At 38.9% G+C, this 144,179-nt stretch overlaps 3 protein-coding genes across 7 annotated transcripts; 1 reads left to right on the top strand and 2 right to left on the bottom strand.

Moving 5' to 3' along the window:
- Window positions 1–211: 211 nt before the first annotated feature.
- Window positions 212–967, bottom strand: LOC131217575 (pollen-specific leucine-rich repeat extensin-like protein 3). The gene has a single exon (XM_058212512.1). The coding sequence runs from the start codon at window positions 965–967 to the stop codon at window positions 212–214; it is 756 nt and encodes a 251-aa protein (XP_058068495.1).
- A 28,794-nt stretch (window positions 968–29,761) lies between these two features.
- Window positions 29,762–100,158, bottom strand: LOC131216917 (adenylate kinase 5, chloroplastic). Of its 5 annotated transcripts, XM_058211528.1 has the most exons (20): window positions 99,862–100,154; window positions 99,331–99,435; window positions 85,269–85,397; window positions 85,055–85,189; window positions 82,932–83,078; window positions 76,260–76,334; window positions 76,076–76,181; window positions 75,311–75,363; window positions 75,007–75,135; window positions 70,752–70,787; window positions 70,605–70,685; window positions 70,351–70,489; window positions 63,088–63,167; window positions 62,929–62,994; window positions 35,347–35,376; window positions 34,796–34,905; window positions 30,363–30,500; window positions 30,196–30,225; window positions 30,029–30,109; window positions 29,762–29,888 (listed from the first exon to the last, which is right to left on the bottom strand). In XM_058211528.1, the coding sequence occupies exons 1-19, from the start codon at window positions 100,063–100,065 to the stop codon at window positions 30,082–30,084; spliced, it is 1,821 nt and encodes a 606-aa protein (XP_058067511.1). In that variant the 5' UTR covers window positions 100,066–100,154; the 3' UTR covers window positions 29,762–29,888; window positions 30,029–30,081. The 5 variants fall into 5 exon arrangements, with proteins under 5 accessions (XP_058067511.1, XP_058067514.1, XP_058067513.1 ...); XM_058211530.1 differs by lacking the exons at window positions 29,762–29,888; window positions 82,932–83,078 and having other exon boundaries at window positions 29,936–30,109; window positions 99,862–100,155; XM_058211529.1 differs by lacking the exons at window positions 29,762–29,888; window positions 70,752–70,787 and having other exon boundaries at window positions 29,936–30,109.
- A 16,953-nt stretch (window positions 100,159–117,111) lies between these two features.
- Window positions 117,112–119,280, top strand: LOC131216916 (uncharacterized). Its single transcript, XM_058211527.1, has one exon. The coding sequence runs from the start codon at window positions 117,294–117,296 to the stop codon at window positions 119,031–119,033; it is 1,740 nt and encodes a 579-aa protein (XP_058067510.1). The 5' UTR covers window positions 117,112–117,293; the 3' UTR covers window positions 119,034–119,280.
- Window positions 119,281–144,179: the final 24,899 nt, after the last annotated feature.

The following is a 144,179-nucleotide window of genomic DNA, read 5'->3' as shown; positions in this document are numbered from 1 at the left end:
GCTGGTCCACATTTATACGTTGAATATAGGCCATTTTACTCTTCTTTCTTTGGCATCTAACCGTCCATTCCTCTCGTACACGTGTGGCATACTTGATGAGTGCACCAGATTGAGTTGGGCCAAGGTGGGGGCCACCTGATGAACAGCCCAGATCTCACGTACGTGTATCACGTTGCATGTGTTCCACCCAATACATATTGCACCCAAACTCTCATGGAGCCGGCACGGGCTGCGGCGGGGGCCACACGTACGGCAATGCCGCCGCGGGCGGCGGTGGGGCCCCCCAGAAAACCGTGGGCGTTGCTGGTGGTGGAAGGATCGGTGGAATTATTGGCGGTGGTTGCAGTGGGATGAGCGGCGGCGGGTACGTCATCGGTGTCATGCAGGAGCAAGGAAGAACCGGCGAAGGCGGCGACGGCAGGATCATTGGCGGAGGAAGAACATAAGATACAGGAGGCGGTAGAGCTGGCAACGGAGGCGGTAGAATTACCGGCGGCGGCAGCGGCAGTGGCGGTGGAAGTGGCAATGGTGGGGGGAGGTAGACCACCGCCACGGGCGGGGGCAAGGTTGGAAATACGGCGGGGGGAGGCGGCGGAGGGCAATATGGGAAGACGCAAGGAAAAGCTGGGGGCGATGGGGGTAAATTGGGAAATATGGGAATTGTGGGAGCCAATGGGGTTATGCTGGGGAATGGTAGGACTGGCGGGGCCGGGAATGCTACGTCTTTGGCGGGAGAATTTGAATTGGGTGAATCTGGCGGGAAATTTTTAAATGGGTGGGGTCCAGTGTGGGGAAGGGAGACGAACGGTGGGCGGGAGATACCGGTCTGAGCACATGTTTTGAAGAGTGTGGTGTAGATTGGGTGGCAGAATGGGCTTAGATTGGGAGAAGAGAGATCGACGGTGTGGATGTGAGGGAAGAGAAGGACGAGAAAGAGAGAGATGGAGAGTAGATGAGTGAGTGGCATTTTTTTAAAATGAAAAGCTTTTGGGGGGTGTTTTTGTTTAGGAATTTGAAGAAGAGAGGGAAGCAGGAGGGGTGGGCATTTTGGTCATTTTGGCATTGGGGGATTGAAGAAGAGTGGAGAGGAGGAGGTAGGCCATGGCATTTGGCAGGTGAGAGGGGTAACGGGTGTGGCTTTATATAGAGGGGGGGAAATGGAATTTGAGTTTCTCGAGCGAGTTACGCAATACTCGGACGAGGCCTAGGTTTCAGGTATCCGGGAGCGGATTAGGTGTCACCGGACCCGTAACGTGGGGCCAACCTTGATGATTTATTGTATATCCACGCCGTTCTTCCGTTTTTCTAGAACATTTTAGGAACTAATTCTAAAAATTAAGCAGGTCCAACTCTCAGGTGGACCACACCACAGAAAACAGTGGTGATTGAACACCTATCATTAAAAACTTCCCAGGCCCAGCAGATTAGTAACGTTTATTTGCCATCCAACCCATTGATAAGGTCAATCATATCTGGATGAAGTTAGAACATAAATAACAGCTATATCCAAAACTTTTATACCCTAAAAAAGTTTTTAATAGTCATTTATCATCTTTTCAGTGATGTGGCCCACCGGAGACTTGGATCTGCTTAAGTTTTAGGATAACGTGCTTAAAATGATCTGTAAAAAAAAAAAAAAATAGGTGGCATAGATATACAACACATTCATCAAGGTGGGCCCCACACCATAAAGGTAACACCCACTGTCTGAGGTATTACCCGCTAATACCTAATCCGCTGTTAGGGATCCGAGGCGATGCGTTTATTATACCCGAATTCAGGTAAGCAGATTGAGCGGTGTGACAGTGGTGTGTTTCTGTGGCCCTACCATGATGTACTTGCTGTATCCAGATCGTCCATCCATCCATTTTACGATATCATTTTAGAGCATGAGCATCAAAATATAGCAGATCCGAAGATCAAGTGGACCAAACCACATAAAGTAACGGGGACAATGACGCCAACCATTGAGACCTGTTAAGACCTTATAATTTTAAGTGATGTTTTTTTGAAGGAAAACATGAATATTAATGATCAACTTAGATCCAAAACTTATGTGGTTCTTAAGAAGTTGTTGATTATAAAAGTTCATTTCTTAGGTATTGTTCACTTAAGCTTTGTATTTGCCTCATGTTTTGGTTCATGTTTTAAACTATTATCACAAGTGGATATAAAACATTTATCATAGTGGGGCTCACAGAACTTGGCCACGTCTACTAAATAGGTCCGTTGGTGATTGCCTATTAGGTAACTCATTATTGAGTAAACTCTTTTGGGCCTGAATGTATGTGGCTTATCTACACTGTACATTCATTATTATTATTATTATTATTATTATTTTCAGATTATTTAAGTGGTTGACCTCAAAATTGAAGTACATCCAAAGTTCTAAGTGGAACCCATAATACGAAACAGCCGGATAATGATGTCGACAGCCAAAACCTTCTAATGCTAGCAGTGAAATTTATTTGTCATCTAAGGTTACAGGCTGAAATCAGTGGAAGTGTACTGGGTACTACCCCACCAGACCTAACTATAGACTGACGTGATGGCGGGGGATTTGTGGGGCCATGGTGATGTATGTGTTTTATCCACACCATCCATTCCCATTTTGACCTATCATTTTAAGCTACAAGCCTAAAAAAGAAGCACACCTAAGTCTAAAGTGGACCACACCAATGTAACGCCCTAAAATTCGGGGGTCGAGCATAACTCAGCTCCCGAGTTCCAAAACATCACTTATGCAACATATTTCATAATGGATATATGTTGACTGTATTAGTGCATAAAACATGGAATAGATTAAGCCAAAACACAGATATAATTCAGGGATAAGTGAAGAAAGCAAGTGGAAGACTTATAGAAATATATGTGTACAAGTATAAATCTCTGAAGTACATTCACCAACCAGGTCGTATGTAAGTGTTACTTAACAAAATTACAAGTATCAAGTTACATCATTTAAATTTTCAAAAATAATCCCAGCATCCCGTGCATCAGACCAAGGCTCGCTAGAACCCGTCTGAAAACTGCATATAAGAGAAAGCAGCCTCATCATCATCCATCTCCCGCTCTGCCTCAGAAGTCGCATCAACATCTGCAACATCAGAACCTAAGACAGAGTCTGGTGGGTATTTAACACCGCCCCAGAACGTGGGAGTGAGTGATCAACTCAGTGGAACAATAAGGCACTGGTTAACATGTTATTAGTTCAATCAAACAGTAATGATAAAGCAGAACAATTAAATAAATCCTAAGTACTCTTTTTAATGCAGAGATGTATGTAAAATGATGCGTGCCCTCACGCGTACACCCTCAGCGTCTTCCTCTTACGTTACGCATGACACCACCTCAAAGTGCGCCACATCTACAAAGCATATGCAAATGCGGTGCATGGATATGATTACCAAGTTGTTATTAGTCCATTGTCATACAATAGGATTGGAAAGCTAAGATACCTTCCTCATATCACCATCCAAACAGTGATCCATTCTAGGGTCGTCAGTCCTAGACATCTCATACGATCATATGTTTGAGGTCGTAGCAAAGGGCTCGTCACCAATCAATGCACGCCTTTCATACCATCGTTACTACACCAAGGCTCGTCACCTCAATGTGGTATCCAGGCATGCTCGAGGTCACTACAAAGGGCTCGTCACCAATCAATGTAGGCCGACAGCACGAATATAGTGTCCCATACCACCATAATCGACTCACGAGTTTAGTTGCTCACTGGTCACTACGGGGAGGCTCGTCACCCTAGCGTAGGCCGACAGCTCGACCACGGTGTCCCATACCACCATGTCCGGCTCATGAGTCTTATCGGATCAAGTACCATGGTTAATAGGATTTCACTGGTAAGTTCGGTACCCTAGATTCAAACAGTAGCGTCCATACATGGTGAACATACATCGGACAATCGGGTTACTTGACGAACTCGACTAGTATGAGCACACGTTGAGTTGAGCGACATAGAGTGCGCAAACACTCCGCGTGGCCAAACCACTGCCAACAACTCTAATACGGTTCGGGTTCGTCTAATACGTCCTACGTGGCGAAAGCAACCTCAGCCACGATCATGAAGCAGATTACTGATTTCCTGGACTAATGCATAGTCCCAAACACATTACACTACAACAGATATTCGTATTAAATGTAGAACAATAATGGAACAACAACTCAAATCATGGTACATAAGCACTTGAAGAATATCGACTTAATGTAAATGTAAGCATAAGTAATGCTTGAAATTGAATAACAAGGAATGTAACTTGTATAAAGGAAAACATACACACTAGTGGGAGAGTTGAGAATCGCTCCTCAACACCCATACTAGGTTGGAATATCTCACTTTAGATCATTCAGACATTTCTACAAACACGTAGAATACATGAAACAACATACATGACGTATGTTGAAAAACAAGCATTTGGACAATTCCTTTTACCAAGGAGTTGTTGCACATACATCTAGCATACATACATAACAAATAATCATGGCAAACACAAGTGCATATTGTATACATATATGGTACTTTATACATACACACAGAATACACAAATCTCAATACAACACATGCATATCAGGAACGTAACAAAAATACAACATTTGGCATGTGAAATCTCATCCATAACAAGAATAAATCATTAACTGGTATTGAAAGCCTTGAAAACCATAACCTATACACTTAAAGTCCGCACCTTAAGCAAGGAAAGAACACCGAACTGATTTAGACGAGTTATCTTCGTCAACGGCGCTAGAATACCCTAAAACAAGGATAGAAATGAGATACAACAACACCAAGACTAATCTAAGCTCTAACACAGGTTAGGGTTAGGTTAACTTACCCCAAGATGAACTCAGAACCGTCAGAATAACGATTCAAAGTGAAGGTTCAAGGATGTAGAAGAACAAGGAAGAATCCAAGATGATTCACTAACTTATCTCTCACTTTCTCTCTCTTTTCCACTCTCTTTCTAAGCTAGGGTTAGAGAAATTCGTATGGAAAAGAGGGCTAGGGTTTAAGGACTATAAATAGGCCTATTATTGATGAAAATAACCCCAGGGTCAAGGTATACTTAAAGTATAACCAAAACCTGCCTCTTACGATCCAACGAAGCACTTCTGGTGGGCCAAAGACCACGAAAGGTCGGACTTAAGCTCACTGACCATGGATCTAGGTCAAGCTGAGTTTTCGTACTGACCGGCTCTTCAGATCAGCCGTGGCGGACCACACTCAATTCAACAGTCACGGAATCTCGATCAGGTCCACAAGCACAAGGATATGTCTGGGCCACCTTCCCTGATCAGAGGGTGAAATTGGGTCAGAATTCAACGGTCAGATAGCTTAAAATCGTCGCGCAAGCGACACGACTCAGATTTCATAAAAACTTATAAAATTCCAACCGTTCTCACACTCTTCACTCTGAACTCAATCAAATCGACCCAGAACATCAGATGGACTTAATTTTCGAGGTGATGGTCAAGCCCAACTCGGTGACCGCAACAGCCTAAGATCATCGCTATCAGACTTTCGACGCGCGGTCCAGGTCCGATCCAGATCTTCCAAAAATTTCCTAGAACAACTGGATTTAGCGATGGATCCCAAATTTCAGAGTAACGTAGCGCTAACTAATCTACAAGTTTTGAGTCATGCAGATACAATTTAAAGTGATTGATGCGAATTTCACAAGCAATCGAGTATAGCGCTAATTACCCCAAAAACACTATTAAGGAAAGATTAGCACAAAATTTCCAAGGTCGTTACAACCAAAGAAGCACAGTTGAAACCTTCTTAATGTTTATTTACCATCCAACCTATTTGTAAGGTCACAAAGACGTGGACGAAGAGATAACATAAATATCATGTTATCCAAAACTTAGTGTTCAAGCCCCACTACTTCCTATGGTGTAATCCACTTAAGTCTTGATACGCTCTTTTTTCTTTTTCTTTTTCTAATATCAACTGATTGGCTTAGATAAAACACATACATGATAGTGGTCCCACATGGCTCTGCCAAGATTCCGGGCTAGGTCCTGGCGGGGATAGTACCCCATCGGCCTCTCAAATCAGCATCCTCAATAGGGCAGCGTATTGCTTGGTGTGATGTCACCAAGTTCTGTGGGGCCAACCATGATGAATGCATTATATCCACACCGTCCATTCATTTGGCGAGACCATTGTAGGGCAGTATCTGAAAAACGAGGAATATCCAAATATCAATTCGACCACACCACACAGCAGTGGGGACAATGATGCCTTCTGATTAAGACCTTCCCAGGCCCCACATATTTATTTGCAATCCAACCTGCTCATTAGGTCACACAGACCTGGATAAAGGGGAAATACAAATGTCAACTTGATCCAAAACTTATATAGCCCCTAAGAATTTAATGGTTGACGTTAAATCCCCACTATTTTCTATTTTTTGGCTCATATCCTGAAATGATCTCAAAAAATGGATGGATAGTGAAGATATAACGCATACATCATGATGGGCCCACAAAATTTGGTGACATGTCAAGGGCACGCCATGCAATATGCTTCACCGGACAAGACATTTGTAACTTTAGATGTACTATTCACTAATTAACACTTGTAAAGAGAAACAGAGGCACTAGATTTATGTTTAAGATTTTATAACCTAGAGGACTTTTGAGGCATGGTAAATCTTGTATGGATATTTGTTGCACTTAATTTAATCAAATTGAACCACTTATGTGACCGAGAGTTTAGATTGGCTACACGTGTGTGTGTGTGAGAGAGAGATTAGGATGCGTAGTGTGCCAGAGTTTGCTTGAGTCAAGGGTTAATTGAATTGTTGGTGTCCCATTCTCTGAGACAAACAAATTGGAAACTAGGATTGGATATACAGAGTCCTCTCAGCAACCAAAATTGCACTTTGTTCAAGCAATTAGTGAAAAGAAAATGAGGCTAATCCTTTTGAATAAATTCATTCTGCCTTGTGACAATAGACATGTATCTACGGACTCGAGAATTTATTCTTTCACCAACAATTTAAGTTTAAAATAATTCTCAAATGAAAAAAAAAAAGATATACATTCAAATTAAATAATACAAAATATTACCGATTTTATTAGATGTTGTAAAATTATGTTTATTTACAATAAAAAACTTGCAAGACAACCAAATGAATAAGCAAAAATGAAAAGATATAAATACCTAATATGCCTATTGAAAGAAACGAATCGAGGTGGGTATGATCAACCAAATCGAAACTTAAAAAATCACAATCTACAACTTAAGGTTGCAAAAAGATTATCTCTACTCCTAAGGTACTATAGCAGGAGCCGCTAGCTAGGCAGTAGCTAAACGAAGCTAATCTATGTTAAGAAACATCAACTAAATAAATAAATAAAAGATACACTGATGTGTTTGATGTAGGACCTCGAGCACTTTTTTATTATTATTATTGATCATTTTATAAATTATCAAGGTAGTGAAACTCTTATTAGGGTTTCCTTATTGTTTCTGGATCCTTCGCTTCCACATTGTTGTTCTGGATATGAGAATCCTTGCTTGATCTGAAACTGTCGACTTGCATTGGAAAGAAAGAGTCACTACTTAACCCGTACTTGTTGGCTTCACATATCTTCTTATCATATATAGCTAATCTGTCACAAAGATCTTCTTGGCCCACTTAAGATTAAGCCTGGGATCGCCAAAGTTCCTTTGGATTTGGGCACCAGATTAGGTTCCAAGAACCTCATGGGTTGATCCAGAAGGGACCCCTTTAAGAAATCAAGGTCACTCATTCGCAGGACGCCGCCATCTTGATGGTTTAGAGAGTAATAGATAGATGAGATCTATCATATTAAGATCTACTAGACCTTTGATTGAGGATCAGTCGAACTAGCTTTTGGATCTAGTTTTGTCATTCCCTTGATTCTAATTGAGGTATGAGGAGGAGGATTTGATCAGACCGATGAGTCTGTGTCTTCCGATTTGGTTCTAAGCCGTAGTTGGGTTTGCTTGGACATCAGTCCAATCTTCGGATATTTAAAATCTTCTAGAAAGCTACAGTCTCTTCGAACGTCTCTAAGAAGATATCTCATTTTGTAAGGATTGTAAGTGATGACATTGCCGAGAAGATTATATCTGAATTTGTGATAAAATTTGTTCTCTTGATGGGTCTTTTAATAGACATGGTGGGCACATTGCCTCATTAATGGGCACGATAATTACGACCACATGGCCTATACTAATTTTCTCTTCAAAAGGTAGGCATAAGGACTTATGCCTTCACATTTATAATGGAATGCATATCGTCGAAGGAAATGCTAACAATGATACTCTCGGGTGAGAGTATGTTTTGCACTAGTTGTAGTTTCATGGTGTCTACACATGGTGACCTTTAATTAGTCCACATTAAAGCACCAAAAATGGGTGTAAACGACGTTGTTGATGGATGAATACATTTTAGATGTAGGAGTGAAGAATATTAACGGTTAATAAAAAAAGAAAATGTTCGTTAATCATAGATTACTACTTTATAAGGGATTTTTAAAAATTATTACTTAATTATTATGGTTTTGCATCATAATATCTTTTTTAAGATTTAGAGGTATGTTTGTTTCACCAATTACCACCGCAATATAATGAAAGGGAAATGTGCAATAAATATAAATTATTTTACATCTCTTTGTAAGCATTAAAGTCATAATAATGACAATTTTACATTGCTTTAGAGACGGTATGTTTTATTATTTGCTTAGTAATGTAAAGTATTTGTGTCATCATTACTATTTCACCACTTCTAAATCAAATACAAGAATGATTGGTCAAATGCAAATGTATTCAACGGAGAAGTAATTTAAAATCATTATGATTTCATATAATTACCATAAATATTATCATTAAAACAACATCAATTTATTTTGATAATGAAGAAATGCAAAAATGTTATTATTAGGATTTTAGTATAGATAAATCAAATAATTTAAAATTGTCATCGTTGTGGTTAAACGTGACTACTATCAGGAGACATGTAAAATAATACATAATCATTGCTCAATTCTTTTACACTTCTATGGTAATGGGCAAAACAAGCAGGCTCTTAATGTTGAATCATCACCAAAATATATTGATGTTGTTATTTGGATTTAAGATTTTTTTTTTTTATAATTCTATGAAAAAGCACAATGATTACAAATTTATTTACCTCTCTTAAATATATATTTGGTCAATGATTTCCATACTTGATTTGATGATCGTAAAATTACATTGATGACACATTTTCTTTATATTATAGGCCGTAATTAGCAAAATAAATGTACCCTAAGTAATTTTCATTAAGATATTTAATACTAGTTCCATTAATTGAATTATTCTTTGGTAATGACATCCACCATTTAGGACAGTTTATCTTCGATTACATGCATTCCAGGTGTGCAATTTCTTTAGGCCTGCATGTTTTATGAATTCTATGATAAAATAATTTAAGCGAACCATGATCATTATTTTTCAATATTTTTTTTTAAAGTATTAGTAAACATAAATCGAGAGTCGAATGCATATGTAATAAGAGAGGTACATGCATTTTATATTTATAAAATATCAAATTATACAACATTTCATGGTTAAAACAAATAATAAAAATATATTATCACTATGATCGAATGTAGCTAACATCACCAGATAAATAAATTAAATTGTAATCATTATCCATTTCCTTTCATTTATTAGGTTAATTTAAAGAGAGATAGAGATGGCCCTTAGTGTATGAATACGAAGCACCACACTCTTCTGGTTCTCTCTCCAACTGTCAGTGTATATAGAGGAAATAAATAGTATCATTAATGAAAAGTGAGGTTTCTAAAGACTTATTAGATTCAAGGTGGGGCTAGAAGCATCAAAACATGGAAAAGTGGCATATTAATTGGTCGTTCTTCACTTTTTTATATTAAATGGCATACTATTAATTTTATTTCTTTAATGTATTAAAAAAGTGCAATGATTATAAATCAAATACATCTCTTATAATTTGGCCCACAATTCTCGTGATTAATAAGCATGATAAAATTATAATTATAATATTTTTACATTATTGTAAAATCATAATGTAAGACATGTGTTTCATTGAAACTTTTCATACGCTTGTTTCCGACATTAGGATCGACCAAATTGTTGATCACCGATTTCACCCTATGATTTATGTTTGTTTGACGTGAGACCTCTGTATAACAATCGTAATGTCGCATAACATGCCCTGTTGCGATAGTCATATTGGAAGTTATGGATCTGAGCATAAATTGAGACATAACACACATCCCAATGTGCAATAATGTTTCCCAATGTGCATATATCTTAAGAAAGTATTGTTTTATATAAGATCTTACCCCATGTGAAATTACACTCTATTGCCCTTACATTTGGCAAATAACATACTATACTCCCATAGCCTTTTTCTTTTTTTAAAATAATAATAATAATAATATCATTATTTAGCCTTTTCCAAAAGACCATAGTACCTCCACTTTTTAGCCCCTACCCCTATATGTGAACATGATACCCCTACTTTTTCCTCTACTCCATATAAGCACAACTCTAAAAGTTAAGACTCTCCATCCTCAAGCATTTTTTTCTCCCTAAACTACCATCTTTTCATGAAAACCCAAAACCAATGCAAGAGAAAAATGACCCCTCCTACCCCTCTTTTCTTTACACCATCTCTTCTCTTTCTCACTCACTCCATTAGCAAGGAAACCCTCTACGTATGAGCTCCATGAGAAAGAAAAAAGAAGAAAAGAAAATGAGAGAAAAAAGAATGTAAAAGAGAAGGAAGGAGGAGTATCAATGCTTAGAACTTCTGTAAGGCCCGTATCATAGTCTGTACCGTTCCGTAGGCTTCCGCGGTCCTCCCAGTCGAATTTCGGCAACCCTCTACCTGTAACCGACATTTGTGCGTGAACCTAAGTCGCATATCAAAGATTTATATCGGCTCGACTCGAAACTTATACCCTAGTGACCGTGCCATCGCCGTGGTTCCAATGCCACGTCTCACGCGCCGATACGATACCCAGGCCAAAAGATGTAGGCCCACGTTCATCTCGAAGAAAACGCCATGCCTTACAAATTTTGATAGAATCTCTACAATCCGTCACATCAATCAATCAAGTACACATTAATTACAAGTCAAGTACACCACCCATACCCCATGCCACCTCACCCCTCACAAGTCAACTCTCTCTCTCTACCCATCCCTCTTTCACCCAAAATTCAACCAAGCTCATACCCTAACCGTCCCTTTCTTGCAACATCCATTCCACCCATCCCTTATCATCCCATTACTTCTCTCTCTCCCTCATTTCTCAAACAATCTCTCAAGCAACCAAGAGATCGAACGTCCAAGCCTCCCAATGAGAAGCTAGGTGTGGCCCACTTCCCTACCCCAAAACCCCTCATCCCCACCATCAAAACTTCATCATCCTCCATCAAGATCGAAGCCAAGGAGCCTAGGAGTTCAAGGAGCTAAAGAAGAAGGCCAATAGGTGGGTGATCCACCGTTGATTTTGTTTTAAGGGCCCACTTGTTGTGGAACCCACTTGATGTATGCATTGTATAAGGGAGGGCCCAATGTGGCGGGGTCCCTCTCCTTCACATTTTTCTCTCTCTCTCCCTCTTTCTCTCTCTCTCTCCTTTTGTTTGTGATGTTGTGGCCCACCCATTGATGCCTGATATTTAAACCGTCCATCCATAATTGGGGGGTCCCACAAGTGTGGACCCACCGGAAATCAGATTGGCTGGAGTACCTCACACCAACATATAGTTGGATTGACGTCAGCAAGTTCTACTGGTCCCACCATGGAATGTGTGTTATATCTACACCGTCCATCCATTTTTAGCAGGTGTGTGGGGCCCACCCTACACATGTTGCATGTGTGGGATGGGACCCACCTTGATACACATGTATGATCATCCAGACCATTTGTTAGACGGACGTCCAGTCCCTGGACATTGCAAAAAAAAAGTAAAAAAAAGAATGATATATATATATATATATATTTATTTTAACATATATATAATGTTATGGTGGGACCCACCTCATACGGAAGTTGATTGGCCGATGTAACTCACGCTAGCTTCATGGCTGATGTCAGCTGGTCCGTGGGACCCACACCAGACGTATGGGTCTTGTCCACACCGTCCAGCATCCTAGACGGGTGGGATCCACCTTAATGTATGCGTTTCGCATCCACACCGTCCATCTGGACGGTGCTGGGTGGAGCACACCGCGATGCATGTGCTTTAATCTACGTCGTCTGTCTTGTTTTGGACGAGCAGTAATGCTGCTGTAGCAACGTCACTAAGCTCTGTGAGGCCTGCTGGGATCTATGTGCGCATCCACACCATCCAGACAGTTGGGACAGTGGGGTCACATGATATGTGTTATATCGACCGTCCATCCACATGATATATGTGTTATATCGACCGTCCATCCAGTAGCAATATAGCTGTTGGATTGACCGATTATCAGGTGGACCGCACTGGAAAAAAAAAATCAGCGAGGGAATTGGAGCGTCCACCATTAAAACCCTTTTTGGGGTCATGGAAGTTTGGATTAATATGAAATTTCTTTTCCTCTCAATCCAGGTCTTTGTGACCTTATGATCAGGTTGGATGAAAAATAAAATGGTGGGCCTCGTGAATTTAAACGGTGAAAATCATTATCTCCACTGTTATTTGCGGTATGGTCTAGATGATTTTTCGATGGGAAGCATCCTTGGAAATGTTCTAAAATGATCTCTAATTGAAGTATGGGCCCCATCTTGATGTAATGTATATTGGGCCCATATGAGTGGCCCTTTATGATGTATTTAAGGCCCAGATATGAGATCCATCATGGCATGTTTTGAGGTCCATGTTTGAGGCCCACTATGATGTGTTTTGAGGCCCATGTGAGGAGGCCCACTGTGATGTAATTGTGGCCCACGTCTGAGGCCTGATGTGATGTGTACGTGGCCCATGTGTGAGGCCCATAATGATGTATATAAGGCCCATTGGTGTGGCCCATTGATACGGCCCATTTGATGTATATGAGGCCCATTAGTGCGGCCCGTTGATGCGGCCCATTCGATGTATTTGAGGCCCATAGGTTAAGGTCCAATGTAGTGTATATGAGGACCATGAGTGAGGCCCAATGAAACGCATGTAAGGCCTTTGTGTGAGGCCGAATGTATCGTATATGAGGCCCATTGCAATGTGAGATTTCACCATGATGTATGTAATGATGTTTATGGTGGTCATGCCTTAGGAGCAATGATAATTTAACGTCCACATTGTATTAGCAATGATAGTTAAATGTCCGCATTGTAACTCTCCCTAGTGCCCATTATTAGGCTCATACTTGTTGTGTGTAGGCCGTCTAGGCCCATCTTCATTATGAATAGAGTTTGTCACCATATAACATTCTTAGTATAGCTCCATGATTCACGCTCATACGCATCATATATATGCTTGATATGAGGAGTGATTGATCATAGCATATGCCTTCAAGCAGGTTGTTTATGGGCTCCCTGATAGGCGAAGTTGTCCTTCATGAGCGCATGGTACACGCAGGATTGCTGCATGACTGGTAGTGTGATTCATGCACTTTGCATTTGTATGACATGATTACTATACACCCTAGCAACATCAGGGCTGTGACCTCCATAGATATATTGTGGATGGAAGGATCAGACACCGAAAATACTATTACTAGCATCGAGGCACCATAGATGTGTGCAAGTGAAGCTAGGATGCCGCAGGAGCATTGAGATTGGGGCGTGTAGCAGACTTCTGGAGCTTCCGATTATGTTATTGTATTTTCTTTTATGCTCATTATATTCAAAGTTTTTTATCATAGTGAATTTGTGATTATGTTGTTGATTGTTGTTTGTGGGTTATGTTTATGGTTATGCTTACTGCGAATCAAATTCATGTTGAAAATCCTCCTTGTAGGATCCCAGGATCGAAACCTGGTGTATGGGTGCCGGGAGCCGAGAATGGGGTACTACGGAGGCTGTCGGCGCCGGATTCGGCAATTAGAAACTTTGTGAGTCCGGTTTTTGAGTTTAGGGCGTGACAACCTCCATAATTAATGGAGATCCCAACCTACCTTGTGGATAATCTTGTGTGGGTGAGTACATGTTATATTCTCACTCATATGACATTTTTCTTTGCTTATTTCTTTGCGGTTGTTTGTGGGGAGCAAGGAGGTGGAACCCACCTCTATTTACGGGGATCCAGGGACCACCATCCAACCCTATGATCCGTTGGATAGCCCCAAGGACACCCCTTTATGAGGTCTATTTACTATCCAATGGTGGGTCACTAATGTGGGGCCCAACCATGATGTATGTGATGTTTATCCTTGCCATTCATCCCTTTTATTAGGTGTGGGACCCACCCTACCCACGTTGTCCAGCATGGCTAGTGATGTAGCCTACCTTGCCAGTTTATTTGCATGTCGTGGGCCCCATAGTAGCTGGGGCCCACCCATCTCTACCATCCCCCTCTTTATTTCTCTCTCCCCCTCTCTCTTTCCCTAGTTGTTGTGGGGTCCACATTAGGTGGACCATGTTGTTGAGACAAAGTGTGCCCACGTTGTGTGGCCCATCATGATATTTATTTACCATTCAACATGTTAATGAGATCACATGGACCTAGATGAGGGGCCCACACATTTGATAGTGTGATACGAAGCCATTGTGGTCCCCACCATCTAAGGCTAATCCATGGCCAAGTGGACTACACTACATAAAGCAATGGAGCTTGAATTCCTACCATTGAAACTGGTTGGTGCCCACCGTTGTAGCACATGTGGGGGCCCCACCATGATCTAATTTGTTATCTAACGTATGTTAGTGCCTCGGTTTGTCAATAACATAAGTCTGTATGTCTTGAGTCAATTGAGCCCTTATTGGAAGGCCCTCATTGGAAGACCAAGACAACCCAAGAGTTAAAGTCTTATAGCATTAAGGTGTAAAGATCTAAGTAAATTGAGGTGCCTTGTTGAACCTAGACTAGAAGTCTTGCAGTATCAAGGTATAAAGATCTAGGTAAATTGAGGTTCCTTGTTAAACCTAGACCCATGTAGTTCCAAAACAATCTACCTCTAGATGATATAATTTAATAAGAAAACTTTTATTTTATCATCCCACGCCTTAGGAATTAATTTGAACAAGTTTAGCTATACTTTAGAGTTATTCTAAGGATTTTAGGTTCAACTTAGACCATTTCCAATTTGACTTAAAATGAACAAAGGAGTCCACCATTTTCAATTTGTATTTCATCACTCTATATGATCATTCCAAGATCACCTTGAAGATGCACATGTTCTCTTGCATTCTTTAGATGTTAGACACTAATCTTATAGGTAAATTCTTTGTTTATCATCCTCTATAATGCCCATTTAAGTGAATCCCCAAATTGGAACTATCCCATTAGTTGTAGGAGATTCAACCAACCCATTCTCCCAAGACCTTGGCATTCTCACATGTAGATCATTGCAAGATAATTGATCGTAAGAGCTTAAGAAGAACCAACTCAAAGATCATGGGAGCCGAAGAGAAGATTATTCAAGTGTGAAGAATTATCTCAATAAAGGCGTTATCAACGGAGCTCATCTAACTAGTAAGAGTTTAATTTGAGAGTCTATTGTCTACTCACTTCTTACGTAGATTTGAGTATAAAGTTTGAAAACCAAACTCAAAATTAAATCTTTGTATGAGCCTCCGGCAAAGTGTACGTAGTCTTTGTGTGAGCTACTGACCAAATGTGTATGTGTAAGTCTCTGTATGAGCCACTGACACGAGTGTGTACGTTAAGTCTCTGTGTGAGCCATCGACATGGGTGTGTACGTGTAAATTATTGGTGAGCCTATATAAAACCTTTGTAAGTTTCTGTGTAAGCGGGTTAGTGGTAAACCTATAGAAAATCATTGTATAGGTTAATAATGAACTTATAGAAAACCATTGGGATAGTGAAATATAAAAAGCTCAAGTTCAAGTTTGTCATTTAGGAGTGCAGTCGGAATTTAGCCGACTAACTATACATCATTGTGTTTGCAATTATTTATGTGTATGTAAATCTATCTGTGCTAGTCTTTGATTTGTTTATTATGGATATATGAATAGAGTATATGCTAGGTGCTTAATTTAGTACACACACACACTTAATCTTGGACTACATAGCTCACATAGTTGTATTATTTATAGGTTATAATCTTCGACCCGCTTAATTGATTAAATTTGCCCCCCCCCCCCTTCGGTTTAGGACTTAGCCTAAGCTTCCACATTATGATATCATATTAGATAAACGTATAATTTCAACCTATATATAAGGTCACATAGACCTATATGAAAGAAAAACACGAATATCGGTTTGATTTTAGACTATTGTGGTCTCCACTATTGTGTGAGAATCCATACTATTTAATAATTTTGGAATTTCAAGGGGACCCTGACTGTTGAAAGCTTGTTGGGGGCCACCTTGAGATGTTATTTTTCATCTAGCCTATTGATAAGGTTGCATAGACCTGGATGTGGGACCCATATAAATATCAATTTGATCCAAACCTTTATGGGCATCACTATGTAAATTAATTGGGATAGAAACGTCCACCACCGAGACCTTGGCCACCCACCATTGGTGTATGTGTTCTTACCCAACCGTCCATTTGTTTTTCCAACTCATCTTGAGTGGGCCCATTAAAACACGAGGCCCACATGATGCCCATGAGTAATCCACACCATTCAACCATTTTCGAGGCCAATTTAAGTGGGCCAGACTCAAAGCTTAGTTGGACTGCACCCTGGAGACAATGTGATTGATCACCTGCTGTTAAAACTTTTTTGGGCCTATTGGCCTAATGTGGGGCCCATTGTGGACCCTTCCATGATGTATTTATGTTATCCACTCTGCCCATATTTTTTCCAAATAATGAGGCAGATCCAAATCTCGATGCACCACACCTTAGACAGTGGACGTTGCCCACTTCTCAGTCATTTGCCCAACATGTGGGGCCCACCTTGATAAATTGTTGTACATTCACATTGTCCATCCATTCAGCGGCTTGTATTAAAGTGTGGTTCAAAAATAAGGCAGATTCAAGAGTCAAGTGGACTGCATCGCCTGAACCATAGGTTGTTTAAACGCTTAACCTTTGCGTCCTCCTATTAGGCCCATTATGTGTTTTAGGGTCCCACAGGTGTGAGCCACACTATGGAAATAGCGTGCATGAGTGTGCTATCCACACAATGTATGACCCACATTGTGGGGTTTGCTATGAGGTATGTGTTTTATACCACATTACCTACCCCATTTTCTAGAAATTTTGGGCCATGAGCCCATTGATGGGGCCATTTTGTAGGCTACTTTTATATAATAGTGGGGCCCATTGTGATGGTCCTTACGGTCGTGGTGCCTACCTTAATTTATGAGTTGTGGTCACATCATAGGCCCAACCTTATTATATTATTGAATTCACGTTGTGGGTCTACCTTGTTGTATGTGTTGTATTGGCGTCGTGGGGCCTACTTGTCGAAGGTTAAGATTGATCTTGGTGGTGGGTTCCAAAGTGGGAAGGTGTTATACCTGAAATTTCAAGGGTCGAGTACAACTCGATCCTCGATATTCTGATTGTCACCTTTCTTCTTACGGATGCGTATTTTGTTCGTATGAGATAAAAAATGTATAACCATACATCATCACATCACATCATATAACCATATATGTCTAAAAGAATCGTAAAGTGTAAGACCTTACCCCAAAACACAAAATAATGTCTCAAATGCTCAAATTGCATCAAGATACAACTGGTCATCCACATACTAGAAATACAGGAACTCCTCAATGGGGTTCACATATTTCTCAGCAAGTGTATCTTCCTCTAGGGCACCCGTATCAGCGAAATCATCTGATTGATATTTTAAAACACCATCCTAGGTGAGAGTGACTGATCAACTTAATGTTACTATTATCTAAAGTTTCACATATTATAAATTACATTTACACACAGGCAATGACAGCAATACAAAATGGACAATCTTTAATACTTAATCCTTTAAATGCATGGATGTCATGTAATGCATGTGTATAACCTAAGAACACAACAATTGTAAACTTTCTATATCAATACTATTACCAGCAAGAACGATAATTGTAAACATATGCACAATGGTTGGCCCATAACACAACCCGGCCAACAACGTTATGCTATGCATGATTAGATAGGTAGTTATTATTCCTAATTCCAAATAGTAGGTTAGTGAAGCCAAGATACCGTTGTCATATCACGGGTCTATACCTGGATCACATGGCTCATTGCGACACTAGGCAACTTCTCAACAGTGTCTCTTGATCTACATTTGGGTTCATCACCCGATAGTCCATATAGCTTAATCAAATTGATAGTGGGGCTCATCGCCCAAGGACAATCATAATGAGGGCAAAGGTCGCCACCCAAGCCCCAATATGGAGAATGTGCACAACCCAAACCATTAACACATGGTAGGGTCTCGGCATTCATCGATGCTCAGTGGTCACTATAGGGAGGCTCATCAACCATTTTTTACTAATATGGCGGGCTTGTCACTCAATGTTTTATTGATGTGACAGGCACGTCACTCCAAAGTAGGCTGACTACTCCAACAAGGTGTCTTATACCACCATACTCGGCACTCAAGTCTCGTCATATCGTAACGTGTTAGCGGTTATTAATGAACCTAATTCATTGGTAACAAGGTATCCCATATTCCATAGTATGTCATACAATTGACAAACATAAAGGTGATCGACCCAGGAATTAGATTGATCTAACTGACCAAGGAGAACCCTATACTAACCGACACTAGGTGCAAAGCATCCATGTAGTTTTGACTACTGTCGATAGCCAATGTTTTGCCTAGGTCGGTCACGTAAGTTAGGATTAGCTAACTACAAAAGCCATCCTTTACCCTAATGCTTGGTAAGACTCGATCTCAGTGCTCAACAGTTTAATTCATACAGTGGAAATAGATAATGATATAAAAATATACTAATATCAATAAGTATATTAAGGTTATATCAATATAAAGCAATACATACCAAGTCACATCAATTCAAATCCATAAGTGACCATAGCCAAGCCACAACGCAAGTGCATGAAACATGCCTATAACGAGATATACACTAAACACCATCTGGCATCAACAACCATCATTATTAGTCATAACAAAACTCCAATAAAATAAACATTATAATAAGCAAGTGTTCCATCATACATGTTACTACCAATACCATTAATATCAGGGTTACTAAGGTATAATATTAAAGGTAATATTAGCATATAGATTTCTACTAAATCAAAGAGGAATCATGATCTATCACCCTCAACGTTTTATAAAAGAAAACCTATGAGAATAGTCTGCGCCTTAATAGAATTTTTTCCAATTTATGCAATTTTACGGTTAAGGTTTATGGAAAAACCACACACATCTATCCAAATGCCAAGTTTATTGTGAGATTTATAAGATTTAACATAAGAATATTTAGACTATGAAGTGTGGCTCATTCCTTACCTTATATCGTCGACGGAAGGGCCATAATAGAGGATTCAGAAGTGATTAGGGATTCGTTTGGAGGGGAGGAGGTAGGATGGGTGCAAAAATCTACTAAAACCACCCACCTTCTCTCTCTCTCTCTCTCTCTCTCTCTCTCTCTCTCTCTCTGTACAGAAAAATTCATATAGGAGCAAATGGCTACCCCATTGCCTCATATATAGCACTAAAAATGGTGTAGATGGCCCTAGTGACTAAGGGTTTGGTGTATTAATCCTCTGGGAGGTTAATTTCCATTATCGGGGCCTAAAGAAAGGTGTATGAGTCAATCTACACCATGAAATAAGTGACTTCAATGGGGATCTACGTAAGGGTGTGATCATTCCGTCATCTAAATGCGTCGATCAATGATTAAGGTCTTATTTCAGTTCAACAATCATCAATGGTCTATAGGGTTACAGTCATATGAATATGTGCAGGTTATTATCTTAAGTCAGTATCTTAAGTTTGATTGTGATCTAACAGTCTGAAAGCCACAACTTGGGCCAAGAGTTTAAAAAGACATTTAACTGAAGTCTATGAGAATCCCTCTGTGTAAACCTGCGCTCTAAGCACTCGACTTGCAAGTCCATCTTGAGTAATCGTAGACACAATCTCGGCTCAATGTCTGCGATGGACATCAAGCCCAACAAGATTGACGTTTTCCTATTGACGTTTTCCTATAATTTCGAGTCTAGTGGACCATGCAGTCAAGAGCTAATCTTGGTAATCAGGGCATTTTCAGGATAAGCCACGAGACTTCTCGTGCACGATGATTAGTGTTTGGATTTACTAGGTTCATAGAGCTACCTATTCGTGATTAGCGAAAATGGATAAACGGTCTTAATCTACCTAAATTCACTAATTATAGGGTAATTAGGGCATTCTATTGGGCATGTACAGTCTTCTGACAGTACCACTCATGGATGTACTCCGGTTTACTACAAAATTTTACAAGACGTTACAGAAGGTGTGACTATCGCATGCACAGGTAGAGGAAAACACGAAGAGAAGATGGGAAGATGGGGTCTCTGATTGGTTGGCGACAGGCGGAAACTCTAGAAAATAAATAGTCATTGAATGAGAAAGGTGATGTAAAGAATGAACGACTGAGATTGGTGGGAAAGATCTTGCATGAATTGTGGATGTGGAGGTGTGAGTCTCACTTAGGATGGGACCTTTGTAACTGTTGTGAAGACGCAGTTTGTGTGTGGAATTTACCAGAGATTAGTGGCATCCATTGTGAGATTTAATGAGAAATTTAAAACATTCATCTGGTTTTTCCAAATCTGGATGTAAAGTGTTCTAAAAAATGGTGTAAATCAAAGTTAATAGTGGGCTACACTAGAAGGTTTTGGGCAATGGACTTCAATGGATGGGGTTTCTTAAGCTTTTGAATCTAATAGACAATGTGGATCTAAACGTGAATCCCACTATGATGGGTTGTGTAGAACAAAGATGGGCTAGGATGGGTAAGGGAGGTGAGGCTGGTTTAAAGCAAATAAGGAGGGCGTGGGGGTTAAGGCTTTCTGATCTTTTAAGAATACGTGCATGTTGAAAGATTTTTTTTTACCATTCATTGGGCCACACGCTGATGTCTATGAGAAATCTTTGCTGTCCATCTATCTTGTTGGATGATCTTAGGACATGGGATAAGAAATGAGGTAGATCCAAGACTTAATTGGGCCACACCAAAGGAAAGAGTGAGATTTAGTTCCCACCGTTGAGAAAATGGGTTGTTACATATTAATATAGCATTAATTGCTCTTATGCTTGATGTGGGATTGCATGCACACCACATGCATAATTGATTATAAGTTGTGCATCATTCATCTTCATTTGCATCATGTGTGCTTGGCTTGAGGATAATGGTTTGATCATAGTTGAGTACACTCGATGGTGGACTGCAGTTGTTGCACATGACATGTTATTGGCTCGCCTATGTGCAACAAGGTTGCATTTGACGTACTACAGCTTTAGGGCATTCAAGGGATCCACATGAGATGGGACCACCCTACATGCATGCATGGCTTGCATGATATGATTGCATGACTCGGATGATGGACTCATACATTCATACATTTGTATGATGCATTTGCATGCAGACCCTAGCAATATCAGAGTTGTGGCTACCACAGATTCATGGCTGGTGGATTTGGCACACAAGTACCGAATACTAGTAGGCTGCATCTCCCACAGCATTGGGGTCAGTTGGAAAAAGGCTGGGCCGTACCTACTCGAAAAGTGTGGTGGAAATTGAGGTCATGTCTAACCAGCTTGGAAATGAGTTCACTACTAGCATGTCGGGTGAGATTTGGCATGGCTATGGGTTGTCCCTCGCTGTGGTGGGTAATAAGGTCTGTTGCCCTCTCATTACCTCATAGAACGGGCCTTGATTGCGCATTAGACCTCAGTGATTCCAAATGAGAACCCCATTGAGATGTGAATTAGATATAGGATTGGCATATTTGCATTGCATAACTGCATATGACATCTAGTCCGGTTGACCTTTCACAAAGTATATATGCATAGCCTTAGTATAGCTGGTTACACGCATGGACATTGACATTATTGACCCTCCATTTTTACTAATTACTCTGATATTGTTATGAATATTGATGTGTTATATCTATCATATGCATTACGCACGCAAGCACACACAAATTACTGGGCTTCATATGGAAGCTTATATGTGTTTGCTCCTCTTTTTTTCTTTTTTTCTTTTTTGGTGTGTGTGTTAGAGTGCAATAGTGGGTGATACTGAAGCACGCTCTTTTGCCTTTGCTCTGCTATTAGACGTATTTTCCTTGTAGCAGCGTTGTCTCTAATCTTTTTATAGTGGAGATGTATATTACTTGTAGAATTTTTTGATTATGCTAGTTACAAAAGTTTTCCCTAAAATCATCATTGTGGAATGCTGGCTTACTACTTAGTGTATAGGTGCCGGAATCAGGGCTCTATGATTGCCAGCCCCAAATTTGGGACCTGGCGTATGGCCGGAAATTAAATTTGGAGTGTGACATGTAATGACAATAATTTAATATTATTGAAATATCAAATCAAAAGGAAAAATAAATTAATTTTTGTGTTTAGATAAGAAATTTCTACTGTAATACAATTTGTAAAATTGCAATGATTATGTGTTGGGAAATATGACCATATGCTTACTTTCTTTTTCTTGCCCTGGCATGTGATGAATCTGTTAAGTACCCCTAGCATGGTGTATCCGGGATGGATTCAAATGGCACGTGAGGTGATTTATTTGATAGTGTGGCTGAGTGGGATGTAATTCTAAACGTAGCATGCCTTGGCTTGAATTTAAACGGTCCAAACCGTGCGATGTACTATTGATAGATTATCGTTCCAAATTCAGGTCAGTTCAACAATCTTAAGCTCTAATCTAGAGGTACCTGTTCCTTGAATTCAGACCGTTGATTATTTTTCATCTGCAATAAATATTCACCATCAACATTTAAGTAATCAAGTTAGTGTAAATTTAGGTTGATAATCCATCTAAAGTGGGGCTTACCATTTCCGAAGCGATTACGTCCTGGCCGGAGACAGACGGAAATCGGTCCAAGCAGAGGCTCCGTGGGCCCACCATGATGTATGAGTTTTATCCATGCCATTCATCCATTTTCCTGATCATTTTAGGGTATGAACCCAACAATGAGGCAGATCCAAGGCTCAAGTGGACCACACCACGGAAAGAAGTAATGATAATGATACCCACCTTCCTAGGGCCCACTTTAATGTTTATTTTCTATCCAAGCTGTTCATAATGTGACATAGACCTTGATGAAGGGAAAACACAAACGTCAGCTTGATCCAAAACTTATGTGGCCCCAGGAAGTTTTTAATGGTGGGCATTCAATCCCCACTATGTGGTCCACTTGAGCATTGGATTTGCCTATTTTTTGAGCTATAACCCTAAAATGATATGAAAAAATGGATCAACGATGTGGATAAAACACTTACTTCACGTGGGCCCCACATAGCCCTTGCCTAGACCAATTCCGTTGCGGGAGACCGCAATCTACTTCCCACCATTTTTACTGTTACAATTTATAGCATTTCCGCTAGCCTATCCTTGTAAGATAGGCGGGAATACAATTTTTCAAAATGGGATTTAATTAAAATTTCCAATTTGAAAACCATGCCATGGAGGTCTTGAATCAAGCCACCACAAGTTAGGGTTGAAAGTTGGCCCGGATGGATGAGCCTGAATGATTTGATGGGGTCTGAAAATTAACACTTTATATTTAGAATTAAGTTCACCTAACTACTATAGGAGCAAAGTGGATTTTATCACCATCTAATTCCATAGTTGATGTGACATCTAGATTTAGATTTGTGGTTTAGATTATCTAAAGGTGGCTAGATGAGTAAATGGGTGTTATCTCCTCTTTTTTCTTTCTCAAGTATTTTTCTTGAATTTTAAATACTTAGCATGAAAGATCCCTCCCATTTTTGTAAAGGAGGAATTGAGAAAGTTTGGAAATTCAACTTTGAATTTTGAAATTTCTTTAAGCCAATCAAAAGAAAAATCAAAAGGAAAGTCGAGTGGGACTGGACCCACTGGTGTTGCCCACACGACCATGTCGATCAAGGCCAAGCCACCCTCTTTCAAATTCTAACTCATGGTGTAAAACCAAATGATCCAAATGAATTTGAATTGACCTTGACTCAACTGGCAGACTGAGTGGAGATACCTGGTTTCAATACTTGCGGTCTTGGTATCAATCCCTAATGAGGGTGGCTATCATGGAGTGTGTGTACTGACATGGGTGTGTATTAACAAGCTAACCACAAAAAATAATAATAATAATAATAATAATAAGGTAAATCTAAAATTAGAGTGGGCCGGATTGCCCACCGTTAACATCATGAGCACCCTTATCTCTTTCTTTGTGTAGCCTGCTATTTATTTATTTTTATTTTTTTTTTTTCAAAATTTCTCTCTCCTAATACTTAGATTCTTTCAATGAGAAATTGTTTATGTGACAAGACTCACCTCAGATGAGAGATGCTATCATCATCATCAACATCACCTTAATTATCTCAACTAACTGGGGTTGACCAGGTAAATCTTTTTCCATCATTTCTTTTAGACATTAGATAATAAGTTTTTTCTTACTACCTCCATTCACGTTCTTTTCCACCTTCCACATATCATTTTAGGGCCTTCAATCTATACCAACTCACTCTTAACAAGCTCAGTTGTAAGCTTTTGTTGCACATGACATAAATCATCTAATTTTATTTTTCCATATCTTATCATCCATTGATGCTATTCTTAAATTCCCTTCAATGCATTCATTACTAATTATATCATTCTCTTAATGACAGATGTAAGATAATAATTGAAAAAAATAAATAAATAAATAAACCTCTAGTATAGAGCCTTTCAACCATTTGATTTTGTAAAGACCATGATGACCAGCATATCAAGAGTAAAAGAGCTAAATTATCGAGGGTTGATATAATCCAATTTATTTCACCTCTATCCACCGTACAAACCAAGGCCCATGGTGCGAGTTGTTTGGATCATTCAAGAGGACCTCACATTCAAAGAATTCTGTCCTGACCTGTCAATTCAGAACGCAAATGAAGTAGGGAGACTGATCATGGTATGTACTTTGTATGCAGAATCTTTTTCAGCATTAAAATGGAGAAATGGTAGGTATACTTTTCTTTCTAATCAAAAGTGGTAATTCAGATTCTTTTTCCTTGGCAGAAGAAACTGACTTAAGCTAGGAAAGATTCATTGAATGGTAGTCAGTTGATGAAAAGAGTGATAAATGCCATGGAAGACTGATGTTGAAAGCAGAAAACCCTGAAGCTGGAGGAATGTCACAATGCAGACAGCTGCATGGAAGTTTTACGCAACTTCCTCTTTAGGATACACGTTGCAAAGAATTTTCAGGTTATCAGGACAGTTGATTTGGCAGGCCACCACATGGATAGGCCATTTTTCCATAAACAAGTAAATTATTGGAATGTGGTAGCTGTTTTATCAATGGCCTGCAAAACAAACCGTCAGGGAAGCATTTAGAGTCGTCTGATCATTGATATTTTCAGTCTATAGTTCATCCACATGGTTTCCCACCCAATCAACAGTCCTGATCATGAGACATGTTTTCCACATGTAATGTACTGTGAGGACGGAACAGGGCTAAAGTGGATGGGCTTAGGCATGAGTTTTTGAGTCCAAAACCCCTGCCTGGGTGATTTATACCGATATGATATTATTACCATATGAACTAAAAATAGTAAGAACTTTAAGTTTCTGTTATATAGATATAGATTTAAAATTTAAATTTATTTATTAATTTGCAGTGAAATTTTTTTGTTTTCCGTGAGAATTTCTTGAAAATATCTAGAGAAAACCCTTAAATTTTGAAAATATCCGGAAATTGGAGAATGAGACTTGTCACTATGCTAATAGCTAGGCGCGAGGAGCCTGGAACTAGATGTTTATCCAGTGGGCTGTTATGGGATAGGGCAAACATAGAGCTGGGCACGTGATGACTCGTCTCGTCAGACTTGACTCGTCCACCTTGTTCGGACCCGGCTCGACTCGAACTGAGTGGGTGAGTCGATCCAAATGGAATAGACTTCATCCAATCCGAACTCAAACCGAGTCGAGTTTAGGTCACCCAATAACTTGACCTGACCTGAAATCTGACTTAGTACTGACTTGACTTGATCCAAAACCCGACTCATGTATATATATATAAAATCCAGATTTGATTTTTCAGATATAAGATGCTGTGTAGCTGATAGAGTGACTGCAATTCTGATAGGTGCAGCTATGTTCTGAGCTATGATTTCAGCCCGCGGATACCCGGCGCATTCTACCTGACTTGGTGCTGATCCGACCCGACTCGGTACCTGTGACTGGGTCGGGCTCAGTCAGAATTAGTCCAGGCCAGACCCGGATCGGGTCAGGCATGCTGGACTCGGTATCCAATCGGTCAAGTTTGGGTTAGGCCTATTTCAAAACCGGGTCGAGTTGAGTTAGCCCTAACTTGGTCCTACTTGATGCAGGCAAACATAGTTCAAAAAGTCGGAAACTTGACTCGATGTTCTGCCAGGTTGGGTTGACTCAAAGGCTTGGATGAATCTTTATTCAACTTGACTTGATACTTAGTAATTAATTTCATAATTTTTGTAAAGATTTTATGTAATTGTAAAGATGAAATAAATCTAAAGAAAATGAATAGATACCAAGCAAATAGAGCTTCGTGTTAATCTTTCCTCTTACTTCTTTTTTTTTTTTTTTTCTAATGAATTAATGCAACGCAGAATTAGTCTGCCACTTATAATATCTCGTAGTATATTTAAGTCGTTTGTAAAGGATTCGGTCCGCCGTTTGACACCCCTCCTACTTTATACAGATACATGATTTTCAATCCAGTGACTCAGTTCAAAGCATAGTAAGTCATGTGGAGTTGACTGAGTAATCAAGTCGACTCAACGTGTTAGCCAGAGTCAAGAACCGGTCACTCTCACTATCGACTTTCATGGTGACTGACTCAAAATCGAACGAGTTGACTTGCTGAATTTGAAGTTGAGTAGAAGAGTTTCAGAAGGATGGCTTTAACAAACCTCAATCCAGCCTAGTTCAGCCCGTAGCTAAAATTGAGGGTTCAGGTTCAGCTTGTCCACCCTAGTCAATGAATCTAGCCTGTTCATTGTTGGGAATCTATATAAAAGAGCTTGAGATATTTTGGACATGGTCTACTTAGCTGACTGTTATTCACCAAAGATTTAGATGAACAGAATATTTTTCCAGTGACATTGTGACTATTCAAGGAAATGTATTCTAATTACGTGCACATATGTGCCAACATGATACACGTGTCAAATTGGCAACCACCCAATGAATGGGCTTGCTTGATTTTAGGGCCAGATTACCTAAAGAGTGGGTCCCACCTTTAAAAAGCCTTAGGTTCTATACAAAATGCTCATACTCATTCTTCTTTACAAGTATGGCTACCATTAGATCATCATGATTTGGGTCACAACACATACCCATTGAACGACTTGGATATTGCACAAACTTATATTATTGACATGTGTTGAATATCTTTCTACCATGCATCACACAATTCCCTACTAGATTGTACAGTCCTCTACTATCATTAATAGATTTCTTTTATTCCTTTTGAATGTAGACCTAATCTTTTCCTACTTTTATCATATGATCAAACGAGCAAGATTTCCCAATCGGTGCGTTTCTTCTGCCATTAATCATCCATTGTAGGGCCCATCAGATGGGCGCTCTCAATTCTGTGAAAAAACGACCAAGCGTATGGTGGTGAGTCACAAGGAACCAGCACAGGTTAATTACGGAATTAGAGATCCAAGATGAATAAAAGCTCCAGCTTTTGGCGGTCAAATATCTTCAATGGGATTTTAAAACTTAATATAAGGTAGAAGAGGATACTTAGCCAATCATACAATTAGCAAAACCTTCGTATTTTTTTTATTTTTTTTAATAAAAAAAACCATATAATTTTATTATAGTTTGAAACTCTCCGTGCTTTAAAAAAATTTAAAAAAATAAAAAAGAAAAATAAAAAAAATAAAAGAAAAAAAGACAAAAAAACAGAGAAGGTGATTTAAAGAGGATGATGGATCGCTGCAATGCTACCTTTAATCACCAAACCCCCCACATTTTCTGTTCTAAATCAAGTGATTGGGATTTTATGGTTCATTTGCAATCCACATCGCCAATTTTTTAGTAGGGCAGTACATTGAGCCGAGTCAAGTCGAGGTGGGCCAAGCTTGGCTTGACTCGTCCTTGCTCTTCTCAAGTTAGAGCTCGGCCTCGAGCTTACCATTGGAGCTTGGCTTGTTGCCAAACCTTTCGAGTCGAGCTAGTGGATCGAGTCGAGGCGAGCTTACCTCGTGTCAAGTCGAGCCTGCTCCCAACCTGCACCCAACTCCACCCAGTCATTCAACCCAACTGACCCAATATGCACCCGACCCAACCCCCAAATCAAATATTCAATATATATATATATATATATATATATATATATATATAGAGAGAGAGAGAGAGAGAGAGAGAGAGAGAGAGAGAGAGAGAGAGAGAGTCTAGTCAAACTTCATTTTGATCGAACTTGGCTGGTTTTCGGAACGAGCTAGGTCATATGAAGCTTGGCTCGCCTCGAGTCATCGTTCAAGTCGAGTCAAGCTGAGTTAAATCGAACCGAGCCAAGCGAGCTTTTTGAGATAGCTTGGCTCGTGTACAACCCTATTTTTTTGTGACCCAAGATTATCGTTCTATGATCTTACTATTGAAAAAATTATATTTAAAAATTAGAAATTTGTACTTTTATTTATTCAAGTATAATATGAGCATTCCAGGTCTATGATAATAACATTCACCATTTCATACAGAAATTGCATAGCTTTGCTAAGCTCATGTGCATACAAGTCAATTAATGCACATGCCACAACATGTACTAGAGTTGCAAACATGCACAATATCCAAGCCATTCATCAGAAGGTTACAACTATGTTGATTCCCTATCCCAAGACTCAGGTCAGTCCAGTAGTCAGATTGGACACAATTAACTGAACGATTTACAATTGTAAAGAAATAGTTGATGTTTTCTAAACTGTCAACTTATTTCTAATATCATGGCACACTTAAATAGTGGACCACCTTTATCTTCGGGCATAAATATCTACATGGTGAGGTCCAGCTGATGGTGGCTTTGATATTTTTCCTTTTTGTCTCACTGGCATATGTGGTGGTGTGTGCATTAGCTGACTTGTATACACCTGTGGGCTTAGCAAAGCTCTAAATTGCAATATGAATCCATTTATAAAACTATAGTACTTGCATTTGGTGTATGTATTGGAGTAACACGCATGATCCTACACCCAGCATACCATGTCTATGAGGAAGTAGCACATGGCATTCCAGTTTCTATACCACGTACCTAACGACCCATGATCTACATAACCTTGGGTCGTCAGGAGAGGCGAAGATTGATATTAATCCACTATTTGATTACCTATGTACATAATCTTGATTGGATATTTATATTTCAATCTTAATAGTACACACTATATTCTGAATGATGGGTGCCATTTTTACTGAATGAAGCATAGAGATCACACCCACGACATACCAAGGCGATACCTAGTTAACATGGCCTAAAACTAGAAAAATAAATATTTCATTGATTCAGTGATGTAACTGAATTACATATTTGACAAAAAAAAAAAAAAAAAGGAGAAGAAGAAGATTTTGATCTCGTAGACTTGAACTAAAACATGTACACCCTCACCTGCAATAATTACAAGATATGCTTCTTCAGATGGCTTTTATTTGCAATACAAGAGCTCCAGCAACCAAAAAAAAACATTCATAAATCAAATCAAACAACATGGCCACAGATTATGCTCAAATACTAGTCCCATTGCACACCCTTTAACTTGTAATCCTGAATCCCTGTGCAATCATTTCAAAGTTTCTTCATTTTATCCAAGCAACCCACTAAAGAAATTCCTGCAAAAAAAAAAAAAAAAACACATTGATTGATCACACTTCAAAAAGAGGCCACTGCTTATTTTGAGAACATGGACGTTCCATACCAGATTCCTGAAGCTGCTTTTTCTTGGTTTCTGCAGGGGTTAACCAAAATAGAAGTTTTTAATCAGCACAATTGCTTTCAGTGTTGAAATTTATAGAGAACTGCAGCTAAGTTGAGATGACTCCATAAAATATAAAAACAGTTTGTGGACGTCTTGAAATGTCCTACCTTGGCTTTCCTGTGAAGGCATCATTTATTTCGTCAACAGTCGGCTTTTGTGGGAATGTGGCCAGAATAACATACTTCTCCTTTCCAGAGGGGTCATCAACCCTCTTGTAGAGTTCGTAACGGTACGGGTAAGACATCCTGAAATTGAAATGGAAAAGAAAGAAAAAAATAAAAGTAATATGAAAGAAAAATCACAACGTATATTGCTAAAAAGTGATTGTTTTGATCCATTACTGACATTACTGCTTCTACACAACTAGTAGGAACAAAGTACAAGGTTTTTTTTAATTGTTTTTTTGTTTTTTTTTTTTAAAAAAAAAAATTTGCATATAGCCCTCTTATTGTATATTGTAAAAAACACCCTCCATTTTAGGGGTGGCAATTGGTGAGATCAACACATGGGTCAATCGGCCAGAACCCCTTCTAATTGGGTTCGTGCCATGCCCGGTCAGGTAGCAGGTCGGGCTCGAACCAAAAAATTAGCCCATTTAGATAAATGGGTCATTCTCAGGTGCAACCCAACCTGACCTGACCTGTCGTGCCCATATAGCATATCAATGGGCCAGGCCAAATGGCCCTACCCATAACCTGAAACAAAATGCACATACTGCAGTTTTGATCCCTAGATCTCTTAAATATTTTAGTGGGGCCCGTGGCATAGGAATCTAAACCATTGGTATGTTGGATTCATTCTGGATGGGCTAGGAGCCTAGGACGATGCTCCCACAAAGATCTTGTTAAGATTCTATGATCAATGTGACATTTTAATCATGGGCTGGGTCAGGTGGGTCGGTTGAGCCTGACCCTAATTAAATGGGTTGTCAGGCCTTGGCTCGATAAATTTTAAGCGGACCAGGTCATATTTTAATCAACGTGATATTTTAATAATGGGTCTGGCCAGGTAGGTCGGGTCTTCTTTTTCTTCTTGTATTGAGGGAGAGGAAGACGGATTTTGGGGATTAGGGGAGAGAGAGTGTAAGGTAGGGTGAAGTTTGTGTAGGAAAATTGGTCTTTTCTCTTCAGACCAACTTTTGCTAATTCAAAAGCAATGGAGTGTGGGATTTTATATAAGATTTAAATATGTAAGGGGTTACATACAAATGCCAGAAAGGGAACGGGTGATATACAGTGAAGCAAATAGGGAGGGGCAGCAGTTAAAAACTCGGCTGCTGCAGGTACAAAATCTGTGTGTGTGTGTGCGCGCGCGCACGCGTGTGTGACTAATTCAAGAAAATAGTATATCTAATCAGAATACGATGCAGCAATGACAACTGACAAAGATTATCCCAACAAAGGCTATTATTGATGAGTTCACATTTTCAGGCATAGGTCTGATGAGAAAATGCTTAAAATGCTCATACAAAAGAAAAAAGGAGTTCTTGATTAAAGGGGATGTTCACGATGTTGTTAAGAGGATGTCTTTGAGGTGCGGTTGTCCATGGAGACTAAATTCTGATTCCCTGATATCGTGAAACCATCATCTGCCTTCCCTCTTTTTGCTGAAGAGAATGTTGTGGAGCCAACTTCAGTGAGGATCATCTTCCATAATGGGAGCTGAAATTGGGGTTTCAACTTTCAACTACAGAAATTTCATTTCAGCTCCCCCTAACTTCAACGAGGATCATCTTCTGAAATGGGATTTGAATGGAATTTTCTTTTCCTTTTTCAAGCATGACAAGACCACATAATTTAAGATCTTATAACAACAGGCCACAGGGTGGTTTTTTAATCTTATTTAAAGCCCTAGTGTTATTAAAGAATTCTTTTTTGTTGAAAGTAAGGTATTATCAGCTGTGCACAATATAATATATAAGATCTTGCAAGTTCAGGTGAAAAGGAAATAAAATGGATGGTTCTACAATCGTTTCATACATTATTCTTATAAGCAAAGCGGGAGAAAGTGGATCCCACTCTAACAACTCCGAATAAATTAAATACATGCATTAAGATATGCAGGCTTCTTACTGCACAACAACGAAAGAACTTTTTCATTCCGTTCATATACTAAAGGATTTCGCTTCGAAAAGAAAATGTTATATCCCTTTCCTGCCCCTATCAAGAAACAGAACTGACAAATCCTTAAAAACTTGGAGCAGAACCTACTTTTTGCACTATTATGGACAAGAAAATAGAGAATCACCTATTTTTGAAAAGTTAGTTCAAAGCATTTAGGAATCTCTCCCTCCCTTAGACATGCACACATACATGTATGTATGTATGTATGTACATTTGTGTAGACAGTCAGATGGATGGATAGATAGATAGATACATACATACATACATATATACAAATTATAAAGAGATATGATATTATAGTGTCAACATAATGGGAATTTTCCATAGTGTCGAGCAAAGTACCCAAACAGTGACATGTTTCAGAGATCAACTGTGTCCATTGGGTGCATGCCCTTGGGTTCTCTCGAGGGCCAAAGAAACTCAGGTGGGCCACACCGTAGGGGACAGCTGAGAGAGGACGCATTACCAACAAAACCTTCTTGATTGATTAGCCCACCGTGATGTTTATATGCCATCCAATCCGTTCATCAGATGCACCCCACTAGGACGAAGGGGCACACCAAAAATTAGGCTATCCCAAGACTCAAGTGGACCACCACGTGATTTTAGAGGGTTTAGGCATGATTTTACATTGGTCCCTCTGTTGTGGCCCAACTGATTTTTGGATCAGACTGAGTTTATCACTCCAGGCTGAACATGAGGTGGCGTACATGATGGACAAAGTGGATGTTTGAGACAGCATGGTGGCTCACTTTGCTCAAAACCTCATAGCGACACTGTGATCTAAGTCACTATTATAAATTATGTATATTGGAATAACTCACTTATGTTAGCCAACTTATGTGATTGATTGACTATTACATAGCTCCTGTGGGAGTTTCTTACCTTCATTGATGGTCCCAAGTAAGGTATTCCACAACGATAATGATGGCCGTAACGGCCACCACCATTACTGTTACGATACCTTTTTTAAACTCCTATTTTAACCCCATAACGGAACATTATAGAGCCATTATGGGTCAATTTTTCCATAATGTCCATTATGGCCATTACAACCCCTTAACATGTAAGGGTCACCATCATTACCATTATGTAATAGCTGTTACGTAACCGTTTTGGAATACCTTTGTCCCATGCCTAGACATTGTAATAGCCATTACGTAACCATTATGAAACTTTTACCACAGCTTTTATCATGAATCCTGATGACATTGTGTCTCTAATTTTTAAAAGTACACTTCTACAAAAAGTTCAATTTTCTTAAAATCTTTATAAACATATGATGCTCTTAAGAGATTGGTCAACGGATTCAGGTACACCACCTGTGGGCCTTCTTACATTTGTGCTCTTCAATTTTTATCTAGATGACTTTGATCGAGCTATTGTTCATCATTTTCCATACAGCTACATTAGGTTTTTAAATAAAACTTTATATAGTAAAAGGCGCTAGCGCGTTTGACTATATAAGCGTTTTTCAGCTTGCTCCCCTCATGGCCCTCAGGCCTGACATGACATCATAACCTTCACTTCTTCATTTGATCAACACCTCTTCCGCCATAACAATCGGCGGAGAGCCTTTCTTACGATCTATCTCATACCTATTTCCTCCACCACCTCTCCAAACAAAGCACTTTCAGAGAGTCCTGACATTTTCGATCATTCAAAAAAGCCAAAGTTGGATTGCAATGTGGCATCGTATAATAAGATCACGGCTGCTTTTAGCTCTGGCTTTTGGCAGACTCTCACAGAATGGCGAGACCACATATCAGGAGATTCATTCCCTTCTGTAGGTAGTAGGTCTTTCCAGCCGGATTCATCAATGCAATGAAACTCCAGAACGTCGTAGAACTGGCGGAAATAGAGATTCCAATCAGAATCTTTCAGAAGCTGGCATCGCTAGTTGACTCCTCTGGTGCAAATCTGAGATGGAAAAGACGTGAGGGCAGGAGGATGGCAGAAGAGATGGGGCTGTGAGGGGGGCTGGCAGGAGAGATGGAACTGATGGAGAGCCAGGTAGGGGCCTGACGGAATAGTAGGAAGGGCTGTTGGAGATGGGAAAAGAGGAGGAGGGAAGATAGCAGGTGGAAAATGGTGATCCCCAAAACAGTAGCCAAGGAAATCAAAAATCTTGAAGGAGGCACTTTCGATCCCCTTGAGTTGAACAAAAGTAAGGCCCGAGCGACAACGCTAGAGGTGTTATTGGGTTAAAGGTAATATGAATAATTCTCTTTTAATGAAAAAATGATGATGGCCGCATGTACATTGGAGAGACATTGCAACATATCCCATCCAGGAAAGAAAAAAAGGAAATGCGGTTCCTATGATTTGGAAGCATGAATCTTTCAACCAAACAATAGATCAACAAATCACAATTGTAGCTCACAAAAGGAAAAACGACGCCTTTGTAATTATCTGACCTGAGAGCACCCATAATGGGATATTGTGTGCCTGCATAATAAAGAAGTCGAAAAGAATAGCTACTCTCGAATGATGCTGCATACTCCAGTCTCTTATCTCTTCCCATTGTCTTCAAGATAAATGACATGGTTAAAAAATATACAGTGGGTTTGTATCAAGGTTTAAGAAAACATAATAACACTAGTTATAGTGGCTGGCATGAAGAGAATGGTTACTCTCTCCATCATATATAACGAAAAATGCCTGTTAAATAACAACTGTTGCTTCAAAATAGCGGCTGCTGTTTCGAAAAATAACAGCTGTTGTGTACAGAAACAGGTTTTTTTTTTTTTTTTTTTTTTAAAAAAAAAAAAAAAACCATAATGGCATCAAGTTATGGATTAATTACACCATTTTTCATTGAAAACACTCCCATGGCCACATGTTTTCCTCTTTTTTTTCCCAATTTTCTGTTTCATAACAGCTGCTCCCATTAGATAACGGTAATACCAGCCAGCTGTTATGGGGTCATCACACTTTCAAAAACCTTGATCTGATAGAGTATACTTACTTGCATTATGCCACTTGAACTAGGTAAATCCTGAAAAAATAAAAATCCTTGGGAGCATGAGCAAAACTATAAAACTCAGTTATCAGATCATCTGTGCTGTTAATTCTGGCTTAAATTGAAACAGAGATGAAAATATTATGTCTTGTTTGGTTGCCCCTCGAAAAAGATTTCAGCTAGTTTTAGTTAACAATAATCATGTATTAGAAATAGTTTATATAAAATACGGATTATCAAGATTATCTTTAATCATTTCCAAAATATCTAATACATAATTACTGTTAAGTAAAATGAGATGAACTCATGTTTAACTGGTAAACTCGCAAGAGTTTCAACACGAGGTCATGGGTTCCAGTACCCATTGTGGTGAAATCCCACTGGTGTGAGTGCGTGGGTGCGTGTGAGGGTGTGAGTGCGTGTGTAAAAAAATAACAAAAATAAATAAATAAATAAATAAGAGGGGCATAATGCATATTTATATTGTCTAAGTAAGCAGAATAAGTGCATTGGTAGCAAGCCTAACCAACATATGCACATAAAACGATAATTTCATTCGATCATGAAACTGTTGAAAATGTTAGAGGTTGGTCACATAATTCAGACTCTTAATAGGATTTGTCAAGTCATCAAAGCACAACATCAACTTCTTCGGTTCCCGTAAGTTATGTTGGAAATAGCTCAGTGTTAGATCTCTTTAATTTAGTTATAATGTAACGTGTTGATGCAGGCTTATCTGGGCCAAAGATCCATGGGTCTGGCCCAAGACAAAGCCCGCAGTTGGCCCATCAATAAGAAGGTTCAATCCTCCTAATTAGGCAGTTAGTGATGCAAAATCAATCAACAAGCCAGGCACTAAAATCTCATTAGATATGTCTTACCCGCTAATCATCTCTTATTTACTTATCCATTTTTGCGTAAGTTAGTACTTGTCATTGACATTAAGAATCTTCCTTATTTGTACGTATCAAAGCTTATTAAGGGCCTGACATGAGTATTATCAAGGCGCTTTGAAAATGAATGAAAATTCTAGTTATTGTTTCTACTTTGTTTAAGATTCTTATGCTTCTTATGCTTAATATGGATGTGCCTACGTTTGAGTGGATCCTTCCCAGTAGATGGTTGCACCAGTTGGGTACCAGAGCAGGTTCCAATGGCTAAATTGAAGTCCTAGATAAAAAAACAATCTCGATGATTTGTTTCCAAGTTCTTTAGTCATAAAATTTTGCATCTTTTTTCTTTACTTTTTCGAAGTCCAAACGTCCAATTGACAAGGGGAGGCTCTGCCGAAATTTTGGCAGCCATCTACCCCCCAAACCAGTTCCTATTTCAACCCATTAACGGCCTAAAAGCCAGCCCTTATTTCAGCTAGGGGTGTACATCGAGTCGAACCGGCTCGGCTCGGTCCTCGAGCCTGACTAGCCAGCTCGGCTCAGTTCAGTCAGCAGCTTGGGCCGAGTTCGAGCCAAGATCGAGCCGAGTTCACCATTGAGGCATTTCCACAAACACCTAGACTGCACCTTCAAAATCCCTCTGTATGTGAAACAAAAGCAATGGTTTTACAGGTATTTTATCAAACACCTTCTAAGCAACATAAAAACCAAGAAAAAAAGGTATTTGTTTCATGTACATACCTTCCTTGCCACCAGCCACACTTCATTGAGTCATTTTATCAAACACTTGGTGAGCAACATCAATGGCAAAGTAACCGAGTCACCAGATACGCGGCCTCTTCCCAACCAGATACGCGGCAGAGATCAGCTGCATCTATTCTTGGCTTTAGCAAAGGTGCCTCCCCCTTCACCTACCTGGGCCTCCCCATCTTCAATGGCAGGCCTAGGCAAGCCTACTTTCTGCCACTCCTAGATAAAGCTGTCAACAAAATTGCTTGCTAGAAAGCCAGAATTCTCTTGCAGGCTAGGAGACTAACGCTCCTAAACCATGTCCTAGCTGGGATGCCCATCCGCACGGTTTCTGCTGCTGACGTCCCTGCTAGCATCTTGCATGACTTGCAGAGATCCTTTGCTGACTTCTTGTGGGGCTGGGAGGGCAATAGGAAAAGATGCCACTGGCGTAGCTGGCAAGCGATTGCGCTTCCGAAAGCAGAGGGAGGCCTGGGGATCAAAACACTTTCTGCTGTCATGAATGCATTTCGCCTCAAGATGGCTTGGTCAATCCATCATCATGGAGAAGCTAGTTGTTGGGCCAAGTTTATGAGAGCGAAGTATATGTCTGACGTGAACAGACAAGGCTCGGGCCCTGCCAGTTCTTCGGCCTCTCCCCTCTGAAAACGCATTCACAGGCTGACAACGATGCTATCTCCTCAATCCAGATGGCTGCTGGGCTGGGGTAACTGCAGCTTCTGGGAGACAAACTGGTCTGGTTTGGGCCCTCTCCGGGATTGGGCAACCAACCAGATCCCAGCGTCCCTTCAGCAGGTCTCAGTTAATCAGCTGATAAGCCCGATTAGCTGGGAAAACATCGCCCCCCTGCATAATCTGCTTCCCCAGTTTGTTTTCGACCACATTTGCGACAAAGGTATTTGTACATCCCCAACAGCCGACAAATGCATTTGGATGCCTTCCCCTTCCGGGGAATTTTCTGTTAGCCTAGCGTCCAACATCCTCCGTCATCAGGCTAAAAAAGAAGGCCTGGTCAAGATGGGTCTGGCATAGCAAATTGCCCCCCAAGCTTTCCTTGCTGGCCTGGAAAATTATCCATCAGGCCCTCCCAGTCGATGATAGAGTGCAGTCAAAGGGAATCTCTATTGCATCTAAATGCAACTGCTGCCCCGCTTCGTCGACTCTGCATATGGAAACCATAGACCACCTATTTCTGATGGGGACCAATGCCAATGCAGTTTGGTCGCATTTCAGCAGGGCAGTGGGCATGAGCAGGGCTGCCCCTGCGTCAGCAGATGGAATGGCGTCTGTTTGGTGGTCGGCGGCTTCAGCTTCCACAAAAATCAGGCCCATTGTCGGCCTGCTCCCAGCCATTATCTTCTGGGAGCTCTGGAGGGCCAGGAACGAGGCCCGCTTCGACAGTTTCGACGCTCCTATTTGCAACATTCTGGCGAATATTCGGCGTTGGGTCGACTTGATAACCCATCTCTCCTCCAGCCATTGCCCTCTGCTGCCCCTCCCTGTCTGGGCCAAGCCCAATCGCCCCTGTCAGCCCAACAGCCCTCAAGTGGTCAAATGGGCTAGGCCACAAGCAGGCTGGATTAAATTAAACGTGGACGGTTCAGCGAGAGGCAACCCGGGCTCCTCGGGGGGAGCCTTGCTAGACATGCTGTCAGTAACATGTTCTTCGCGTTCGCCTACTCATACAGCTTCGGTTCCAATTCTCGGGCCGAAATCCGAGCTATTCTGGATGGTCTAAACCTCTGCGCAGACCAAGGATTCATGCAGGTGGAGCTGGCTAGCAACTCCCTATCCGTAGTCTCTGCCCTCGGCTCCGGCGCCTCCCTTTCCTGGTCTATGTGGTATTGGCGTAAGAGGATAGAGGCCCTCTCCTGATCCTTCCTTGTCCGCTTCTCCCATTGCCCAAGAGAAGCCAACTCCCCGGCAGATGAGTTGGCTCGCATGGGGAGCGAAGGCAGGGAGAACCTCTTTTTCCATGACATTTCTGCTCTCCCGGCTAGAATTCATAATCTGATATTCTTAGACAAAACCGGGCTGGGTAACATTCGTCGAGCCTTACGCTCCCCTCTTCTCCTGCTTTCTGTTCTGATTTTCTGCTTACGATAGGAGGGGCCTGCTAGGGCCCCTCCCAAATGCCCTCCCAAATCAATCTGTACAGCCTTTTGAGTTGAAATATACAGGGTGCTTGTTGAAAAAAAAAAAAAAGTAACCGAGTCACCGAACTGGTTCGATTCGAGCTGTATTCGATCTGAGTCAAGTTGAGCTGGGGCTTGCTCGAAGTCGGCTCGAACTCATTTTCGAGCTCAAAAAATCAGCTCAACTCGGCTCGAACTCAGCTTCGAACCGAGTCAAATCAAGCTTTTTCGAGTTGAGTCAAGCGAGCTAACCGAGCTAGCTCGGTTCGTGTACACCCCTAATTTCAGCCTATTAAATCCCAAAAAACCAGCCTTATTCTAGCCCATTAAAACCTCTAAAGAAAATCAGTCTCATACCAACTCATTAAAAGCCTGAAAAATCATCCATATTTCAACCCATTAAAACCCCAAAAAATCAGTCATATTCCAAACCATTAAAAAAAAAAAGTCATGACCTATTCCAGCCCATTCAAATCCCAAAAATATCAACTCCATTTTAGCCCATTAAAAGTCCCAAAAAAATTAGCCCTACCCCAACCCATTAACAGCTCAAAAATCAAACCCATTAACAGCTTAGATCCAGCCAATATTGTCAAATCACAAATGCAATTGCGTGTGATCGCATATGGCTGTGCACATGTGCGATCACATATATTTTTATAATTTTTTTCAAAAAATGAAAAATAAGGGGAAAATTCAAAAAAAAAAAAAAAAATCTTAAAAAATTTTCTCCCCCAAGTGATTGGATAACCTATTTTACTTATTTCAGGTTCATTTAAGACAAATACAATCAACAAAACAATCAAGTACATCAACAATCCATTCAACAAAACAATTAACAAGCTATTTAATGTACAAATACAATTTACAAGCTATTTAATTATTAAGAACTTCGAACATAGAAATTTTATTGATAAATAAAACTTTCGAGTTTCAAGTTACAACTTACAACTCAACGTTTACATTGATCTAGTTGCCATTGTGGCATTTGATCACCACCATCATCATCATTATTGCCATCATCGTCGTCGTCTCCTTCTTCGACATATACTTCTTCTTCTTTTTTTTCATCATCTGTTCACACTAGTACTTCATCAACATCTAATGGTTGATCTTGATCATCTCCTTCATCTCCTCAATCTTGTCTGCCACCTGACTGCCACTGCTTATCCTCCTCTTCTTTGCTTTCGAGTGGAAGTATTTTCTCCATGTGCCAATCCGAATGCAGTAGCTTCAACTTGCGCCCATATTAGATCATCGCCTGCAAAGACCAGGTCCCCTGTCTCTACGAGCCACTCACTATCTGCATCCAAATCATCCAGGCAGATAGGATCATAGAAACAAAGCTTTTTTTGCCTTAGCCTGGAATCATTCTCACAACTTCTGATTGTATTGGACGAAAACTAGTCATTGAGCTTCTTTTGTTCAAGACGATTCCTTTTTTTTTGTTTTGTGTGTGTGTGAATTTACGTTAAAGAAAGTCCATTAGCAATGGCTCATAGATGTTACTTTTAACTTCCTAAGATTTAAGACTAAATTCAACATTAAGGAGTGAATTGCCAAACCACCTAGAATGTGCTCCAGTTGTGCTCACAAGCACTAGTAAAACATGTGAGTCCAAGAATCTTCATTGCCAGCTTTTTTAGTGTTAGATCTTTCCTATTTCGGTCCACTCCATAGGTAGCCCACTAGTCAGCTGAAATAACAGTTTAAGTAGGTTATACTTTGTACATTTTAATAAACTATTTCTAAGTTACTTAGACATACTCACCAAGACGTTCATACTTGGCAATTTCATAGTCATATGCATGATAACTATATCTCTTGAGAATCTACATGCACTTTTCATATAGATGTCCAATAAAGCTAAAATCATGTCTTGTTCTTCTTTAGCTGAAACCATTCTTTCCAAGAGATCAAGAAAGCCAACCATATGCATCGCTTTTGCCTTTGTCCGATGGGCGAAAGTGAAGAATATAACGGGATTAAGGATGTAAGCAACCAAATACAATAGAGATGACATTTGAATGCCCCATCTTCTATCTATAATATCTAAAATAGGCTTGTAATCGTGTTCTCTATGGTTAAAGTAGTCTATGATTTTATTTCTAGCCATCTCCATCACATCATAAATTTAACTCATTGGTGGCTTCTCATCTCCATCCACCAATCACAACACAGTCACTAAGGGTTTCAACGATTTTAGTGCCTTTAGCACTTGTGTCCAAAAAGATTGTGAAAGGAATGTGTGTTAGACTAGCTTCCCATTGGTCTTCTTTGACCAAGGCCCATTATTCCAATCGATCAATACTAAAAAGCTTTAAGTTCGGATGTCTTTGAATGTAATCTTTGTAGTGTTAAGAAGGTCATTGTGAAACAGGTGACGCTAAACGTAGCAAGTTACACCCAATGTGTTTTCTCATTTGATGGAGAAGAAGGGCATGTATGTATATAAAGGCAGTGATTCTTCTACCCATAGCAATCACTTTTATGTACAACATACATCTCTTCTAGCATAAGATCTACACAATGTGCCACACAAGGGGTCCAAAATAAACTACACCTCTTCTCCATAAGAAGACGATCGATGACCATGGTATTCCGTAACGGTAACGGTGGCCATAATGGCCACCACCGTAACCTTTATGATATAGGTTGTAACGGTTGTTACGGCCCCCATAATGGTCGCTATTGTCCCTTTTTTTTATTGGAAAAAAAAAAATGAACCTGTATCGGCCCCATAATGGACTGTTATGGGGCCGTTATGGCCTTTACGAAGGGTGTAACAGGCCATTACGGGAGTTGTAACGGCCTTTACGGGTCATTCTATCCATAATGATCGTTACGGCCTTTACGACCCTGTAACACGTAATGGTTGCCATAGTTACCTTTATGTAATGGCCTTTACAGCCCCATAACACCATGTTAGTGGCTATATATGAGGCTGCGTTATCCGTACTTGGACAATGTATTCCTCTCCTATTTCCTTTACTTCTTCAATTACACTATCCAATAATTTATACAAATAATTGTCTGTGTGAGAATGGGTCGATGCATCTACGGACTTCAAAAGCATTGTCCCAATTGAACAATTCACTAGAATGTTTATTAGAGTTAGACCGGATTTATTAGTCCATTTGTCGGCCATAAGAGTACAACCATAGATTTTCTACGATTCTTTATGTTCGGCAATGAAACTTCTTGTATAATCAATTTGATTTTGAAGCATGTCTCCCTCACTTCGTAATATGAAAGAAGCTTAAGCCCATGTGTAAATTGACCTATTACTCCAACCATAACCTTCAAGCTTTTTAACTTAACAATATTGAAAACAACACCAGCTTGATACAACCAATGTTTTAAATATCAACAATATTGGCCATATCCCATGATATATCTTGTGTCCCACCTGTGTGATACGAAATGCACACGGAGTGCCAATATATCCCACATGTTCAATCCAGTGAGCATTTTCAATTTTCGATCCATTTTTTTTTTTTAAATTATGTTAAATCAGTATCAAATAGTTATAAATCCATTGGTTCTTCTTGTTTTGCATGAAAAATCATGGAGTTGGAGCTTTAATTTCGATATCCATTGGTTCTTCATGTTCTCCATGTTTTTGTCGAAATATTTCTTCAACCAACTATCAATTGAGACTAATTTCGAAGTATTTAGGAGTATTTGATAAAATGATCATCACATACACTTTAATTTCTAAATTTGAGGGTAGGTGTTCTGATTTGGGGAAAATTCAAAATTTCCTCAATTTCTCCCAAATTGCTTGGGATGTATGAGGGCTGATCTACTAATTTGTTAAGTCCTCGTCAATTTTCGGAAAATAAAAATCATTTTTAAACTAAAAATAAATAAAATATTTTTTTTTTCAAAATTTTCCTTCAACCAATTGTCAATTGATACTAATTTTGAAGTATATAGGAGTGTTTGATGAAATGCACTCTAAATGCTATGCATTCAATTTGAATATCGTTGCATTAGTTCAATCAGACAACGCATAGCTTAGGACACTATACAAAGGAAAGCTATTATGTGCACTTCGTTTTTGAGATGTTATGATTTAAAAGTGTGTATTAAGCTCTGTTTTAACAATCCCTGGAGTTTTATTGAAAAATTCAACCATTTCCCCAATGTTTTCCCATCTTTCCCAAAAAGTGCAATAAATTACCTGATATAAACGATATACCCCATGCAATAACCGATAGGTATCTATATCCCAAGGATGCAATGCGTAACGTGATATCGATATTTCGAACACTAGATACAATTACTTAGCAATATATTGAATTGTGGTTTTTCTATCTTTTTGCTTGTATCCGTTTTCCAATGTGGTTTGTACGGGTCCTTTGCTTCTACCCCTTTGGTCGACCACATTTTCGAGATGTGGTTTACACCACCTATCCATAGGCACATGCAAACAAGCTTTTTTCGAGGCCGGTAGTCTAGACTACTCAGTCGACGTAGGGGGGGTAGGACTAGGTTCATCCGCATTAACCACATCTATATTCTCATATACTTCTTGTTCCATGAACCCCTCTCGAAGTACGCACTATCTTATTTTCTTCTTGTTTGTTTATTCATGTACTTCATGATTTCCTTTAAGAGTTCTGGAGTAATATTGGGACATGCTCTTACATTTGATCCTGGCGTATATGCAATGTATTGCCTATGCCATGCAATGCCATCAGTACTTGCAAACCCGCATAACTCACACACAGTCTTTTCGATAACACTACGATAGTACTTGTACTTCCAACCTGGGTCATTTGACTTGGGTTTTAAAGAAGAAGATTGGGAAGAAGACATGATTCTTGTACACTTGGAAAGACAGACACAGAGAGAGAGAGAGAGAGAGAGAGAGAGAGAGAGAGAGAGTTGCATACCTACATTTTAGAAACTAGAGAGAGGGAGGGAGTTACACACACTTGGTAGTTGTAAAGATTAGAGAAGAGAGAGAAAGAGGGGGGAGTTACACACACTTGTAGTTGTAAAGATTAGAGAAGAGAGAGAGAGGGGGGAGTTACACACTTACACTTGTAGTTGTAGAGACTAGAGAAGAGAGAGATAGAGAGAGAGAGAGAGAGAGAGAGAATGTAGAGAAGAATGAGAGATTAGAGAATGAATATTACTATTTAGTTCAAATGAATAAGAATTAAGAAATGAAAGTATGGGAGGATGTAGAGAATGAACAAAGAACACTTCAACTTTCAAGTTTCAATGGAATTTCTTGAGTCTTGATCTTTGAGGTCTTGTATACTCTTGAAAATGGAATTAAAAAAGAATTGTTGCCTTGTTGGTTCTTATAGACTTGTCGTTGTAGAGAGATTAGAGTGTGTGTGTGTGTGTGTGTGTGTGTGTGTGTGTGTGTGTGTGAGAGAGAGAGAGAGAGAGTTTAGAATGGAGAATAGTGAAAATGGGGGTGATTTGAATGCCTATTTATAGGCAAAAGGTGCAAAAAATAATAAAATAAAAAATCCCAACAGTTAGATTTCTGACAGTTGGGCCATTATCCGATCACATATTGTTGCATATAGGCATGCAATTGCATGTGCTGAAACCACATATGCCACCATGGCATATACGATTTCTTCACAGATATACACATGCGATCGCACTTGACAACATTGGATCCAACCCTTGATCCTACCCATTAAAACCTAAAATCATAGGCCATTAGTAATCTTCTATTTTAAACCAGAAACCAACTTATACAATGCCCATTATTTGCTGACGTCACCCACTGATAAGATGTTTACCCGTAGTTGTCACATCTATCGAGGGAGGCTTACCGATCAAAAGTGAGACAATTGCATCACCGACCTATTCACAAGGCTAGCCAGCCTAGATACCGTTGTTGACCAGCCACGTGGAAAACAACTTGGAGAGCAACCTGATTCAATTAGAGATCTTGTTGGCAACCTAAATCCGCAACTAGAGTTCTAGCTAGAACCTTTAGTGAATCAAAATGGTATTGGTCTTCAAGAGTCTGTTTATGACTTCATGCAACAACTCTCTGCAGAGTGAGCCCATCTGGACTTCATATGTCACCTTGATGCAAAAACTTTTGTTAACTAGATTACAATGCTTGAAGATTATTTTTTATGGTACGACAGGGACAATGTTCAACGAGTGGCCTTTGTCAAGGTCAAGTTGAAGGGCCCAATAAGAATCTGGTAGCAAACCATTGGTGACAACAATCTCATAATGGATCGTCATGTTATCACCAGGTGGGCTGACACGATAGAGAAGTTGGAAAGTAAGAATTTGCCTTTAGACTACATGTATACTATTCTCCAGGAGCTTATTGCATTCAAATGGGAAACTTTATTGGTGGATGACTACACTGAGAAATTCAATGAGTTTTCTGTTTGTTATAAGCTTATAGAGGCCGACCTTCAAACAGCTAACTGCTATCGAGGAGGGTTATACTAAGAGATCTAGTGCGAGATGGTCATGTTTGATTTCGAGTCAATTGATGATGTCGATCAGAAGGCTCGATGAGTTGAACAACAACTGTGGTACTCTTCAATGCTTTAGCTCTTCAGTCATAGAACCTTTTATGAGAAAAGGTTTGGATCCACATCTTAATTAGACTCCACTGCATGGCTACCACTACCTCCCTATCCTTTTCAGTCATGCCCACATATACAAACTCTGATTGTAAGGCAACTACAACCTTTGCAGAGCCCTTCGCCGAATAACTCATACTAAAGGTAACTAGCACTACAAAGGCACGACACCAGGGGGCAGGTCCTAATTGTGGTTCTAAATATCAATATCAAGGGGTGTATTGGCCCGACCAAAAAATGATACAATACGGACGTCGCGTTTCAATATCGGTCCGTATCAAACCATATTGGCCCGTATCGGTCGGAAAAAAAAAAATTTAAGCCAAAGAATTATGGGAAATATCATGAAAAAAAAAAAAAGAAAGAAAGAGAGAGAATACTAAGATATTCAAGAATCAATCTTTCTTTTCTTTTTTGTATTTTAGACATGCACATGATGGTTTATCGGACCATTCTTTGATAAGAATGTTGTCTGTCGATTTGACTTTTTGTCAACTAAATGAGCCCTAATTGAACACAAATCAAGCATGATTTGGTGAACTAGGGCCCATTATATTTAAATGCAATAAAAAGAAGATGAAAATATCAAAAAGAAAGTGAAAGTTTACCCTTATTTCCGATTTTTCCCATAATGGCCCACTTCGCTTCGATTTGTCGAATCCCATTCAAATCATTTGTTTTTTTCTTAAAACAGATCTAGATCTAGCCTAAAATGAGTTTTTAAGCTTCTTTCATAGTTTAAAAGGAAAAAAAAAAAAAAAGACATGAGGAAAATTTTGAAAAAAAAATAATCAAAATTGGGCTTTTATGGGCGTATCGACCCGTAAAGGCCCTGTATCAACCGATATGGGCCAATACAGGCCAATACGAGTCATTTTTTTCGTATTGGGCCAAGACGGCCCCATATCGTGTATCATCTCGTGTTGATATAGATACAATACGATTGTATCAACTGATACGATACTGACATTCCTATTTATGGTCTTAATCCTAATCCTCCTTGGGTGAGAACAGTAAAGTGTTGATTGTTACCATTACGGACAGATAAGGCATTTTTCTAATGAGTATTCGCAAGACAGGAATCTCCATTACTATGATAATGAGGACCCCTACTACCCAGACGGCCATGAGTATTACGACAAGCACATCGAAATAGAACAACCCTATACAGAGCATGCATCATAGCTAGAGGATGCCTCTGCTAAAACTGTGATCGAAGCTGAGGTTAAAGGCACCACTCTTATTATATGCAGCCACCTTACCACCACCCAAGAAGAAGAGGATGATTGGTGATGGACCATTGTTTTTTGTACATGGATAAAATGCAAGGGTAGGTTATGTAATACAATCATCAATGGGAGCAACGCAATAAACATTGTCTCACAGGAGGTAATTGATAAGCTCAGGTTGTCAACTGAAAGGCAATCAAAATCATATAAGGTTGCGTGAGTTGATGACACTGCCATCTCCATGACACAAAGGTTTTTGGTGTCTTTTAAAATGGACATCTATGAGGATGATATTTAGTATGACATAATTCCAATGAATGTCACCCATAACCTTCTCGGTCGACCTTGGCTCTTTGATCGAAAGATACAAAGTGATAAAGAAGCTAACACAAATACTTTCCTATGGTGAGGTCATCGGATCCACCTTCGCACATTTTAGTCTACGTTACCTCCTTCATTTACGCCCCCATTGTCGACATTGGCCACTCTCCCTAACTCTCATGTTCTTACTATGCGGAAGTTCGAGGAAGAGAGCAAGGAGAAAGGCGTAGTGTTCTCTCCAGTCACAAAACAGGTGCAGGAGCATATTACTGACCAGGATGAGCATATTCCTGATGAAATCAAATCCATGCTCCACAACTTCCAAGATTTGGTCCCCTGCTTGAGGAGTTGTCCCCCAGCACGCCATAGATTTGATTCACGAAGCGTACTCACCTACTTACCAGCATGTTAAATGAGTTCAACTGAGCATGCCGAGTTGAAGCGTCAAGTGAGTTGTTAAAAAGGGGGCTACATTCGAGAGAACCTCAACCCATGTGTTGTGCCAACCGTCCTTACCCCTAAGAAGGATGGGAGTTGGCGTATGTGTGTAGACAACTGAACTATTAATAAAATCACAGTGAAGTATTGCTCCCTCATTCCTCGGCTTGATGATATGCTAGACATTATGCCAGGTGCTAGCGCCTTCTCCATGATCGGTCTTCATAGTAGATACCACTAGATTCGCATCTGACCTAATGACAAATGGAATATGGTATTTAAGATGAAAAACGGTATCTACGAGTGGTAGTTACGCCATACGGTCTCACAAACACACCTAGCACTTCTATGTGCATCATGACCCAGTTGTTGCATCCTTTTATTGGTAAGATTGCCATTGTCTACTTTGACAGCATTCTTATCTACGGTTAGTCCATAAAGGAATACCTAAACCACCTGGGTCTTATCTTCAGAGTCCTTCACTACGAGCACTTTTACATCAACTTTAAAAAGTGCACCTTCATAAGTACATCTGTGGTTTTCTTAGGTTACATTGTCTCGTCACAAGGTGTAGAGGTGGACTCTACCAAGGTGAAAGCCATTGTTGATTGGCCAACACCTACCACTATCTCTGAAGTTCATAATTTCATGACCTCGTCACATTTTACAGACGTTTTGTGTGGAATTTTATCAACGTCATGGCTCCAATTGCATGAAATACAGAGTTTCGATGGACAAGCGCAACAACAAGAGCGTTTGATAGGATCAAGTGTAAGATGATTGAAGCTACAGTTTTGCGTATTCCAAACTTTGAGAAGGTAATTGAGGTAAGTTGCGACACTTTCTACGTTCGCATTAGTGTTCTTAGTTTAGAGGGCCATCCAATAGCCTTCTTCAGCGAAAAGCTCTCTGATGCACAGCAGCAATGCTCCACTCATGACTTGGAGTTTTATGTTGTTGTTAAGATTCTACTACATTGGCATTATTATTTGGTTGGCAAGCAATTTGTCCTATATTCTTATCATGAAGCACTCAAGTATCTAAATTCTCAACAGATGATAAGCACTCGCCATGTTAAATGGAGCACTTACCTTTAGGAGTTCTCGTTTGTCATCCGCCACAAGGCTGGCAAGGACAATCGGGTTGTTAATGCATTGAGCCGTCGTGCGCATTTATTATCATCAATGTCTGTCACTATTCCGAGATTCAAAAAGATATGGGTGAGTATGCTAACGATAAGGATTTTGGACATATTTATACAAACGCTCTTAGTGGAAAGTATGTTCAGCATTCATGATGACTACTTGTTTCGAGGAATGCAACTTTGTCTACCTAGTACATCAATTCATGATTATGTTGTGAGGGAGTTACACGTCGATGGGTGTAATGGTCACTTGGGCCATGATAAGACCCTAGCCCTTATTGGAGATAGATACTTTTGGCCTCTTCTAAATTAGATATCGCAAGATCTACTAGTTATGCAAGGTTTGCCAGCTTGCAAAGGGTCAAAAGAAAAACAGCATATTGTATCAACCACTGCCGATCCCACATGCTCTGTGAGAAGATCTCATTATGAATTTCATCTTGGGTTTACCAAAGAACGCTCATAATATTGATTCAGTATTTGTGGTGGTTGACCGATTTTCAAAAATGACTCATTTCATACCATGCTCATATACAACAGACGCTCTCAAGATTGCTCAATTATGTTTTTGAGAGGTTGTTCGTCTTCATGGACTTCTAAAGACAGTTGCGTCACATCGTGATACCAAGTTCATGAGTTATTATTGGAAAACTCCTTGGGTAGCAACAAAAACCAAGCTCCAGTTCTTTAGTGCCTACCACCCTTAGACCGATGGTCAACCAAAAGTGGTCAATTGCAGCTTGGGCAAGTTATTACGGTGTCTTATCCGTGATCATATAGCTACATGTGACCTAGTAATACTCATGGCTAAATTTGCCTATAATAACGACCGCGTCTTCCAATCGATTTGATTCTTCTATCCATAGAATCGAGACCAACCGCAAAAGATGATGACTTCATTTGCCATATGCAGCAGGTGCATGATGAAGTTCAATGCAATATCATTGTGAATAATGAAAGTTATAAGCAACATGCAAATACAAGACGTCATTTTGTTGAACTTGCAGAAGACACATAGTTATGGCCCATATTAATCCTGAACAGTTGGCTCTCGGTACCTCGAAGAAGCTTCATCCTCGTAATGCGGGACCGTCCAAAATCATTAAGAAGATTAGTGCCAATGCTTATATTTTAGATCTCCCACCAGATTTTCCTATCAGTCGTACTTTCAATGTGAAAGATCTTTCCATCTATTGTGGGCACCATATTGATGATGGTATCGAAGAAAAAGCTATCACACTTCTGGCCATTTGCCACCTACAAATACGATCATTGATGTTCTCGATGACCAGATCATCTCCATGCGCCAAGGTGGGTTACCAGAAGTTTCTCGTCCTTTGGAAAGGACGACCTCTCTGATACTACATGGATCATAGCTACACACTTCCACAACCTGAATCCTGCCCTATGAGCAATATCAAGCCACTAACTCACTGGAGCTAAGTTCTTTCATGCTAGGGAGGACTGATGTAAGCTAATCTAGGCCCAAGATCCATGGACGAGGCCCAATGCTTATAATCAAGCAGCTAGGCATGCAGAATCAATCAGCTCACCATGCAATAAAATCTCATTAGATATCTCTTATCCATTAAGCATCATTCTTATTTACTTTTCCACACTAGAATAAAAATCTTCCTTATTTTTGTCTCAAAGCTTATTTAAGGACCTGCCATGAGTAGTATCAAGGCACTTTGAAAATGAATGAAAATTTTGATTCTTGTTTCTACTTTGTTTATGATTCTTGTGCTTAGTTTGGAGGTGCCTATGTTGGGTAGATCCTTCTCATCAACCAGTTGTGCCACATATAAAAGACAATTGTGTTATACTGACACTTTCCTTTGGTGAGAAAAAAACACAACTAGCTTTCTGACATTTTCACGTTGTATTAAAGCATATTAAACCTAGGTCCTTAACTGGGAAATCCCGCTTGTGTAGTGGTGAAAAACAGTGTGATTCCCTTTGTCTTCTGACTTTAATCTAGATATATACTTGTTTTGTATGTGATTCAGAATCACCATTAATTTCTTCCACTTCTCAAAATAGGAACCTTCTTCCTACTGTTTCAAAATCACAATTAAAAGAACTCTTCTTTCTCCCATTTAATTTACTTTCTAACAAATATCCAGATATTTGCCTCTGTACATCCAGAAGCTTTCTTAAAATAGAAAACTTACCAAAATGAGAAATTTTCAAAAAAAAAAAAAAACTCACATTTCACTTTTTCCATTATATGAACCTACCTTCTGACTTTCTCTAAATAGGAAGTTAGTAAAAACGTCAAGTTCCCATGATCTTTTGTCAATTATTCATCTCACTCAAGAGAAAAGAGACATTTCTTATACCACTATTGCAATTGCTGCTAAACATACCAGGATATTTTGGTAATGGAGGTCAATAATGATTTCCTCTATGGAGAGCACACACAACCAAGGTATTCAAAATCGGTTACGTAATGGCCGTTACATAATGGTAACGGTCATAACCGTTATGCGTTACAAGGTCGAAATGGCCATAATGGCCGTTACAGAAAAACGGGCCGTAAGGGTCCAATAACGGTTTTTTCAAAAAATAAAAAACGGCTGTAACGGCCGATACGAGGGCTGTTACGACCCGTAACATAATGGCAACGGTGGTGGCCGTTATGGCCACCATTACCGTTTTGGAACACCTTGCACACAACACACACACGCGCACACACACCCATGATAACTCAAGTATTTGGAGAATTCTTCTTGAGTTTTTTTGTATTGCTTCAACCCAAGGTTGGGTTTAAATAACCACTCTACAAGTCTATACAAGGAAGTCTATTTAGAGCTTCTCTATACATAATATCTGACAACTAATGGTAACCCATAACAACTCATATACACAATATTATCACCCCTACCCCCAAAAAAAACTGATGTGGGATAATGAACCAACATCAGTTTGCCATGGAGAAACCTATGACGGGATGAGGTCATAGTTTTGGTAAATAAATTAGCAAGTAGTAGCTCTGATGTCGCATGAGGAAGAGAAATGATTCTAACTGTGTATTTTTATCCACAAAGTGGCAGTCAACTTCAATGTGTTTAGTGCGCTCGTGAAATACTGGATTGGAAGCCAACTGAATAACACTGAGGCTGTTAGCATATAATGGAGTCGGCAAAGACAAATGAATCCCAAGATCTGTCAACAATCCCCGGAACCAAGTAATTTCACTACATGCCTCTGTCATTGCACAGTATTCGGCTTCTGTGCTGGATCTAGATACCATGGTTTGCTTCTTACACTTCCAGCTAACCAATGATTGTCCCAAGAAAACACAATAGCCAGTAGTGGACTGTCGTGAAATGTGGGACAACCTGCCCTGTCTGCATCAAAGTAAGCAGATAATTGTAGATCATGCGATGATGGAAAGAGAAGTGCCTGATTGAGGGTACCTCGAAGGTATCGAATAATGCGATGAACTACCGTCATATGCAATGTGCAAGGTGCCTCAACAAACTGGCTAACAACATGAACTGCATATGAGATATCAGGACAAGACATAGTGAGATAGACTAAGCTCCCCACCAGCTGTCTATAGGATGTAACATCTGAGAGAAGGTCTCTATCATCTTTCCCATACTTGACATTTAATTCCAGAGGAGTCTCATGGGTCATGTTATCTGTAAGGTTTTTTTTGCTTGGTCAAATCATAGGTATACTTCCATTGACTCGTGAGATAATCTCGAGTATTACGAGAAATTTCAAGACTCAAAAAATATGTTAATGGCTCCATATCCTTCATATGAAATGAAGAGTGAAGTAATGATTTGAGATTGGTAATACCTTGAACATCACTGCCTGTGATGAAAATATCATTAACATAGACCAATAAAGCAACAAGATCTGAATCAGACTTGAGAATAAACAGTGATGAGTCATTTTGGCTTTGAGAATAGCTCATTGTGGTTAACACCTCGTGGAATTTTTCAAACCACGCTCTTGGTGCTTGTTTGAGCCCGTATAAAGCTTTAGAAAGCTTGCAAACTAAGCGTAGATCCTTGGACTTATAACCAAGAGGTCGCTTCAAATAAACTTCTTCTTTGAGATTCACATGGAGGAAAGCATTCTTAACATCGAGTTGACTGAGTTGCCAACCTTTAGAAGAACTTATAGCAATCAAGGAACGGACCGTTTTCATTTTTTCCATTGGAGCAAATGTCTCATCATAATCAACTCCATGCTCTTGTTTATAGCCTTGGGCCACTAGCCGAGCTTTGTATCGATCTAAGCTCCCATCAGATTTTAATTTCACAGTGTATACCCATTTGCTGCCTATCACTTGCTTCCCCTCAGGTAATGGAATCAGCGTCCAAGTAGCATTCTCCTCGAGTGCCTGAATCTCATCATCCATGGCCTTTACCCAATACGGTTGTGTATATGCCTGAGAATAAGAAGTAGGGACAACCAAAGAATCTAATCCAGAAAACAAGGCATGATGAGAGGCAAAAAGATTTAATCGACAGGGAGGAACAGACGGACGACTGGAACGACGTAATTGGATCTCAATGGAAGGCGGGACAGTTACTTGCACTATAGGAGAAGAGGACACCTGATCGGAAGTAGGAGCAGCTGTGGGAGAGGACCCAAGAGAGATAGGTTTCACACGGCATTGGTAGACTTGCAAAAGAGGAGAGGAAGAAGGAAGCGTAGAATGATTTTCTTCAAAAGAGGACATATGAGAAATAGAAGATGGAACAACGGTAACTAATGGAGATGCATGGACAACTTTATAGTACAGTAAATTTTCAAAGAATGTGACATGTCTAGACACACAAACATGACGAGCACATGGATCATAACAACGATACCCTTTCTAATGCCCCCCATATCCAAGAAATACACATTTAGATGCTTTGGGGCTGAGTTTATCCCATTCTCGTTCTGAAAAGATGAACAAAAGCAATGCATCCAAACACTCTTAACCGGCTATAATCTGGATCTTTATTATGAAGAAAGAACGTGGGAGTTTTTCGGTTGGCCAAAACACTGGAAGGTAATCGATTGATCAGATACATAGCTGTTGATTTGGCTTCTGCCCAAAGAAATTTTGGGACACGTGCATATTCCATCATAGTGGTTACAACCTCAGTAATGTGCCGATTCTTGCGTTCTGCTACTCCATTCTACTCCAATGTGTGAGGACACGTTCACTGATGTATAGTATCATTCAAACTTAGAAAAGTCTCAAACTCGAAAGACACGTACTCTCCCCCAGAGTCAGACTATAGAACTTTAATTTTCTTTGCAAATTAGGTCTCCACATATGATGAAAATTGTCTATAATATGAGAATACTTCAGACTTGTGCTTCATGAAATAAATTCAAGTGTGCCTTGAAAAGTCATCCACAAAGAAGATGTAATACAACGAGCTACCAAGAGCCATGATGGGAGATAGACCCCAAACATCAATATGAACGATATCAAATAGATTCTGAGTACGAGAGTTACTCAATGAAAAGGGCAATGCAGTAGATTTACACACTTTGCAACTAACACAGTTCATATCAAAGGAAATGGGACTAATATTTATTTCATCATTCAAAAGAGCATATCGAAATAAGAAAAGCATGTTCTTAGAATTTGGATGCCCTAGATGACTATGCCAAAGTTTTCGGCATTTATTAGCAAAAGAAATATCATGAGAAAATGGAAGAAAAAAAAAAACAACGTGATGAGACAACTCGGGGATCGAACTCCAAAGTGAACAACCTTCCTCTCTTATGGCCCTTCCCAATCAACTTTCTTGTTTCCAGATCCTGTATGAAACAACCAGACCGAGAAAACAAAACCAAGCAGTTATTTTCCACTAGTTAAGCAACTGAAACCAAGTTGGCAGATAATTTAGGAACACAAAACACTTTGTGAAGGAAGAAACTGCGAGATGATGAAGGTGAGACTTTCAAGAACCCAATATGAGAAATAGGTAAATGGTTCCCATCCGCAGTATAGATGGAACCCACTCCTCTATAAGGGACACAGTTAGTCAGACAAGAAAGGTCACCAGTCATATGATTAGATGCCCCTGAGCCAATATACCAAAGATTTCTAGGATCAATATTACTTATCGAACCTAAAGAACCCATCGCTTGGAGGATTTGCTGAATCTGTTCGGGCGAAAGTAGATTAGGCCGCACCAATAGGGCCATAGATGATGAGTCAGGCTTCTCAACAGAGGAAGCCAGAAATGCATTTCCACGTCGTTGGTAGTGAGGAGGTAGAGGAGGGCGAGTCGGGCAATTGGCTATATCATGTCCTTCTTGTTTGGAGTATCGACAAAACAGAGTACTTGGTCTAGAGGATTTTAGAGTTGCTTTCTTGTTGGGACAACGAGTAGCCACATGACCAAATCCATTACAAACATTTAACTTTCGACATGTCTTGTGACTTTCCTGAAAAATTGCAAGTAATGAGGGCAGCATCAGGAACAACCTCTCTCATGGAAGCAAGGGTTTTCAAACGTGTCTCTTCTGCCATCAAATTAGATAGAGTTGCCTTAAGAGATGGAAGTTGAGGCCGGTTTGATGGGGACATCACGCGCACACGCGCACTCACGCCGCCCCCTACGCACGTACGTACGTAGAAGGAGGACCCCACCATCGATCTGGCTCGATGACGACGTCCAGAGAGGGCCTCCTAGCTAGAAGACAAGTTTTGGTTCAGAAAAGTGGCCCGATAGTCAAGAAAAGCCCACCATGGGATCTCATGATCGTGGCCCACTCGTCAGATTGGTTTTATATTTTAGGTTTTGCTTATTGTTATTATTTAGAACATCGTGAACGCTTTAGATTTCCTTATTTGGTTTTTATTTTAGTTTACTTCATCGCCAAGTAATAGGTGTCGCACATGGTGCGAGTTTTGGGTATAGGGTTCTCCCTATAAATAGGCACCCCTTGTAGTTCTTTTCATTCATTGAAGTTAATAAAAAAAATTCCTGCTTTATTTTTCTGCTCTCTTCGTGAGTTGTGGAAGAATTCAAAAGTGGGTGCGAAGCCCTCCCTTTTCGAAGGGCTAACTACCGTGGTGCGAAGCCACATCGATCCCAATTCACCCCCATCTTCCATCATCTTTTTTTTCCATCTTCCCCCACCATCCGTACTTCGAATTTGTCCTTTTGTTGCATCAGATTTCTTCATTGAAGCAGGTTTCCAGATTTCGGCCCGCAGGCGAGCTGAAACTTCGGCGGAGCACCACGCACAAACCGTACATCGGATCGAGCTGAAATTTGGAGGTTTTGGAGTCCATCCCTGGCTGACCAGGGCCAAGGTGGCCTTTTTCTGAATAGTGGGCCCCACACACGTGCGGCCGGGATCACACGCACGTCCGTTTGGGCCATTGTTGTTGTCCACACGCGGGATCATCTTTTGGCTCAGGTTTTTATCCTCTTTTATCCTCTCATAGTCATTTTTTCATGAATCCTAACCCTATATTACATGATCCCTAATTGATTTGCCCCTTTTTATCACCTTAGGGTTCCTTGAATTGAAATTAGGGAATCCCTTGGATTAGGGACTGATTTTTATGCATGAGTAGTTGATTTTATTTCCCTTTGACATTGTTTGGTTTATAATTTTATTGGTCCAGTCCTAGCCTGTGTCGGCTTGGACCCGCATAGATTCCCCTTTAATTGAATGTTTGGATTTTCATGTGGGATGTGGAATTTGTGTGATTGTTTCTGAATTGGTGTGATCTAAGCCTGCAATCTTGCATATCATATTTAATTTTCCATGTCCTGCATCAAATTTGGTATCAGAGCCTAGGGTTCTTGTAGGGGAATTCATTACATGTTTAAGGTTTGGTTGTTTATGTCCATTACGCATCAATTCTCATCATATATGGCTGTTTAGAGGTCCATAAACCCTGAAATAAGCCGCTGAAATTTTCTGTTATCCCCTTATTTGAATTATTTTAGAAATTAACTTAGTTTTCTATTTCTAGGTTTAGAAACTTTTCTTTTCTGTTTTTTTATAAACTAATTTTTTAGAAACTTTCTTAATCTATTTTTAGAAACTAATTTTCTTTCCTTTTTCTTTTTTAGAAACTAATTTACTTTCCTTTTTCTTTTTTAGAAACTAACTTTCTATTTTTAGCAACTTTCCTTTTTTTCTTTTTCTTTAGAAACTAGGTTGTTTTTTTTTAGAAGCTTTCCTAATTTGTTTCTTTAGAAACTTTCCTTTTTCGTTTTTTAGAAACTAGGTCGATTCTTTTAAAAAAAAAAAAAAAATCTCTTATATTTTGACAACTATATTGCTGAATTTTGGTTGGCACCCTACACTAAATATGGAACAATTGCAAGATTCATTAAACAAGTTGTCCCAGAAGTTGGAGTTTATGATTAAGCGCTTGGAAATGGACCAATGCTTTGAGCAGCTTGATGAACGCATTGCCCGACTAAAGATCATCGCCAGGACAAACCCCACCATTGGGGTAGATGTCCAATCTCAAGCAGGTGGCCTGGAGGATACACCAATGAATGGAGTTGGTCAAGGAATGAGTTATGGGTGTGCACCCAGACACCCACCCCATGAGAGACATAAAGACCACTATTTTGAGGGGTACAACATGTGTGGCCTTGTGGCTAGAGAGAGTGCACCAGCGGCTAGTGTAGAGTTACCCACTGAGGCCATTCCGGTAATGGATGAGTTACGTGATATCTTTCCTGATGATCTACCGGATGAGTCCCCTAGGAAGGATATAGAGCACACCAGAATATGGGACATCGTAATACCTACAACCGAGTTCACGTTGAATAAGTTTGTCGATAGGTCCACAGCTCTAAGTCCTTGTGAAGTCGTTACTGATTATAAACCTAGGAAACTTATTAATCTTGTCCCTATGTCACTGTCCCATAGGCCGTCAGAGTCTGCAGAGTCTTTTGCGCATCACATTCATTCATGGCATCAAGAAATCAGGCAGAAGATCATGACTAATAATGAACATTGCACATTTTATACAGACCAGTATAAATGTTTCAAAGGATTCAATATTGGGGACTCTATGATGGTCTGCATCAGGCCCGAGCGGTATCCTTCGAGGGCCGTTCGTAAGTTACACGCGTGTAGCGCTGGACCCTTCAAAATTATAAAACAAAACGGTTTCAATGTGTATGAGATAGATCTTCCACCTTCCATGGGAATTAGCTTCACATTCGATGTGGAGGATCTAGTTACTTTTCAGGAGACCACTGATACTTTGTCCGACCCTTCACCCACCCATCCTGATTCCTCATATTTATCCCTTGAACCATGGCCCCTTTCCAACCCATTTTCCCAACCTCTACCTCCCATATCTACTTTTCCTAACCTTTCTTCCCAGCCTCTACCTCCCATACCTACCATTCTCAACCCATTTTCCCAGCTTCTACGTCCCATACCTACCCATCCCAACCCATTTTCCCAGCCTCTACCTCCCATATCTACCCTTCCCAACCCATTTTTTCAGCCTCTACCTCCCATACCTATCCTTCCCGACTCATTTTCCCAGCCTCTATCTCCCATACCTAACCTTCACACACCCAAAAAGGAAATAGAGGATATCCAGGACCATCAGATAATTTCAACGTCGGACGGCGGGTTTCAGAAGTACGTGGTTAAATGGAAGTCACGCCCAGCTTCAGGCAGCATGTGGCTCACTGAGGAGGAGCTTCAGAGACTTGATCCTGACATCCTGAAGCGGTTCAGGAGTTTTATTTCTCCAGTGGCGAAATCTTTGCAGCCGGGGAGAATTGATGGGGACATCACGCGCACACGCGCACTCACGCCGCCCCCTACGCACGTACGTACGTAGAAGGAGGACCCCACCATCGATCTGGCTCGATGACGACGTCCAGAGAGGGCCTCCTAGCTAGAAGACAAGTTTTGGTTCAGAAAAGTGGCCCGATAGTCAAGAAAAGCCCACCATGGGATCTCATGATCGTGGCCCACTCGTCAGATTGGTTTTATATTTTAGGTTTTGCTTATTGTTATTATTTAGAACATCGTGAACGCTTTAGATTTCCTTATTTGGTTTTTATTTTAGTTTACTTCATCGCCAAGTAATAGGTGTCGCACATGGTGCGAGTTTTGGGTATAGGGTTCTCCCTATAAATAGGCACCCCTTGTAGTTCTTTTCATTCATTGAAGTTAATAAAAAAATTCCTACTTTATTTTTCTGCTCTCTTCGTGAGTTGTGGAAGAATTCAAAAGTGGGTGCGAAGCCCTCCCTTTTCGAAGGGCTAACTACCGTGGTGCGAAGCCACATCGATCCCAATTCACCCCCATCTTCCATCATCTTTTTTTCCATCTTCCCCACCATCCGTACTTCGAATTTGTCCTTTTGTTGCATCAGATTTCTTCATTGAAGCAGGTTTCCAGATTTATAGGAGGGCTGAAACTTCGGCGGAGCACCACGCACAAACCGTACATCGGATCGAGCTGAAATTTGGAGGTTTTGGAGTCCATCCCTGGCTGACCAGGGCCAAGGTGGCCTTTTTCTGAATAGTGGGCCCCACACACGTGCGGCCGGGATCACACGCACGTCCGTTTGGGCCATTGTTGTTGTCCACACGCGGGATCATCTTTTGGCTCAGGTTTTTATCCTCTTTTATCCTCTCATAGCCATTTTTCATGAATCCTAACCCTATATTACATGATCCCTAATTGATTTGCCCCTTTTTATCACCTTAGGGTTCCTTGAATTGAAATTAGGGAATCCCTTGGATTAGGGACTGATTTTTATGCATGAGTAGTTGATTTTATTTCCCTTTGACATTGTTTGGTTTATAATTTTATTGGTCCAGTCCTAGCCTGTGTCGGCTTGGACCCGCATAGATTCCCCTTTAATTGAATGTTTGGATTTTCATGTGGGATGTGGAATTTGTGTGATTGTTTCTGAATTGGTGTGATCTAAGCCTGCAATCTTGCATATCATATTTAATTTTCCATGTCCTGCATCACGGTTCATCAGAGCGGCTCGAGTTGGCTCAAACTCCGGACGGAGTTTATATAAAAATTGCATCAATTTACTTGTGTCGCGAAGTATCTTCACCGTCTCTACTGCCGCAGCGGGAATAACTGGATCCGTAAGTTGAATTTCATGCTAAAGGGAGGTAAGTTTAGAATAGAAATCTTGAATCCTCAGAGCTCCTTGTTCTAATTTTGACAACTCATACTCTACTTGATAGCGGCGAGCATGATTTGATTGTTGATAACACATTTTCAAGTAAGCCCATATTTCGGATGCTGTCTCGAATGATGTGAGGTTAATTGCAATGTTGCTCCCAACACTGTTAAGGATCCATGTGACCACCTTTGAATTATTGGTGGTCCAAGGTAGGAGTTCCTTTTCATCATTTGGTTTGCCCATAGAACCATCCACATAGCTGTAGAGGCTCTTTCCTACTAGAAAATGCTTGAATTGAAACTAGCACAGGGAAAAAATTTTCCCATCCAACCTAACATGGATAGTTTCGATCTTATCGGAAGGATTCATGGATGCCATAAATAATAATTAAAAAAAAAAAATCATGGAGAAGAAGTGTACTGCTGATTTCTGGTGATGCAAAGATGGGTGCAGGACCGGATCTGGCGAGCAGAGGTAGTGCATGCACCAAAATAAATGACCAAGCCACACCTCAAAAAAAGGAAGATTTTTCTTTACAACTACTAGTAATGTGGGGTCCCAACGTCAAAAGGGCTGCCAGGTAAGGGTGGGCACGGATCTAAATCTTCAGATCGGATGGTGCTTTCAGGTGACAAATGGATTTGGATCGTCAGATCTAAGATGTTCCGAGCAGGGGGATGATGACTGCTGTGAGATGAGGTCGCAAGCGGTTTTGGTGGTGCTAGAAAAGGGTGGGCACGGATCTGAATCTTCAGATCGGATGGTGCTTTCTGGTGATGAATGGAACTGGATCGTCAGATCTGAGATGTTCCAAGTGGGGGGATGATGGTGCGTGTAGTTGGTGAAGGTGATGGCGGTTGTGGGGCTGCTCACGCCAAGAAAACAGATTTGGTGAAACAAGGATGAAGATGCAGACGTTAATTGTGGAAGAGATGGGTTTGGGGTTACAACGATGATCTGCGCTTAGTAGTGGCGGAGGTGGGTTTGTTGGTGTTGGAAACAAGGGTGCTGACAATGATGTGGAGGCTCGCAGATGGACATAGACGAGGCTCGACAATGGTGACTGACGGGCTTGGAGCAATGGTGGCTGACGGTAGAGGATTGATGAAGAGCATAAATGTGATTTAGGGATCTGGTAGACAGAGAAGATGGAAAGATGAGGGTGCCCCTATGCTCTAGGCTTATGAAGCTAGATCTCACCGTTGAAAATCAGATCAGTGGCCCAGGTCGAAAATCGCTCTGATACCATGATAACTCAAGTATTTGGAGAATTCTTCTTGAGTTTTTCTGTATTGCTTCAACCCAAAGTTGGGTTTAAATAACCACTCTACAAGTTTATACAAGGAAGCCCATTTAGATCTTCTCTATACATAGTATATTACAACTAATAATAACCCATGACAACTCATATACACAATATTCTCACAACCCACACACGTGCGCACACTCATTACCATTATCATTTAAGCCTTATCCCAACTAATTGGGATCAGATACACGAATCTTATTCTGTTATTCCACTCTATCAATGGATCATATTGTTCGGAATTCATAATGAAAGTATGGAAGAAGTTTCACGCTGGCTGCTGACCTGACGCTGCCTCCTTTATTCAGGCCTAAGACTAGCAATGAGAGCAGCATAGATGCTATGCAATAGTCTATTACATAGGTTGATTTAAATCAACGTGCTAACTCTTTTCTTACATTCAGCCCATGCATCATGATATGATGGCGCACGCGTGCGCACACACGGTTTAAAAGCCAGGAACTCACACTCTGCTCAATCAACCAATGAGTCAAGACTTAGAGGAGTCAACCTTGTGACCTAGCTTCATCTTATGAATTTTGACCAGGTTTAATTTAAAAGACAAAAACAATGAAGATTTAATACTGTGTGAAAAAAATATGAAAATCTTGATAAATGATAGTAAGCTAAGGATGATGGATAAAGACATAAGTAATTGAGAAATTAAAGGTCCCTCATGAATTAGAATGTGAATAGCGTCTGGATGTGCCCATTTTGTTGAAATGGATACCTTGTTTCTTCAATCTAGGCTTTTGATGTGATGGGCCCATTGTAGATATGATTTTTGGCAAGAAAATCTTTCAAATTGTAAGATCCTACCCATCCAATCTCTAGCCATTTTTATTCTAGATCAATGTTTTATTTTCTCCACAACTATTTACTTGAAGGCCACTTGGGGTCTTCAAACTTGGGAGCATTGTATGACATCCTATATTCATGATAAGGCTCATTAGATCAAATGATTCAATGGCTAAGATTAAAAGTATGACACTTTATGATGACTAAGGTTGATGTCTCTGGATTCCAGATCATCCATAAAATGCCCCACTATATCAAATATCCAGGTCATCCTAAAAGTCTTCCACAAATACTATGGAGAAGCTAAGAATGGGTAGAGGCATGAAGTTTTAGAAAATTTACTCTTAAAAATGCCACATTGAAAATATTTACAGATCCAATGCAACTTTATAGATTAGACATGCTTTGGTTTAGTGGTAAGGAACCTTGTTCAGGTGTCATTGGAGGGAAGTTCAAATTCCCACTTGGTATTTTTGCCAAACAAAACCACTTTGCAAAACTCACCTAAGTCCTATATAACTTGGTCAATCCATTGAGATAGAGCCAAACTCAGAGTAGTTTAGGGGAAATTGGCAGTTCATGTGTAGACCCGAGACATAATTGTCATGGTCATCACCAAAGCCTTCTCCCAGATATTTCAGATTCGACTTTGTGAAACTTGTTTTGCCAGTCAATCCTAGGGTCCTATCCATGGTAAGTGAACAAGCCAATCCGAGTCATATAGAAGTCGAATCATGGAGGAAACTGAATCATTTTTATGCGGATCCAAATTGACTCACCAAGTTTTTAAACAATGTGCATGTCTGTGTGTTGTTAAATGTAATTCAGTCAAGCTCTTAGAATTATATAGTTATCCAACCTTGAGACGAGGATTAACAATAATGACAGGACGGCTCCCAGCTGCATCTGTCATAGCTTTTAGATCCTGCACATTCAACCCAAGCTAGTAAAAAATGATAAACTAGAAAAAAATTCTGGTAGATGGGTGCTCCGAGAACATAGTAAAAAACTGTCTCACATCGATTATACAGTTCCCAACAGCATTTTGAGGAGCAACTAGAATAAATATGTCATCTTGTTCATTGACCTCTTTGGCACCTACAAGTGAAAAACGGAATTTATGAAATCCCAAACTTGGTTGCAAGCATCAATAAAACTAAATAAATTATAATCAAGTTACACAAGCAATACCAATTTAAAATGTAGATAGAGAATCTCAACGACTCCTAAGATTCACAAAGTATGCACACTTCTAACATGGTTTACATGGAGTAATGGATATCTGCAACCTCTGGAATTGATATATATATATATATATAAGAGAGAGAGAGAGAGAGAGAGAGAGAGAGAGAGAGACTACATAGTAACAATGCATATTGCATAAGTACCATAACTGTTGTCAAAACATATAAAGTTATTCCTTCAATATGTAATCTCAAGTTTTGATATGCTAAATGGAACATACATTGGTTATGGGAAGTAAAAGTGAAGAATGAGACATAAATCCAATGTGCTTACAGTGGAAGAAAAGGAATAGGAGAGTCCAGATCGAGCATTTTTTTAACTTGACTGGTCAACTTGAAACTCAAACTATTCTGATTCGGTCAAAGCATGAATGAAGTTTTTCCTTATATGTTTTGACCTGACTGGGCCAGAAACTCAAAAAACTCGATACAACTTGTGAAAATTTGAACACAAAAACCTCGTTTAAAAAGACAAAAAGGCCTCAGAAACTTGTCCCCGGAATTTCTTTAATAGAACCAAAAGCTAAAGAAGATGGATTGAATCAGCATGTGACTTGACTTGAGCAACTCCAATCAGTGTCTAGTCTCAATCTTTCAAGCCTTGTGATCAATTTTTTTTAAGAGTTGAAGATGCAAAGTACTTGAGATCTTAAACAGTATTAAGTCAGAACCTATGACAAACAATACATGTATATGCAAGAAGGATTAGTATCAATATGACAAGGCCAAGTTTGGAAGTGCCCTTAAACCATGTCTGCAGCAGAAACTTTTGACACCACGTAAATTATAAATGTAGTGTTTGGAAAAGCATAACAAGAAGATTCCACATTGAGTTGGATATGCTACCGATCAAGCAGGCTGTAATCACTTGTCAGTTTCCAGTCAAACAAAGCCGAAAGCATTAGTCACATTTGAGTTAAACCAGCCAGAAAATAATGATCCACCTATTTCATCTAGGACCTGAAACAGCGGGCTATTGGTTCTACATACTTTCTGACACTCTTCCTCACAAATTTTGATTCTACCCAATCTCTCAACATGAACATCTGCATGAGGCCTGCTTTAATGTTTACATATGCTCTTCAAACTTATTTAATTCGTCACAAATCTGGTGATCCCTGGCCAAAGCAAATCTAAATTTTCTGTTCAAGTCGTCAAAGTCACCAGCCATATGTGATTGTAGATAAAGCTAGTGATTGTCTTTGTTGTCTCAACTATTAATTTCACCTCATTCATTTTTCCGATGCCCTCCGTCATTAGGTCAATGCAATGTGTTGTGCAAGGAGTCCAGAAAAGGTGTTACCTCTTGGCCATTAACTTCATGTCGCTGCCTTATAAGTCAGCTCATTGTCTCTAACAACTTGTACCACTAGATGCTCCCCTATCCCCTCCACAGCCTGATTACTGAGGTCTAACCTGCAGTTTAAGTTTTTTGATATTCCCTAACGCGTCAACCGACTTAAGGAAAGCAGTTACCATTGACAAATACACCATATAATTAATGATGGATTTTCTTGTAGACCGAGTTCACCCATCACACATAATAGACACCATTTTGTCCCTAATGATGGCAATACATAGCTATGTAAGTGTTTGACACTTCAACAATTGAATCAAGATGTTTGTTTGCAAAGGAGTGGAGCCTTTACTTCATGGGTCTGCAGCATTTATGGAATAAAACAAGAGCTGATAATAAGGATTTGCAGCCTCGTTTGGAGGAATAATATTGAAATGGAACCACTTTGACACAATTTGGCCTACTTTTTCTTTCAGATTTTTCTTATTTATGATCGCCTTGCACTCACCATTCGGTATAAATGTGAATCCATAGGACCACATGCCCTCTAGAAGTGGCGCATCTTGTTGACTGTTATTGCCAACCAACCCTCTACTCTTGGATGAACCACTGGCACACATAATGCACCACTGCCACCTGGTCCAAGACTGCTCATCTGGAGGAATAAATGTGACATCACATTCCTCTTCTAGATTTCTAGTATCCTCATGAGCGTCATCATTGTAATTGTCATCGTCATCACCGTTGATAGCATAATCAGGATCAGGAATATCCAACCCGACAGCTCTTCTTTCAACTCTATAAACCTCCTTTGCCATTTGCTTCTTCTGTTTTCCTCTCTTTTCCCATGACACTATCTCTTATCTCTATTGTTACCCCTGTCAGCACCCTTGAACACCCACGCGTATTGCCTCTTTTACTGTGCATGAGATGGCTCCTCAAAGAGGGTGATTCACCCTGAGATCGTGAGATGACAGTAATTGCATTTGACTTTGTGCCTCTCTCCCCCCACTCTCTCCATGCAACCATCCAATATTATCAACTTTCTCGGCAAGCAGCGACATTTCTCCAAATTCGTCAAAATCCCAACTTTCCAATTTCTCAAAGTCAAGTGTGAACTGCTGACCTGTAAAATCATTCAAGAATCAAAACCCAAGAGCTGTAACATCAAAATCCATACATACATATATACATACGTACATATGTACATACAATCATACATACATACATATACACATAACTAGTCACATACACATATTTCAGAGTTCTTTTGAAAGAAAATAAAAAAGTCGCATTTTTGTTGGAATTTTAACATGTTTTTATAAAAGTTAATTAAATATCATATAATACATAGATATGAAATGAAAATTACGCTAATAACAATAACATGATAGACACAATTTAATAAACATATAAAATAGCAAAAACCAAAAATAATAATCATTTTCTATATTTAGTACTTTATAAATAAATAAAAAAATTACCTTAAAATCTATGTATCTAATGTGAAAATAATGTATTGATCATAAAATGTTAGCATTAAAATAATAATAATAATAATAATAATAAAAGGACATTTTTTTGAATTTTTATTTTAAATCCATGGATCTTAAGCCCAAATCCAATGGATCTAGAGTTCCTTGTGGTTCAAAAATTACCAAAATTGAACTTAAAACATTTACATTGGATTTTGAAAATCCAAAAATGGGTTGCCCTGTCATCAATGTTTTAAATATGTATAATATTGGCCGCCGATATATCCCACGATATATCTTGTATCCCACCTATGCAATATGGAACACACCGGTAATGCCGATTTATCCCACATGTTCGATTAGGTGAGCATTTTCAATTTCCAATCCTTTTGTTTTTTGTTGTTGTTGAAATTATGTTGAATCAATGTCAAATGATTATAAATCCATTAGTTCTTCATGTTTTGCATGAAAAATCATGGAGTTGGAGCTTTGATTTCGATATCTATTAGTTCTTCATGTTCTCCATGTTTTTTTCAAAATTTTCGTTCAACCACTAGTCAATTGAGACTAATTTCGAAGTTTTTATGAGTTTTTGAAGAAATAATCATCATATACACTCTAATTTCAAATTTTGAGTGTAGGTGGTCCAATTTGTGGAAATTTCAAAAATTTTCCAATTTCTCCCAAATTGCTTGCAATGTTGCACTCCAAACATGAAATCAAGCATGTATGAGGGCTATCTACTGATTTGTTAAGTCCTTGTCAATTTTTAGAAAATAAAAATTATTTTTTAATTAAAAGTTATTAAAAATATTAAAATATTATTTATTTTTAAAAAAAATTTCCCTTCAACCAGTTGTCAATTAAGACTAATTTTGAAGTATTTAGGAATGTTTGATGAAATGATCATCACATACACTCTAAATGTTATGCATTCAATTTGAATATAGTTGCATTAGTTCAGTTAAACAACACAGCTTGGGACCCTATACAAAGGAAACCTATTATGTACATTTCTTTTTTGAGATGTTTTGATTTAAAAGTGTGTATTAAGGTCTTTTTTAACAATCCCTATAGTTTCATTGGAAAATTCAACATTTTCCCAATGTTTCCCAAAAAGTGTGATAAATTACCCGATATAAACTATATATCCCGTGCGATAACCGATACGTATATGTATCCCAAGGATGCAATACATAACGCAATAGCGATATTTCTAACACTGCTTGTCGGAAACTTTGGATTGTAAATCTGAAATTTTTAATGCATTTTTGTTGCGAAAATCAGTGGAGTACCCCAAATGGTGTTTCTTCTCTTTCCCTCTCCTTAAAAACCACAGGGAAAAAAAAAACGTGTACCCATCTCTCCACTTATATGCGTCACTCAAGTCACGTTGTGCAACTCGTTGCAACTACGTCCATATCTTGTCAAGTCATTGCAACTCATCCCAAGTCTAGGCAAATTGGACTGAGTCGGGACCAATTCGTTCCATATGTCTATATAGTGGGTTACTCGTACCTCCGTCCAACCAAAACCGAATATCAAGTCGTATCAGAAGATATTTGAAACCATGTATTGGTGTGACTTTTGCACGGTAGCCCATGAAATGTGTTGTGGACCTAATGGGCAACCCAGATTGATCCATTCGACTATCCAAGTGTGCTGACATAGCTAGAGCACCAGCCTTGGACACACAAGCGCGCGCACACACACACGTGCCCTCTTGTAGTGGGCCATGAGCCCAAAAATCAGGCAATCCATGACATATCCTTGATTGCATGTGGGGCCACCTTGATGTAGTTCAAACATCAGACCCGCCAGTCCAATGTGTGCCTCCCACCTAGATGAGGGGTATCACCAAATTTCTGGCCATTCTAGCCTCATCAAGTGATTTTAGAGGTTTGAGGCATGATTTGCATTGTTCCAAATGGTGTGGCCCACCCAACTTATGTATATAATTGATTTTTGGGGAGCCCAAAGTCGTGTCATCTAAAGAAATTAATTAATGGTTAAAACAATCTCCCCATACTTAGTTTGGCAAATTTAGTAAGGTGGTCAATCAAGCAAAACATTTGATTTTTGTTTGACAAAGCAAGACTGGTACTATCGTGCATTTTCATATGTAGATGATATCATTGTTAATGACAGTTATAGTATAGGTATTTTCTGAATTAAAAATGTTCTTGTAGCAACATTTTGCATAAAGGATTTAGGTTGCCTTCAATACTTTCTAGGTATTAAGGTAACAAGATCGAATGTGGCGATAAACTTGTCGTAGTGGAAATATGTAATGGATTTATTAGAAACGACAAGTCTACTGGGGGCTAAGCCAGTTGAAACTCCCATAGATACTAATTCAAAGCTGAGTATCGATAATGGGGAACTATTTGATGATCCAAGGAGACATCCTCAGCTAGTTGGAAAATTGATCTATTTAACAATTACACAACTGGACATCACTTATCCAATCAGAGTAGTTGGTCAGTTTATGTAGCCTCCTTGCATGTCTCATATGGAGGCCTTGCTTCACATTGTTAGATATTTAATGGGAGCTCCTGACCGCGGAATTCTCTATAAGCATAACAGACATCTTAGAGTATAAGGGTTTTTTTATGCAGCCTAAGCTAGCTCTGTTAAGATCACTACAGCCTGATCATCAGAGATATACTATTCATCCAGCTAACACTATCGTGGGTCGAGCTCCTCGTTGAGCTCGCTAGGGGTCGCAGTGTTTTATATAAACCCTAGTTCATTTAGAGTAATATATAATTTGTTTTGTGTGTGTGTGTGTGTGTGTGTGTGTGTGTGTGTGTGTGTGTGAGAGAGAGAGAGAGAGAGAGAGAGAGAGTTGTCATTGTATTAAGAGTTGCTTGATGGTGGAGGTTCCTATGAGATTGTATTGTGATAATTAAGCAACATCTCACATCGCCAATAATCTAGTTTATCACAAAAGAACCAAGCACATTGAAGTTGACTGTTACTTCATCAAGGAGGTGGCTAACAAGGAACTATGCATGACTTTTGTCAAGTCCCAAGATCAAGCGACAGACATGTTCACAAAGGCTTTTAAGTTGGGCTCATCAAGATAGATTTTTTGTCAAACTAGGCATTCATGATATATATGTTCCAGCTTGAGGGAGAGTGTTGATGCATTAATGACCACACATGCGGGCCACACTAACGACCCATGAGGTCCACCGGTCAGTCATGTGGTCTACAAATAGGTTTAGGTATATATGGGCTTTGTCATTTGTTTGGGTTAGTCTTTAGGCCCATATGTCATTGTTTTATATTATCTCTAAGCAAGGGGGATATAATTGTAATTTCCATATGACTAGTGCTTGCCCTAATAATAAAAGAGAGAGGTGGGGCCATGTGGAGGAGTTGAAGCCCCCTCTCCTTCTTTTCTCCTTTCGTCTCATCTTTCTTCCTTTCTTCTTCTCTTTTCTTCATGATTAACTACAAAATAAACCAAAAGCGTTTGAGGTGTGCATCCCCCTCTCAACTAATCCCTATTGCACCCTTTGGTGTGGCCAACCTGAGTTTTAGATCAAATTGATATTTGAGCTCTAGGCCTAACATTGAGAATCACAACTGATGGATGGGTTGGATGGCAAACAAACATCATGATGGGCCTCACACAACTCGATTGTATGGAAATCTTCCATATAGCTAACTATATTCGATAATTCCCCTATATATACACACATGCACCCACACGTTGACCCACACACACACACCCACACATACACACCCACATATGCGCGCACCCACACTCACACAAGTGGGCACTCATGCAGAGAGAGAGAGAGAGAGAGAGAGAGAGAGAGAGAGAGAGAGTTGTGTTCAAAGGTTGGATTCCCTATGAAAGAATGTCATTCAAAGAAGAAAATATTGAACCATGGAATATCATGGTGAAACTACCTCAAAACAAAAGCTCACAAAAACAAAAATATTCAGAATAATCATTTTGCATAAAGTGAAATCTTTTCGTTAGAAAGAGCAGTCTTAATAATAAGACAAAACATAGAGATGAAATACAAAGTCAAATGAGCCTCCATTTTTTCTTTCAAGAATCACTCTCTAACCTGCAAACGAATCAAACACACTTGTACATATAGGTACTCAATTATAAGAAATTCCCTATTATCAGTAATTGAGAAGCAGTATATGATGTTGAAAAAGCAGACGAAATCAGAATCAACTGAATTAGATGCAAGAATAGACAACAGTAGAAGTGCAAAGCTTGGTAATTCAGTCCAAACCTATAGAACCAATGTTGATAAAGGTTCCCATAGCATCATAATCTCCCCAATCCATGAATTCCAAAATCTTTCTAGTTCCAGCTAGTTGTAATGGCATCCCAGCAAGAGCGCCTTCTCCCATTGACCCTTGGACGCAAACCTAATAATGAGAAAAGGCACCAACTTCTCTAATCAACATCAACCACTTTTCCATTAGATAATAAAACAAATACTTCATTTGAGACATGTAACTTGCCCATCTGATAACGACGTACCTTGACATGTTTTCCATCATCTGCAAATGAAAGAGCAAGCACTCGAACAAGTTCCATTAGAGTACCTATTCGATAAACATCCTGTGCACTATAAAATATGATTAACTCCTATTACATTACTATTAGTTACAATAAATGACTCTTTACCATTTCTGGGTTCAGCTCAGGGATATTGATCTCCACCTGCAAATTTGGAGTATTTGTTCATCTTAGAAGTACTCATATTCTTAGCAGCAGCATATTCACAAGTATTGATTATGCAAGGAATATGAATTCCTCCAAAGAACTCAAAAACATATTATGAATCAATACCGCAAGGAGATAATGCATGTACATAAAGATACAAGTTTTCCAGAAATTACAGTTTTACAAGTTTTAAAGAGCTAATGTCATTTTACTTATTTTTTTCCAATCAAAGAAGAAGAAGAAGAAAAAAAAAAAGTATTCATGCAGAATTGCACCGAAGGAGATGGGCATCAACACTTATGTGCAAAGACTAAAATCACTTGCTTAACATCAATAAAATAGGGAATAAAAATTTAGATCTAGAAGTCATGTGTAATAAGGTGTAATATGCCGTATGGAAATAGAATTCTTCTTGGCGAAATATCTTTCATAATAGTTATGATAGCTATGATGATGACACCCACTATATGCTTATAGTGCAGTAATATATATCCTTGGATGTAAATTTGGAATGTGTGCATGCCACATGCCTTGTGCTATATAAGGCAGCACCAAACACAGTTTGCTTACCACAGCATTTTGTGCTTATAGGCCCACATATTACTGAGATTCTAAACCTTCAATCAATGACCTGAAATTAGACAGTTTAGGAGATAATAACATAAACTCTACATTCACCAAGATCATTAGTCTGGTGATAAAAGGATTGGGTCATTCCAATATGGGAGAGGTTTACATCCCCCATCTACAGCCTAGCAAATGAATTCAAATGGTCTGGATCAATGAAAATGAATAGGAAGAAGGAAGTATTTGGATGTACCTGAAAGAAAGTGCAAGAGAATCCTCAAACAAATGGAAAGTTGAATGCGTAAGTCGACCACTTGAAAGAGAGTAATTTAGAGATATTTTTTCACAAATGTTGATTTTAATAACAGAAGCATTTTTCACAAGTGGCTTTTTCTTCTCAAAATGGCAATATTAATAGCAACTCCTCCTTATTAACTAACATTGTAATAGTAGTAATATAGTAATACTTTGCAAGATATTCAAAATTAGGGCATTGAGCATTAAAGATGATAATATTTCAGTTAGTAATTATCAGGTGTTATTTAGTCCTGTTGTAGTATATATGGGGGCTTGGCCATGAGCCTCTAAGCCTCTTATTTTATAGTTTCTTTTTATTTTCCTGTTTTATCATTTATCTTAAGGGTATTTCACATAATTCGGATATTTAGTCTTATAAATAAGAGTTGGATGTCCAATCCTAGTGCTTTCTCTCTTTCAGAAACTCTTTTATTTTACATGGAATCATAGCAAAGCAATTCCTATGGTGTCTTTTTTCTTCCATTCTTGATCTTCCTTCCTCATTCTTTCTATTCTTTTCTTCTCTCCTCTACTTCTTTTTCGTATTTATTTTCTCTCAGTTTGAGAGTCATGAGTTTTTTACTCACTGATTTGAGGTTATTCGTGAGGGCGAGACTTGCGGCTGAAGTTTTTTGGTGGCTCAGCTGTAGTGTCGCTGGATATTCTGATTTGATGGCGTGTGGCTGAAGTTGTTTTGCTGTTTTTTTCTGTCCGGTTGAAGGTGTTGCTGGATATTCTGATTCAATCAAGTTTTTTGGAATGCTTTCCTTCCAGTTTTCTCAGAAACTGGCCCACAGCCATGCCCCCATGCACACTACAAGTCCCATTATGAGCTTGTCTCTAGTATGCATTGATAATATTCTATCCTGAGGTTGGCAGCTGATACATACAGTATCCAACTGAGCAAGAAGGGATCTTCCGGAGAAAGTATAGGTACGTCCCACCTTTCAGTGATCTAGACGGTTCATCTTGTAGGTCTCATCCTGAATGCCCCATGCACCAAATTCTCTTCATCGGTCAATCTTAGGCATGTGGCTGTTGGTTTTATTTCCCAATGAACGTGAAGTGTTGGTTAAACTGTCCATTTTCTGACCACCGATTAGATAGGATAGTCCATTGAAGGGGATCATTCCACACATGTCGCATCTGTAATGGGTCCCGCCAGATCAATGGTCTTGATTGCTGAAAGGTGGGCCCTGCCTATTGAGTTGTTGGTCGAGACATAGTCTAGATTATATAACCATGGCCTCCCTTATCAGTACTGATAACATGTGTATGCTGTGGAAAAGGATGCGGACCGTGTATGATATAATTCCTCTGGGCTCTAGAGTCAATGTGAAGATTAAAGAGAGAAACTTTTCACCAAAAGAGTCAGCAGTTTCTATGTCATTGATGATGAGAATTGAATGAATGAAATCAACATGTCTCGAGGTTTGCTAGAATACATCCCAAACTTCATAAAAAGTAATCGACTTATGTAATAGACTATTAGATAGCTCTTGATTATAATCAACCTATGTAATAGTCTACTACATTGCACCTATGGAAGTTTTGTGCTCTCAACTCATTGCTGGTCCCAAGCCTGGATGATGGGGACATCACGCACACACGCACACCCCCCTATGCACGTACGCGAGGAGGACCCCACCGTCAATCTGGATCGATGACGACGTCCAGGGAGGACCTCCTAGCTAGAGGACTGCATTTTGGTCCCTTGGAGTTGACCCGATCGTCATGCGAATCCCACTATGGGTTCTCATGATTGTGGCCCACTATTCTAAACGATCTAGTACTTTGAGTTTTGGTTATTTTTGTTATTAGGAACATCATGGACGATTTAGATTGCTTTGATTAGTTGTTATTTGTGATTACTTCATCTCTAAGTAATAGGTTGCGCACATAGCGCGAGTTTTGGGGTATAAGGTTTTATTATAAATAGACACCCCTTGTAGGTTTTTTTTCATTGAATATTACAAATAAAATTCAGCGTTTTCCTACTTCTACAATTCTCTGGGCTGTGGAAATTCAATTGGGTGCGAAACTCTCCCTTCTTCGAAGGGCTAACTACCGTGGTGCGAAGCCACACCCATCCCGATTCGCCCCCATCTCCTACCATCAATATCCACCATCTCCTACGACCAACTAATCATCAAATCCATCATCCATTCGCAGAGATTCTCCCCCTTATAGCAGAATTTCGAAATATGGCCCTGCAGGAGGGCTGAAATTTCGACAGAGCACCGTGATCAAACCGATCATCCGTTTGGCCTGAAACTTGGAGGGAAGGTGGCCCACCCCTGGCCGACCAGGGCCAAGCTGGCCTTTTTCTAATTTGTGGGCCCCACACACGCGTGGGCCACCACCAGCGCACGTGCGTCAGGCGGGTTAGTTGTCCACACGTGCGGAATCGGTTCAAGGTTCTCTCTTTCCTCTCTTTCGCTCCTCTTTCACCTGATTTCCCTAACCCTAACCCTAGATTGTCCTAAATCCCTATTTCCATGCCCTTTTTAAACCCTACGGTTCCCCGAATTGAAATCCGTGAATCCCTTGGATTGGGGAAATATTTATATGCATGTGTAGATGAATTTACTCTCCTTTGAGTATTGTTTGGTCTATAATTTTTATTGATCCAGCCCTAACATGTGTAGGCCTGGACCCGCATAGATTTCCCTTGATTGAGTGCTTGACTTTATGTGGGATGTGGAATTTTGTGTGATTGTTTCTAATTTAGTATGATCTTAAGCCTGAATTTTTTTGCATATCATGTTTAATTTTCATGTCCTGCATCACCGGATAAAGTAGGGTTGCATCAGGTTGGCAACCTGTGTCAAACTTATGCCATAAGTTCCAACATGAATCCGAAGTTCCAAAGTCTAATTGAAGTTATGGCCCTTGGAGCGGAAAAGGATTCATGTAGCCAACCCTAATTAGTTGGGATAAGGCTTAGATGATGATGACGACGACGATCCATTAATTGATGGCTGTGTGACGCGTAACAGCCTTTCAGTTTCTATGTATTGGTTGTAACTCTTCTTCACTTAGTACTTACTTTAAATTGCATTCCAATCTTGTACAAACTGGATTAGTGAACAGAACTATCCTTCTTGGCAAAGCTTTCTAAACTAACAAGAATAATAAAAACACATTAAAATTCTGTCTTTTAGGATCGCTAATTTGCATTCAAATTTGATTTCAGAGCATATTATGTATAGAAGCTAGTGTGTTAAAGGGAACTTCTAATTGAAATTTTAATTGATTGCATAACAGAAATGTGCTTTATAAATCATGTTACTTCCTGCTTGGAATCGAGCAAGTTTCCAGCTTACAAAGAGTGTAAGTGGTAGTATCTGACCTTCAATCGGATTCTTCCATCCTCTACAGCCCTTTGAGTAGCTCGAAGCACATCATCATAGAAGTATTTCCTTATTTCCCTTGAATGAGGAATGTTATTCAAACGAGTAGGAATCCCTCTCCAATTATCCTGTCAAAAGATTTTTAAAATAAGAAAAAAATATCGTGCTACTAGTATGAGTGGGTGGTGGTTTCATTTTCTTCCATTTACCATATCATAGTAATCTTACTCAATTGTGAATTTTCAACGGATTAATAAAATGATGCAAACTATCCAAATTAACCAAAAAAAATACACCATATACCTGGCTTGAAGAGGTCATATTTGAAAGCATAGCATTCTCAATAGTTGCTTTGCCTAGTAAGATATAAGGGGCACCAACATCAATAAATGACAAAAACTTTAATGTTAATTAATGAACAAAAGGGTAAAAGAACTCCAAGACTGCCTCCAATCATAATGCATCTCATCCATAGTACACAAGAATAGCTACTTACCCATTCCTATTAAGGTACAATGCCCTCAAATCATATACTAAGAAATAACATACTCCCAAGGGGTGTTATAAGGAACAAACGATGAAGAGAAGTATCCAATATCACAAGAATGCCAAACAAAGAGATCCCTTTTTAAGCCCTCACCTCATTAGTTGCTAAAAGATGAGCATGATCCCCCAAATAGGTCAACTACAAGATAAGATTAATGGGCTTATGATTCAAACCTTTATCTAAGAAGATACAGCTAAAGATGATTTCTTAGAGGATACAATGTTGGCTGGAACTGGCATGTCAGTATGTCAGTCAGCAGAAAGCACGTAAATCCATGTAAGATTTTAATAAGAGATCATACATAAAATAGAAAACTGGAGTTGGTTATCAACAAATAAAGCCACATCAATTGAGGAAATGCAGAGTTGAACAAAATTCTCTAGAATACTCGTTTGAGATTCCACAAAAATTCAACTTGGATGAGTGTTTGAAATACAATTATTGTTTATCAAAATCTGATCAATAAGGTAGCCCAATGTAGAGTATAGATAAGGTATGCTTCAAGTACTTGAAGTACTTACCATGCAAGTTGTTTGATTTCCTCATCTTGACTTTATCCTCTTGGACTTGCAGCAGAAGAGAGTCTATTTCTTCAAATACCACTTCTTTTGGACGATTTCCATCAATCTATACAATTAGAATAAAATGAAAAGAGAATCAGTGACAAAAATAAAATAAAATTGATGTGATTAAAAAGATGAATACCTTATTCAACACATCCAAGTATGTTGATGAGATAGCTTCAGCATTTTTCTTATATGTCTCTAGGCGTGATTTAACCTAGCCACAAAAAAATAAATAAATAAACAAACTAAAATTAAAATTATTTTTTTTTTTTAAAAAGAGAGAGGAAAGAAAAAGAAAAAGAGAAAAAGAAGAAGAAGAAGAAGTACAAGTCGGATGCTGCATCCTAGACCCAGGAATGAATCAGAACATCATTAACTGTTTATAATGACTGAGAAAATGTTTATATTTCAGATGTTTATCTAATAGGATGTAATGCTATGTTGTCAAAAGTGTATAAACTGCTAGGTCCCCAGATGTTGTCAGATGTTAAGTGTTCGATATCATCTTACTCGTCAAACTAGTTCAAAAGAAACTTGATGTTACTCTAGAAACTACCAAAATTGGTATGTAACTAAAAAGATTTCTTGCAGAGAAGCGTTGTCATAAGTTCTATAGTTGGTTTTAGGAGATTAGGAATGAGGAAGGAAGAATTAGGGAAGAGAGAAAGAGGCTAGGGCAACTTGTGTCGTGTATGTTTGTCTATTGACACACACACACACACATGAATATATATATATATATATATATATATATATATATGTATGTATGTATATATATATATAACTTGAAAGAGACGTGCAATGCTCCATAGGAATACAAAACATACATACACACACAAACACGTTACATGTATTTCCACACTCTCCCTCAAGCTAGAGTATGGATATCGATCATGCCCAGCTTGGAATACATACAAAGAAGATGATGATCATCATCATGGATAGTTGCTCCCCCTCAAACACAACATAGCATGATACAAGATCTTCGATTGTTGGTTGTCTACAGAATGTAGCTTGAACTTTCTTCGTTCTTTGAATCTTCTCTTCAAATAGGAGGCTATAACCAAATTCAAAAACCATTGAGTCACCAACTCATCATCCACATGCAAAATCATCTCACAAACTCATGCAAAATCATCTCACAAACACATGCAAAATCATCTCACAAACACGTGCAACATTACACACTAAATGAGTGAACTACACTCACAACACTTAAGAGAATACACACATAATAGCATGTGAAGACATGTGTGCAATACTTGCAACACTATGTGAGTGAATTACACTCACAACTAACAACAACGGCCTAATAAAGGAAGAGATGATGAACGGAAAAAGAAAGCTCCACTAGTGTAAAAATCCTCCATGTCAAGTTGAGTCAAGCATTAAGTCGAACAGGTTGTGTGCAGTACTTCTAAGCATGGAACGAGAACATCAACTACAAAACCACCATCAACAGAATTCTACATAGCATTTCACAGCCCCATAACATCAGAACATGAAGGAATAAAGAAATTCTTGCAAAAACCTAAAAACAAGGGCCAACGACATCCATTTCTCAAAAAAAAAAAAAAAAAAACACGTCATAGCACATCCAAATCTCGACGAAACTTCACGATTCTTGTTTCTGGTAATTGCAAACGATCAACCACACCTGCTCCATGTGTAAAATCTATCCAAAAATCCCTCAGGAAAAAAACAATGGCACATTAAGAAAACTGAAATCTGGATTTTTTCTATTTTCTCTATTTTTGCTGAAACACCATAAAAACCTTATACAAAAATTGTAGAAACATCAACATTATTCTTTTAAAATCATTATCTTCTAGATCCCATATTTTTCTGCCTCAAAAGGACTATCCAGTTGTACCCTACAACGTCATCCATACGTACGAATAACATCAACAGTGGAGCCCACTATCATAGGCTATGATTAGGTCTCGACTATCGTATGCTTTGATACCAAGTTGGTTTTAGGAGATATGGAATGATGCATTTTATCAATGACTGGATAGTCAAATCAGACCTGTTGACATAGATACTTAATTTGAATGAAATCCATGACATGTTCTCTTTTCCTTTCTTTCATTATTTTTTCTGAGTAAAGATAATTTATTCAAAGAAGAAGAAAAAAAAAAAGGATTACAACACAGAAGGGAAACAATGATAAGGAATCATCCTTCCCTTAAGACCACTGGTAACCTTGAAACACCTTTCTACTATACCGCACAAACACTTTTGTACATAAGGCCCAAGAAATGACCATGCTTTTTGCCCTTCAAAACACTTCTCCCAGTGATTACAACTAGTTGTTGAACATTCTACTTCTTTTTTCTTTCCAGATTTCCCACAAAACTGGCCAAAGAGGACAACCTCCATACAACCCTTCCCTTTTACCTTGATGACCCTTGTTCTACCCTTCTATGAATTACCCCAATTGATTCAGGCATCAGCCAATTCATCGCATGTAACTTAATGAAACTACATCATACTTCTGTTGTAAACCACCCTACTATGAATAACCCATTTTTTCCTTGTTGCTTAGACAAAATCCACCCGTTCTTTATTATCATATGTTTTCTTCTTTAGTGGTTTAACGTTGGCACCTTGTTCAACAAGCCATCTGAACATGACCACCCTTGGCCAAATATGACCAGATTTTAACCCTGGATGCCCCAACTGTCCTGCTTCCTGCTAGATTGGATTATAAAACAATTTAACCAAAAAGCAACGCTGCATTTTGAAGCTCCATCTCCTTCAATATGCATTGTACAGATTTGGAATAAGCCTTTCCAACTTTTCCAAGTTCAGCCATCACCTTGACCCTCAAATCCCTCCTGATGACTACGGTACATCTAATTTCCTGAGATTCTGTAACATTGACTGAGCTAACTTCTTTCACAGTCACCACCCTATGCAGTCTGACAAACTGTGAGCAAAAAAAACTTTTCACAGCACTAATTATCCTCCAAAACATTACAAGTCAGCTTTTCTAGTACTAAAAACTACCCCTTTCGAGAAATAATTTCCAACCCTGAAATCGTTTCCCTTATCCTTGATTCCCTGTATTGAGATGCTCTCCAAGTGTACCATCTGACATCATGATTGCCATATTTGCTAGTGTAAGAAATTATAACATAAAAAAGGGCCCCTTTCATGTCTTCCCAAAAGACTTGTTGAAACACAATCAGGACATCATCCGATCCTGAAGCTGTCCCTCACAATTCCCAAACTGCAACCTTAAACTTCTTGCCCAATCAATCTCTTCCTCGCTTATTCTCTTGAATTGAAGGTAGTCTTAACTAAAGTCTTACCACTACCTATCCCAATAGAAGCTCAAAATAATATGCAATATCTCTTTACAAATCTCTGATCTACCATTGGTTCTTACCCCATTAAATAGCAGGCTCTGAATTCTGTTCGTTGTTACTACTGCTAACATTTACAATCCCACGGATGAATTTCACATTCTTGTCCCCCATCCTTAAGCGAAATTGCTCTCCACCTTTTCAACCACATAATTTTCTCAAGGCTGACCTTCTTTATGAGCTTCATTTTCAGCAAATTCATCAACATTTTCTTCTCAAAAGATAGTTCCTGTTTCTTACTTCCAGGCTCCAGCCCAACGTTTAGATTGCAACCAATTTTTTCTTACTTCCTCAACTGCCCCAAAATGGTTTTTGTTCCAATCCTTCAGCAAACCTATCAACTTTTTTAAACTAATCATTGTTCATGTCCAGCCAATGTTCGAAATATCAGTATCACTACAAGTTTCGCTGGCTAGGGATACGAAAACAATATCGATATCGCTGATAACCGGAAATGCAGGGGGAAACATAGGAAAAACGTTGGAATCTTCAGCGAAACTTCAGGAGATGTTAAAATTTACATATTTGCATATTTAGAAATTAAAAAATTGCAAAAGGCATGCATACATAACAAGTTTCCATTTAATGAGGCCTTAAAAGCATGTGCTGTTGTAAGAAATCAATCCAACCATCCCCTTCGGCCTATTTAACCATCCAATCTTCCATCCAAACATCCATCGATATTGTAAAATATCAACAATACATGATATTTAACAATTGGAAAGGAAACGAAAGATTGTGGTCTCAATATCTTGCATGTTGTGATATCAATAATATCGAGATATTATCAATGACAAGTTGAACACTACATACAACCATGTGGCCATGAAAAAAACTTTGGAATACTTTTTTTTTTTTTTGTAATAAACAAAAATTTGATGATATCAATACGTTGGTGATACTATTGAAATATCGTCAATATACTTATGATACAAGCATGACTTAGAATTTACATAGTTAAAAATATTGGCGATATTGATGCATTGGCAATACAAGCAACACCTATAATTTACATATTTGAAAATATTGACGATTACATTAACGGTATTGATACATTGGCGATACTTAGTGATACATTGCTAATACCTTGAATTTCTGATACTACTAGCGTTATTGGTATCGCTACCAGTGTTATCGGTATCGCTGGGTTGGAGATAAAGATAATATCAGAGATATTTCGATAATATCAGAGATAATTCGAACACTGTGTCCAGCCCACCCTTCCATCTTCATCTCTCCACAACCATTCACCCTTTCTGTGAAAACTTCCTCTTTGAGCCACACATTGGTCCCCATGTCGGCCACAGAGCTCTACACTCTTAGGTAACCGACCTCCATAGTCCATTCTCTCTACCTTCAGCTTTCGTCAGTCCTTTAGAATACAATATTGGTATGGCTTAATGCAAATGTAGCCCATCTAGGAAACCTTTTGATGTAGGGACATGTGATGACCTAACCCTAGATGCATGTATAATCAGGTTAAAGAATGTTCAAATAAATACATGAATCAACTAACCATTTCCAATCAAAGGAATTAGGTAAATTGCAACACAAAGATGAGGTCATTCCATCAGGATCATGCCCCTTAGCATAAAATCGCGTAAACAGTAAAAAGGGAGGACCTAGGGATCTGAGGATATCCCAGATCTAGCATAATTCAGTCCACGGTCAAGTTTGGATCTGATTCTACTGACTAACCATCACTCTTTTCCGTTCAAACTAGAAAGGGGGTATCCAGCAATGAACGAAAGGGGTGAAGAATGAAGGGTTTGAGATGAAGAAAGTACGGGTCCTTTTGTCATCAAAAGAAAAGGAGGATGATTCTTACCTTTTCCTGCACCTCGAAGATCTAGAAAGAATAAAACCTGAAATCGGGGTGGAATCCTCAACACCCAAGGGTCAATCCTGAAACCCTAATCTCTTAAATAAAGAGGAAAAAAAGAGATGAATTTTTATTCATTCAAGAATAATGAAAATAAGGTTTCTCACAACGTATATATAAGCTATGGAAAAAGTAAAAGTGCACTAAAGCCCCTGAAAACAAGAAAAATAACAAAAAAAGACGAAAAAAATAAAGAAAGTGCAATAAAGCACCGGAAACAAGAAAAAAGAACAAAAACACATAAAAGTAAAACACCCGTGTGGTAGGGTGTGAAATCTGACCCATGAATCTATGGTCAGGGTGCGGTCATGCCGCTCCTGCACTCGTAGCGCATCAAAAAATGGGTCCGATGGACCCAACATCCATCCATATCAACTCCTCCGCTCCGGTACTCTGTCGGTGACGCCTCCTCTGGTACACTCTAAAGGGTGCACCACTGATATCCGCATCACCTTTTCAACTATTACTCTTGCTTCGACAGATTTTGACAATTGTATGCAATTATTGTTTGGATTTTTGAGGTCAAAGACAGGAAGAACTTGGAGAATTTTGCAAAACTGCCATAATAATTGGAACAGGCACTGTTATGCATTGAACACAGAGAAGTGTGAGTGAAGAACAAATCCAAGTTACAACACCTTCCAACATTTTTTATTTTTTATTTGGTTGCTAGGAAAATTTGGCCTTCCAACATTGATTCAATTGCATTTTGATCAAAAGGTATGCATTCATGAAATCTGAAACATAAATGTTGCACTAGATTTCAATATTTCTCTACTAAAATATCAACTATTGTGTGCCCAACTTAATTTTGAGATAGTTTTGTATTTTCAATAAGTCAACCTAACAGCCTCTGCATTTTCTTCATTGTGGTTGTAGAGAATCAATTGGCCAAAGTATGCTAACCATTTGATCTACGACCAGATGCAACTAACAGGCTACAAATTCAACTAGCCGAATTTGGATAGGATCATAACTCTGGACATCCAGTCCACTCCACCCATCATAGACCACCATTAATGATCATATACAACTATTTACATCACAGCCTACGGTGCATGTGAACAGTCCAATATTCAATCTGGACCACACATTCAGTCAATCCCACTCTTCATACGCCAACATGGCAAAATTACAAATTGGATGATCCTAACCATCTAACAAGGTTTTTCACAGTTACAACCAGCCACCATCCAAACCATTGATTGGATGGTTAGCATTGTCTGATGGAAATGATTTTTGAGAATCGTGAGTAATCCAAGGTGGAAGCCACCAAAAAGATGATTCAAATAATGAGGGGACCTACTTTTCTTTGAACTATTTTGATCATCCTTTTTGCATGCTATTGATCCAATGGTCATTCAATTTTCATCATCCATTTTGCAAGGTCATCTGCATTTAGTGGGCTGGACAATACGTCCAAATACAGACAGTTGTACCTAGGGTATGTTCAAGTAGTTGCATTTGGCCTTTACTAATGATGCAGTCCACATGGATGGTTTTAACATAATTGACGGTCAGACCCTCACATCAAATGGAAATGAGGGATTAGAAATACTTTTTCCTGAGTGTCATCCGCACGTGTAACAAGTCTTGCATTGATTTCTTCCGTCTCTGGAGGGAAATTTTTAAGATGGTAAATTTTCCCAGTGACTGGATCCAACCTTCTTCCAACACATCTGTCGATTAGAACTTCATCAGGAACCTGAAATGTAAACACACAAAATTTCTGTTAAAAAAAAATCAATACTAGAAAGTTCGCTGAGGCTAATAACAATGTTTTAAACAAGAAGCAGCTGTGGGGATGAAGCTAAACAGATAGAATAAATAGATCCACATGTACAATTAAATTCTTATGAACAAAAAGCTAAATCCAATCGGTGTCATCAAGAGGTGTCCTCTTAGCATTGATAATACACACCTGACATGAAATAAAGTAATAAATTATGTTACCTGATGGCCTACTGCATAGGCAAGGATCAAGTATTACACATTATATAAATTTCAAAATGTCAAGATATAGTTATGGCACGATTTGTTATAACTCACAAGTACTATCATGTTAAAATAGCCAATCAACAATATCTGAAGCTGAGTTCATAGAGCAATTGGTGAACTCCACTCTAAATGCTGAATGACTTGTACATCTAGAGTTCAAAACCTAAGAAAATCTGGTAAGGCTTAGGAAAGGGGATCCCTTTTTCTTGTCTGAGGATCCACATTATCGTGTCGGGTACTCTGGTCTTTTGAAGGATCCAACCATCACACTGATATTTCTTTTTCTATCAGTAATCACACTAACGAATATCAACCAAACATTTACCGGTAAGCATGAAAAGCGATGCCTAAACCCATGTAACTTGGAGATGGACATGTGTATCAGTTTTGGGGAGTAACACATGTTAGACAAGGGGAAACATCAAGACAATCCACAGAAATACATAATGATATTGGAAAATGTATTATTACATTGGTTTGGTTCCCAAATGCATAAGATGGAAAAATATATCCACATATCTATAGGTAAGCTAAAATTTTAAAAATATTAGTTGTGTGTAAATATCGTTAAAATATAAGAACTAGAGATAAATTAAGGTTTTTCTTTTTCCCTAATATTCATGTCAACGTGCCCACACAGGTGTTGGACATGGCAGTTCTCAATGTCAGAGACCGAAATGTCCTTGTTACAGGCTTGCACGTGTTGAGACTAATGGCACATAATGGAGCATTCAATGATCATCACTGAGCTTGTAGCTAAAGCATGTTAAGTAGCGAGAACCCCATCACTTGGAAGAGCAAGAAACAGGGGCTTACTGCTTATTCCAGTGTTGAAGAAGAAGACAGGAATTGCCTCAGCCACATGCCCATCAGTTGGCTGAAGACTTCTTTTTATAAATTTGGCATTGAGACTCCATCTAGCCTGGATCTCTTCAGGCTATATTGTGAGCACCATCCACATTTACAGTCATGTCATTAGTGAAGAAGTGAAAAGTGACCTTATCATTCTATCCCATATTGCAGTATGCATCAAGACACTGACATATCACAGAGTTTCTTTGTCTGGACCAGCATAAATACCACCTGGGCAAATCTTTGACCACTAATCTCTTCTATCAAGTGGGAGGGAGAGTACTGAAGGATTTTTGGCTGTTGCAATCACCAAAAAATATGTAGAATTATGTAATGCTCCAAGACTCTCCTTCATTCCTTTTATTGTCTTTAGGCTAGGAGCATCCTTTTCCAATATACTGTACAATGAAAAATCTAAACCCAAAAGAAGAAAATTCAAGCAAGATACTCTTTGGTGACTTCCGTCCATCTGCATCCCTCTCCATTTCAAATCCTTTTGCAGTATCTGTGTGACTCTTAATACCATCAAATTGCTCCTACAGAGATGATGATGCCTATCACTATGTCATTTCTTTTATCAGCTCCAAATCTCAATGATTGAAGATTAACACATAAAAGCTCAAAACAATCATAGAAACAAATTTCATGTGTTGTTCTGATTCTTCGAATGAATAGTGACTGGTGATCAAGCAAAATGGTTTTTGGTGAGTGATGCATGCTCTTGCAAAATATAAATAACTAGGATCAACATGTTTCAAACAATTTCCTGGCACTGGATCAACATCCACAAACTTATCAAGCAAAAATAACAAATAGATTGTAATAACATACATGTAACACTATATATATGTCCGGTCTAATCTTGATTCTTTCAAGGCTTTGTGCTTGGGAGGAACTTCGTGGGTAACCATCAAGAAGCCACCCTTTCTCTTTTGCATCTTGCCGTGACAATCTTGATGTCACAATCTATGAAATAAAACAGATAGTTACTTTAGTGAATTGCTTGAAAAGAAAGATCACACAAGAGAGTGGAAGTGGGTCGTACAGCTGTGACAATTTCATCTGGAACCAGAAGGCCGTTCTCCATATATTCTTTTGCTTTATTTCCAATTTCTGTCCCGGATGATACTTCAGCTCTTAAAAGATCTCCAGTAGATATGTGAATCAATCCATACTAAGAACCAAAAGCATTGATCAGGCCAACCAAGAACTATTTCCTAGCATTAGAAAATATAAACAAGGAGGAGAAAAAAAGTTAATAATAAAATAAGAATTCAAAGAATAAAGGTCAAACTAACACCATTGCCTATAATTCGCACTTTGATGCACACAACTGACTAAGATAGTGAGAAGACAAGTCAGACAAAATAGAGTAAAGCAGATAATCACAGGACTGCTTGAATAAACCAACCGCATCCACAAGACATTGACTATGAAGACACTCAGCCATTTGCTTATACCATTTAGCAAATGTCTCGTCAAAAAAAGACAAACTACAAAGTCATAAAATTTCCTTACAGATGTAGATATAAACAAGATGTAGACCATATGTGAAGTCAAAGGGATCCTCCATATACAATTCATAAAAGATGCTACCAATTAATAGTGCATGTTGAAAATAGTATCCAAACATGCCATCTTATAGTTCCTTCAAGAGTTCAGAACCTACATCATCAGTTTGGCTGTGTACAATATCTCTCAATATGGGCCTGACTTTTAATTATAGTATTCTGTAGATGAACAGTTTGTAAGATTTTTCCACGTGGTCGTACTGATAACTCCTCACATACAGCTTGACAAAATCAGAGTAGACAAAAATCCCGTACTTTTTTTTTTCGAAAGGTAAAACTACCAGGGATTGAACCCTGAATCACTCACACACACTACACTATCTCTACCAGCTCATCCAATGAGTGGGAGACTTAATATAATACTCTGCACAAACTCTAGGGGCCTGATAACTCTTCAGCTAGGGAGAGAGATGCCTAAGATTCTTAATATTATATAGTTCTGTACAGATTCTAGGATGCCTAAGAACTCTTCAGCTAGGGAGAGATATGCTTAAGATGCTAAACACATGATCACTCTGATAAGCTAGATAGAATTGGTGTTCGAAGTATCAGTATCACTACAAGTTTCGCTGGATGGGGATACTGAAGTAATACCATTATCACTGATAATATCGTCGTTTCCAGAAATGGGGGGAAACATTGGGAAACGGTGGAATTTTTCAGTGAAACTTAAGGAGATGCTAAAATACACATATTTGCATATTTAATAATCAAATAATAGTGAAAAAGATGCATATTTGCATATTTATAAATCAAATAAGTTTCCCTTTAATGGGGCCAAAAAGCATGTATTGTTGACTCAAGAAACATTGGGGAAACATGCAACGTTGTCAAATGGCATAAGTGATCCTGTGCGTCACAACTTTTTTTATGCAATCACACAATCGCATAAGAGATCGCACAACTTTTTTTATGCGATCACACAATCGCATAAGTTTCAAACATGGGGAAAATTGTGGATCCATCCATTCATCCATGCACTTACATACATACAAACACACATGCATGACCCATCCATCCATCCATCCATGCATGTGTGCACACACATACACACATCCATCCATCCATCCATCCATCCAACCAACCAACCATACATACATACATACATGCATATATACACACACATACAAATATGCATTTCATCATACAACCATGCACCCATTAAAAAATTGAAACAAAAATTTTTTTAATAAACAGATTTTTGGCAATATTGATACATTGGCGATATTATCAAAATCGCCAATACACTTGCAATATAAGCGACACTGGGAATTTACACAGTCGAAAATATTGGTGATACGTTGGCGATATCAATACATTGGCGATACAAGAGATACTTCGAATTTACACAATCGAAAATATTGGCGATACGTTGGTGACATCGATATATTGGCAATACTTAGCGAAATATTGCTAATACCTAGAATTTCTGATAGCACCAATATTATTAGTATCACTACTAGTGTTATCAATATCACCAAGCTAGAGATAGGGAAAATATCGGGGATACTCCAAACAATGGATAGAATCACGAGAAAAATATTAAGGGACACAAAGGGATGATAGGATATTAAGGTAATGGAACCAAAGAGTGAAGGATAGGTAAGGAGAAATGACAGAACCAGCACAAAAATATAATGGAAGGGTCACGAAGTGGAAGGGCACCACAATTAATGGGGAAAAAAAATAGAAACTAATTTGTGAAACTTCTCGCTCGAATGCCGCTCTAAAGAGATTAAAAAAACAAGCATAACAAGTAGAAACTGACTAAGTGAGGTAGAAATAACCAACATAATTGGTAAAACTGAATAATAATTTGAATGAAAATTATAGCGTGATTGATAAAAGAGGGAGAAAAAGAAAAGAGGAGAAAGAATAAAAGGAGGAAGAAAAAAGGTGAGATTAGGGTTCACATCACCCTTCTCGCTTGTTTATTAACACGGTTTCAATAATTACAATAATGTCGTCAGTAACAAAAGCAAGAATACCCATTATGTCCCAAATATAGATGAGCTGTATATGCGCCATAGTACAGCCCGTGTCCAACAACACTCCCCCTTAAGCTAGAACATATATATCATGAATGCCCAGCTTGACAAAGAAACAATCTAGTTGAGTACAACTTAGAGCTTTCGTGAACATATTTGCCAGTTGATCTTGAGACGACGAACAACATGCAAATTTCCTTACTAGTAACTTTCTCCCGAATGAAGTGGTAGTCAACCTTAATGTGCTTAGTCCTCTCATGATAGATAGCGTTGTGGGTAGTATAAAAGGCTGCTTGCTTATCACAATACAACCTCATGGGAACCTCAAATATAAACCTAAGTTCGCATATTAATGCCTTGTCAAATGAGTTCAAATGTCGCATGCATCATTGTCCTGTATTTTGCATCAATAATTAGATGAGCCATAACACTTCACTTCTTAATTTTCCAATTAATAAGGTTGTCACTTATAAAAGTATTGTAGCCGGATGTAAATTGTCTATCAAATGGAGAACCAGCCCAATATGCATTAGAATATCCTTCCACTCAAAGATGGTCATTCCACTTGTATAGGATACCACAACCTAGAGCTCCCTTTAAATACCTGAGGATACGAAAAACAACCTCCATATGAGGGACCCAAGGAGTGCATAAATTGACTAATCACATTGATAAGATATATAATATCAAGTTAGGTAATTGTTAGATTAATCAATTTTCCAATAGTCGATAATATCTCCCTATATCGTCAATTAACTCACCCCAATCCACACTAAGTTTTTTTTTTTATATCTATGAGAGTTTCAACGGGCTTGGCTCCTAGAAGACCTATCTCATCCAGTATATACATTACACATTTTCGTTGTGACGGGTTGATGTCCACCTTGGACCTGGCCACCTCAATGCCCAAGAAATACCGAAGACAACCCAAGTCCTTCGTATAGAAATGTTGTTGTAAGAATTTATTCAACTTGTCAATGCATGTACTATCATTGCATGTCACAATGATGTTGTCTACATATACAACCAATACAATAGTTGCATGTCTCACTTCTCTTACAAAAACAGTATGGTCGGCTTGGCTACATTTCATCCCGAATTCGAACATCACCTACTAAACTTGTTGAAACAAGCTCTTGGAGGTTGTTTCAACCCATAAACTGATTTCTAAAACAGCATACCTTATTTGACTCCCCCTAACCAACAAGCCCAAGCGGTTATCCATGTGAACTTCTTCAACCAAATCTCCATGAAGAAAAGCATTCTTTACATTAAGCGAATATAGCGGCAATCCAAATTTGCAGCAACGAAAACAACCACAGGTACCAAATGAAGCTTTGTCGTAGGTGAGAAGGTCTCTGAATAGTCGACTCCAAGAGTTTGAGAGTACCCTTTGGCAACCAATTGAGCTTTTAAATGATCCACTGAACCATCAGGATTGTATTTTACCGTATACAACCATATGCTCCCTATTACACACTTTTTAGCAGGTAATTCAATTGATGTCCAAGTTTGATTCTAATATAATGCACCCATCTCTTCTTCCATTGTTCATTTTCACCCATCACAACTCAAAGCCTCCTAGAAAGCACAAGGAATAGACGCAGATGACAGAGACAAAGCAAATTGTCAAAATGAATGAGATAAACCATTGAACGAAACAAAATTAGAAATGGGATGTCGAGTATATGAATGGATACCCTTACAAAGAATAATAAATAAATTACATTCATCTGATGGTGTAGGAAAGGACTCAAAAGAATGATGATTTTCTGGCAGATCACGAGGATTGGTAGAAGTCACGCTCGTATCTACTCCATCTCCATGTTTGGAATGTCTGAAGTAAACCTGTAAAAGACCAATCATGTTGCACGAACATCTCCCCAACTCTAATAGTAGTATCAGGTACAATGGGAAGAGTAGTTATGAAGCTCCCTTCAAATTGTAAAGACTTTACTTCCTTAGAGAAATATGGAGTTTGATCAAAGAATGTGACATCAGCTAACACATAACGTCTGCAGCAGACGGGATTATAACATTTGTATCTCCATTGGTTACAAGAGTAGCCAAGAAAAATACACTTGATAGCCCTTGGTTCAAACTTATCATGAAAATGATCAAGTTGATGCACGAAACATACATAACAGAACACCTTTGGAAGAATAGAGTAAAAAGGAACTTAATGACATGAGATAGAGAAGGGTGACTTTCCATCTAGGACAGATGAAGGCACCTAATATATTAGGTAGCATGCAGTTAAGATTGCATCACTCCAAAATAATTTCGGAACCTTTTTATTCAACAACAATGCTCTAGCAACCTTAAGTAAATGACGGCTCTTACGTCCTGCTACCTCATTTTGTTATGGGGTGTGTGCACATGAAATTTTGTGAATATGCCATGTGATGAAAGATATGAGTTAAAGTCATGAAATAAATATTCCCTAGCATTATTTGAATGTAGGACACAAACCCTAGAATTGAATTGAATTGAACTTGTGTTTCCATAGAAAATTCTTTAAAATAAGAAAACACTTCTGACAAATCTTTCATTAAATATAAACATGTCATACAAGAATAATCATTCACAAAAATAACAAAGCACTTGAAGGCAAATAAACTAGTAAGATTACTCGACCCCAATATCAGAATGTACTAAATAAAAAAAGTTTATCATTTCTCTTGTCCACACAAGGAAGAAATGACATTGTACGGTGCTTACTCAACTAACAAGCTTCACACTCTAATCTGGACACATAAAACAACGATGGAACTAGACTCTTAAAACTATTTAGGGAGGGATGACGAAGCCTCGAATACCACTAATGTGGAGAGATATCTATCCGCAATACAACTCCAATTATTTCACTATCAAGGTAATAGAGACCATCCACTTGATGCCTCCACCAATCATCTTCCCCGTCTTTAGATCCTAGAAATCAAAAATCACAATAAGAAGGATAAAATGTGTGATAGAACAATTTAAGGATTTGGTTTTCTTACTCACAGAAAATAAACTCAAAGGAAATTTAGTGTAAGACCCGACCCGAGTTCATGTGTGTGCATGTGTGTGTGTAGGTATGCATTTCGTTTATCATGATCCCGCGGTCCTACCGGTCGAATCCCGGCGACCCGTGACCCTCGGATAGTGTTTGCGGTCATCCTTAAGTCCGGTCATGAAAACCTGACTTGGATCGAGCCGAAACCTGTGTCATCTTGTCCGCTTCGTCGTTGCGGTTCCGATGCCACGTCTTGCACGTCCATCCAACGTGTAGATCATAAGTTGTGTGCATTTCATTTTCTAGCCCTTGATCATGGTCATGTGGCCCACCTAGTGAGGAGAGCACATTTTTCAAGGTGGCCCACTCCCTTTTTGGTGCAATTTCCAACAAACACCACACACACTCCCTAGAGTTCCATCTCACACACCACCTACCCTTAAACACCACCCACAAGCCTACTAACCTACTAAACCTACAACTTTGGTTGTAACTCCCTACTTGCAATCATCTTCCCTCTCTAATCAAGGTAAGGAAGCAATCATTACCTAGCTTAAAAGAGATTTCTCTCTCTTTCTCTCTACTCCTCTCTCTTCTCTCCCTCTCATTTTCTTCTTCCAAGCAATAGAGGGGTGGGACGTCCACCCCATTCCAGCCCCAATCCCATCTCATCCCTTCCAAATCCCATCTCATCCCTTGATCCATCACCCTTGGTGCACTAGGAGCAAGGAGGTCTAAGATTGGAGCAATCTAAGGTGGGTGTGTTCCTAGGATTTAGAACTTTCATCTTTACATTCTTAGATCTCTTTTCTTTCATATGGGAAGTGTAGGACCCACCAATCAATGGTGGAGATCCTACATCATCCCTTAGTTGTGGCCAAATGGCCTCTTTAGTGCATGCATGCCCATGCATGGGGTTTTCCCCTCTATAAGCCCCATCATGGAGGATTATTTGTATTTCATCATCTGATAGGTCATCTAGACCTTAGAATCATGGTTGGGATGGCATCCCAACCATTGATCTTGAATCTAGGACATGCATGTGGTGGATCTTTGTTGTAACATATAAACAAATGGAATGTATGGTGTGATTGATGAAGGAGAGGGCCTCAACGTGGTGGAGCCCCTCCTCTTATGGCCGATTCTTCATTTTTCTTTTATGATAGAATTCTGATCTTGCATGTGTGGCCCACCGTGTGGGTCCACAAAAATCCAGACCATCCATGAAGCTTGGACGCCCATAACGGTCCATCCTTGAACATGTGGCCCTAAAATTCATCTTAATGGGGCACATGCAAAGGGTATTTAAGGATGGGGAAGGTCTGGACATTTGTGGGGCCCACTAGGGTGGTCCACAACATAAATTCCTAGGGTTAAATCCCATGACAAATGATGTTTATATTTTATTTCCTTCAATTACTTGTTGTTGTCCCAATCTGTCTGGACAAATTTTTTGGCCAACTTGAGGCCAGGATTTGGGGCTTTTGGTAGGGAATTTTGTACCAAGTGGAATATGATTTTTGAAGGTACATATCCCACCTATAAGTATGCCAAATTTCAGCCTCAACTGACCCCATTTGGGTCCCCAAAAGGGTGGGCCAATATGGGTACCTTGCTGGATTTTCTGCTGTAATTCCAGCAAGGTTACAATTTGGAAACTCAAAATTTTAAAATAGTTTCTGATCAGGTGGGCCACCTTGGTGGACCCTACCTTGTACTACATATATATGGGAAGATCGAAATCCAATTTCCCCAATTTTTAGACACCCTGGGCCCACCCCATTGGGTGCTCAATCATAGTCTATCCAGAATTCTGCACTTAGCAGAATTTCTGGACAGATTGTATTTCTAAATTAAATTAAAATACTTTTGATCATCCAAAAATCGTGAAATTTTGTAGAGGTGTGGCCCACCCATGGAAGGACCATCCTGCAAATTTTCTGGGCCATCAGGCCCCTGTACCATCCGTGGTGCGGCCTGGGATGGCCCACCAAGCTAGGACGCCCAGGCTGAGGCGTCCAGCTTTGGCTGGCCGTCCAGGCCACCTTATGGGCCCACCTTGATGTATTTTGTGTCCCACCGTTCATCCAAGTAGGGTCCATATGGGGCATGATCATTTTTCCCCCTTCAATAGCATCCATTTGGAACCCATTTGGATGAGTTTTGGGCTTTTATATGGCCCTTCCTGTACCCTTGTTAGGACCGTTTCTTCCCTTGGGCTTTTATATGGCCCTTCCTAGCTCATGGGCTATCCCAAAGTATTGGGCCCCCACTAGATGATGATCCCATAGTAAATTGTCTAAGTACCTAGGCTTGTTTTCCTCCTTGGGAAGGAGGAGTATGTTCCAAGTCTTCATCGCCATACGGCACACCCTCATGACCCATATGCATCATTTGCATGATTGGATTGCATTTGTGTGTGGTCATTGGGTTGATATGATAGAAGGATGGAGTTTCTCCCCTTGTGCACATCGAGTGCTTGGAGCTAGTGCATGATCTATATGCGTGACTCGTGCATTGGCATCGCATTTCATTATAGTATCGCCCTTGCTTCAATAGGGCCTTGCCTCCACAGGGACATTCGTAGATGGCCGTATGTATGGAAACCGGAAATGTATTACTTGAGCATATAGGGTACATAGGATGCCCATGGGTGAAATTCTCAAAAACTTCCATGGTACCAAGGGTCTGCTCCAACGTCATGACCGGGTGGAAAATATGAGCGCACGAGGACCTTACACCTTTAGGCCGCGACTCCCACTGTCGTGTAGTCGGTTGGAATGGGGTGCGGCCTTACCCGCCTGTGAGAGAGGGCATTGCTAGGCTGAGTCTGACCAGCTCGTGAATGGGTCCACTACCATCAGGCCTTGCTGGTGATTGGCTGTCCACAGGCAGGTAGTGAGGTCTCCTATGCTCGTTTGACTGTGCGGGTCTATAGAGCGGCAGTCACTCTGCAGTGTACTAGACCCCGGTAGATTCCTTATGATGGAACTGTACTGACATGTGGACTAGATATGAGGACTGGCATTACTTCGCATTGCATTTGCATCGGCTATACAAGCCCTTTATGCATCACCTTGGTATGGCGCCCAGTACTCATTGCATTGTGTTTATGACAGCCTTGGTTAGGCTTATGGCAAAGGCATTGATCATATTTCCCTTATGTATCTCCTATTACTCTAATGCGCACCATTGTCACACACTTTCACCACCCTCTAAGCTCTCTATAAACTTATGCACGATTGATGCATGCAGGAGATCCTAGGTCGGCAGCGTAGTAGCAGAGCTTGGATAGGAGTTGAGCCGAGAACCCAAAGTTGCAGATCTTCTTTTCTTCTTCTCTTGTTAGCAGATGTATTTCCTTCTTGTCATGTATCTTAAAGCTCAAATTTATAGTGGATTTTTGTGATGTGTGCCTTAGTTATTTCTAAGATGTGCTTGTTGTGATCTTGGGTATGCTCGTGTTAGATTGATTATATGATTATAAAAATCCTCCTTGTAGGATTCCAGGATTGGAACCTGCCTCAGGAGCCGAGAATGAGATACTACGGAGGCAGTTGCAACCAGAACCGGTTATCGGGTTTCTTGTGAGTCCGGTCACCGAGTCTAAGGCTTGACATTTAGAGATATAAAGTATTGATAACAATGAAAGCAATGGGCTAGGACAAGCAGTACCCAACCCAGACATATGGGTTGAAGTATCATCTACTAATGTGATAGAAGAAATGGAAGACGACTTTACTAACTGAGACAATACACTGTCAACTGGTCATATGATCGGAAGCTCCTAAGTCGATGAGCCAGGAAATACTACTAGATGATGCAAGATAATGATACATGACTGTGTACGAGTAGTTATAGATGATGATGCGTAAGTAGAACGATCCTTCAAAAGGCGGACATATTCTTCATTGGACAGTGCGACTGTATCACCTATAGTATTGGGCTCAGAAACGGAGGAGATAGGCTTAAAGACTGCCCTCAGTGCCATCATCGAAAGAATGAACCCGATTCGCCCAAGCAGACTTACCAATAAGGTCCTAACGTATATCAACTGTGTGGTTGCTAAGACCATAATGAGTGCACTGTCGATTACCCCAATAACGACTACTACTGAAATTTGTACCACAATCTCCCCAATTATTTTAACCTCCAAAACGACCTCCCCTGAATCTCTACCACCAAAACAACCACCACGACTTCCCCCATCTCCTATACCAGATGCAGAAACAAATGCAAAACTATCTTACAAAGGTGAACTCTATACACTTAGGGCATGTTTGTTTCGCCAATTACCGCCATAATTCGAAGTAAACAAGCAATTATTGCAATGAGCTAGCATTTGAGAAAAGGACTTTGGAGTAGTTTGACAGTCGTTTTACACTCGCATTACATCAATGTAAATCACAAACTTCCAACGCAAGATTTCTTCCGAATTAGGGCGAGATACACCTAGAATCGAGGTGACCGTTCGACTGCTCTTTATGGCAACAGACTATCAATGTTTGTGCACACACATTTCAGAGGAGTGGTTAACTTGCCACTATGCCTACCTGTTTCCATTGTTATAAGCATGTAGTTGTCATGGTAAGTGTGTATGTCCCCCTTAACCGAACAGGCGAATGTGCAGTGCGTGATAACATTTGCCTCTTGGGCTGCCTAATTTCACCAGTATTTATGTGATGTAATCGGCGTGGTAATTGTGTCTGTTGCCATTATGCAAATAGTAGGAATGAGCATTGCGTGATAACGTTGTGGACCAACATACATTTGGTTGATGATAGTCAGCCATTCGTGGGATTTAAACAATTAAGGAAAACGAGTCCCAGGCCGTCCCTCACCTAAATATTGTGTATAAACAACCATTTGATTTGCTAGTCAAATTCACCTGACAGCAGGGGACAGGTAATGTAAATAATAATTATTATGAATTTACACATATTTACCGAAGTATTTGGTGAAACAAGCAGGCCTTAACTACATGTTAAACGCAAGTGAATGACTCACTGATGGATGGGATCTCACTACTTTCAAGGATCTACGCTCGGACAAGCTCGAACTCAAGACGAAGACTAAAGTAGAATTTAGCAACATAGAATTCCTCTTTTTGCCATCTATTGGTCTCATAATCAGTAAACATGGGCCGGTATACATTCGGTACTTCCCACATGCCTCGCAAGGCTGAATACTACATTTTGACACTCTTATATCCCTGTTGAAAAGAAAAAATATTCTACGGTAACTCATGGATCCGAGTTAATTTTTTTCACCTGAATACATCTCTCTCTGTTACTTAATCTTTGCATTCTATTGAACTTTCTTCAGGTTTTAGAGAAGTCAAATACTTTAATTTCCATTTCCCATAAAGAAAACTTCTATCGATGTGGCCCATTGCAAGTAATTTGCCCATTGTGTTTAATCAATAAAATCTGAAAGTTCATCGACTCAGATGGAGACAAAAGACTAGTAATGAGTTCGTTCTTTACATCCATTGATGTAGGCCAAATCAAAAACACAAAGGAAGAATGTTTAATTTTCCCGATCCCAACAAAAATTCAAGAAAATCACATATATCAACGAATGCAATCACTTGATAACACTACTTGATAAAGATAAAAAACTTCACCCGTACACTTTCTCTAATCCTTGTCATATGCAACTTCCACACATTTTAAATCTCATATATGGCCACACATGCAAATCTGACCAATCACGCACAATGGCCGCTTTTGTCCATCACAATGGTGTTATAAGAAAGCATGGTGTGTTGTAAAGGCCGTAAAGGCCATTACATAAAGGTAACGGTGGCAACCGTTATAATTTGTGGGGTTGTAAAGGCCATAACGGCCATTACAGGAAAAAAAAAATGACCCATAAAGGCCATTACAACCTCCATAATGGCCCATTACACCCCTCATAAAGACAGTAAAGGCCCCGTAACGGTCCATTACTTTGACAATACAGGTTTTTCAGAAGGAAAAAAAAAAAATCAATAGAGAGAGAGAGAGAGAGAGAGAGAGAGAGACCATAACAGCCGTTATGGCCCCTGTAACAGTCGTTACACCCCATATCGTAAAGGTAACGGTGGTAGCCGTTACGGCCACCATTACCATTACAAAATACCTTGTAAGAAAGTAAGCCTCACACGCATTCATGATACACGACTACACATTCCACCATGTGGTAGTTGAAAGAGAATTCTCGTCGATCAGCCCCCAACAAGTTTAAAAATCACCTCAAGTAAATAGAAGAAGGAGAAGAAGAAAACAAGAGGAAACAAGGAAGATGAAAGAGATCAATGCCCGAATTGATTTCATTGTGATACTGTATGGTATGATTGATAAAGGAGAGAGAAGAAGAAAAGTGGAGAAAGAATGAGAGGAGGAAGAGAAAAGAAGAGATTCACATGCTCCCAAACCCCCCCCCCCCTCTCTTTCTTTATTAACATGGTTTTCAATAATTGCAATAATGCCATTAGTAACAAAAGCAAGAATACCAATTATGTCCTAAATAGATAGGCCATAGAACAGCCCATTTCCAATTTAAAGAGAAAAAAAAAAAAAATGATTTGCTAGCAAACTCAACCGTTCCCACTCAAACCTCTATCATTAAAGAGTTTGTATAAGCTTCAATACAACTTCAATATTGGATAATTGGAATTTTTCTGTTTATTACCAGTTTGGCATTGTATCACATACAATAGGTAGATTCAATTTATGGTAATTTGTATAGCGACAGTCTTTTCATCCAATGTTAAGTATGTAATGGTTAGTCATGAAGATATTCACATTTTTAAAATCTCTTTGACTATATAGAGCTTCTGATATTGTTCAGGAAGTATCTTCAAGATTACAGACTGGTATCAACCAACCCTCGCCAAACTTGTTACCAGAACCTATACTCCGGGAACATAGATTATAGCTAATGCCGTAATGGAAAAAGAAAAAACTGTCCCCTGTACCATGAACTTAATCAGATCTCCATACTGTCCACTACACTAACAATGGCATACAGAGATTTTTTATTTTTATTTTTTTAAAAAAAAAAATTTTTAAAAGTGATCAGTCTTGACACATACATTTCAATTGTAAACCTTTCTCGGTTTGTTGACACCTTGGACTTGTTTCCCTTTCAACCTTATAAATTTCAAACACAGAAAACACCAAGATTACTGCTAAACATCCCATCACTCTCCAAATCCCAGAGACTATCCATCTGCAACAAAGATGCAAAACTCAAAGTCTTGAAAAGGTAACTCTATTAATGAGAGAACCCGAAATATCCACAGTTACAAAGAGGTTCTATATGATTTTGGCTGAACAAAGCATTGTTTTTCATTTGCTCCAGCAAGACATAGATAGGTGAGGCCAAACCCCCACCTTTAGATGACCCAGACCATACATCAGTAGGTCCCATCTTATGGTGACCCAGACGATTGATCTAGTCATTATGGATCATGCCCCAAAATTCTCATCCATCGGATGGTCATGACTGTTCAATTGGTACACATTCAATGAGGAAAAAGAAATCCACAGATAATATGGGTAAACTTCTCAATTGGGGAATAATAGGATATGACCCATTCATGATCCAACCAAAGTGAAAATGCTGGTTAACAGAAAGTTGGGCCCACCAATATGGTTTCTCACAAAACCAAGAATTGTCTTTTAGTCCAGTCTCCTAGTGTGCATTACCTTATTTACAATCCCATAGTCTCAATTTTCGCTTACCAACCACAACAGTGTCAATTTGCACATATAAAGATGCTAATAGAACATAAATTAACAGCGAAGAAAGGCAATTCCTAGCAATGTTTTAAATATAGAATAATGTGTGACCCAGCGTTCACCCCTCTAAAGCATGAGGCATAAGCCACTTAGCTATGTATCTTAAGCTACATGCTACTTCTAGATTTTTTACTAAGGTTGTGGTTTGGCGGCACCAAATATCATGAAATTTCATGATAGTTTGCACTGCATTAGACTGACTAATAAAAAATTTTAATAATATTTCATGATATTTGGTGCAACCAAACACAACCTTAAACAATAGGAAAAATAAGCTAAAGATTAAATATAAAGATAGAGAAATAGCAACAGAACTGATTTAATATTGTTACCTATATTACTAAAATTGCCAAAAAGATTAACTATTTTTTATTGAAAATGGAAAAATGGAACAAATCATTAAAAACATCAATTGATTTTAATGTTTTAGTGAAGTATAACTCATGGTGTAAGCTACATAACAAGTAGTGTAGGCTACATAGTGTGTAGCAATTGCTAACGAGCGTGCATAGGCTACACATGACTTGAGCTATGTTCATCAGCAGTGTCGTGTGAAAGCCAGGCTATGCTATGTAACATAAGTTACATGCTACACTGTGTAAGCTATTTAAAACACTGAGTCCTAGTAAGACTAGAAACAACAGGACATATTCCGAATACCTCGAAAACAAAGAAGAAAACACTTGAGATCCCCTACATTTTAAAAAGAAACAAAATTCTGAAAAGGAAAAAGATTGCACTAACAAATATCATATCGAATTACCTTCTGAACAATCATCTCACACTGAGTTCCCTTTCCTGATGCAGGCGCCCCCGAGATCATGACTTTCAACGGCTCACCTCCAACCGAACAATTCACCTTCAATCCCTGCCAAGGAAAAAAGAATAAATGAAATCAAACCCAATAAGCATATATATCAGTATCCCGATGTGCCAGTTCGTACAGGTGGGACCCATGGTTTGGTGATCTGAACCATTGATTTGACGGGACAAGCCATGAGCTAATGATACCTCAAAAGTCCCCCATATAAGAAGAACCTAACCTTTGGATCAGTACCCTAAAAAGAGACGATTAAGAGAAAACGCAGCAACGGTCCTGACAGATATCCGTTGATCTCTGTAAGAATTTTCAGGTCCCTCCCATCGAGGGCTGACCCATAAGATTAAAACTCTGGATTGCCGAATAAAGGACCCCACTTGCACAGGATGGGCACATCAGTTCATCGCCATTAAACCAAAACAATGAGTTTTCTTTTTCCTGGAAAAAAAAAAATCTTGGAAGGGATCTTTCGACCTTAGTGATAGGGTTTTTGCTGGAATCGAATCGGAGTGAGCGGAAACGGCGAGAAATGGGAAAGGAAAGGGAGAGAGCAGAAGAAAGAGAAGGAGATGAAGAATGAGAAAAGGAGAGAGGGATAGAATGAACGGTGGAGATTGAAAGAGATGGAGAGAAAGTGTTGGGGGAACGGATTCCGTTGGAAGTTGGAATTGGCGCCATTTTCTTCTTGCAGAGTTAGTTTTTGAAAGAGAAGGAAACGCAGGGATCATATTAATACTATTATAGGAAGGAAGAGAGGATAGAGTATCCTATAGGGTGAGCTCCAACCGTAGGTTTCTCTTTGGAGAAACCATCTGATCCTCGGTCCGAGTATAAGCACTAGGTACTCTTGCATTTTGGTTTGTATAAGCACGTAGGGCGTACACGAACCGATTTAGCTCGATCGACTCGACTCGAAAAAGCTCGACTCGACTCAGTTCGAAGTTGAGTTTGAGCCGAGACGAGGTGATTTTTTGTGCTCGAAAAAATTTGAGCCGAGTTCAAGCTTAGCTGAGCTTGACTCGACTCGGATCAAACCCTGGCTCAAATCGAACTCAGATCGAACCAGTTCGATGACTCGTTTACTTTGATATTGATGTTGCTCACCAAGTATTTGACAAAACAACTCAACAAAGTGTCGGCTTGTGGCAAGGAAGGTATGTATACGAAACAAATATGTTTTTTCCTGATTTTGATGTTGCCTACAAGGTGCCTACAAGGTATTTGATGAAATACCTATAAAACTGCTACTGTCATTTTACATACAATGAGATTTTGAAGCTGCAGTCTATGTGTTTGTGGAAATGTTGCATAGGCGAACTCAGCTCGAAATGGCCCGAGCTGCTGACCAAACCGAACCGAGTTGGCTAATCAGGCTCGAGGACCGAGCCGAGACGAGTTTGAGCTAGGGTCAGCTAGTGGCCAGGCCAAGTCAAGTTCAAGCTTGACTCGGATCGACTCGTGTACACCTCTATAAGCACGGATGGCAACGGTCGGGTCGTGTCGGGTCAGCCCATGGGTCAACTTGTCCCACCTGCTTGGTAGACAGGTCTAGGCCCAGCTAAATGGAGAGTGGATCAGGCATCGGTTAGAAATGTGGCCCATATAAGTGAATGGTTAGGCTTAAGTTAAACCCAACCCAACCGACAGATATAGGTAGCTTATCTTGGGCCGGGTGATGAGCCGACCCTGGCCCAACTCCAAATACAAAACGAAGTAATGGACCACAAGTATAGATATTATCACATGACCGCGAAGTATAGATACATTAGCCAGGCATACTTAGCCCTATATTTCAATCTTAAGCTGGGCATACTTAGCCCTAAATTTCAATCTTAAACCCAAGCATGGTCATACTGGATCATACGGGTCAGGCTTGGGTTTGATAAATATTAGGGGAGCTTGTGTTCGGAATGCATTGGATTCCAAATCACAAATGAAGGTGATTCTTGATTATTAGTTTTGTAGGCAGCTTCTAAAGAAAATACGCTAGAATCCAAAAATAACATAACAATGCATAGAAATTGTATAGTATATTTAAAGAAATTTGAATTTGATTATTAAATCAACTTTAATATACAATATGTTTAAGATAATTTGAATTTGATTATTAAATCACCTTTATTAACCATAATTAGTATATGTTGGTGATATTTGATAAAACAATTGTAATAAGCACATTGTATATATACTTTAGCCAAAATGACGAAATTCTAAGGCTTAGGTGGGGCCAAGCATAGGATCACAAACAAAAAGCTCACCAAACTTTTTATCGATCAATTTATGCGTGTAATGTTTGCACTATTCATGCCACTTTATTGATATAATTTTAGTGATGCAACTGATAATTTGATTGTTTTAGAGTATCATCAACATGCAATGTGTACAATAGATTAATAGCCTAGTGGTGCCTTTGTTACACATGTGAGTCTACTGCCTTTAAAAAAGAGTCAAAAAAGACATCCAATTCAAAAACATAGAGAGATATTTCAAAACATAGCAATATTGTATATTTCAAATACCTCTTATTATTCAAAATACTTATGAACCCATGCTGCCTTAGACACCCTATCCAAAATCACAGATAATACTTCGCATGATTGCAATAAACTATCGAAATTGGCACTTGACCAATTCAGGAAAGCATCACGAAGGAAAATAAACTACATCAAGGGAATACCTAAGACTACCTGGAAAAAATTGACATGTTGAATTGGCTAAAACATAAGGAGAGATTTCAAAACATAACAGATTTATATATTGCAAATACTTCTTATTATTCAAAATACTTCTAAACCCATGCTGCCTTAGACACCCCACCCAGAATTACAAATAATACTTCGCATGATCGCAACAAACTATCAAAATTGGCACTTGACCAACTCAAAAGAGCATCACAAAGGAAAACAACTGCATCGAGGGGATACCTGGGACCACATGGAATAAATTGACAGTTGAATCAGCTAAAAGGCAATTGGTGGAAATTGGATTCTCGTCGGTGACAAGGCGATCATCCAATTCGTCAGATGGTTCCTTGTGGTAACTGGGGTGGCATATTTAGCTTGAAAAATATGAAACAAGCATATGTGAAAATTCAATTACCGATGGTCCAAAAAGTTCACTTATCAGTTTATGTCAACTCTTATCACCCAAAAGACCTTGAGAAACACAAAATCAGGCCACATCAGTAATTGCTAGAATATGATTCCCATTGGTCACATCTATATGTCGAAAAGCTACCCATTTCAAGAAAGTTCGTTGATCATCGAAGTAAGGTTTAAATCAGAGACATTCAGTTATTTCTTTCCATATAAGAGTGTTTAGCTTCCCTCGTTATCAATCAGCATATAAAATGAAAATAGTTACAAGTCATCTATTTACCTATAAACTCATACTAATAAGGGAATATATGAAAAATATTGAGCATGCATATTTTGGTTATTAAAAAAAAAATTACTTATCAAGCAACATCACCAAAGATAGTTTTACGTAAAAACATATGATACTGAAATTAAGCAACTTTAAAGCTAAACTATCAAAATGAAAACAAGGCTAAAATCCTCTGATATACCTATTAAGCACGCCCACTTGGGTGTGAATTTCTTAAGACCTAAATTATGTTCGGGAGAGGTCTTCTTTTCGAGATTCTACTATCTCAGGTGAGGTCCTATTTGGAGATATATGTTTGGTAGGAGATTTTCTTATGTTGTTCTTACCCTGGTTGTTGTCTCCCCAACTAAGCATTTTCCTAGTTTTCTAATTTAGGAAGGCAACTTGTTTTAACAACCCCCTCGTATGGTTGGTCATTTTTTGAGAGGTTGGAAACTTTGTCTTCTTTTCCAAAGATCCTCTAAGGGTACTTTTCCATTAGTGTGCCGATTTCTTAAACATGATATATTTACCTATTCGGGTCTAGACTAAGGTGGATTAGAGTCTTTGCAGTATCAAACATTCAAATTTTAAATGCCCTACATCTCCACATGCATGGTACACATGAGAGACTATTGACCTACTTCTAGAAGCAAACAAGCCCTTTTGGATTACCGGAAGGATGAAGGTTGTGGCATTAGTTTTCCTATTAAGTTTGACACCCCTATTATCCTCAGAAGGCATACCCATACTTAAATATTTACTTGATCTTTTTGGGTACCATTAGCCTTGGTATTGGCAAGAAAAGATTCAAGTTGGATTTTCATTTTCTTGTACTAGGGAGAAAATTTCATAATTAACCTTTTTGAGATCATTAGCCAATTGAATCTTTTCTACCATAACCCGACCCTGCTATTCAAAAATCTTCATACATTTGGCATATAGCTGGTCATAGGCCTCTTAGAAGTCCTCATCTTCTTCATCTTCATCTTCTTCATTGGAGGAGGATCTTCTTCTTATTCCGAGGTGTTATGGTCGGAATCACCTCCCAAATCTTTTAGAGGAGAAATAATGGTGGAGGCCATAAAAAATCTAAGAGAGCTGAGGCCTTCATCACTATGGGAGTCTCCTGAATATGATTCAGACTCATCCGTATCATCTCATGTTCCAGCCATAGCCTTGCCTTTGAATCATACTTTATTAGTGCATTTAGAGAAAACATGTATATAACCCTAATAGTTGTAACATTAGACATCTTTAGGTTGATTAATAGGTTTACCTATAGGCTTTTCAACCGACTTGCCCTTCTTGTCACAATCCTTCTCTCTATTAATCTTGAGGAATTTTTTGAAATTTCTAGCCATTTTTTCATCCTCATCTTCCGTATCACTGTCATCTTCGGATTCGATTTTCCTATGTGAGTGCCTATATGAAGTTTTCAAAACTCCACGTTTCTTTCTAGAGGGAGTTTCTCTAAAATATAGTTCAAATGTATATAGGGAACCTAAAAGTTCTTCTACTTCTTATCTCATATATGTTCTTATACTCTTTTATTGAGGTTACTTTGGAAGTAAACCTATCCGGGAGGGATCTAAGTATTTTCCTACATATGCATCCCTCCGCAATTCACTCCCCTAAATCCCTCATGGAGTTGCAAATATTATTTAATTTAATTATAATAAAAATCCATAAACATTTCAGACTCTTCCATTTTAATATTTTCAAATTGTGTGGTCAAGAGCTAAAGCTTTGAGCTCTTTATTGTACTAGTTCCTTCTAGGGTGATTTTCAATATGTCACACACTTCCTTTCCCATTTCACATGTACAAATGTATTTTAACTCATTTGAGGAAGCCACATAATAAATCGCATTGAGAGCTTTGACATTATAAGTATACTGAGCTCTCTTATTAATACTTCATTTGGATTAATCTTTGGGAGTGTTAATGGTTTTAGCATCAATAACGACTTGTTTTATGGGTATAATCCATTCTTGTTCGACAATAGCCTAAACTATAGGGTCAATGGATCTTAAGAATACCCCCATCCTAGCCTTTTAATAAGCGTAGTTAGACCCATCAAAATACGGTGGTCATGTGAAGGAATTCTCCTCATTGGTACATATAATTCAAAAGCTCCTAATGGATCTTACTATAGACAACTAACTTCTTAAGAGCAACCCGCTCTAATACCAATTGAAATTGCGTAGATTGTCTACCATTGCACGTGAAAATTTAATGGAGCTTAGAATTATGGTTAAGTCCTAGAGAGGGGGTGGATGTGACCACTAATTATTATTTTTGCCTACTTAAACAATTATTTAATTAAAAATTATTAAGGCGAGTAACACTTAGGCTTCCAAGCCAAGTGAGACCAGTTGCATAGACTATAATAGATATAAACTAATTGAGCTACTAGTCTATCAGGTAGAAATAGCGATCTTGTGTGTGCATGTACTATCAATGCCTAACATATAATCCATTCAAGCATTCATATAATTTAACTAATTAAACTCATAAGCAAGAATAGAAATGTGCTCATATCACAATCATAAATATAAGGATATATAATGGTTCGTCTACTTGCCTACTCCACTCTCGAGAGATGTACTCTCCTTGAATAAACTGGATTTCACCATCATAAGAGTTTTTAATAGGTTCACTCCTAACCTTTACAACCCTACCCAAGGACCTAAGGTACACTCTCATTGAAGGCTCCCTCGAAGACTTAATTGATTTTCTATTAGCTAACCAACAACCGCAATGGTCTTAATCCAATGACCTAAGTTTACTTCGGACGGAGGGTCTTATGAAGACTAACATGTATGCACCCGTGTCCGATGAATTTGACCCTACACAAGATCATAGGTCCTACACATGAACTTATTTGAGTTTGGGTTACAAACTATATACTCAATCCTACACAAGGAAAGAGTATATGGACTCTAAATTGACAATGTTATTTGTCAGATTGAGCCCTGCTGATGTACCTTACTTAAGAGTATCTTCACTTCTTGAATTCACTTCTCTTGTGCTCCCTCAATCTTTGATGTCGATGCTTCAGCTCTTATGGTCAGCTACCTTGTATATGATGCTCAAATGAGGCTATCAAGGTAATGTGAGTGAGGTTAAATCTCTTACAATTATGTAATAGTTTGCTCCAATTGAGGATTCACCTAGATGGACATTTTAGAGAATGTTTATATAAGGTTTTACTTATGAATGTAGAATTTAAACTCTAAAGAATGCAAGACGCCATGTTTTTCATCAAATGGAGCTTGGAATGCTTATTAGAGTGATTAATCATAATGAAGAAGGCATTGATCTCTTTAATCTCTTTAGGAGATAACCTATAAGCATAAGGAAGGCTTGGAATGCACCGAGCCTTCTAAATCTTCCAAAACCATTATCATTGCAAAGATTCAGTTTCTAGATTTATAGAAAAAAAAGGCTCCAACAAATCTATAACAGCTAACTTCGATCAATCAAGTTGATCGAAATAGGGTAACAAAGCTCGCTGGACGTTTTAATGCACCCTCGATTGAATGAGCGAAGGGCCTTCGATCGATTGAGGATTTGCTCGATTAATCGAGGATCGATTGGACATGTGTATTTGGATTTACTTTCTTTTGCATGTGATCTAGCCAGTACTAACCTGATGATTAAGGGTTTTCTTATGATCGAACTTAAGGGTTGACAACCACATATGCTAGGTTGTAATGTAGTAATAACTCGGTGAGACCGAGGTTGAATCATCAAGGAATGGGGAACACGGCTAGAACTAGTCTAAAGCTAATGGTTGGTCTGAGTTTTTAATATATCAAATAGGTTAAAGAGTCTTAAAAATTAAAATAAAAGACTAAGGATCAAGGAATCCACTTATAATAATTACATTACCTCATTCATTGATTCATGTTTTAACTTAATTGGAATTAAAGTCCTATCCTATTCAATTTGAAGATAATTCTATTAAAGCAATCATCAACACCAATAAAAGCATGATTTCAATTGAACAATTCTCTTATGAAATATTCAGATCTCAATCGCAGTGAATCAAGAGCGTTTAAAGCACCCTTAGGCAACAATAGATTAATCAATTATACAGACCAATTCATTCTCTAATTCAGGCTAAACAGTTGTTAAATCAAAGCATTCATTATAACTATAATTCACAACAAATCCAAAAATCAATAACTTAAAGACTTTAAAGTGTTGAGGGTCAAACATTACATATCAGACCCCAGTTATTGTCTGGATTTACGAACACGGTACTATTTAATGGCCCAATTTAACTATGTTTATGCTACAAGGTATATTTACGAGTTTAGACTGAAACAGGTTACTAAAAGCATGGATTTAATGCTCAAAATTCACCAAGGTAAGGGATGGACCCCAGGGGACCAAGATCGATGGATTTATACGCCAGAGATCCGAGAAAATCGAGAAACTGAAGCTCAAGTGGCCTGAAAGTCAGCCAGAATGCAAGATCACAGGTTTCCACCATCTATTCAGTTCGATACTTTATACATGTCCTAAGGACCATAAATTAACTGTACACGTTGAATTTCAGCCCTCGGATCCTTATAGAAGTGGCTCAACGATCAGATCAGCCCATAGAACATCAATCTGAGGCCCACTTGAGATCTGAATATGCTTCAAAGTTGGTTGTAACTCCTTTTATGAAGTGAATCAACATATGGACGGAGCGGATTTCTCCGAAACATCAAGGCGGGCCCCACTTTACCTGGATGGTGTACACAGTGGGTGTACACCCGCCGTGCACCGGACCAGCCCGTTCGGTCCAAGTCTATTTGACCGACCATATCCAGAAACAGAAACTTCCGTTTTCGTTGGCGTGAAACAGGGGTACCATCGGATCGTTAGTGGGCCTCCATCATGGCCATGAAAACGATCTAAACCGTCCATCATGTAGATGCGCTCATTCTGGTCAGAACCATTATGACCGTTTTAAGCCATACATGCGCACGTGCCGGTCACAGCAATCACAAGAAATTCATTCACACCCATTGGAGCAAGATCACTTTAATAGCCCACATCTACAGACATTCAAAACTGACCAATCCTGACCAAAATTCCGAGAGGAATCTGGTGAACGGTGTGGATCTCTCAAAAAACAGCTATAATGGACCCCACCAGCAGCACAACGGAAGAAAAGTGGATTTCTTCCTCTGTTTACGCACGACCGAAGACCCGGCTGATCTGGCCCATTCTGAAAGCATGGTGAGGATCTTCCCAGTCATATGGACTGTCCAAATTGCTCCCATGGGATGACCGACCACTCCCAAGACTCCTGTCTGGATCAGATTCCGAAAAGGATGCCCAGATTCCTGTTCAGATGTTTGCTACGTAAGGAGTTTTCGAAAACTCTATTTGCTGCATAAAAGTTATGCATGTGCACCTTTGAACCGACCTCTTATGCAGCCGACCTTCATCAGCTTATAAAAGGGACGTCAGATAGAGAGAGCAAATCATCTAATCTTTAGGCAGTCGTGGAGGCGAGCTTGGGCGTGAATAGAGGACAGAGAGACACCGTGGGCCGGCCAGAGTCTTCTTCTTCTCTATCTTAGTCTTCTGCTCCTTTAATGCTTTTGTTTTAGGGATTTTAGTTAACCATGTTTATGATTTGTTAAACCCCTTAACTAGGGCTAAGAGGTAAAGCTTGTAGTGTGATTAGGATGGTAGCTTTGCTTTGATTCATGGTTATTGAACTCTTATGGATTCTATCTTGATTATTAAGGAATACTTTTAGTTTTTAATGGTTTATTGTGACTCAAATTACAGTAGATCTGCAATAGCTTTGAGTATGTTCTTTTCTTTCTAAGATTGTGAACTTAGGATGCCCTGTTATTCACCATTGTCTCTTGGGCATGGTTGGGTGATGGAACCTTTCCTAACTTTCACAATTCTCTTGTGATTGACTGTGAAATTGGTAAATTATTGTTGTTTGCCATTGTCTGCTAGACATGGTTCAGTGACGGAATCATTTCCAAATCTTCACCATTCGTATCTATTGATGATTTGATCCATGAGAAGTTCAGAGATTAGACAAATCTCTTTTTACTAGCTGGGTAAGATAGGACTCTGATTTTAGTTGTGTCCTCGAATTATGTAAGGTAGCTTCCCAATTGCTATAAGTAGATCCTTGTGTAACATCCCGAAAAAATCCGTACAAAGACTCGAGTACCACTTCAAGCAAAAATCACTAAGGGTTAAATTATGTAAAAATTAGACAAAAATTAATTAAGTACTAAACTAAATAATCAGTGGAATTAGCTTGAACCACTTTCTATATGAATTACAAGACCCAAAACTATTAGAATCGCTAACTCTACATTACCTAAAAACTTAGGAGAAATCCCAAAACCCAGTTGCTCTCGGGAGCACATTGAAACTCCGTATTAGACCTACACCGCGCGTCGAAAGTCCGATGACTGCGAAACTATACGGTTATGACCGCCTTACTGGGCTTGACGACCATTGTGGGAATCGAGCCCGACTAGTATCCAAAAACACACAACTTGAGCTGAGAGCAAAGTGTGTGAAAACGCAAATATACTTAAAAAATGAACTCAAACTTAAGTGAATTGGGCCGTTCGCTTATAGGCTAAATCTAAGGTTTCAGACTGTCAGATTCTGACCCAATTACACCCTTGGATCAGGAAAATTTTCCTACATAGGTCAGTGTACTTTTGGCCCTAATCGAGTGACAATAGCCATTGAACTGAAACTGATCTTCCACGGACGATCCACAAATTCGATCGGGCCAAAATCTTAACTTGGCTTAGATCCATTGTCAGGGAACTTGCCCCTGACCGTGTGCAGGTAATGGGCTTCCAGATGGGCCCCGTTCATTAGAAACGGACACCCTTTGGCTATAACCTAAGTATACCATGGCCCTGGGGCCATTTGCGTCAGTTCTGAGCCTATATAAGGGCCTTAACCCACCCCTCTCTCATTCCATACGATTTTCCAAACCCTAAGAGAGGGAAGAGAGGAAAGAGAAGGAGAAAGTGAGAAGTGTGAGAGATCCTTGGAGTTTGCTGCAACGATTCTTCCCTGCTACTCCACACATTGAATCATCCCTAAACCTATCTATACAAGCGATTCTGATTCCATTCTTGGGTAAGAAATCATAATCCTAATCTGTTTTAGGTATCCAAGTAGGTGAATCGACGAAATAGCTAACCTATTTCGTGATTCAAGTAGCAGTTGTGCCATACACAAAGGCGTAGTATTCGAACTGAGTTCGATACGAGTATACCGACGAAATGTGCAGACTATAAATATTTAGGTTATGGTTTTTAAGGCTTTTAACGTCAATAATGGTTTATGACTGACTTGCTTGCTATCACATGCGCTTAGATATGATGTTTTTAGCGTCTTACACATCTATATGAATTATGTAGAATATAATGCATTCCATGTGTTCGTTAAAATGTCTGAATGAATATGGAATTATGATTTGTGCTTGTCATGCTTGTTAATCGAAAATACATGATCGTTGTATGTGTGGTAACTCCTTTGTGAAAGGATCCGCCATAATATGGGTTATAGCTAATATATTACATGTATGTTGTAGTGTGTAGTCTAGGTGTTTGATAAAATACCTGAATGAGTAATTGTTTGATGAAATGTATTTATTAAAGGTGTTGGGATGAGATCTTCAATTACCTTAATGATTCGAATAGATTTCTCTATGTAATTTACATTATGCTTAATGATTTATGCATGAAATGTACATGTGTGATATCATGCTCACTATATGTTTATAGAATGCTCAAATGATTGAAATGCATGAGTTGGTTGTTAAATCTTGTTATGACTACTATATGGAAATGCTATTACTTGGAGTATGATTGGGACTACTACGTAGTCCAGGCAATCAGTAACAATTCCTATTTAGTAGCCGAATTATTCTCGCCACATTTGATGTGTTCGATGAATCCGAGTCGTACGATGATTGTTGATAGTGGTACCATGTCGATTAATTCAGCGTACGCTCGTACCAGCCGAATTTGTCTAATAAACCGATTAACCTATTGTATGTTTACCATGTATGGACGCTACTTCTTGAATCTAAGGTACCACTTACCAATGTAAAACCTACTTCAACTATAGTACCACGATCCGCTAAGACTCATGAGCTGGGCATGGTGGTATGGGACACCGTGGTCGAGCTGTCGGCCTACGTTGGGGCGACGAACCTCCCCATAGTGACCAATGAGCAACCCAAACTCGTGAGCCGAATACGGTGGTATGGAACACTGTATTTGAGCTGTTGGCCTCCATTGGTGCAGCCTAGCTGTGGTCCCCAATCGGGTTGGTGACGAGCCTTCGAAAATAGACTGTCAGTTGGTAGGGCGTTGGTGGAGTAACCTCGAATACAAAATAGGCCTACTTCGGCACAGCCTAGCTGTGGTCCCCAATTGAGTTGGTGACGAGCCTTCGAAAATATACTGCCAATTGGTAGGGCATTGGTGGTAGTGACCTTGAGTGTGAATTAAGCCTATGCTAAGGTAACGAGCCTCCCGTAACAACTTATGGTATAAACTCGCGAACTTGCCTATCGTATGTGATTAACTAGGACTGACGACCATAGATGGATCATTGTTTGGGTAAATGATATAAAGGGAGGTACCTTAGCTTCTCAAACTGGCTGTAGAATAAGTTTAATTAAGAACTTGGCTAATCACGTACATGCACCGCATTTGTATGTGCCTTTGGCGTTGGAGTTGAGCACAGAGGAAGGGGTGCATGCCACGATCGTAAGATGATGTCGTAGAGGGAGTACAGGCGAGGGCATGCATCATTAATACATATCATCCCTGCATTGATATGAATAGCTAAGATTGTTTGATGTATTGCTTTATCATTACTGCTTGACTGAATTGATAACATGTTAACCTTTGTTTTATAGTTCCACTGAATTAGCTATTCATTCCCACTTGGGACAGTGTTCTAAAATACCACCCAGACTCGGGTCTAGATGCAGGTAATGGTGGAATCTATGCAGCTGAAATGGACTTCATAGGTGAGGAGGAAGAGTTCTCCTACATTCAGCTCTCAGGCGGGTCTATGTAGACCCCGTACTGATTCGACGGGTTTACAGGGACTTATGATTTAGTCAAACACCTTATATTTGATAATTTCTCTATTTTGAACCAATACATGTATATATTCAGCCCGGTAACATACTCATACTCTGAAGATTATGAAACACTTATATAATTTATATATCTATCTCAGTCTTCCGCTTGCTAAATTACATTAACTCTGGAGTATGATATGCTGTTTTAATATAATCTCACTCATGTTTAAATGCATTAATATAGACAACATTCAAAAATCATTATCTATGTTGCATAAGTGATGTTCTGAACCTCGGGAGTTGAGATTTACTCGACCCCTGATTTTCAGGGCGTTACACCTTGGCACCCTAGTTCTCACCTTTGAATTATATAAGTTTTAGATTAATATTTCACCATTATTCCATCAATTTCATTTGATTTAGATTTCATCTTAATCTAGTTCTACTTAGTTTCAAATTACATACAAGTTTCAATCCCTGTGGATTCGACCTTGGTCTTACTGAGTTTATTACTACATCATAACCCTATACTTGGGGTATTATTCAAACCATTGTTTATTGAATTAAATAAACCAAATAATGTAATTAAATTACAAGCTTCATCTTTTAACCTTAGCTAAGAGATTAGCCTAGCATGGCTAACATCCTATAACAAAATAAAAACTAACAAGATAAACTAGAACCAAAGGATTAAAGAAGAATGACGACTCCATGAAAGCTCCACCACCCCTAGGTCTCTCTCCCAAGCCCTATTTCATATTTAAAACATATAAAAACACCCATTTAAATAGAAAAATTTTGCATTGACTTTAAACTGACTTCAAATTTCCACATGTTTTTTACACTTCGGTCACACTGACCATGGCCTTCAGTCGCACCGAAGATCACTTCGATCACATTGAATTTGTCTCTTGGTTGCAGCTGAATTTCTTCAATATTCATCTGAAGTCTTTGTTTCCCTCAAGTTAGACCAAACTCTACTTTAGTAGCACTGAACATGGCTTTGGTTGGACCTAATAGTCAAGCCAAATTAACTATGAAAATTATAATTTCTCACCAAATTATTTTGAGTACTTTCGGTCAAACTAAACCAACCTCAGGTGGGACTGAATAGCCTATTATTTCTATTAATGAACAGTGTAATTTTTTAGCATTTTCTTCATCCTTTGTGCCTTATTTTCTTGGATCTTTAGCACTTGAAATTTTCAATAATATCTTCCAAATCTCTGGTTTTTCATCGATCATTCATTTTGAGTTTTAAATATTTCTTTTAAGCACGTATTCATCTTTATCATCTAAATTATCTCTTATGTAGAAAACATATCTTATTAGAATGATTAATCAATTAAATGCAGCTAAAACTAATGCAATTGAGAGGCCGGTTCAGGTTTTCTTCTTACTTTACCCTTTATACCTGTTTTTTTATAAAACTGTACCCTAGACTGTATTATCCTTAATTTATTTACCCCTTTTCTCACCCTAGGGTTCCCTGAATTGAAATCGGTGAATTCCTTGGATTATGGACTAATTGTTGTGCATGTGTGGATGATTAGCACTTATTTTTTAGCATCGTTTGGTTTATAATTTTTTTTACAAATCCAACCTTAGCTTGTGTATGCCTGGACTCGTGCGGATTCCCCTTGTTTGAATGCTTAAGCTTTTGTGTAGGATGTGCAATTGTTATGTGATTGTTTTGAACTAGAGCCCTTTCATTTTGAAGGGGAGTAGACAAATCTCTTATGCACGTGTGGGCTTAGCAAAAATTATTTAGACCATTAATCTACTAATGCTAACATTGATGCATTATTTTAAAAGAAAATCCCTAACTCAAAGCTTATATCCATCTAATTTCTCTCCATTTAATGTGTGTTATTGTTGCAATATTTTTTTAATAGTCTATTTTAAGGGTAAGATTAAAATGTAAGAAATATTATCAAAATCATATGATTTTTAAGTTAACATGATTGTAACCATCCATAAAAACATTCTAAATAAGTCATACATCAATTTAGCGTTTCAACTTTCAACTAGTTAAGAAGTAAAAAAAATTATAAAATAAGCTTAATGTTTGATGTTGAAGAGAATATATATTATTTAACATCTAACAAATAATAAAATAAAATACTTTACCTTTATTAAATGATTCTTAAAGCCCTACCAACTTACAAACATAAAATTAAAGCCAGATGGAGCTTAAAATAGAAGAGAACAAGTATAATTTGAGTTATAAATCGCAGAATTCAAAACATAAAATTATAAGATGTATATAAAAAGGGATTGAAAATGAGATTCAAAACGTTTTGCTTAAGATTCTATTCTTCCACACTGGTGTTGTAATTATCATCTTAAATGTCCATATATAGGCAGCGAATTTAGGGAGTGTTTGGCACGGGGTATTAGATGGGATTAAGTGGGATTAGGGCTATACACAAGCCAAGCTAGCTCGAAAAGCTCGCTCGGATTGGCTCGATTTAGCTTGACTTGACTCGACTCGAACGATAAATCAAGGCGAGCCAAGCTTTATATAACCCAGCTCGTTTTGAAAACAAGCCAAGTTCAAACATAGTGGAGTTTGACTCGACTCGACTCGAACTTGGCTTGGCTCGAAGCTCGAGCTCGGCTTGACTTTAATATATTATTATTATTATTATTATATTAATGTATATTATATTATATTTAAAAAAAAAATATAAACCCGATCGTACCCGTCCGTCTCTCTTATACCATTTCCCTTCCTTACCTAACCTACCACGCTCGAGCTCCTCTCTCTCTCTCTTTCTATCTCTCTCTCTCTCCACTCGGTTACTTGCCCGAGCTTGACTCAACGTCAACCCGGCTTGTCTCAGCTGTACGGCTTACACTCACCTGAGCTCTCCTCTCTCTCTCTCTCTCAGAGTATCAACAACAAAGTATCATCTATGGTTTTATCTAATATTATATGTGTGTGTGTATTATTAATTAAATATTTGATTTGGGGGTTGGGTCGGTTGGGTCGAGTTGCTGGGTTAAGTCAGGCGTGGGTTGCGGGTTGGGTTAGGTTGGGAGCAAGCTCGACTTGACTCGAGGTAAGCTTGCCTCGACTCGATCCATTAGTTCGCCTTGAGCTCGACTCGAAAGTTTTGGCAAACAAGCCAAGCTTCAATAGTAAGCTCGAGCTCGAGCTCGAACTCAAGAAGAGCACGGACAAGCCAAACCAAGCTTGGCCCACCTCGACTCGACTTGGCTCGATGCACAGCCCTAAGTGGGATAGAATTGCATTTGGTCCGGTGAAATTCCATCCAGCATTTGGAGAGGTTAGGATTAGGTGGGATGGGATTTCATTTAGTCCCACGGAATTGCATTTGGTCTCATGTAGGATTTTCATGGATTTTGAAATTCACTACACATGTGAGCCCCACATTGATGCATGCGTTTATCTATGTTGTCCATCCAAATACACTGTTTACACATGACATTCTGGTTATATAATTATACAAGTGAACAACTTCCGTTTTGAATTTGGTCTGTAGCTTACAATTCCATAGTCCACCAAACATGATTTTGCTTAATCTGGTGTCATCCTGTGGCAGAATTTTTATCTCAAACGAAATTGGAGGGCTACAATGGCATGGAATTTCCAAACATGGAATCATGGTGCAGTAATGATGTTGATCACATCTAATACAATTAAGTACCATTCAGTTCCACGGACCAAACACGTTACAGTTGGCCTATGAAGGGAAGTTTTGGGCATGTTCCATCCACGGTATGGAATCTACAGATCAATGGTCCAGATTTCAGAACCATGGGCTCCACTTATCAGAACTACAAACCGCGGGTATTGGCACGGCGTCGCCGATCCAAAGTTCCTTCAATCCCGTTTAAAACTCCGTGGTTTTTTCGCAATTCCATTTCAAAACAAGCCTTTTCTGCTTAATCCCTTCTTAAAATTCAAATTCAAATTCAAACCAACCCTTCTAGATACTTCCTTTAATCATTGATAATAAGCTTTCCTAGGAAGACTCGCCCCTTATGCCCCGCCTCTTAGAGATCCAATCTGTTCATCTAAAAGATCTTAGCACATATAGTCTACAAACCAAAAATTACACTGATCAAAGATCTTCACCATCCATGCTTAGGGGAGTTAGAAACAGCTTTTTCAGGCTGTTGCTAAATTATTCTTGATCAGAATTTCGATGAGAGAGAATTTTTTACGTGTAGTCTACATATCATGGGACCTTTTAAATGGACAGTCCGGATCAACACGTGGTCAGGCATAAAGAGCGAGCAAGGTTACAGCGAGCCTCCTTAGCTAATTCCATCTAAAACAGGGGATGATACGGTGATCTAGAAGCCGGTAGAATTGGAATTTGGTATATCATCTCTACACATTACACGTGGCCAAGGGAATCATTGTTCTACACCGTCCATCTACTTTCCCCTAATGTTTAAACAACATATTCAAAAGAAAAAAAATCGATAAAACGATCCTATCCATCTGATTAATGGCCATCAAATCAAAAGTAGAAAATAAAAAATTTAACGGTCCAACATTCAGTGAATTAATCAAATTAAAATTGTTGGATATAATCTTCATATAAGTGAGTTTTGATAAATGATTCATCCATGACATGCCCCACTATATGGACGGATCCGATTAAAACATAAACCTTCCACGTGTACTGTGGGGGATGTTTTACTATATGTTTTTCTACGAGCTCTAATGTCGTAACATGTCCCGTCCGTATAACATCCTCCACTCCCCGCACGTGTTGCTTTTATCACTGTCGCCATCCACAGGGCCCACACGATGAGAATTTCCTATGATTTGAACGGTCCATATCTTTTTAATACTATAAAAGAAATCCATTATTGAAAATCAAACTTCCAAAATAATCCTAGCCTTTGAATTTTAAATTCGAATGCAATTCGTTGAACATTTTCTTCCATTGTTCTAAATTCATCTAGAGACGATGGTAAGCTTTCTTATAGCATATATTCCAAAATATGGACGATTTCGATCATCGTAACACTCATCGTGGCCCCCGGTGGTGGCGACACACGTACGACGGATTATAAGTCGCGACGGACACAAAACGACTCCCTTTCCCCTCACCTCCCCCTCTTCAAACCCCAAGATAACCACCAAACCTCCTCTCAACGGCTACTCCTCTCACCTCGTCTATCTGTTGAAATTACCGCCCCTCTCTGCAAGGTCTATCCCTTGAAATTACAAATATACCCCTCCCTCTCCCTCCCCCTCCCCCTCTATCCCTCTCTGCAAGTTCCATCATTCAAACCTTGAAATTACAAAAAAAAACTTCTCTCTCTCTCTGCGCAAGATCTATCCCTTGAAATTGCGAATATACACCTCCCTCTCCCTCTCCCTCTCCCTCTCGGTCAAGATTCGTCCCTTGAAATTACAAGAATACCCCTCTCTCTCTTTCTGCAAGATGTCCCGAACATGGGAAGACCTGCCCTCGGAATGCTGGGAATCGATTTTCCGTCTCCTGAAAAACCCTAACCACCTTCAAACCCTCTCTCTAGTCTCCAAATCCTTCCTCTCCCTCACCAATACCGTCCGATCTTCCCTCACCATCTACGATCCAACGGCCCAGATCCTCTCCCTCCCCCGCCTCTTCCTCAGATTCCCCCACCTCACCCACATCAAGCTCGCCACCACCCCATCCGTCGATCTTGACCCCATCATCCGCGCCATCGCCCGGTCCCACCTCAACCTCCATTCCCTCGATCTCTTCGGCCAAAGGTGGATCCCCATCCCCGCCATCAGAGATCTGGGCCGCAAGATGGATGCGACGCTCAGGATCCTCTCCTGCAGGAGGCTCCAGTTTTTGGACGACCGGGATCTGATCGCCATCGCCGACTCGTTCCCGTCCTTGGAAGTTCTCGACATCGCCTACCCAGAGCAGGATCTTGGCTCGGCACCTCCGCCAAACCCCGGTCAGTTCCCAGGGACGGTCACCGATGCAGGGATTGTCGAGCTTTCGTCAAAGCTGCGGAATCTACGGTCAATCGATGTCTCAGGGAACCATTTCATATCCGATAAGTCTCTGGACGCAATCTCTTTGAATTGTGGAACTCTGGCTGAGATTGTGGCCCGCGACTGCAGTTTTGTTACTTGTGACGGGGTACGTTCCGTTATCTGCCGGTGCCCAAATCTGGTTTCGTTGTCGATAAACAGAAGCAGGGTCCCTCCTTCCTTGATCGGATGTGTTGGGAAGTCTTTGAGCTGTCTTAATCTGTCCCAAATGGTTATTTCAGATGAATTGCTGTTTTCGACTGCTAAAGCTAATCTCCCACTACAGAAGCTTGCAATTTCCCGTTGCCAAGGTTTTACATTCGTTGGCATTTTGATGCTTTTGTCTGCCTATCAGTCTCTCCATCATTTGGATCTTGAAGGAGCGGATTTCCTCACCGACGGTTCAATGTTGGTTTTATCCGAATATCTCCGGAACATAATCTCCATTAATCTCAAATCGTGTGCCCGTCTGAAAAATTCGACGTTCTTCAACCTCGCGATGAACTGCCATTTTCTTGAAGAAATCTGTATGGAGAGGACGGGCCTCGGGGAAGAGGATTCCATGCCAGATTTGGTGAAAAACCCATGTATACATACATTGAAGTTGGCATGGAATAAGAGCCTGAGTGATGAAACGCTCAAAGGTGTGGGGTCCATTTGTTCGGGATTGAGATCGCTTGACGTAAGCCATTGTTGGAGCGTCACTGAAAATGGAATTGGGGAGATCGGGAAGCGATGCACTGAGATAACGGAACTGAAGGTGAATGGCTGTGGAAGGGTTCGGAATATAGGAATGGGTGTGGAATTTTTGAAATTGGAGATTTTGAGGGCGGCTGGATCAGGGATTGGAGATGAAGGGCTGGCAATGATGGCCAGGCAGGGATGTCGGGCCCTTCGGATGCTGGATTTGGAAGGGTGTTTGGGAGTGACCAAAATAGGGGTGAAGGAGTTGCTGGGTAGCAATGGCTGTGTGGAATTGAAGGAGGTGAATTTGAAGAATTGCTGTAATGTGAGTGCTGATGTGTTGGCTTGGATGGTGTTTTCAAGGCCGTCGCTTAGGAAGATTGGCCCTCCTTCAGGTCATCTTCCGATGGGTAAGCAGAGGGAGCTGTTCTTGAGACATGGATGCATGGTTTGTAATGGTGAGTTTTGAGGCCTTTTTTTTCAAAATTGATTTGAATTGTAGTTTTGTTTGTTCCTACAATTTGTAGAGAGTTTTTAGGGGTATTTCATTGATTTGAATTGTAGTTGTGTTTGCCCCTGCAATTTGTAGAGAAATTCTCAATTGGGGCCTATTAACTTTCACTAGATTGATGTTGAAGATTGTTTTGTGGTGTATTGTTTGTTATGACTAGTTTTTGAGAGGGTTTTCATTGATTTGATTCTGAATTTTTACTGAAGTTTGTTTGTTTGTTTGTTTGTTTGTTTTTTTTTTTTTCTAATTTTGCAATTTTTAGGGAAATTGTCAAGTCAGGCACATTCACTTTCTGTAGATTAAATATTGCTATATCATAGATGATGAATTGCTGAGATATTTTTTCACAGCCGTCTGATGGTCAGACCACCTATTGGGGTTTTAGATCTCAACCCCACTTTTTTTTTTCAATATTAGAGTGGGCCCTGCACATAATCAATTGATCAGTATCAAATGTAAATACCAGAAAGCTGTGAAAATGTCTTCATTGAAATTAGGTATGCAGGCAGTTGACTGTAGATCATAGCTGTGAAAATGTTTCAGATTATCGTTTTTGAATGATCCTAAACAATTTCCCAGATTTCAACCATGTAACAATGGTTTTGACATCAATCATGTGATCTGTAGCTTAAATAGCATGTCAATGTCATGATATTCGATCATGTGATCTGTTACTTAAAATACAATGTCGATGTCGTGGCATTGATCATGTGATTTGTAGCTTAAAGTATCACATCAATGCCTTGTGATGGCATTTCAGAAACAGAGAAATAGAAAATCTCCATGACAAGCAGTTTTGTATGTACTGCCAGATTGCATTTGGCCATATCCTTGTTTGTCTAGGGCAATGCGGAGAGCTGATGCCCTCATTTCCATGACAAATCATTGAGTGAGATCCGAACAGAGTCCGTCCTTATTATTTGAGGTTTTAAAACTCAATTAACTCGACTCACTTGAGAGTCTGTTGAGTCGAGTAACTCAGTCGAGTAACTCTGCCTTGTTGTAATGATGATTTTTAAATTTTGTGAGTTGGGTTTTGTTGAGTTTTATGAAAGTTTCAAGTTATTCTGAGTTTATTGAGTGCACTGGATGAGTCAAATGAGTCTTGAATGAGTCATAACAAAAACATTCTTTTATTATTATTATTATTTTTTTATAACTAATGCAATCCGATCCACTGTCGAGCCGAGTCACTTTTTTTCTATCGTTTATATATAGGTTCTTTATTGTTGTTATTGGGGCACAATGCATCCTATCAATCTTGGAGACTGGATCAGTGTAAAAATAGCAAGCATGCAAAATACAAATAATTCTTTCTTCTGATTCTTAGGTAGGCATATGAAAGTACCCCAAATCAACAGTTGGTTGAAATAGCTATTGAAAAATAATACAGAAATAATATTTTCTGTAAAATATGAAAAACTGAAAATGACGTGAAATCAGGACAGGCTGAAGCACATATGAGAACGCTGTCTTTAAAGCATTATTTGGCCCTACTCAAGTAGATTGAGTATGCTAAAAGGTTACAGGTAAATCGCTTCTAGGAAATGACGAGCCTAATGTGAATCTGCGTCCAACAAAAAATTGTTGAAATATATTGATTTTAATATATTTTAAATAAAAATATTATATATATTTTTTATAAAATGGTTTGCAAAAAACTATTTTTTAAGTGTTATGGGAATAGTCCCACATTGGAAAAAGAGAGAGATTTTTGTGGTTATATGAGAAAGGTGGAGTATTATAATGTTTACTCACTTAGTCCGAGGAGTATCGGACTGCGCGCGGGCTCGGTCTCGGGCTCGGTGCGAGGGCGTGGGCATGTGAGGTAGTGTGGCTATAGAAGCGCTAGTAGCGCACTTTGCACTTCGTACGTTCGCATTGTGTTGCAGACTATTGCATATGGCTAGCCCAACAGCTAGAAACGGCTAGCCAGTGTGTCTAAACGGTCAGAAACTGTTGCATGCAGTAGCTATTACACCACATGCACAATAGTCAGAAATTGCCAATAACGGCTAGTTTCTCATAATAACTAGAAAACAGTCATGTGGATTTAAGTCCTTGGACCAAAACTGCCAGCAATCCTAGCCTATATATACAGGGCCTGGATGAGTTTACAATCCATAAAAAATCACACTTCAGCATACTCATACGAACCAAGTCCTCTCCTACAAATAGAAACTCCAACAAGATAATAAGGTTCATTCGAACCATTGCCTGAAGAATAGACCAGTGTTGTGGTCTAGAACGGTTCATCTGAACCATTAGCTGAAGAACAGACCGGTGCAGTGGTCTAACTCTAATTTCTTTTTCTTTTTCTTTTTGGGATTTTCCTTTTATTGTTTCTACCAAACATTTGTGTACAAGAGTTCCATTGGTGGGTCCACGTTTTTACTGGACGTAGATCTACATCAAGCTCGTTGTATCCTAAAAGTGATTTTCCTGTAACCTTTCAGCATGCTCAATCTACTTGAGTAGGGGCAAATAATGCCTTAAGGACAGCGTTCTCATACGTGCTCCAGCCTGTCCTGATTTCACATCAGTGTCGATTTTTCATATTTTACATAAAACATTATTTCTGTATTATTTTTCAACAATCTTAAAGCATTATTTGAGATGGAAGCCGAAAGCATATCAACCATCAAACTGATGAATTAAGATTTGATTCGCCTTGATCAGTTCGATGGAACCAATTTCACTAGGTGACAAGACAATATCAAGTTCCTTCTAATTGCGCTAAAGATCTTTTACATCCCAGATTCGAATCTGCAGCCGCTGCTTGAAGCAACCAATGAAGACACACCTGAACAGATCACTGCCCGCAACAAACGCCCTGAAGATGAACTCCTATGTCATTGATACATTCTGAATGCACTCTTTGATCGTCTGTACGATCTGTACACACAAACATCGTCTACAAAAGAGATTTGGACTCAAGGAATGCCAAATCGGTTACGTATCGGCCGATACGTAACGGTAACGGTACGCACCGTTACCCGATTCGGGGCCGTATCGGCCGATACCAATTTTTGTACCCGTATCGGCCGATACGGGCGTAACGGTCACCCGTAACGGTCAGCGCCGTAACGGTCGAAAAACGGCCATTTTTTTTGCATTTTAAGGTCCGTTTTTGATGTTTTTTCGAAACTTCTTGCTTCCAAACTCCTTCTCACTCCTTCTACTGCTAATTTCGACCAACCTTGGCTGGATATTTGAGGAAAAAACACATTATATTGGCGGATTTTGTTGAATCAAAGCTTGGTGGGCCATTTTTCATAAATTTGTCAAAAATAGGTATTTATACTTTTTTTAATATGTTTTGCTGTTTTAATTATCTCATATGATGTGTTAATCATAATAGAACATGTTAATATCCATTTTACAGATTTGGGGTGCCATTTAATATTTTTTTAATATTTTTTTCTATTTACGCATGAATTTTGCCCCTTTTTTTTAAAATTCAAAAAATCAATTTTTAATGATTGTTTTGCTGTTTTAATCACTCCATATGATGTGTTAATCATAGTAGAACATGTTAATGTGCATTTTACAGATTTGGGGACGCATTTTATATTTTTTAAAAATTTTTTTCTATTTACGCATGAATATTGCCCCTATTTTTTAAAATTCAAAAAATCAATTTATAATGATTGTTTTGCTCTTTTAATCAATCCATATGATGTGTTAATCATAGTATAACATGATAATGTGAATTTTACAGATTTGGGGTCCCATTTTATATATTTTAAATATTTTTTTCTATTTACGCATGAATTTTGCCCCTTTTTTTTAAATTCAAAAAATCAATTTTTAATGATTGTTTTGCTGTTTTAATCACTCCATATGATGTGTTAATCATAGTAGAACATGTTAATGTGCATTTTACAGATTTGGGGTCCCATTTTATATTTTTTAAATATTTTTTTCTATTTACGCATGAATTTTGCCCCTTTTTTTAAAAATTCGAAAAATCAATTTTTAATGGTTGTATTACTGTTTTAATCATGCCATATGATGTGTTAATCATGGTAGAATATGTTAATGTGCATTTTACAGATTTGGGGTGCCATTTTATAATTTTATAATATTTTTTTCTATTTACGCATTAATTATGGCCCTTCTTTTTTAAATTTAAAAAATAATTTTTTAATGATTGTTTTACTGTTTTAATCATGCCATGTGATATGTTAATCATAGTAGAACATGTTAATGTGTATTTTACAGATTTGGGGTGTCATTTTATAATTTTTTCTATTTTCGAATTAGTGACTTTATGTTTTTATTTGCTTATATTGGACAGGTTTTGCCTTGGAGCTTCTTAGGGTTTAGTTAGAATATAAAATCATCTTTATTAACATAGGTCATACACTCATACTCAAATCTAATTATCTAGTGTCTACCTAAGCCTAAAGAAATGTCTGGATCTGTCCAACAACAAGTAAGTGATGATATTGGATGACAACATTGTGAGAGGGTTGGTGGTACTAGGCACCAAATGAAGTGCAAGTATTGTGATAGACTAGTGACTGGTGGAATTACCCGTCTCAAACAACATTTGGCACATTGAAAGGGTCAAGTTGCGCCATGTAGTAGAGTACTGAAAGAGAGAATGCTTTTAATGCAAGCTAGTCTGGATGAGTCGAAGGGTAAACGTGCTGCTGTACAAAAGAAGAAAGATGATATTTTGGATGCAGCTCGACAGGAAGTGTTTGGTCCTGAATATATGGGCATTCGTGATGAAGATATTATTGATTCTGACGAAGATTCAGATCGAGAACTTACTATAGCTAGGAGAGAGAGCTTGCGTCTAGCTCGTGAAGAGGAAGAACGTCGCCGCATGTTTGGCACGCATGGGTCGGTGCGTGGAGAGAGAGGGGAGTGGGAGTGGGAGTGGGAGTGCAATTGGAAGTGCAATTGCTGCTTCTGCAGGTGAGAGTGGGGGGTAGGTTTGGTAGGTTACGACGTATGTTTGGGAGTCGACGACAGACATCTTCACATGATGCCCCTATACGTTTGGATGAAGAAGTAAATGAGCCTAGGAGACCCTCTATTGATCCAATCCTATTTAGGAAAGAATCAACTAAACAAAAGAAGATAAAACAAATGTGGAGTAGAACTTCCGTTGAGAAATTAGGTAGAGCAGCAGCAAAGTTATTTATACATGCCAACGTACCTCCTAACGCGGCCAATTCTCCATATTGGCAGGTGGTAATTGATGCAGCAGCAGAAGCAGGTGAAGGAATAAAATCTCCCACGGATAAGGAGATTAGGGGAAAATGGACAGATGCAGAGTATGCGGATGTGAAAGCATACGTGGCTACCTTTAAACCTGTATGGCAAGCTAGAGGATGCACAATCATGTGTGATGGTTGGACTGGCCCAACCAGACGCAACATGATCAACTCCATGGTATACTACCACTTAGGAACTATATACCACAAGTCAATTGATGCCTCAGAGGCAACAAAAAATTCTACTTATATTAATGGACTAATGGATAAAGTTGTGGACGAGATTGGAGAGGAGAATATAGTGCAGATTGTGACAGATAATGAAGCAACATATAAGCTTGCAGGACATATGTTGATGGATAAGAGAAAACATCTTTTTTGGTCACCATGTGCTGCCCATTGTATTGATCTTATATTGGAAGATATTGGGAAGAAGAAGAATGTTAAGGAAATGGTCGAAAGGGCAAGGAAAGTGACGACGTTTATTTACAACCATAATCAAGTAGTTGCAATAATGAGAAAGTTTACGAAAGGACGAGAGTTGTTGAGGCCTGCGGCGACTAGATTCGCAACAAACTTTATAGCATTAGAGAGTTTATTACAGCATAGAGAAGAGTTGAGTGAGATGTTCGCTTCCCGAGAATGGCTCAACACAAAACATGGGAAGAAGACATCAGGAATACCGGTTGAAGTTGTGAACACCATACGGGACAACAAATATTGGAAGAAGGTCAAGGCGATCCTAAAGGTGATGGAGCCACTAATGAGGGTACTCCGTCTTGTTGAATCCGATGAAGCACCTACCATGGGCTTTCTATATGATGCCATGGATAAGGTAAAGCTTGCAATTCAACGTGATTGTAGAAGTTGGCAGACTTATTGGAAGATGATCGACAAGAGATGGACAAACCAACTCCATCACGATCTTCATGCAGCAGGTTACTACCTAAATCCTAGGTATAGATATGCCCAATCATTTGTTGCGGATGATGAAGTTCGTGTCGGGCTAAAAAATGTGATAAAGAGATTAGAGCCTGACTTAGATCTGCAAATAAAGGCATTAAATGAATTAGATACATTTGGAAATCGCCTTGGTAGCTTTGGAGATGCTCTTGCACAGCATGCAGTATCTAGATTGCAACCGGCCGAATGGTGGATTAATTTCGGAGAGAGTACGAAGGCTCTCCAAAAAATTGCAGTAAAAGTTTTGAGCCAGACAACATCTTCCTCTAGCTGCGAAAGGAATTGGAGTTGTTTTGCGCTCATTCATTCAAAGAATAGGAATAGATTGCAGACTAGAACATTAGATAGACTTGTCTTCATGCACTACAATATAAAACTAAGAATGCGACGACATCATAGGAGCATTACAGCTGCTGATGACGGAGACTACTGTCCAATAAACTTGGACAATATTTATGATGAGGATGACCCACTTCTACCTTGGTTGGAAACAAGGGAAAAGCAAATTGAAGAGGATAGTGAAGAATTGGAAATTGATGACCCAGAAATACGCAGAGCGCAACAAGAGAGTCGTGCAGATGTGTTGGACCCAGTAAGAGGGGCAGCGTTTATGCCACGTACGGATACAGCTCAAGATCAACAAAAGAGTACGAGCAGTGGTAGCGTGACCGTGTCGGATGATGACGATGACCCCCCTGCCCCTGGTGCTGGCACTTCTGGTGTTGCTCAGCGCCCTATACAGCCGTCTACAGATCACGATGTCGATGAACATCGACGAGGTGGTACACGAGGTCGGACTTATGAGTGTACCGAGTCACGATACAGCCAGCAGGAGGTGGGTACATCTAGTGGTGCACCGGGTCCGAGAGGTTCGGAACATCAGCAGGCTCATGGTCTTGGTTATTATGATGGATATTCTTATGGTGAATTGAATTATGATGGTTATACTGAGCCTGTTCCATCACATTCATGTTGGAGTAGCCCTCCCGATCAATATCCATATGATTATAGATATCCAGATCCAAATCCAAGTTACTCATCACAGACGCACTCTCAATCTCAAGATTCTCAACCTGAGTATGGGCACCGGTATGGCTATTCGACGTACTGGTAGATATCCTTATTCCGGGTCAGAGTCGTTGCCTAGTCAGGATCAGTCATCCTCTAGTTTCGTTGATCTAGTATTTCCTTATGGCACTGGATATTATGGATATGTAGCACCTACACCTATCGGACAGCCTCGGCCTGATGGTGACGATGACGATGATGTGGAGGTCGAGCAACCACAAAAAAGCAGATTTTCATTTTGGTGGTGACTTGTGATTGTGACTTGTGAGTATATATTTGTGTTAAGGTAAGTATTTGTTGCAGCAGACAGCTCACAACAGTATTATTGCAAGAAGCCATGCACACACTTGACACTGCCGAACTTGTATTTAAAATAGCTCCCCTGACAACCAATCAAGTAATCCTTAATCAAGTTGCAGGGGAGTATATCAGACACTACTAATTATTATTTTTTAATATTCTTGACTTGAGGATGTTAGGTCATAGAAAGGAATCACACTATCACAGTCACGTGCACCACACTGCACAGGACCACCGGTATGTTCGAGAAATTCCTCAAAAATAATTGCAAACACCTGATGTAAGATATTTTCATTTTACATTCATTCTAATATATCTATCATTGATAGTAGATAGTTAGAAAATTAAATATATGATCAAATTCAGGTTATCTGGTTCATAAATTCATCAGACAGTCCGATACAACTTCTCACCAAAGAGTGGACCGTTACACCACCATAAACATGTTCCAATTTATAAATGAATGCATATTTGGAATGCTTAGAATATTCTGGATTTAATCCATATTTTTTCATATTTTTTTGGCAAAAAAAAATTTCATTGTTACGTTACGCCCCCGTATCACCGTTACGCCCCCGTATCCGTATCGGTTTTGGAGGACACCGTTACGCCAACCGATACCGATACGGGATACCTTGTTTGGACTGCCTAGAGTTCTAATACAAAGCTGAAGAAGAAAGTACCAACAAGTTCCTGATAGCCAGATACTTCGACTATAACATGACAGATAATAAACCGCTACTATCTCAAATCCAAGAATTGCAGCTAATAATAAACAAAATCAAAACTATTAAAATTGATCCTCCTGAGTCATTCCAAGTCGGGGCCATTATCGCTAAGTTGCCCCCCGATGTGGAAATACTATAAAAAGAAGTTGCTGCATAAGACTTAAGACTACACATTGGAACAAATCTAGAAACACCTAAGAATTGAGGAAGAATCCTGCAACCGTGATAAAAAGAATGACAATGGGAATTCCTTGTCTAAAGTGCACATGGTAGAGAATACGAATAACAAGAATCTCAAGAAGGATGATTCCCTGAAATCCAATAAAGATAAATTCAAGAAAAACACTCAAAAGAAGAATGGAAAGTTTAAAGGCTCTTGCCATATCTGTGGAAAAACTAGGCACTATGCTCGAGTTTGCCGATGTTACAAATCTAAAAAAGAAGCAAGTGCAGTATAAGGCGATATAGTGGCAATAATCACTGAGGTGAACACAATCCAAGGAAAAGTTCCTGGTTGGTGGTACGATACTGCTGCTACCGTACATGTCTGTTACGGCAAGTCAGCCTTCAAAATGTATGAGGAATTGACCATTGGTCAAGAAGTCCAAATGGGTAATGAAGTCCGATTAAAGGTTGTCGGCAAAGGAATCGTTGAGCTGATGTTTATCTTCGGGAAGAAAGTGAATCTGGCAAATGTACTGCACGTCCCAGACATGAGGTGAAACATAGTTTCTGGGGATCTTATGGGCAAACCTGGAATAAGGGTGGTGTACAAGTCAGGAAAACTGATTCATCAAATAATGAGAACTTTGTCGGAAAGGGATATGCTTGTAACGGAATGGTTAAGTTTTCTTTGAATGAAAGTAGGACTTCTAAGTATATGGTTGAATCCGTTGTACTATGACATGATAGACTTGCCCATATAGGGTATAGTACTTTAAAATTCATGGCTAAGAATGATTTAATCTCATACATAGATAGTAAAAACGATAAATATGAAGTGTACATACAATCTAAAATGACAAAGAAATATTTTCCAAGTGTCAATAGATCATTTCAAGTATTGGATCTTGTGCATAGTGATATCTGTGAGTTAAACGACATTCTTACTCATGGAGGAAGAAGGTATTTTATAACTTTTATTGATGATTACTTTAGATATGTGTACGTATACCTATTAAAGAGCAAAGATGAAGCACCGAACATGTTTAAAGTATATAAAGCGGAAGTAGAAAATCAATTAAACAAGAAAATTAAGATCCGTAGCGATAGAGGAGGAGAATACTTTTCTAATGAATTCAATAATTTTTGTGAAGAACATGGACTAATACATCAATGTACTATGCCATAAACAACGCAACAAAACGGAATAGCATAAAAGAAGAATATGACGTTAGTAAAGATGATCAACTCAATGTTAATATGAGCAAAGTTGTCACTCAATCTATGGGGTAAGGCACTGCTTGCAACATGTCACATATTAAACAGAATTCCATTTAAGAAATATAAAACATCTCCACATGAAACATGGAAATGTAGAAAACCTAACTTAAGATATCTTAAAGTGTGGGGGTGTCTTGCATAATAAAGAACTCCTGATCCAAAAAGAATTAAATTAAGACCCAAAGCTATTAAGTGCACCTTCGTAGGGTATGCACAAAATAGTAAAGCTTATAGACTTTTAGATATATAGTCTAATATTATAATAGAATCAAGAGACGTTGAGTTCTTTGAGAACTCACTGTTCTTAGAGTCAAAGGATAATGAAGTCCAAACTCCTGATAAAGAACTAGATAGTATAGCTCCACAAGTAGTGGAAGCTCCTATCGAACCTCATAGGAGTCAAAGGATAAGAGTAGAGAAGAGTCTAGATGATTATCATATATACTCTCAACGCATCTTTTTTCATCTTGTAGAAGGAGATAAAGAAAATGTTGTAAGAAAAATACTTATAGTAATGACTATAGAAGATGACCCTAAAACATATAAAGAGATTATATCTTCTAGAGACTTAGCTTTATGGAAATAAGCTATTAATGATGAAATGGAATCTATAATGTCAAATCAAATATGAGAACTAGTAAACTTACCTTTATGTTCTAGACCCATATGTTGCAAGTGGGTAGGAAAAAATATCACACTGATGGGATTATCCAAACCTTTAAATCTATACTAGTAGCTAAGGGTTTTAAACAAAAAGAATGGATATATTATTTTGACACATATTCTTTTGTAGCTAGGATAACATCCATTATGATATTATTCGCGCTAGCTTTCATACATCATCTTCACATTTATCAAATGGATGTAAAGACTGCATTCCTGAATGGTGACCTCAATGAGCAGGCATCCATGGAACAACTTGAAGGATTCGTTCTACCAGGAAATGAAAATAAAGTGTGTAGATTAATTAAATCTTTGTATGGATTAAAATAAGCACGAAAATAATGACATGTGAAGTTTGATTCCAAAATACTGTCTCATGGTTTTATGCATAATGTAGCAGATAAATGTATATATTCTAAAGTCGATGGTAGCTATATAATTATTATTTGTCTATATGTTGATGATATGTTAATAATTAATAATAAAATGGAAGGTGTGAACGAAACAAAGAGGTTTTTATTTTCCGTATTCAAAATGAAGGATCTTGAACAAGTATATACCATCCTAGGTATTAAAGTGAAAAAACATTTTGGGGTTATGCTTTGTGTCAATCTCATTATATTGAGAAGATACTAAACAAGTTTAACTGTCTAAATATAAAAGAAGCAAAAACCTCATTTAATCAAAGTATCAAGCTGCAAGCGAATAACAAAAGAGCAGTTGTACAACTGGAGTATGCAAGTGCTATAAGGAGTCTTATATATGGTATGCAATCACTATACCAGATATCGCATATGCTGTGAGTAAACTTAATAGGTTTACTAGTAACCCCAGTGTTGAACACTGCAATGCAATCAACAGAGTTATGAGTTACTTAAAAGCGACTAAAGACTTGGGGCTATTTTATTCAAAGTTTCTTGCTGTATTGGAAGAATATACTGATGCGAGCTAGATATCGAGTGCGGGGGGACAACAAGTATACTACAGGGTGGGTATTTATCTTAAGAGGTGCAACTATATCTTGAGGATCCAAGAAACAGACCTGCATAACGCACTCGACCATGGAGTCTGAGTTTATAGCCTTGACTGCAACAGGTAAAGATGCTGATTGGCTAAGGGTTCTTTTACTAGAAATCCATTTTTGTGTAAAGCCTATACCTGCTGTGTCACTACATTGTGATAGTGAAGCCACACTAGCTAGAGCTTATAGCGACACTTATAATGGTAAGTCTAGACATATAAGTTTACGGCATGATTATGCAAGACAATTGATTCGAAATAGAATCATTGTAATTTCCTATGTAAAATTAAGTAATAACTTAACTGACCCTTTTACTAAACCTCTAATGAGAGAGGTAGTAAAGGCAACATCTAGACGGATGTGGTTGAAACTCTTCAACCGAAGTTCCCCCAGTGATGGTAATTCAACCTAAAAATCAGAAAATCTTTTGTTTCGGGTTTAATGGATAAAAACAAGTTACTGATATGTGAAAAATTTTCAGCAATAAAATTATATACGACCTTATTCATAATAGATAAATGCTAGGTGTTACGAAAGAGGGTTGAGTCTTAGAACTCTTAATGAAATCCAGTCTAAAGGACAAGTGTCTTAAAAGTAATAAAGACACTAGAAGGATTTCACCTATGTGGACGTAGAGATGGTGCTGTCTCTCATGAGAGTTGGAGTTTTCTCTTGGGATCGTTCATGAAATAGGATGAGCACGTGGCCATTAATTTTGTTAAGCAAGATTGTGAGAACTGTAAAATACACAATAGTGAATATGTGTGTAGTTTCTCTGGCTCTGTTATTTATTAATAACTGGTTCACACCGTAGCTACCAGTCATTTTGATAGAGCTTTGAGATACTTACACTAAGGGAAGATTCAAATCGAAAGTTATCTTTTTTTATGCATACAAGCTGTTTTATTCTAGCAAAGAAAAATATAGTTTAAAAATTAAGTGAGGGATTGTTAAAATATATTGATTTTAATATATTTTAAATAAAAAGTATTATATATATTTTATAAAATTGTTTGCAAAAAAATCCTTTTTTAAGTGTTTTGGGAAGGCTCACATTGGAAAAAGAGAGAGATTTTTGTGGTTATATAAGAAAGGTGGAGTATTATAATGTTTACTCACCTGACCATGCAGAAACTGTTGCATGGTCACGGGCTCGGGCACAGGCACGGGCTCGGTCTCGGTCACAGGCTCGGTGCGCGGGCGTGGGCATGTGAGGCAGTGTGGCTGTAGAGACGCTAATGGCACACTTCGCACTTCGCATGTCCGCATCGTGTCGCAGAGGGTCACTCCTTCGCGACCTTACGCGAACCATTGTGAGACGAGTGCGACAAATATCTAAGGTGGATGGCTGGGAGTCTAGAGGACTGAATGAGATCCCTTAACTTATATAGAGGATAGAAATATAGCTGTTGCAGAGAAGTGTAACTCATGCAATTGATACTTGACCATGCAGAAACTGTTGCATGTGGCTAGCCCAACAGTTAGAAACGGCTAGCCAGTGTGTTTAAGAGGTTAGAAACTGTTGCATGCAACAACTATTACACCACATGCACAATAGTTAGAAACTGCCAATAACGGTTAGTTTCTCACAACCGCTAGAAAATGGTCATGTGGATTTAAGTCTCTGGACCAAAACTGCCAGTAATCCTAGCCTATATATACAGGGCCTGGATGAGTTTACAATCCATCAAAAAATCACACTCCAGCATACTCATACGAACCAAGTCCTCTCCTACAAACAGAAACTCCAGCAAGACAGCAAGGTTCATTCGAATCATTGCCCGAAGAACAGACCAGTGTTGTGGTGTAAAACGGTTCATCTGAACCATTAGTTGAAGAACAGACCAGTGCAGTGGTCTAACTTTGATTTCTTATTCTCTTTCTTTTTGGGATTTTCCTTTTATTGTTTCTGCCATACATTTGTGTACAAGAGTTCCATTGGGGGTCTTGATTTTTGCTGGACACAGATTCACATTAGGCTCGTTGTATCCTAGAAGCGATTTGCCTGTAACCTGTCAGCATACTCAATCTTTTTGAGTAGGGGCAAATAATACTTTAAGGACAACGTTCTCATACCTGCTTCAGCCTATCCTGATTTCACATCATTTTCAGTTTTTTATATTTCACAGAAAATATTATTTCTGTATTATTTTTCAACAACAAACAGTTGGGCAAATTTGAACACAAGCTGTTTGGAGACACTTTCTTAGAAGGGGGATTTCGTGAAAGGGGTTTTCACCCGTTTGGATGCACTTCTGCTAAAGCAGGTTTTCAGCAAAAGGGTTTTCATGCTTGCTTTTTCAGTCACCTTGTTGAAAAAAACTAATTTGAGTTGGCTTTTTAGTCCCTATTTTGTTAAGCAGGAGAACAGAAGAGGTTCACAAAAGTGCATCCTAATGCACAATGCCAACTGAGTTTTGCTCAAAACGCTGATTGGGCATAAAATGCCCCCTTTTGAGGGTCCATCCAAACGGTGTCTAAATTTATTTCCTTGCAGACCATTGATTTGAGTTTTCCAAGTCAATATACTCATGATGCAAATTGAGATTCTTCTCTCACACTAGAAATCATATTCATATGCACAACACGAATAGGCTGTAACTTGGCCTGCGAAGAATTCACTCAATTCTACCTTAGCAAAAGATTGATGATCTGATGTCTTATCTTCTCTAGAGATCCACTCTGCCAATGCACAGGTATCTTCCGCAATAGCGGGAGTAAGGGTCCTGTTAGTGGGAACATGTCCTTTTAGGTAGGAATGCCTGGCTATGGATCGGTATGCCAGTTTCAAAGTAACTTGTGGTAAGTCCTTTAACGAGGACATTCCTTAAGAGGGTGTTTGGATATAGATAACCAAAATGTATATATGGAAAACCACCATGGAATTCTCAGAAAATGGAGATCTGCAGGGTCCAAAAGATAAATCTATGGGTTTGTTTGGAGTGCAGTTTTATTCTAAGTGGTCAAATGATGAGAAATGCCCCTCCTAACCTTGGAAATCTACATTTAATAGCTTTTTTTTTTTTTAAAGACATGGATGCTATGATTTTGGTGGAAAACCTTGGAAAATGGTTTGCATGCTGGAACGAGATAAACTGAGGGTTCCAAGGAGATCGATGTAATCTGTAAGCATTATGTGTTCCCTAAGCGCTCATTATACGCACTTTCTCAAAAGGAGGTTTCCCAAGGGGTTTTTAAAATTGCATTTTCAATCGTCTCCACAAAGCCATTCGGTGGAATGGGGAAAGATTAGGATTACATGGAGAATAATTTTACCTCAATGCCATGGACAACGATTTCATCTCCAATGTATTACATTTTAATGTCGCATTTGGACAAACAATTGAATTGAATTATTATAATAAGTTAAATAAGTTGGAGGTAACCAAAGTTCAAGTGCCTCCCTTACAATTCATATTAAGGGCCTGTTTGGATACCACCAAATAAGTTACTTTTTTTAAAAAAAAAACTTACCGCAGTAGATAAATAACTTATTTGAGGTTTGGTTTATCATCAATTATGAGTAGCTTTTTTATTTAAAATTATTTAATCACTATAGAAATTAAGAAAAGCTAGTTAAGGCACAAGTAGCTTATCGTAAGTGACTTACGATCCAATTACCCCTCGAGGGTTCATCTTATAATTGCGCAATGCATTAGAATCCAAATCACAATAATCGTGGAATCAATGTAACTTGGAATCTTCAATTGTGTTTGGTAGCCTGTAATTGGAATCCAAAAAATGCGTTTGGAAGTTTGATTTTTAGATAAAAAGGATTGCTATGATTTATTTACAAGAACATGAACTTGATTAAGTAAATCAACTTTAATAGGCCAAAAATGGTGTACATGCTTGACATTTTAGGTTATTATTGTAATCAATTCATTGAAATATATACATGGCAGAAAATGATGTAATTAAGAGCTTAATGTAAGTCATTAATTTTATATTTGAAGCAAAACCTCTATATTGAAGATAATGAAATTTATCCATTCAAATGTACACACATACACACATAGTCCAAACTCATTCCACATGCTAAAGTTGGGTGGATTGGGCCGGGTTGGTGCTCAACCCTAGCCCAACCCAAGGTTCCTATACATCAACCCCAACCCAACCCAACCTCAGGTTGGGAATTCTCAACCCAAGCCCAACCCAAGTGGGCTCGGTCGGGTTAGTCAGGTGGATACATGCTAATTTTTTCGTTATTACATTAGTCTATTATATTTTAATGCGTGTCTTTTTTTTTTTTTTTTTTTTTTTTGTATCTATAATTTTATTAACTATATGTGTAATTATTTATCATAAAGAACATTTTTTCTAAACAAACAAGCTAAAATATAGGACTATTTTAAAAGTAAAACTTGTGTAGCATGCAATCTATTTGGGAGAGAGAAATCTGGCGTATCTTGTTAGCTTGAGTAATCAGAAATGATATGGACAAATGAAACCCAACATCACTGGAATTTCCTGTGCCTTCAACAGAGACGATCCACACTCAATTACAATTTATAAGTAACTTATATATTAATCGGGTTCGGGTTGGGTTGGGCAACCCAGGACCTCAACCTAAGCCGACTCAAGTTTTATTGGGTTGGTGTTTGTATAGCCCAAGCTCAAGACCAAACCCAATACATCTTGCCCGAGCCCAACCCAATGTTAAGTCAGTCACGGATCAGACGGGTTGAACCTGCCCGACTTTCAGCCCTACTATTCACATTATAGATAAATATACTTAAATGGAAAATAATTAATTATTATAATTATTTCTTCCAATTTACACCAAATTACATTAAAACATCATATGTTTTTTCTAAAGTGTTGAATGACTTGTAATAACTATTAGGAAATCTTTGAACTTATGTAAGATATTCCTCCCATGACCCATAAACTTTAGGGCAATAATTAGAGAATACAACACATTATTTACTTAATGCATTTTCACTCCATCGAGAACAATTTGATTGAGAATCACTCACTTTAATTTTATGTTCTTGCATGAAGTTCATAAAAGTTTGTTAAGCTTCAACTATAGAGATGTACAACTTGTATTTATCATGACTAAATTCATTCATGTCTTTATAAAAGATCAATGGTTTGGATCATTAAAATCAAGAAATCCTAGCATATTAGAAAGGGCATTCTAAAGTGGGTGTCTGTACTTTTCGGCATTATATATCTGTAAGTACTTATATGTTTAGCACACATAAGGTTGTCAAATTTTGTGAGACAAAAGTGATACTGGTCAGATCGTAAATATGGTTAGATCGCAACTACTCTACATGTCTGAAGATCAGCTAAAGATTGCCTTATCATCTCAAGAAGACATCGCTCGGTTTCAAGTCAAGTCTAGATGATCTCTGTATTTGCTAACCAATAGGTGATATAACCCTAGAAAGACCTTAGGTTAGGTTTTTTCCAAAAATTCATTTATTTTAGATTATCTATAATATATTTGCTTTGAAGTTCGGCCAGCCTAACTTCCTCGGCTAACTCAACTTTAAGTTTGGCCTAAAAATAAAATTTGTTGAAAATTTAGCCAACCTAACTTTTGGTTCGGCTAGCCTAACTTGAAATTCGGCTAGTTTGAGGGAAGTTTGGGTCAAATTCTAGCAATGCAAAATTTTGAATTTCGCAAGAATTCGGCTAGCCGAATTTTGGATCTTATCCCGCACAATCTAATAGTTGTTGGAAAAAATTTGGTGGAATTTGGCCAGCCAAACCTATTTTTAGTCTAGCCAAAGTTCCAAACCTTATGGTTATAAATAGAGGCTTTCTCTTATTTTAAATTAAAACGAAAAATCATTCTAAATTTTATGCAAATGAGACAAAAGCTCTGGTCCTTGGCAAGCATATTGTGTGGTATTTATAAATTCTTTTAAAGCTTATTCAATTCTCTTTCTTAAGAATATTTCAATCTCATTTTAGATAATAGTTTATACTCCTCTTAAGATTTAAGAGAATTCAATTAGCAACATTAGAGTTTTTATTTTCCAAAATACTTTAGAACCCTATACTCTTTTTATTAAGCGAATATTGTCTCCTCTACATAAAAGAAAAAAAGATCTTTGCCACAAGCTTCTACTGCATTTTCGAATCTACATTTGAAGATAAGTATTTTACTTTATTTCATTTCAGGTTACTCTAAGATAGCATGTGAAAATCTCAGTGGGTAATTTGTGATAGCCTGTGAAAATCACAAAGTGGGTTTTTGTTAGTGATATCCCATGAAAATCACAAAGGAATTTTATTGTGGTGAGCTCGTGAAAATTACAAGGAACTGTATAAGGTTGCTAAGGTGAATCTATGAAAACCTTGATATAGTAAAAGCCAAAATTACGAGGGTAGTAATTTTGGGAGTGGAGTAGGTGTGGTTTTTAAAGCACCGAACTACTATAACTCATTGTGTCTCTGTGGTGAATGCTTATTTCTTATTGATGGTGAATGTTGTTTATTTCATTCCTTATGGTGAATGTTGTATTTATTTTATCTTCTCTTGCTAGTTTGAAAGATTGATTTTAAAAACATTCGTGAAATAAAGTTGTCTTGCTTAATATTTTATATGAATGTTGTCCTAGGAATTATTTGGAATCAATGTTTCAATACTTGGACGATTGAAATTTTATATTCTTTATATATTCCACTTCTATTTCGATTATTTGGCATTGTCCTATTCACCCTCCCTATAGGACATCGATAGATCGCCTTTTCAATATCTAGTCATGCTTCGTCTTAACTCACAAGGGGTTAGGCAGATAAAATTAAAAAGATTCTAGCCTTACTTTTATAGTCAAATGACTCAGAGTAGATGAATGTAATAAAGAAAAAGAAATACAAAAAGAAAGAGAAAAAGAAGTGTGAGTTGATGATATAAGTATATTAGAAATGAGTGAAGTGAAATGTAATTTGAGATTGATTGAGATATGATAAATAAAAGAGAATATTAGACATTCTTTTTGTTCATAAAGAATGGTCAAATATCCCCGATTCAAATTCTACTCTCAACTTTGTTTGCTTCTTTAGTGGACTATTTTTGTTGGAGCTAGCTTCCTAAGTTAGGCAGGGGCTCGGTGTCAATTGAGGATCTCCGAAGATTTCAAAGCATGAGACCCTATCTCGATGTCTCTCTCACCCTCTCCCTGACTCTCTTTGGTTTTGACCTCAGAATGACAGCTCTTGTGTTGCATTCATAACTTGATATTGTCAGCTTGTGGTGAGCCGGCATGGATACTCGTCCCCATCTCGTGAAGTTTGCATCTAGGAGAGGGGATCGGGATCTTGGGTAGGTAAAAAATGTACAAGTGGCCATCAACTTGTGGTGAGTCGATGATCCATGTGGCACTATATTATTCGACAAAATAAGCTCCTTGACACCTATTGGAATGAAAATGGAAGTAGGGATGATAACATCACAGTCGACTCGCTGCAAGCCTATAATTTTATTTTATGAATTTGGTCTATTTATTGCATCTAGCAAGTGCCGTGAACCCTTAATATGCGACTCGTTTGGATTTGCAGTGCTTTCAAGGTCAGATATAGACAACTTTTTTTTTTTTTTTTAAATAATAATAATTTAATTTTAACTATTGAAATAAGGTGTATACAGAATTCTCCAGAGAGTTTAGATAATCAGCCATGATTTGATTAGTCTGGTTCCAGATCTACTGATCATGTTCGTCAATTGTTCTCGTGACACGTCAAGAACTCTCCGCATTTGACTAATGGAATTTTTCATGGTCCTTGAATTGTTTATTGGTGATTTTATCGAAGCTTAGCCGAATTCCGAAGGGTATTTTAGCGTCGTTTTAGAGTAGGGTAGCTACAAGCATAATGTGTTTGCTCTAAGGTGTCAAATGACTTGTAATAAATATTAGAAAATCCAGGAATTTATGCAAGATATTCCTCCCATAATCCATAAATTTTAGGGCAATGACAAGTGAATACAGTATAGTATTTACTTAATACATTTCCACTCCATTGAGAACAATTTGATTGAGAATTACTCACTGTACTTTTATATTCTTTGCTAGGCATGAACTAAAAAGATGAACCACTTATACTTATTATGACTAAATTCATTCACACTTATATTTATTACGAATAAATTCATTTACATCTTTATAAGAAATCAATGATTCGCATCATTGAAATAAAAAAAATCGTAGCATATTGGAAAGGTTAATCTACACTTATTAAGATTAGTGCTCATCGGTGAACTGAGTCCATCAATTTAGATCCAATTAGTCTGTCTTGATGGAACATACAAATGCTTAGTAATAAGTTCCATGTGGTGTGGCTCATCTTAGTGTCACGTGAACATCACGGCAGCCACCCAATTATCATATGGACCATCCAAATCATGGACCCACTTCAGATGGGCCTCAAGCCTAATAAGAGAAGTTACATGCAGTGTGGCCCATCTTAGTATCGTGTGAACATCACAACAACCACCCAATTATCATATGAACCATCCAAATCACGGACCCACTTTAGATGGGTCCCACTACTTATCATGTGAAATTTAATGCCATTAATCAAATGTTTACAGAGGAGGAAGCAGCATGCCCCTCCAGAGTATCAATAACTCTCTATTCTGAATGGCGCAGAACATCTGAGCCGTTCAACTTCAATACGTTTGATGCAGCATAATACTCGCTAACGGTGGACCCCAACCTGAAATCAAGCCAAGCCAATAAAGCAATGAGACCTTAATTTTTAAACTGTACATTGAAGATAATGGGTTCCATAAGTTGTTAGTTTAATTTAAGTTGATACATGCCATGTGTACCACTTAAGTCAATTGCAAAACTCAAGTGGGCCACACCACAGGAAATGGTGGGTATGAACCATTTGAGAGGACTACCAAACCAGATCTCAGCGGGAGACGGTTTTCTTGTATTTATTTATTATTTTTTTAAATTTTCAATTAATTAGTATGGCCCACCAGTGATGGTGGGCCCCAAAAAAAAACCAACTGGTCAAGAATTACTAAATAATTGGGAAGCTTGAGATTACAAAACATTATCTGTTCTGTGAAGGACTGGAAATGTAACATGAAAAATCCTAAGCACAAATGAGCTTCATTTTCATGCTACACGTACCAATCAGGCACGCTTGTGGGGCATCTGGTTGTAGATCAGGTGGGCCCCAACATGTAGATGACATGGCCCATAATCAGGGTAGCCAACTGGTAGCCACATGTTCATGGTGGACCCCCATCCAACGAAGAGCTCAGATGATCCGCACGTGCATTAAGTGTACCTGACCTTGCAGATGATCCAGTCCATAATCAGGTCGTCCAGAAACAATGGATGGCTTCAGAAAAGTTGCCAATAGTCTACAATCAACAGATGTGTATTGCCTGCCTGATGAGTGGACTGGTCCAGACCATCTACATGGTGGACCCCACCATTACACTGCTCGGGAATCACACGCATCATATTGACATGTCATGTGGTGGACCCCATCCAATATATATAACAACGCGAGCCCAATGGAAAGGATTAAAGGGGTGCACACGGTTCGGTTCAGTACGGTTACGGGGTGAAACCGGAACCGAACCAATTCTAATGATTCTAGGAAAATCGTCGGACCGTTTGCACCCTAGAACCGAATGGAAGTGGACCATAAAAACCAGTTTGGTTCTACAGTTACAGGTTTTTATTAGAGGTGTACACGAGTCGAGCTTGGCATAGCTCGGCTCGGCTCGGCCACTAGCTGACCCTAGCTCGAACTCGGCTCGGCTCGGTCCTCGAGCTTGACTGGCCAGATCGGCTTAGTTCGGTCAGCAGCTCGGACCAGTTTGAGCCGAGTTCAAGCCAAGATCGAGCCTGTGCGGCATTTTCACAAACACATGAAGTGCACTTTCAATTTCTTATGGTATGTAAAACAGCAGCAGCTATTTACAGGTATTTCATCAAACACTTTGTAGGCAACATCAAAATGAAGAAAAAATGGTATTTGTTTCATATACATACCTTCCTTGCCCCCAGCCGACACATTGTTGAGTCATTTCATCAAACACTTGGTGAGCAACATCAATATCAAAGTAACTAAGTCACCAAACTGGTTCGATTCGAGTTCAATTGGAGTTGGGGTTTGATCCGAGTAAAGTTGAGCTCGGGCAATCTCAAACTCTGTTCTAAATTTTTTCGAGGTCAAAAAATCAACTCAGCTCAGCTCGAACTCAATTTCAAACTGAGTTGAATTAAGCTTTTTCGAGTTGAGTCAAGTCAAGCGAGCTAACTGACCTAACTTGGTTCGCCCTAGTTTTTATGATCCAGTTATTATTATTATTATTATTATTATTATTAATTTAGCCCATAGCCATTCATGTTGTGATCCATTTGATGAATGGTATAGATATTGTATAAGGTGTGCAAAAAGACATTTACGGAAACAATCAAATGACGCATTGTAAACTATAAATCATGAGTCAAATAAACAAGTTCGGTTCTACATAACCCCAAACCGAGAACCGATTCCAAGTAACTGGTTCTTTGATTTTTGGAATTGGAACTGAAACCGGTGCACTTCAGAATTGTACCAAACTGTGCGGTTTGGTCGGTTCCGGTCCAGTTTACCGGTTCTACCAGTTCCATATGCACCCTTAATTTTACATATGCAACAAGGTGGGAATGACGGATCTGGTAGTTTGCAACAAGATTGGGGCAACCTGAAAGTCGGCAGGCAGCATTTTGGATCACTGAAACCCACCTGATCCGTGTGCGTCCAACTGTAGTGGGCCCTGTCTTAAAACGGACCTGGGCATATAATGGAAAGGATTTTACATAATACAACAAGGTGGGCCAACCTGAGAGAGAGAGAGAGAGAGAGAGAGAGAGAGAGAGAGAGAGGACGCAGTTTGGCTGATGATCTGAACACTAGCCAGCTAACTGTTGTCAAGGTTCTGTAGGCCCCACTATGATGTATTTCCACGCTGTCTATCCATTTTGTCAGCTCATTTTAGAGAATAAGCCCAAAAATGAGGCAGATCCAAATCCCAAGTGGACCACACCACATGAAAAAGTGGGGAGAATGATGTCCACCGTTGAAGCCTTCCTAGGGTCCACAGTCGTGTTTATTTGTCATCCAACCTGTTCATAAGATCACACAAACCTAAATGAAGGGAAAACACAAATGTCAGCTTGATCCAAAACTTTTGTGGATGCCAACAAGTTTTCAACGGTAAGCGTTCAATCCCCACTGTTTCCTGTAATGTGGTCCACTTGAGCTTTGAATCTGCCTCATTCCGGGCTCATGCCTTAAGATGAGCTGGAAAAATGGATAGACAGCTGGGATAAAACACATACTGGTGGGCCTACATAGCTTTCACACCGGCTAGTTGGCTGGTATTGGGGCGGGGCTTACAATTGTCGGTGGTCTTTTAAAGGGAGCCTTAAAATTGTCGGTTTTCTAACAGCCAGGAAGGATAATGTAAAATGCATTCGGAATGAGAGTGGTTAGGTGAGATTTCAAAGACACTCCTTTTGTTGTACCCTTCCAAACGCACCAACATTTCTCCTTTCACACCAATTCACACCAAATGCAGCCCTAAACTTCGGTGAATACAAATAAATGTTTTAACAAATCAGTTCACTTGTGCAACCAAACACGCCTCATGAAATTTCAACAAAGTTCCATAATGCCAACAAACACCTTAGGCCTCATTTGGCACTGTGGATTTAGAATTCTTAAACCGAAAACTCCTTCGGCTTGTTTGGTGCATGGTATTAAGTAGAATTAGGTGGTATGAAATTACATTTGGTCCCGTGTAAATTCCATCTTAACGTTTGGAAATGACTAGAAGGATTGGATCAATCCCGGTATTATATCATCTAATGCAAATTCCGTCTGGCATTTGGAAATGACCAAAAGGATTGGATTAGTAGATGGTGCAGGATTTCTAATGGAATTTAAAATCCACTACATCCGTAGGCCCTACATTGAAACATGTATTTTATCCACGCTATCCATCACATGCACCTTTTACATGTAACATTCAAGTTGCATATGCATACATCGGTATTACTCATGAAATCTGTTTGTTGATTGCAATTCCATGGTTCCACCAAACACAGGCTTTACTTAAAATCCCTTCTTTTTTTCTTTTTTTTCCAAGGAAAGACTTTGATTCAAAATGGGGAATCGAGACATGCAATCTTTGTACAATGATGGTGTCAATTCCATCTAATGCAATTACATGTCATTTAATCCTGCTTGCCAAACAAGCACCTGGATTTGAAATATCCAGAATTCTATGGTTGTGTTTGGCAACCTGGATTTAGAATCCCATATAATCCAAAAATAGCTATGTACTAATTTATGTAATATATATTTACAAGATATTGAATTTAATTACTAAATCAACTTTAATATTCTAATTGGTGTACATATATGATGTTTAACATAAAGATTGTAATAAGTTTATTGAAATATATACTTTGGTAAAAAAATATAATGAAATTCCAAGCCTCAAATGGGCCCATAAGCATAGGATCACAACCGAGCAACTAACTAATATTTTTAAACCATTGATTAATGTAGCCAATGTTTGGATTGCTCAGATCATTCTATTGATGAAAATTTTGATAATTTGATTGTTTTGCGATATCATTAGCAAACCAAGTGTACAATAGATTAGTAGCCTGGTAACACATGTTACACATGCAACCCTCCCCTCTAAAAAATGGGCAAAGAAAAGGAAAGGTTTAGTAATCCAAGCAAAAGAAAGGGATTACAAAACTCAACAAAAGTGAGGATTTAAAATGCCTTGGATTTGGAATACCCTCTAATTCAACCCACCAAACAACCAAAGGGTTTGGAATACCCTAAAATCCCCCCAAATCAACGGTGCCAAACAACCACTTAGCCTTCTTTAAAAAGGCAAAGATAAGGACAGCTATCAGTCAAATAACAACGAGCAAACACAAGAGTCAAATCATTGCCAAGGCGGATTTTGCAGATGAACATCCGAAAGCTATTCATTGTGTTGATTGTCACACCTCAAAAGCTCAGTTTGGGCACATGCACGCCATACCCATTGACAGCATGTCGCCGTTGAAGAGGAGGAGATTCAGATGCCATGACAAACATTCATCCCACCAAGAATGCCTACAACATTAGCAATCAACAAACACAAATCCCCCCACATGTACCAAGGTAGCAGTGTACTAAATATGGACTCTTCATCAGGTGGGCCCAACTGTTAACATGCCCTGCCCCTGAAATCAGGCCAATCTGCTGATCAGGTCAGCTGTAAATGCCCATTTTTTGGTAATCATGGATGCCCAGCTGATGAGAATACCTAGATGAATTTTGTGCTAGGGCACATTAATTGTGGATCCCACCTTATGTGTCATAGCACTCTCATCTTAAGTTCTAACAACAGAGATGTTGAAATGTGATCTTCTACCAAAAATGATGTTGAAACACCTACTATTCAGGAAATTTCAATCATACCTAGGGGGTTAGCAACAAAATGCTGCTACAATTTCGTGGGGTTAGCTATGAAATGCTGCTCAAATTTTTGTAACTAGTTTGAGGGAAATCCTCATTCATTTTCTGGGGGTATGTATGGCCTATATAATGCACGTTGAGAGAGTAAAGGAAGAGAGAAGAACGAAGAAAGAGACTAAGGGAGAGAGTGTGGCTACCGCATCTGGGCGACACATGAAGAGAATGGTTT

Source organism: Magnolia sinica, chromosome 10, assembly GCF_029962835.1.
Source record: "Magnolia sinica isolate HGM2019 chromosome 10, MsV1, whole genome shotgun sequence".
Classification (NCBI taxonomy): domain Eukaryota; kingdom Viridiplantae; phylum Streptophyta; class Magnoliopsida; order Magnoliales; family Magnoliaceae; genus Magnolia; species Magnolia sinica.
Note: the sequence above shows the minus strand (reverse complement) of the source record. Positions and strands in the feature narration are given on the sequence as shown.

Bases quoted from the DNA above. Each gene is read 5' to 3' on its own strand.
- LOC131217575 (XM_058212512.1), bottom strand. From the start codon at position 967: ATGCCACTCACTCATCTACTCTCCATCTCTCTCTTTCTCGTCCTTCTC.
- LOC131216917 (XM_058211528.1), bottom strand. From the start codon at position 100,065: ATGGCGCCAATTCCAACTTCCAACGGAATCCGTTCCCCCAACACTTTC. The intron at 99,436-99,861 runs GTCGAAAGATCC...TTTCCTTGGCAG, and splicing joins GCAAAAACCCTATCACTAAG to GGATTGAAGGTGAATTGTTC. The intron at 70,490-70,604 runs GTACGTCGTTAT...TCTCATTATTAG, and splicing joins ATGATGGAAAACATGTCAAG to GTTTGCGTCCAAGGGTCAAT.
- LOC131216916 (XM_058211527.1), top strand. From the start codon at position 117,294: ATGTCCCGAACATGGGAAGACCTGCCCTCGGAATGCTGGGAATCGATT.